Here is a 144,179-nt window from a genome sequence, read left to right as displayed (position 1 = left end):
CAGCCTACATCCACACAATATCTATCACCTTACAAATCCAGGACATCTTTACAAAACAGTCTGATGTCTTTTGAGGGACAGTACCTTGGTCATTCTGGCATATTCATATTTTTTTAAACCAGTACTTGCTTTAAAAAAACACACAAAAAAGAACATGCCTAGCTTTGCCCATGTAAATGAAGGTTACAAGGGCCGTCGTGGCAAGAATACTTTCAAACGATACAGCTGCCTTTGCCTAACACATCTGTGTGGTGCTTACAAAATTCAGGCCAAGAATCATACATGAAAACCAGCTTGATTACTTTAAAGGAAGCCCTCATTTTTCACCTAAAAATGCCTTACTTATCCAAATTTGATCGTTCACCTTGCTCCCAGACTCAGCTCTGAGCGACTCAGCGTTTTCTAGAATTCAAATCAACCCCCAGAGTTGAAAGGTTTTTTTATGATTTTTTTTTTAATGGGAATATAGTCAAAACAATTTGCCACAGGGTTTGAAAGCATTTCAAAGTGCTAGGGACGCTGAAATATGCAACTCGCTTTACAAGGTGACTCCTTTCGGGGACCTAGGTGTCCTGGAGGCTGTGAAGAATTGTTGCATAACCAGAATGCTTGTCCCGACTGGAGGAGACTGGAGTTCTGCCTGCAGCTGGCCCTGCAGGGGAGGCCCACGTGCCCACCACAGGTGAGGCATTCAGAGGGTGAATCAATGACTTGAGGCTCAAAAGAATTCCCAAATGAAACCTGAAAGAAGTGCAGCCTGGCCAGTAGGCTGGGTCCAGATGCAGAGGTGGAAAATGATGAGCAAAGAGGCTTCGCTGTGCAAGCACTGCGGCTGGGCACGACGGCCCACGTGGTGTCAGGAGCTGCCAGCACATGGGGCCACTGACCAGATCAGGTCAACCATGGTAGTGTCCCCAAGACGCCACGTCTGCCATGCTCTTGCGGATTTTTCCCAGGAGCACAAGTTTCTTGTTACTCCACACATTCTGAGATTTTTGGACCCCCTGGCCCACACATGGGGGCCTGCCCATAATGATGGTGAGGGCGGCAGGTCCAGTTGCTAAGGGGGCAGGCAGCATGCCTCTGTTTCCTTTTAGTGAAATCTGGGTACTGGGCAAGCATACACCAAGCATGGAAGTCACAGCTGCTCTAGGCTGGGAGTCAAATTAGAAAGATTTTAATTGGTCCTCATAACTGCCAGTGCCTCTTACTCAATTATTCATTAACCCTCATCCCACAAACATCTACGAAGTACCCACTATCTACCAGCTCCTGGCAAAATGACACTTAACCATTTGGGAACCAAAGTGATTCTAACATACATCTTTTTTTTGGCTGAGCCTGAGAGTACAGCCGGGACCCTTTGTGGGAAGACCATCAAACTATCGCCTTGAACAAAGATAGATAGTGCACACAGATTTGCAGCTAGATAGGAATTTATCATAAGTGGCATTTTCACCAAAGGAATTTCAAGGTCTTTAAAACTATTATAACAGCCCCCTGGGCCGGCAGTTCACATGCCTGAATAACACTTGCTTGGTGCCCAGTGCAGTCAGCCATGAGCAGGTGTTAAAGAGACTCTGGCGACAGGGGACAGGTATTATTGGGTAACCAGGAAAAGTGAACCCTGGCAGAGAGGGGCCAAGAGAAAAATTAACCTGGGAACTGAGTCACGTGTCCGTGTCTATTCATGTATAGAGAACTGGGTTCCATCCCTCCGTCTCAGAAGACACGGAAAGGGTTCTCCCAGTGTGGCCAGAAGACCTGGAAGTCACCACGCTCTTGGGAACCACCTCACTTGTCCTGCCAACACTTTATTCTGTGCCCTTTCTGTGTCCCCTCCAGAGGACACAGTGTCCCACTGCCAGAGACCCGTTCTAGACAGACTTTTAATCACGATCCCTGCCACAGCCTTGCTCCAAATCCTTTACACATAAACATCAGGGTGCATCCCTAACACCTGTGTAGTGGCTTCTACACAGCCCTTCAGTGTCTAAACCTGCTTACTTCCCCGCAGGAACCTCCCACCTTGTCCTGGGGTTACCCCCACCCCCCTACCCCCACATACACACACCACCAAAACACCACCAACCACTGGTCCAGGCCAGCCTCTCTTCCTCTCCGACTGTCTCACCTGCCTCTGTCCTGCTTGCTGTACTCTCAAGTCCAGCCTGCTGCTTCTTAGGAACCCTCCCACTCCTTGTATTTGAATACAGCGTCTTTCTTTTTGCCCCATGTTCCTAACACATAGACAACGAGAGACAGTTAACTGATCTGTCTTCCCCCTGGAGGCTCTGAGACAAAGAAACAGGACTTCTTTCCAAGAATAAGTGCCCTCTAGAGCAGAACTAAACCCTCCATGCTCAGATCTAGGTGGAGGACTGTGCACATTAGAAATGATTGCAAACACTACAGAGTGCTCCAGGAAGCCAGGTATTGTTCCTATATTAGCACATTTAATCCTCATAAGAACCCACTCATGTGGGTACTCAAATTGTCTCCATGATACAGATGAAGAACTGAGAGGCACAGAGAGGTTAAGCAACTTTCCTGAGGTCACAGAGGTGATAAGTGGCAGAGACTGGATTCGAACCCACACAGCTCTAGAGCCTGGTCTCTTCACCAGAGCTTGGAGGGCTTTACCTTGCCAAGGGTCCTCATCACCAGGCCTCCTCCATCACCTAACAAACACCCTGATACTGGAAATGCTTTGCTGTTCCAGTCATCCACGCTGCGTAACAACCATCCCCGCCATGATGGCATCAAACAAGAACCATTTACTACGCCCAGGGATTCTCTGGCTCAGAGGTTTGGGCAACGCAGACTGAGGAAGGTTTGCAGCCTCAGCTGGGAAGACATGAATGGCTTGGGGCTGGGGTCGTCTGGAGGCTTCTCTGGTCTCAGCACCTGGGCTGGGATGGCTTGAAAGCCGGTTTAGCTAGACTGTGTAGGGAGCACCTGCAAGTAGCTTGGGCTTCTCGCTGGGATTCAAGCAGCAGCGTCTTGAGAGGAAATATGCCAAGGGAACCAGGCAGATGCTTCAGATGTGTTGTGATCTAGCCTCTGAAGTCATGTGGCACCATTTCTGCCACATCCTATTAGTCACAAGTGAACCACAGGCAGCCCAGGTTCCAGGGGATGGAGAAAAGGATGCCACTTCTTGACATGGGAGTGACAAGGTCACATTGCAGAAAAGCATGAGGGGTGAGACGGGGCCCTGTGGCCATCTTTGGAAAACACACCTTACCACACACCTGCCTAGCCCAGGCCTTCCTCCTTCAGAAACTTCTTTGATCCCATCAGAGTTCACCGTCAGGTTCCAAGGTATGAACTTCCCACTTCTATTATCTCGTTGTCCCTGTGAATGAGAAACGACCAGTGCTGGGTAACATGTGAGCAGTTTCTGGTGGACTACTGGGGTCAAAGTGGGTTCTCATCAGAGCAGACCCAACTGCTCCTGACAGTGGCCTCTTTTTGGTGTTGTCTCGGAGTCTTTCCTGGTCGTTGGATGACAGGAGACACGAATGCCACTGTCTTTCGTCAGCTTTGTGCGTTTCTGACTCAAACCCATTCTCTGCGCATTGCTTGGGAAGCTTGTTGAGAACATGGCTTCCAGGGCTGCACGCATGGAGTCTGCTTGAATTGGTTTGGGGTTGGTTCAACTTAGACGAAGACCTTTCTCACCAGTGGGCTAGACTACCTTCCATCTCCAGAAGTCAAGTGGGTGAGTGATGCTTTCACTGGCTCCCAGACGCAACATCCTCTTTCTAAAGAATGTGGGCATCCAGATTGTAACTTGCCGAGTGACCAAGGACAAGTTGCTGTTTGTGCTGGGAAAAAAAGTGCACATTCAATTTGTTTAGCTACTGTGTCCCTTGGTGGTGGCTGGTAGAAGGGCCAAGATGCAGGCTCATTGTATGGCTATAATTGTTTATAATAACTCAAGAAAAAGGGTTGGAGCATTTCCGAAAAGACTACTTGCCTTCAAATGACCCTCCAGAAGGAGAACCCCCTCTAACTTCCTTTCCCTGGTCCTGGGCAGAACAATATGTCCTCCCAAATGATGCTCAAATACGTTTGGCGACACCCTTTTTTAAATGGGAAGCCACAAAAGCTTGAGCTAGTACATTTAAATATTTTAGATACTCCTAAAACACTAACTGGCTAAACCAGTCTTTTTTTTCCAATTTGGTGTGAAACTCACAAATGCCAAGTTTAAGCAATTTATTCCTAACTGAGCAATAAACTATGACAAGAGAAGCCCACGGCACAGGCAGGGATGGGACATAACTCCCGTGTACGAACACGCCATGTTGTCGCAAAACTGTTGGCTCATCTCCCAGTGCGGTAAGAACACCCTCAGTGCTTCCTTAGAGCTGTACCTACAGGTGACTCGACTTAAGTTCCAGGAAAAGATCCAAGAGAGAGGTGTGTGTTCAAACGCTGGGACATCACCTCAGCGCTGACCAAGAGCCTCGGGTCTTGGTTCCAGCTCTCACTGGCTGTGTGGCTTTGGGCAAGTCACTTAACATGTAATCTATAAAACAGGAGAGGACAAAAGAGATACTTGTCCCTGGGATTGTTATGAGGGTTAGGAGTTAATGCGGGTGAAACATTTCAGCTGTCCTTCGGCACAGAGTAAGCACGTATGAAGTGGTAACCATCACCCCATCTTTTCAAATGGAAATTACCATGACATGGCCTCCTCAGGGGAGCAAGGTTGCCTGCCGCCCACATCTTAGTAATGACCCATAGCATTGCTGCAAAGCTCTGAGAGCTTCCCACCCCACCACACACACACACACCCCTCCCCTGGTGGCCTCCTCGCTCCCACAGGCTCCTACACACAGTGGGTGCTCAATTTATGCACGGTGGCTTGAGATAATGTGGCCCTGGTCACTGGGGCAGGAAGGAGTAGTCTTGGTGCCCTGGCTGGCCTGGCAACGGGAAGGGTCACAGCTGGCCTTCTGACACCGTGGACACGAGGACGGACGGAGCTGCTGGCATCTCGGGTTCTTTTAGAAGCTCACTTAGTTCCAGAAGTGATTTTCTCCTCTTCCTCCTCCTCTTCCCGGAAATGCTGCTTTTCTCTCCAGGGCAGGCTCCGGGCCTCAGGGACTGTCAGTGGGTGTCTCTGCCAAAGGGGTGACGGCTCCATTCGCAGCCACCTGGCAGGGCTGAGTGGCAACCAGAGGCAGTACTGCCGCTTAGGGGCTGCGGCTGATTTGTTCCCTAGAGCATTTTGGTTTTATTGTTTAACTGAGGTAACACTGGTTTATAACATTATATAAGTTTCAAGTGTGCCACATTACATTCAATATCTGCGTACACTACATCACCTTTACCACCCAAAGCCTAGTTTCCATCCATCACCATATAATTGACCCTTTTTACCTGTTTCACCTTCCTTCCACCCTCTTCCCCTAAAATTCTTTTGTTTTTCTACCTTTGTGATATAAACATTTCATTTGTATTAAAAGATTTTAACTTACTTTTGTATTAAAGTAAGTTTTATTTTTACATAATGGCAAACTTGACGTCAGTTTTGTCCCATTTATTGATAATGTTGACTTAAGTTTAAGTCACATCTTTTCGTGTGCTTATTGGCCACTTGTATGTCACCTTTGGGACAATGTCTATGCAAGTCCTTTGCCCATTTTTAACTTGGGTGGCTTGTCTTGTTAAGTTGTAAGAGCTTTTTGCATATTCTGGATAGACGACTCTTCTCAGTTATGTGGTTTGCAAATAGTTTCCCCAATTCTGTGGGTTGTTTTATTTCACTTTCCTAATGATGTCCTTTTTCATTGTGATGAAGTGCAATTTATCTATTTTCTTTCCCTTGGTTGCTTGTGCTTCTGGGGTCATATCCAAGAAACCACTGCCAAATTCAATATCATGAAGGTTTCCCATATGTTTCCTTCTAATAGTTTTATAGTTTTAGCTCTTTATTTTCTTAATTAAAATTTATTGGGGTGACAATGGTTAGTAAACTTACATAGGTTTCAAGTGTATAATTCTATAATACATTATTATCTATGCATCACATTGTGTGCTCACCACCCAGAGTCAGTTCTTCCATCACCATATATTTGACCCCGTTTACCCTCATCTCCCACCCCTCTCCCCGCCTAACCCTCTGGTAACCACTTTAAAGAAATAGAACAAAAATCATCAGATTTATACAGAACCACAAAATACCCCGAATAGCCAAAGCAATCCTAAGAAAAAAAACAATACTGGAGGTATCACACTCCCTGACTTCAGCTTGTACTACAGAGCAACAATAATCAAAGCAGCATGGTATTGGCAGATAAACAGACACACAGATTAAAGGAATAGAATTGAAAACCCAGAAATAAACCCACATAAATATGGACAGATCATTTTTGACAAAGGAGCCAAAAACATACAATGGAGAAAAGAAATCCTCTTCAATAATTGCTGGGAGAATTGGAAAGCCACGTGCAAAAGGATGAAACTAGACTGCTATCTGTCACCATGTACCAAAATTAACTCTAAATAGATCAAAGACCTAAACATAAGACCTGAAACAATAAACTGCATAGAAGAAAACATAGGTACTAAACTTACAGCTCTTGGGTTCAAAGAGAATTTTATGAATTTGATCTCAAAGGATAGGGAAGTAAAAGCTAAAATAAATGAATGGGACTATATCAAACTAAAAAGCTTCTGTACAGCAGAAGGAACCATAGGCAAAATAAAGAGGCAACCAACTGAAAGGGAGAAGATTTCTGCAAACAACGCCTCCGATAAGGGGCTAATATCTAAAATATACAAGGAACTCATACAACTCAACAACGAAAAAACAAACAATTCAATTTAAAAATGGGCAGAGGACCTAAAGAGACATTTCTCCAAAGAGGACATACAAATGGCCAATAGACATATGAAAAATGCTCAACACCACTAATCATCAGAGAAATGCAAATAAAAACCACAATGAGATATCACCTCACCCCAGTCAGAATGGCTATCATCAACAAGACAAATAGTAACAAATGTTGGAGGGGTTGTGAAGAAAAAGGAACCCTCATACACTGTTGGTGGGAATGCAGACTGGTGCAGCCACTATGGAAGGCAGTGTGGAGGTTCCTCAAAAAATTACGAATAGAATTACCATGTGACCCAGCCATCCCTCTCCTGGGTATCTACCCAAAAAATCTGAAAACATTTGTCCATAAAGACAAGTGTGTGCCAATGTTCATTGCAGCTTTAGTTTTAGCTCTTACACGTAAATCTTTTAATTTAATTTTTCTAATTTAATTGTTCTAATTTAATTTTTGTGTAGCTGTTAGGTAAGGGTCAAAATTTATTCCTTTACATATGACTATCCATTTGTTCCAAAACCATTTATTGAAAAGACATGCTTTCTCCCATTGACTGTTCTTGGCACTCTTGTTGAAAATCAGTCAATCATAGACATGTGGGTTTATTTCTGGACCCTCAATTCTATTCTATTGATCTATTTTTTTATCCTATGCAAGTACCACACTGTCTTGATTACCATTTTTTTATAGTACATTTTGAAGTAAGAAAGTGTGAGTCCTCCTACTTTGATCTTCTTTTCCAAGATTGTTTTGGCTATTCTAGATAAGCCATTCATTTTTTTATGCAACACAAATGCTGAAACTTTCTCTGAATAGCAAGTGTATGTGTAATTGTTCAGTTGTCTTACTTTTTAATTCTTTAATTTATATTTGTGTGTATGTTTGTGCTCCTCAGTTTACACGTATAAAAATCGCTCATTGTTTATACATATAAAAATCTTAACAATAGATAGATGAAAAGAGAATGTATTTTCAACTTGCCTCTTCAGTTTATACATGTAAAAGTTTTAAAGACAGATAGAGGATGGATAGATACATGATAGATAGATAGATAGATAGATAGATAGATAGATAGATAGATAGATAGATAGAATGAGAGAGAACGGATATACAATGTGCTTCTGGACCGTGAAACACAGATATACACACATAGAGGGGGTTACAGGGCTGAAGGATGCTTTGACCCAAAGTGCTTGCCCAGCTGAGCCAGCAAGAAGTAACAGGGGTCCAGGGAAACCCCGTGGCTTTGACTTCAGTTATGTAAATTAACCTGTGTTCACAAATTCCAGAAATTCCAAAAGGCAGTCAGCCCTGAACTTTGCCCCCCAGGGACCCTCACTCTCCTTACCCCTTCTGCTTCCCTGCCATATTTTCCAGGCAGGTGGACCTGGGGCTGTGAGCTGAAGAGGAAACCCTCTCCAAAAGGGTCTGTAACGGGAGCTCCTGGCTTGCCTGTAACTATTCTAACCCTTGTTTCTCACAGTCCTCATTCAAACCTGGAAGGGGTTAGGCTGGGCCAGTGTGGATGGCCTGGATCTCGGGGCTGGGCTGCAGCCAGCAGCCTGAAGAACTGAGCTTTGCTGTTTCCTCTTACACATTAGAGGGTGATTTGCTAGAGTGACACGATGCCATAGTGAGTTGTACTCAGGTCTAAGATTTATTACAGCAAAGGATACAGAGCAAAAGCAGCAGGAAAAGATCCATGTCGGCGGGATCCAGAGAAGCGCAGCATAGGCTCCCCTGTCAGGCCTCACTGAGCTCATGCAGATGTGCTTTTCCTCGGGCAGAGAACTACTGGGTAATGTGTGGAAGGCCACTGCCCAGGGAAACCCATGCAAGTCTCAGGGTCCAAGGTGTTGCTGAGGAGTTGGTCATATAGACACATCCTGCTATCAGTCAGCCATGGCAACCAAAACGCAGGACCCCAACAATGAAACTGCGTGCACACCAGCAGTCTTGCCATTTGTGCAAAGCTATCCTGACAAGCTAGTAGGCCACGAGCCATTAATGGACCAGGTGTGCACAACAAAATCATCAATCGCTGACATGACAAAGCTTCCAAGAGCCACCTTCCCAAGGGTCGGTCATGACTCCATGACCGACATGCAAGGAGCAAGCAACTAGACTTTTCCACATATTTTGACGTTGTCTAAGTGCTAATCCCCCCCCCCCCCAGTTGTAGATGCACCTACAACCCCAGTTGTAGATGCACCTAGAGAGCTTGGAGCTTAGACAGCCTCAGGAAGCCATTTACTAACCATTGGGCTTCATTGCTGTGACCTGGTCAGTATAAAATGGAAGAATAATGCAAGAAAAGCACACAGGTGGCCTGGTTTCAAATCTCTACTTTGTGTGTGTCTTTAAGAAAATCATGTCACTTCTCCAAGCATACAGTTTTATGTGTCCCATCCAAGGGAATGTTTGTGAGATTGCTGTGGTAAGTGACATGCCATGTAAGTTCTTACTCCTACGAATTGTCACGTTTGTCTAACATCTGTCTTTGCTGCTCACCCCTCAGGGCTGAGAGGATCTAGAAATCCATAATCCCCACTTAAGACTGATGCAAGAAATCAGCCGCAAACCTCTCGATGCCATTCGGTGATTTTTTTTTTTTTTTCTCTGCTAAACTTACCCTGCTCAGCACTTTCTGCTTGCACAAAAATCTATTCCTTTTTGGAGTAGTCTGCAAATCCAGTGTGTCCCATTTATTGCTATTATGATACATTATAAAACTGAAAACAATTCATTTCCTGGCAGGGAGTCATTTCTGCAGCAAATGTTTACAGAGCATTTCCAGTAATGATAATAATTATTGTTCAGCAAATATTTATTGGACGCATATCTGAGCAAGGCACCCTGTGTGAGCAGGGACAGGCGAGATAGCTGATTACGGACGCTGGGGTCCTGCTCATGGAGATGTCCATCTGTCCACTAAGTGGGGGGGCCACCTGTCTTGGTTTGCCCGGCACGGAGAGGTTTCTGGGATGCAGTATTTTCAGTACTAAAATTGAGGAAATCCTGGACAGATTAGACAGGTCGGTCACCCTACTTAGATAACTGGTCACCCTACTGCTGAGACAGATACTGAACAGCGAATGTCACAATTAATTCTGCATTTGAATCGTCATTGCCGTGAGGGAGAAGTACAGGGTGCTGTGGGGCTTCTAACAAATGGCTGTGTGCCGAACAGCGGGACATCACCCACACCACTGCCTCTGAGGCCCCCTTAGAACAACGCTTGGGGCAGACACTGCCTTCTGGGACCCCAACGCCTGTTGCTGCTGGAGCGGAGGCCAGAACCTCAATGTGCCAAAGCTGAGAGTAACCCAGAACAACAACCCCTCCAGGTCTCTCCTCGGAGGCCACTGCCACCATGAGTGCAGCCTCGACTCCCACGAATACGTGGCGCGGTCCCACTGGGCCACTCTCCTCCCCCTGAAGCGACGGAACCCCCGACACACGACGGGTGCCTTGCTGAGCCCTGCTCTACAGACTTATGGAGGTTTCCTCAATGCTCCAACGACAGAGCAGTTAAGTACTGGGCTTTTGTGTGAGGGTCTCTTCCCCAGGAGCCCCCTGACCACGCTGCCAGGCCCGTGGACACAGCCCTCACAGGGCTGAGAGTGAGCCGTGCCAGGCCCTCCCAGGCCCGTGGACACATCCCTTACAGGGCAGTGAGCCGTGCCAGGCCCTGCCAGGCCCTTGGACACATCCCTCACAGGGCGGAGAGTGAGCCGTGCCAGGCCCTGCCAGGCCCGTGGACACAGCCCTCACAGGGCAGAGAGTGAGCCATGCCAGGCCCTGCCAGGCCCGTGCACACAGCCCTCACAGGGCAGTGAGCCGTGCCAGGTTCTGCCAGGCCCATGGACACAGCCCTCAGAGGGCTGAGAGTGAGCCGTGCCAGGCCCTGCCAGGACTGTGGACACATCCCTCACAGGGCAGTGAGCCATGCCAGGCCCTGCCAGGCCCGTGGACAGAGCCCTCACAGGGCGGAGAGTGAGCCGTATCTCACCACCCACGCATTTCCCACCCTAACCCTCCTCACACACCCCAGTCCTGGGCACTTTATATGTTTCCATATTTTGCAAATTTTCCATAAATGGACTTGTATGCTTTATAATCAGAAGGAAAACAACTTTTGTTTTAAATGAACAAACAAGAGCTTCTCATTTTGCCAAAATGTCCACCAGTTGCTTGTTTCTACCCCTCGTGTGGCCACAGCCATGGAGTAGGAATACTGTTGTGCAAGCAATTTATTCTGTCTTAAATTATTTCTCATTTTTAAGATGAGCTGGGAAATAAAATCTGGACTTCATTTGTTTTTCCTTTTTTGCCTTTTGGGGTTGTGTCCTTGCTGACTTTCCTGGACTCGGGCTGTGCTGAGCCATGAAATCTGCTCACTGCCCGTCTCCACAGCTGTGCGAACCCCATGCCCTGCTTACACCGGCTTTTCCTCTTTAATCCCCGAGTTCAGGATGGAAAACACTCGCTGTCTGATTTCATTAGGCCCACAGACCATTTCTGCAAATCACCTAGACAGTCTCTTGAAGGTGCCTGTTAAAATGAATGTCATTCAACGTGTTTGAAATGGCCCACAAGGAAGAAATTATGATTGGGTTTTGGTCTAGCAAGTTCCATGTATGGGAATATAAAGGCAAGAATGGCCCTCAGACAAACTGTGATGTTGCTGATTTATCACCTGGAACTTTTCTATTTCACTCACTCAATAATCATGTGAGATGTAATGTGTGCCTGGCCTTTTGCCACCCATTGGACATGCAGAGAAGATGAAATATGGTCTTTATATTAGTAAGCGGTTTTGGCTAAATGTAAAAGAAACCTGAGGGAAGGCTTATGTCACCCAGGAAGACCATAACTTGGCCTCCAAGGCGTTTGGGACCAAGCTGAGACTCTCTCTCTAGGGTTTTCCTCAGCCTCTGCCTGAGTTCACTCTCTCCTACCCCAGGCCAGGATCTTCCACCAGCAAGGACGCTCGGGGGCTCATCACCAGAGGGCAACTGATATCTGCTGCTCTCTCCCAACCTCAGAAATCTAAGGGAGGAGTTCTGATTGGCCCAACTGGGGTCATGTGCCCAACTCAGACCAATTAGTGGTAGTCATGTGGGTGGAGACCATGGCAACTCCCGTTGGCACCCGTGTGGTTTTGATGGAAAGAAGATGCATTTTTCAGAAGGTGGATATTGTCCTCAGTAGACAAAGAGCCGTTTCCCACCACAGCCCTGCTCCAGCAAGCTCCCCGCCTACTTGGGGAAGAGTCAGATAAGCAATGGGAAGAGTAACAGTCACACGCACAAGGCCGCCTGTGAACCGGAAGAATGAGGACTTCTTTACCACATGGCTACCAGGAAGGTTTCATCCAGGATTTGACGGCCCACCTGAGTAGTGAAGATAGAGATTAGGAGCTGGACTTCCAAGAGGGGCCTAGGGAAGTGAGGATTCTAGCTCATACGGAGATTTGCTGTGTGTGCAAGGGGTGGGTCAGGGGGAACAAACACCCTTTTATCCTGGTCGAGGGCCAGTTCTTTCTCTGGACTATCTGGAATATGCAGGACTTGAACACTTCCAAGCCTGCTGAGTTAACCCTCTACTGCACGGGGGGAACAAAATGGATGAAACTGAAATAAGTCTGTAGCTTAGTCTTGTACCAAGGGTTGATTTACTGTGTTTGAGCATCGTACTATAGTATGTAAACTGACAACAGTACAGGAAGTGGCGAAGGATATACAAACTCCCATCAGAGGCTAGATGAGGCTGAGGCTGAGGAGACAGTCACAGCCAGGACAGGGGTGTCCCCCTGGCCAGCACACAGGGAAAGCTTATTTTCCTCTGACCTCAGCCCAGCGTGGGTCCCTTTGACCTGCACCCGAGAAGAGTGTATCCACTACTGTCCACATTCTGGGGACCCTGTGCCCCCCGTCTCTGGAGCCTGCAGTCCTGTTGCAGCTGGAGGGCACCTGGGCCCTCAGTGCTGGGGAACAAATCTCTGCTCCATTGGGGGAGGAGGAGGGACCTGGGTTAGGGTCCAGCACCTCTGCTCTTCTTCCCTGGGTCGCAGGCTCAGGGTGCAGGGGCGGGGGCTCCTTCTTCTCTCTCCGCCTCCACCTGCCCTGATGTCCAGAGTGTACTCTTTGCAGTGATGTTCTTTCCAGGTTACTGGGGTGGCAGCCCTCTCAATACAGGCATACCCACTGGGACGCTCCCGGGGCAGACGGGAGGCAGGAGAATGTGCTCCAACAAGTTAGCTTTGACTTTAGTATTATTTTTATATAATTATGTGTATTATTATAGTTATCACTTTTTATTCCACATTCACTTCGTGCCCAGTATGTGCCAGGCACTGGACAAGGTGAATTACTGAGTTTTGCTGATAAAGCCAAAGAAAGTCATGGGTTCTATTAAAAAAAACCACTGTACAAAGCTATGGCATAAAGTACCTTACATAATTAAATGATACAGAAAAACTGTTTGGAAGAAGCCTGTGTTGGAACGGGGCAAGAGGGACCTCTTTGAGCAGAAGCATCTCCCTCGGAGAGATTTCTTCCTGACCGCCCCCAGTAATTGCTGATGAAACGTTTCTGAGGTCCCACTTGAATTCAAATACAGCCCAGCTGTTGCTTTCAGAGCAAATGTCCCAGTGCCCCTGGGACACTGTGATGCAACTCTCTCTGCTCTCTGTTTATAATTTTGAGAAACAAAGACGTAATTGCTTCTTGCAGTTTGGTCTAATTATTCATCTCATGACCTCGGACGGAGAGAGCCCAACTCTGCCGTCCCCTGGTGGGGCTGCAGTCTGTCCTAGAGGAGCTGGAGCGGGGGGAGGTGGGGACCCTCCGAAGGTGCGTTGGACCACGAGCTTTTTTAGAGGCAGTGTTGATTCCAGAGGCTTGGGGTCTGGAAAATGGCTGAGTCTCTAAGCTTTACAAACCTGTAATAAACCGGTTTATTAACAGCCATGCCCATCATACATGTTCTTCTAGTAGCCACTGCCAAATCCTCCACGAAGGGCCACAGGAGAGGGAGGGCCCCTCCTCCCAATTCTCCTATCTGTTCCTCTGATGCTGAAAAATCAGGCTTCTCCAACGAGCAGCAGAGACCCTCAGCCTTTATCTCAAGGTCGTTCCCTGGGGAGTTCTAACTCACACCTCCAGGTACCCTCTTACAGCAGCTCTCTGGCAGTTTGCTAACCAGCATCTCACACCTTCTTCCAGAAGCTTGTCCATCTGCCTATATTTAAGGATCCTTTGGAGCATTTGAGAGAAAGTTAATGGTAAGGAAATTAAAGTTCAGTACTGTGTGCCAAGCAATGTATCAGCATTTACATAGACGTAAGTCATTTGGGTGGGTCACTTGGCCTCTCTGTGCCTCAGTTTCCTTGTCTGTAGAAATAAACCCAGTGACACTAGTCCTTAATCAGAGAGCTCTTGTAGAGAAGCACTGAGGAAATACACACACAGATGCTCAGAGCAAGGCCTGGGATGGGAAGCGCTCAATGAATGTGAGGAGCTGTCTCATCTTCCTCCTTCTCCTCCAGGCAGTTATTTAGCACATTTGACAGATGAGAACATGGAATCCCAGGGAAATGAGCTTCCCAAGCACGTCCCGGGGCGTATGTGGTTGGGCCACGATTCAAACCCAGGCCAGGTCCTCGTCATCACACCATCTCTCCAGCCGTGACCCACGAAGCCTTTCTGAAACCTAGACCATCGTCACGATCACGTCCCTGGCGTGTTTGCGTCATTCCTTTCACATCCTTCTACACAGACTGGTGGCTTTAAGATGGTTTTGATTGCACACATGTGACTGGTGCCCTTATGAAAAGAGAGAAATTTGGACACGGAGACACAGACACACAGAGCACAGGCCACATGAAAGCACAGGCGAGATGCTGGTTAAATCAGAGCACATCAAGGATTGTGGGCGGCCACCAGAAATAAGAAGGGAAGGGAGGATGTTTCTGGGAGGCTTCAGAGTGAGGTGGCTTTGCCGACACCTTGGTTTGGGACATGTCCCCCAGAACTGTGCCAGAATAAGTACCTGTTGTTTTAGCCACCCCCCACCGCCCCCCCAGTTTGTAGTACTTTGTTACAGCAGCCACAGGAAACTAAGATACTCTGTAATCAAAGCCTGGCACAATTTTAAGAAATTGTACTATTTTTAGCCCAGTTCTGCGCCATTCTTATAGTTTATGTTTCTAGCTGGAGGATGTGTGCACAGACTCCACCTCCTCTCAACCTTCCAGAGAAATCCCCTTGGGGTTGTGTTGCCTGGAGACCTCCAGAGCAGGCAAGCTCTGCGCCATGGAAAATTATGGGTCTTCAGGCTACCAGCCAAGGCCTTACTGCCCTCGGAGATGACTTGGCTGTCCTCTGCAGTGGTCCGTGCCGTGTGGTGACGGGCAATGCGGACTGGACTGGTGGATGAACTCCAGGAAAGTACGGACATGCTCCCTGCTGTTCCTCGCTGGGGCTGCTTCTAGAACCCACTCATTCACCCGGGCCATGCGTGTATCGAGGCTTGCTGACCAGAACCAGAACCCGAACCAGCTGGCTTTTCATTCTCATCCTAGCCAGTTTTTACCTTCATTCCAAGCATTCAGAAATATCACACATCATGCATTCAATGGCTCCCTGAATCAAAATCTAAACGGCAAAACATATTGTCAGCACAATAGCTAATCAGACAACCTCAAGAAATGCTATGATGAGCGTCCTTTACCAAACAGGCAGCTCTTGCAAAGGGAATAATCATTCCGTATGCTAGTTTGCTAGGGCTGCCATAATTAAGCACCATAAACAGAGTGGCTTAAAGAACAGAAATTAACTGTCTCCCAGCCCTTCAGGCTAGAAGTTCAAGGTCAAGGTGTTGGCACAATGGATTCCTCCTGCCTGCGGGCCCTGAGGGAGACTCTGTTCCTGGCCTCTCTTCTGGCTTCTGGTGGCCCACTAGCCATCGTTGCATTTCTTGGTTTATAGATGCATCGCTCCAATCTTTACATGTCACTCTCCCTGCGTGTGTGTCTATGACAACTTTCCACTTTTTATAAGGACCCCAGTCATATTGTAGTCGAGCCACCCTATTCCTGTATGACCTCATCTTAACTAATGACATCTGCAATGATATTTATAAGGTCACATTTTGAGGTATGGGATGGGGGTGATTAGGATTCCAACATGTGAACTGGGGTAGAGGGGAACACAACTCACCTCTATAAAACCTGCACCTTAATACATTGGGTCTGTTGGAAGTAGGTGTAATATACGTAACAGTAAAATTGGGTATAAAACTATCCATTGGCACAACCACTTCGGAAAACTGAAAGTTTCTAAAGAGCTAAAGAGACGAAGTCTGTGATCCTGAATCCACTCCAAGACAGACAGTGAGCAGAGAGAGGGGGCACGCTCACCCAAACACCGGTACCTGAACCTAGATCGCAGCATTCATGGTGATCATCAGAACCTGAAAACATCCCCCACGCCCGCCAACAGGAGAATGGGAGAACACACTGTGGGTTCCCAAGCAGTGGAACTCTTCTCAGCAGTAAAATGGGGTGAACTCCAGCCTCACTAACAACACAGACGGACCCAGTGTAGAGTGGAAAAGTCAGACACCACAGAGAATCTACTGTTTCATTCCATTTACATACAGTTGGAAACCCAGCAAAGGTATCAGGTGTCAGCTGTCAGGACAGTGGTTACCCTTGGGGGTGGGGTGCTAGGGGACACATGGGATTGGGGGAACGGTTTATCTGTTGCTGACGTTCTGATTCTCCGCGTGGGCGCTGGTTGGGAGCATATGGTCAATTTGCGAACATTCATTTAGCTGAATTTACTATACATGCGCTTTTTTGTATGTATATTATGCTCAGTGGAACGTTTAATAAGCATACCTCATCTCTATTAATTACTAGCACCATGATTTAGGGCCAGTTCTATAACATCATTAAAGGCTGGTTTCTTTCCACTTGTAAAATGAAATTGTAAGAATACTAAGGGGGAGCAGAATATACCACCCCAAAATATGCCATTTTGGCATACTGATTATTTTGAATTAAAGTTATTTGAGAAACAGCTGGTGCAAGGACTCTCACTGTCCTTTGTCCCCCTGGAAAAATAAGGGTAGAAGGAATCCTTATTGCCAGAGACAGGGGATTCAAGGCTGCAGGTTGCATGAGCAAACTTTGTTACTTCTTTGCTATTTCCCTAAACCCAAACCCCTTCGTTTTGTCAAATCTTCACAAATAATTGTTTATCTAAAAAGTATAAAAGCAGTCTGCCTCGCTTACTTCTTGGAACCTATCTTGGGCGCTCCCAGACCTACAAAATTAGATGTGTTTTTCCCCTGTTAATCTGTCTTAATGTCAATTAAATTATTAGATCAACCAAAGAACCTAGAAGGGAAGACGTCAAAAGTGTTCTCGACCCTGCAGTACCCACTCTGAGAGTCGATGCAAGAAATAGTGTAAATAGAGCTCCTGGCACATAATAACTGATCAATAAATAACAGCACTTCTTTAAACTAGGCCAAATGAATCTTTGGTGATGGAAGGATAGCCGTCACCTTTGGGGTGGGGCCTGAGGAGGGCTGTGTGTGCAGATGCTGGGTGGGGCTGAGTGGTGGCTACAGGCATGTGCTCACTCTGTAACAATTCTAGCTGTGCACCAGAGGCGCGTGCTTTTCTGTGGGGGTGTTATAGGTCAATTTAAAAAATTACCAAAAATGAAAATAAAAGTGTCCATTTCATAGACTGTGAAGATTAAACAAGATAAGACATAGAAAGCTTTTAGCACAATGGTTCTCACACTTTAAGAGATTGGTGCCTCTGCTGTTACAATTGTGCAATTCCTTATCCAATGTGCTTTGGTTGTTTTGACATTTGAGTTTGGGGGGGCCTTAGGGGCATATCCTGAATATCACTTACCACCCCACAGAGTCAGACAGTGCCCCACAGTAAACAGTGTTACTACTTACACCACTGGGAATAAAGAAAGTGTGGAAATAACTCCATGACAGTTTAGATCACTTTTCCCTCCAATTATGAGTTTTGTCTCCAATCTCACCAAAAAAAAAAAAAAAAAAAAAAAAAAGTCACTTTAGAGTGTTTTGGATTTCAGAATTGTGGATAAGGGATTGGACCTCTGTATTTTCATCATGACATGGATGACGTAATGTGTTCTGAGGTTAGAAATTGGATCGTTTGCGCAAGCTCCTGGCACATTTTTTCCAGTATTATGTGATGTTTCCCACTGTACAGAAATTGAGAAAATTGGAAAGGAAACAGGAAGTACCTCCCAGGATTCAACTAAACAGTCTCTCTGGTTCCCAGCCCCAGCGACCTCTGTGAGCAGACCTGACACAGTCACGAAGCCAGAGCCCCAGAGACTCTCCCGGACACTAGCTGCTCCTCCAGACACAGGTTCTTTCCTCTTTCCATGTGCGCATGCCCTGGGCCTGGGCAGCCCGGCTGAGGAGGACTGTGTGCAGGGGGAATGCCCGGTGGGGAGAGGTGTCAGATCTAGCAGCCAGAAACACACCCGTTAAGTGTAAATTTCAGATCAACAACGAAATTTTTTGTATATATTCCATAAAATATTTTGGATGTACTTATACTAAAAATTCATGGTTCGTCTGGAACATAATTCATGATCTGGAATTCAAATTTAACTTGACATCCTGCATTTTGTCTGGCAACCCTCCGGTGGGGGTGTCTCTAAGACTGGGCAGTCAGTCAAGAATAATAACCTATACCCACCTGCCTACCTCTGTGTCTTGCCCACCCCATGCCTTGTTTCCAAGCCCCTGCCGCCCCCAGTTTCATGGTCAGCCTCGAAAGGACTCGCTCTGCCTCTTACTCAGGGGCCGCCCCCACACACACTGCTCTGAACCTCCTCTCCCCACCAACATGCCTTGTGTTCCTCTGAGTTGGTCCATATGGAGCAGCCTCCCTCTTTTGAACACTGTGGGAGGAAGTGTTGGGCAGGGAGTGGTGGGAAAGCCTGGAGCTTGTTTAAACCCTGATGAGGGGAAGTTCTAATATCTTCCTTCTGCACCCTAACTGAGTGTTGCCAGGGCTCCCTCAAAGACTACTGCCTGTATGTACCGCATAATCACAGGTGGTCAACCAGGGCATTTCAGGGCCTTCCCACATGGGCACCTGACAGTCCTAGGGCTCTCTGTTAAAGGGCCTACTGTCCACTGGATCTATCTTCCCCAAAGCCAGAGGTTGGCATTAGTCGTGAGGACACTGAGTGTCCCCTCGGGTCCATGTGACATTCCGAGGGCCATGTAAGTCCTCATTATCCAAGCTGTAAATCCAGCTTGGCGGGTTTCAGAGCCTACTTGCTTCCTACTCTGCCCTCTTTAATTCTAAAATTAGGGACAATAAAATGTGGAACCCCCCACCCCTGAGAAGGGTAACCCACTGACTTAAATTTTCACTCTCATGTACATGGATGACATGAGACCCTCTCCCAGTAGAGCAGAGACCACTGGACCCCTGGAGGCTTAAGGGAACCACAGACAGAGCATCTGGGGACAGCGCCTGTGTATTTCATGATGCTGTGAAAACTGGCCCTTTATTTGGTGTAAACCAGGTCCCATTCTCAGAGAGCTGGGACAATTCAGAAGCACCACTCCATAGCTATGTCTGCATTACTCAGTGCTTTCCATGGCTTGTTTCAGCTAGGCAGAATCACCCCCCAAATATCGATGGCGTCAAGGGTGGCAGCCTAAGGACCTTCCAGTCCAGTGGCCCAAACTGTGCTGCGCTTTACAATCACTTGGGAGCTGGGACAATTCCTGATGACCACGCCACTCCCCACTGATTAAATTAGGACCCTGGGGGAGGGAGGCCCAGGCATTATCACTGTAAAACTCCCCAGTGATGCCAGCATGCAGCAGGCTCCTCCCTCTGTGACCTAGTGCCGCGCCCCACTTTCCAATGTGCATTCAGATGGCCCGGGGGTCTAGTGAACAGGCAGATCCGAAACAGGAGGTTGGGATGGGCCTGAGATCCTGTGTATCGGGCAAGATTCTGAGCCTAGCTTGGATGGCCATCACCTGGAAGCTGGTTAGACCTGCCCAGGACCTTCATACAAATCAGAAACTGCATTTTAACGAGGCCCAGGTGAGTGAAGTGCACGTTCAAGTTTGAGAGGCTCTGCTCCAACCCAAAGCCTTTACTTGTCTATAAGGAAATGAGGAAGAGAAGACAAGGGCAGGGCCCAGCAGCCCACAGCTACTTAATGAAAAAAGTTCTAAAGACTCGTCCCTGCCTGCCATTCAAAGGTCTTCACATCCTTGGACAATCTCAGGGAGGAGCATTTGTTTCTCTGACAATTATGATTGTGGGCAATGGATAACGTTTCCCTCTCCTATTGCACTGAATTCAGGCACAAAACCAAACAAAAAGCCAAAAATGGAAGAAGAGCAGAAACAAGGATGAGGAAGATATAAAAATAGGGCACAAGTAGGGTGCCTTTTTCACCTGTTCTTTGATTACAAAGCTCCATCAGCTGGAAGCCTGCCGGTATGATGACTCCAGAAACACAGGTGGGGAAGCTCAGTGGGAAGTTTGGGGTCATTCCTGTTGGAAAAATAATCAGGAAGTTAGTTCAGCCCAGGAAAAAAAGTATACGCCTCCTTTCCCTCCCTCAGGATGGGCACGTTCCAGCCTAGTAGTGAGAAAGGCGTTAACCAAATGGAAGTGCCCATTTCCTCTAATTCTTCCACCACAAAGAGGTGCAGAATAAGAGGACTAGTCAGAGGTGGTGGCCCAGACCGGGAGCTGCCAGAGGAATGTGACGACTTTTTCAATGTCTTTTAAAGGGCAGCCCTTTACTTGTCCAGTCTGGTGCTGATTTTTGGAAGTGGTCCAGTTACTCCGAATTAAGTCAGATGATGGAGGTGGATGACCAATTTCAGTTCCATTTCTGGAGACAAACGCAGAATGTGGCCATGGGGTGACGTTCCTGGTTTCTTCATATAGCTTCTCACCTGGTTCCCCTTGCAGTTCCCTACAAAGTCCCAACTTGGCTTTGAGCGGGGACGGCAGCTCAGGGAAAAGCCTGGAGCGTCTCAGGTACCTCCTTTGAAGGGCAAGGTGGTTCTGTCGAAAAGCAGGTCCTCTAACTCCCACCCTCACTGGCTCACTAACGGTGATCACCCATTTTCAGACACAGGACAGGGGGCTGTTGTGGGTGCCAAGGAGGAAGAGAGGGTCACCTCCCCCACCCGGGTGCTGGCTATGGCAGGTGGCAGAGGGCCAGCCAAAGAAAGGGCCAACACTACCTGCATTCGTTTCCTGGGGCCACCATAACAAAGCACCACAGACTGGGGGCTTCAAACAACAGAAACATAGTCTCTCACCTTTCTGGAGGCCAGAAATTGGAAATGCGGTGTCAGAGGGCCGCAGTCCCTTCAGAGGCTCTGCGGGAGGACCTGTTCTTTGCCTCCTCCAGCTTTGGGTGGCTGCCTGCCTTCCTCAGCTTATGGCAACCACACTCTGAGGTCTGCCTTCACAATCATATCACCTTCTCCTCTGTGTCAAATTTCCCTCTGCTTCCCTCTTATAAGGACACACGTGATTGCATTTCGGGCACACCTGGATAATCCCAGCTAATCTTCCCATTTCAAGATCCTTAATCGCGTCTGCAAAGAGTTTGCCATCTCTAGTCACATTTGCAGGTGTCAGGGATTAAAACCTGATAGCTCTGGGGGTCGTTATTCTCCCTCCCACAGCAGGATTGGGCCACCCATCCTTGTTGCCAGGAAGAGCCCATAGGTAGCAGCTGGAGCTGCTTAGCTCCTCCCCTTTTTGTCCCCCAAAGGCAGCCCCAGGGGGACTCCACTGAGGCTCTAATCCAAGAGAGAGCCGATCTCCCTTCCCTGCTGGCTCACCACAAGTTCTCCGTGTGTCCAGGAGGGGGTCCGAGTGGCCCAGAGAACTCAGACTGGTGCGGGCCCAGAGGAAGTCCGTCGATCTGCCTGGCTCCAGCACTGCCAGCTCCACCTGTCTGAGCTGAACCACGAGCTGACCATCTGGGCTTCCATGACAGCCAGCTCTCAGCTTCATCCAAGTCTCATCCAGTCCCCATGATTCTATACTCTAAGTCTTTGTGGTTTGTCCCAAAGTGGGGTGTGGGGACCACCCCCTGGGAGCTTGATGGAAAAGCAGAATCTCAGGTCCTGCTCCAGAACTCCTGAATCAGAACCTGCATTGTAACAGGATCCCCAGCGATTCCTGGGCACGTTACAGTAAGAGAAGCACTGGTCTAGGATTGTTCCTTTCTCACCAGTACAACTGCTTGCTCCATTCAAGTTCCGGTCTTTTCTCTCCTAGTTGGAGAGTGTAGGCGGAGTGGCTCCCTGGGAAGGGGTGTGTGGTTTGGAAGCAAAGCAGTGCTCACTCATTTGCTCTATTTCTCTTCCTGACACTTAATCTTTTTTGAATTTCAAATAACATTCTAAAACTTGGCTTGGGTTGTTATTCTTACGGGGGGTTGGGGGGGGCGGAGACAGGTAAACATGTGTTTAACGAAGTTGAGAGACATTTGTCCTGACGGAGTACCCACATTCAGGCTCTCAGAGCAGCAGGCCCAGCCTCTCCGTGGCAGCCTGCCCAGTAATCTCTAAAACAAATCTGATTTGGGCTCTACTTCCCCTGAACATCTGTTGTTTATCTGCCAGCATCTCTTTCCTTTTCTCTGGCAAAGGTGTCCTCCCAGTGGGAGGGGGCTGCCAATCACAGCATGCGCACCTCCCTCCCTCCACCCACTACATGACCCAGGTCACATGGTGGTCCTCTATGTAAAGTACTCTGTGCCCCTGGCCACAGTGATTGGACTCGTATTAGTCATGTGACTGAAACTAGACCAATCAGAGTTCTTCCCTGGGGCTTTTCATACTGAAGCTGGGAAATGGAGTTTCTCTTTGTTCTTCGGGGATCTTTACAGTGGAATGATGTTAGCTGGTACTGCCACACCGCAGTACTCTCTCGTGGTACTGCCACGTGGATGTGCGCTCCTCAAGGTACCCTGCCCCACAGAGGTTCCCTGCCACACGGAGAATGCCGTCGGCAGTGAGGGAACTGCAGCAGGCACAGAGACATTAGATCAGCATCAGAACAGAAGAGGGATTCCTGGCTCCACTCCAAAGCCCCCTTCTAGTCCGGAGGTTATGAAGTCACTTCCCCAGGGTCCTTCTATTGTATTCCCTTTTCCTGTCTAAACGAGTTTGAATCTGGTTTCTGTTCTTTGTAACTGAAAAAGTGCTAACATACCCATCTTGAAACCTTTCCATGGCCGCCATGCTGGAGGACAGGGTCACACCCCTCACGTTGGCTTTCAGAGATCTTCCCATTTCACTCCACGTCTGTCACTTCTTCCCTCAGAAGCTAAGCTCCTGTGCTGGAAACTCGTCAAAGGTGTGGGCACCTGCAGGGAAATTGCAGGCCCTCCCATAATCCCACCGTGCTGCAATAATTTGCACCTGGGTTTGCTCACCAGGCCGTGGGCAGCCCTGAGCACTGTGGGGTCTTGCAGCCCTGGGGGCTGGCCCCTGGATTTCAGAATCACAGAACATGCTTGGCATACACCATGGACGGATCGTCCACACTCCATGTGTGGCTTTTGACCTCCATGTTTATGAGCACAGCACACTGTGTTTCTGTGAATGTTCATGACAACTACCAGGAAGGCTGTGAACCGTCTCTGTGCCTCGGTCTCCAGTCTGGTAAAAGGGGGAAATCGTAGCTCCTGCCTCAGGGGCTTGTCAGAAGGAGTCTCTGTGCTCAGGAAGCATTTAGGACAGTTAGCATCTCAGGGGATTTGCTTGGTTATTCACATTTTCTCTCCTCCCCCACTTCCTCTTCCCGTCTCTCACCTTCTCCCAGCATTTCTTTACACTGTTTCCCTGTCTCTCAGCAGAAGGGGTTACTACATACCTGCCCCTGTTGTGGGGAAATGTGGGGGGCGGGCTTTTTGGCAGCTGAGATGCTCCCCAAATAGAAAAATGTACCCCTGCAACTCCATCTGTCCATTCCACTTGCTTCCGTCCATCCCCACTTCACCACCCCCAATTTAGAGCCTACCATGTTTCCCCAAATATAAGACCTAGCCAGACCATCAGCTTTAATGCGTCTTTTGAAGCAAAAATTAATATAAGATCTGGTATTATATTATATTATATTATGTTATATTATTATAAAGACCGGATCTTATATTAATTTGCTCCAAAAGACGCATTAGAGTTGATGGTCCAGCTAGGTCTGATTTTTGGGGAAACATGGTATTTCCAGCCCGGTGACCCAGGGCACCAATGCCCTCATCCTCTAGACGTCATCCTCGGTTTATCCCCTGGGATGGGCAGGCCTAAGACCCCTGCGGCAGACACTTGGCAGCTGCGGTCGGTGTCTGAGAGAATCGGACAGGTGGGTCATTCTGCTGGGTCTCAGCACACCGGGCATTCAGAATGACACTGAGTGCTGCCACTCAAGTGACAGATGCCATTGGGAGGCGCTCAGCATGTTCCTGGTACTTGTGCCTGTCCTTATCCCTGTCTGCTTCTCTCGGTAACTGCACCCTAGTTTTCCTTGGGGAGTCCCCCTGTCCTTGATGTCAGTCCAAGAGTGTGAGTGGGACCCCGGCCTGGCCACTCGGAAGGCCCTACCTCCCTGCCTGCTGTGATCACCTTGGATGAACAGGCCCCAAAGCCAGAGGCTCCTGAGCTTACCAGAATGCCAAGCTGAGCCAAGAGACGGAGAAAGGAAGGTGCTAGGTGACTTTTTCTGAATGACCAGATCCTGCCGCTTCTGAAGCTGCCACCCACTGTCCATTTCCGGTACAGGAACCATTAAATGCTCTGTTTTGCTCAGCTGCTTAGGTTGGGTTCCTGACCCTGCAACCAGGAGACCCTGAACACCCCCCTCAACCCTTCATCCCTTCCTGTCACCCCAGGATCCTCGCCCACAGTCTGCACGTTGGCCTGTATTAGTCTCCTAGGTCTGCCCTAGCAAATTACCACAGACGGGGGCTTCAAAGAGCAGGGATTTCTTCTTTTACTGTCTGGAGACCAGAATCCAAAATCAAGGCGTCAGCAGGCAGTGCTCCCTCTGAAGGCTCCAGGGGAGGGTCCTTCCCGCCTCTGCCAGCTCCTGGGAGCTCCAGGTGTTCCTTGGTTTGGGGCGGTGTCACTCTGAAGTCTGTTCCCCCTTCACCTGGACCCCTCCCCTGTGAGTGTCTCTCGGTGTGCTCTCCTCCTCTTATAAGGACATGATTTTAAATTGAGATCCTTCACTGATGGCATCTGCAAAGACCCTATTTCCACATGAGGTCCCATTCGCAGGCTCCGGGTGGACATGGGTTTTGAGGGGACACTGTGCAACCCACTGCGATGCCCCATGCCTCCCTGTGACCCCAGGATCCTGGTCCTGCGACTCCCCAACTTTGCCTTCATGCCCTGCGAGGACCCTGGCACTCACGCCCGTTTGGTTCAGGGTCCCCGCGCCCCCAACATCTGATGTCCCATCCAAGGACTCCCATGTACCACTGAAAAGTTCCCAGAATTGATGGCAAAGAAATGCAGGTAATGCTGATGGTATCAAAGGTCGGGAAGTATCACCCACTTCTTTTCCCCCTTTGGAACAGGTCTTTAATATACCAGAAAGGCCTTGACAGGAGACAGCAGAAGAGACGGAAGCATTCCAAAAAGTCTGTCTGTTTTGTTTTGGTTTTATTTTTAATCATGGTAAAATATATCTAACCTAAAATTTACCATTTCAACCACTTTTAAGGGTGCAGGTCATTCAGTCCTTTCACACCGCTGTGCAACCATCACCCCCATCCAGCCCCGGCACTTTTCCATCTTCCCGAACTGAAAGTCTGTCCCCAGCAAACACTAACGCCCATCCCTCCCGCCACCGCCCAACCCCTGGCAACCACCCTTCTACTTTCCGTGTCCATGAATTTGACTCCGCCCGGTACCTCTGTGAGTGGACTCACGTAATATTTGTCCTTTTGTGACTTGCACTGAGCAGAATGTCCTCAGGGTTCAGCCGTGTTGTAGCAAGCGTCAGAACTACCTTCCTTTCTGAGGCCACATAGCATTCCATTGTGTGTAGAGACGACCTTTTGTTTCTCCATTCACCCTCAGCTGGACGCGTGGGCTGCTTCCATACCATTTTGGTGGCTACCGTGAGTAGTGCTGCCAAGAACACGGTGTGCAAATATCTCTTTTAGACCCTGCTTTCAGTGCTTCTGCACATGTACCCAGGAGTGGATTGGCTGGATCATACAGTAATGCTATGTTTTAATATTTTTGAGGAACGACCAGCTCGCTTTCCACAGTGGCTGCACCATTTCATGTTCCTACCAACAGCACCCAAGGGCTGCATTTTCTCCACATCCATGCCAGCACTTGCTATTGTCAGCTTCTTTCACTGTGACCATCCTGGGGGTGGAGGGACACCAGCTGCCTCTGTGTGCCTGGCCCTCCAGGGGTACCAGCGTGGTGAGCCCTGCACCCCAAGCTCCAGGTGTGCACGGGACAGCCTGCACTGAGAACAACGCCAGTCTCACGGCCAGGAGTCAGCTGTGAGCTCTGACAGGGCCCGCGGCAGGCTTCTGGGGGACATGGCATTTCAGCACAACCTGCAGAGAACAGAGCATTGGGACATGCAGACCCGAAAGAACAGTCACCCCAGGTGGGGGTAGGGAGCGACAAGGCCCCCTCCAGGAAGGTCAGGGCTGCCCAGTTGCTGTGAGCTCAGGAGGCCGCTGATGTGGACTGTGATGTGGGGTGTGAGGGGGGAGTGGGGAGGGGAACCCCCCCACTATCAGCTGGCTGCCACTGTGTGGCCGGTTCTGCTGTGCCCGTCTGTCGTCTGTCAGTCCTCACACGACCCTGTGGGCGAGCATCCTTATCCTTCCGTTTTGGGGACATAGGGACCAGCATCAGAGAATTAAACTGTGACTTCAAGCAAGAGCCTGCATTCCCATCCAGCTCTTTCTAAAACCTGTGCTTTTGACTACAAGACAGGCTGACCTCCAAGGGCAGCTTCCAGAACTGTTTTTCTAAGTAGTTTATGAAAGGAAAGGTGACGCATCAGTTTCAAATCTCACAAAAGAGGAGACAAAAAAAAAAAACACCTCACACTGCAAATGTACAATTTACAGAAATACCAGCAAAAGCAAGGAGACACTGGATTGACTTCAAGCTGGACTGGTTTGAACTAGTAGTGTTGGTTTCCACAGGAGACAGCTGAGCTCAGGATAAGTCTGTGGGGGTCCCAGGGCCGCGGCGTCTGGTTCCATGGCCAGAACCACAGCACCTGCACAGGGCAGCCCTCCCTGCCCCTTCGCTCCCACTGAAGCCCATATTCCCGGGAGAAAGGAGGCCCCACATCCTGCAAGCAGAGCCCAAGAATTGCTGAATTAGGAAACAAAACCTTTTCAGCAACCACGTTTTCCCAGAACTGTACAAATGTTGATTAAAATCTCAGTTTTGTGTCAGTTTACCACAAGGACGAATCACAGGACTTCTAGCACTTGCGTTTTTGTTCCCTTCCCGCCGTGCTCTTGTAGCCTGCAATCTTGAGGGGCCTGGCCTGGGCCACCCCACGGCTCTGAGTCTTGGCTTCTCCATCGTTAAAGGGGAGGTGGGTGTGGAGCGGGGCCGGCACTGGTGACGCCTGTGGGAGGTGGTCCCCATGGTCTGCGTTCCTGCTCATCTTGAGAGCAGAAGTGCTAACTGCCCTTTTGTTTCACGTGATCTTCCAAGGACGTGTGTACAGCAGATGGAGGAGCAGCCATGTGGTATCTCCCTGCAGAGAGGGGACTGTCCAGTGGAAGACAGGTAAGGTCTCTGTCTGGGCAGAGGCTTGTGCGTTTGCTAACTGCCTTTTTAGTAGCATGTTCCCTGAACTCAGGGCTCCCAGTCGTGGTGCAGACCCACTGCGTGGCAGCCTCCCCTGCGCCCGCCATACCACCCCGTGGGCCTTGGGGACAAGGGAATGAATGTAGTGGCTAAGCATGTATTCACCATGGGTGGTATTTTCAGGATTCTGAGGCTTTGACATCCGGGGCCTTGCTGACCATGGAAGGACCTCCCAGGACTAGCCAATTCCTAGACATAGCAAATACCCCTCCTGCGAGTGTGCCTTTCAAATACAAACCCACCAATCCAGAGCTGACTCCCCAACCCTCTCTTTTCTGGGGCTCTTACACTCAGGGCCACTGTCTGCCTGCCCTAATCACCCAGAGCCAGGTGCCAGACAACTGGGGACAGTGCCTGTGGCCCGCAGCCCATGGGCGTTATTCCGACCAGCAGGTCCTAAAGATGCTTACCCTGCTTAGCTTGTCCCTTCCCGTGGAAGCCACAACAACGCTCTTGTCACATTTTCCCCTCCATTGCTCTGCCCCGCCCGACCGTGGTGCTTCCCCGTGAGGCTCATGTGACATGAGGTGCTCCCCACCCCTGGGAACTGTGAATAACAAACTATTTTCCGGTCTGTTGGCCTCGCTATACCTCAGATTTTCTGTTCCGATGTCACATTGCACACCAGAGCTCATGCTGCCGCTGTGTGATGAGGGATCATCCATGGTCCTGACAGCCTAGGCCACCTTGTGAGCCCGCGACCAGGCTAAACACTGGACGTTTCACAGTTCGGACAAGACCCGGGCGTGGTACACACTGGGTGTTACAGCAGCTGTGGTGCCTGAGGGAAGAAATAGAACATCTGGAAGCAAAGAAGACACCCACCCCAGCCTCCCATCCAATTGGGTGCAGTATTGAAAGGTCGGTGTGTGGGGAGCCTGGCTTCTCCAAAAGGTCCTCTGGCTTCTCCGAAAGGTCCTCTGGCTTCACCAAAAGGCAGAGGGAAGTTTGAGGTCGGAGGGGGTTTGTCAGTCACAGCTGTGGAGTCTTAGAGCAGGTCCTCACCCGCACCGCCGGGGGGTTTGTGAAGAGGCAGATCTGATTCAGGAGGTCTGTCTGGGCCCAAGATTCTGCATTTCGCACAAGCTGGGGGCTGGTGCCGCTGGTCCTCAGACCATACTTGGGACACGGGGGCTGGGGACAAGCTCAACACATTTACTGGTGAGCCTGGGGGTGGGGGCGAGGAACTCCTCAGGCTGGCAACTGCCCCACCCTATCCCATGTTGATTCCTACGCCCCCCCCCACCCCACCCCGTACCCACGCACAGCCTCAACTCCGAAGCGTGGATTAATTCAGCAACCGCAATGAGACACTGGAGGCTCTGACTCCCAGCTCAGGAACTTTCCGGAACAGAAGATGGAGTTCTCAGAACGGCCCTGGTCTCCATTCCCTTCCTAACATCCCCAAGAGGATGTGCCTCAAGCGGCCTCCAACCTCTCAGAATCTGGCTGCTGCAACTGCCTCCATAGATGGGGTCCAAGAGATGTTTGCTGAATTAATGGAAAAAATCTATCACTCTGTATCTGTTTATTTTGTAGCTCTAGGGGACAAATGAAAGAAAAGACAACTCCCAGCCAAAATAATCACATTTGTTTATGGCCTATTGGTTCATTTGTCTGCTCATCTAGAAGCTAGGAAGTTTTTATTTTTAGTAGCTCCCATACTCCAGCATGGATTGGTTTTCCTCTTCAAGCTCTCGTCAAAGGTTGACATTTCCCACTTTTAAAGTGCAAAGTCATGTCCTATCATGTCATAGGAGTACATTCAACAGGAGGAGACAGTGGGGGTGGCAGCTCAGGGAGGACGCCTCCTCTCCCTCAGCCCCCAGGAAATACTCACAGGGCAGGAACGGCAGACAAGAGCGGCCCTGCAGGGACAGCAGGGCTGTTCTGAGGCAGCCTTCCAGCCAAACCCCCAGTGCTTCGGCCTTTGTGGACTCTGTTCTCGGTGCTGTCCGGGCAGCCAGGGGTTCGGGCCCCACCTCCACTCATTTCGTTTTCTCTCCACTGCCAGAGTGGGGCGTGTGAGTGCTAACTCTGGAGTCTCCTCCCTGCCTTTGCAGCTCTGCCAAGTGAACTGGACCAAATGCCAGTTTATAGACCACTCACTGAAAAATGTGGGGCACGTGAACTGAGCGTGAACTCCCTGATAGTCTCGTCAAAATATCTGAAAGAGGACAGTCGACGCAACTGGGTGCTGGGCTCAAGATTTTTCTAGCACTGACTCACTGGGAGAACAGGAGCGTGTCTGGCTTCTCTGGGCCACCATTTCTCCGTGAATGACGCGGGAATAGTAAGTGCAGACACGTGCCCACCCGCACTGTACGCCTGGAACTTGGAAGAGCCGGTGCCCACTCTGAGTGACTAATTTATAGCTTAATCACTCGTGAAATCTAATATACCCACACAAGTTACCAGAATTACAGCCGTCACCTCAACAATGGAAACACCAGGATCATTCTAACAAGAGCAATAATAATACAGTCCTAGAATGTAGCAGATTTCCAAGGCGTTAATCTTCTTCATGCTTCTGTGGGGACAGGAGGTGGCTAATATTAGTGTAAATGTCATCATGATGTATCTTTAATGAGCTCTGCATAGTCTTTCCAAAACGGAAAATGTCGTTTTACCATCTTTCCTCACTCCTAAAATAAATAGAGAAACTATTCTTATTTTTCCCAATTAATACTTTTTTCCTGTTTTTTTCTTTTTTTAGGCATGAAAACCTAATGGTATTTGGGTAGGGAGGAATAGTGAATTGAATGGTGGCCCCTACCCCACAAATGCACGTGCAGCCAGAACCTGTGAACGGGAACTTATTTGGAAATAGGGTCATTGCAGATGTAATTAGTAAAGATGAGGTCATCCTGCAGTAGGGTGGGTCCTAATCCAATGACTGGTGTCCTTGTAAGAAGAGGGGGGAACACACAGAGAGACACTGCTGGAGATTGGAGCCATGCAGCCACAAGCCAAGGAACCTGCTATTAGCCATCAGACTCTGAAAGAGACGAGGAAAGACTCTTCCCTTGGCAGGGAGCCCAGCCCTACAGACACCTTGGTTTGGGCTTCCTGCCTCCAGAACTGTGAAAGAATATATTTCTGTTACTTTGTGGTCCTCTGTTATGACCGCCCTTAGACACTACACAGAAGGGGAACTAGGAGTTGGGAACCAGAGGCCCAGGCGGGAACTCAGAGGCTGTGAGAACACTCAGGGGCTGCCCTCAGGCATCTGGAGAAGACTCGGGCCCCCTCTGATCCAAACTGCACAGTCATGAAGTCAGCATGACTCCATCCTCTCTGCCCACCCCATCCCGACAAGCCAGCACCCCCACATCTCCATTTGTACCTATGGAAGAAGCATCATCTGGCCAAAGTGATGAAAGGCCCCAGTGAGGAAACACAGCGGAGCGTGTTCTCCACATGCTCCCGTTGGACCACAGCTTCCTTCAGCTGTGAGTTCCTTCCACAGGAAATAATTATTAGACATTAGGCACACGTGTCCTTTCCTCCCACCCTTCTGGGCCATATGCCCTCCCTTTCTCCTCACTCCCACAAGACTCATCCAGTGAATTTTCCATCATTTGTCTCAGGTCCAGTGAGTGCCTTGATCGACAACCCAAATCCTTCCCGCCAGCCCATCAACAAGTCTCAGCACTGGTCCTCACCAGCTGCATGTCCTTGTCCTGCCTTCTCGTAAGGACACTTCCCTTTCTTCATCTAGCAAGTGTGAAATACAGTAGGAGGACCTTCCCTGTGGATGCTGTTCTGGAAACAGGGAACAGGACCTTCATGCAGCACCTGGCACAGTCAGCACTCCGGGAATGCTTCACATCTTTAAGAATCTGTAGAAGGTCAAGCTCAATTGCACAGACTATGGGCCTGCAAACAGCCAGCAAGCTAAGAATAGTTTTTACATTTTTAAATAGTTGGAACAAAATAGAAAAAGAAGAGTATTTTGTGACGTGTGAAAATTACTTGACATTCAAAGTTCAGTGTCCATATTAGATCTTCCTGGAACATACCACACTCTTTCATTTCCACACTGTCATTTCTACACTGAAGGGTGAGTGCTGCCTTCACCCTTCAACAGCAGAGCTGAGTAGCTGTGACAGAGACTGAATGAGCCACAGAGCCTAAAATATGTACTAGCTGATGCTTTACAGAAATAGTTTGCTGGCCACTGGCATAGACTCTGGAGTCGAATTATCTAACTTCAAATTCTAGATCCACTACCCACGAGCGGTGTGATTTGAGGCAAGTTATTTCTCCTCTCTGCTTCCGTTTTCATAGCTTTAAAATGGGCAGAATAGTCCTTGTTTCAAAATATTTTTGTGAGGATTAAAAGAATTATCATTTTTAAGGTCTTAGAACAGTGCCCGGCACATAGAAGAACTATAGATAGATTAAATTATTTTGGGGTCTTTATTTTAATCCTGATTCCCTAAATCTTTAAATGCCACCATCCTACACCAGAGTAAAATGCATAAAAATTCACAAGCCTTCATCCTACTTGACATACAAGAGTTCTTTAAACTTATCATTTTCTTTGCTTTTGTTCATTTCCTTCACTTTTCATTATTGCTCCATATGCAAACAGATCCAAGAAACCTTAGCTCAGGCTTCTCAAATCCATCTGGGTTCTAATTTGTTATGTTGGAGGAAAAAAAAAAACCTGTATTCCCTAGCAGATGCACAAGGACTGTTTTGTTAGTCACATCTGCCACCTCCTTACTTTTCAGCATTAAAAGACATTTTTGCAAGCTCTACGAATCTTGACTCTAAAAGCAAACGCAGAACAATTTCCCATGTGGACAAGGATGTTTTCCTTTTTTAACTGCCAGTGGCTGGGGTGACTTGTGGAGGAGTCTGGTAGAGCTGGAACAGGCATGGTGAACATTGATAGTCATTCTCCACCGTCCTCTCACTTCTTCCATGTAATCGAGTTTGGCTGGGCATGACTCCATATCCCAATTGCCTGCGCAGTTCAGCATGGTCACGTGACTAAGTGCACCCAGCTGGAATGCAAATGGAGTGGCAAGCATCTCTTCTGAGTCTGGGCCGTAAGGCCTTGAGTGTGCGCTCCTCCATGCCTCCACCTTCCCATGAACTGCAACCATGTGGATGAGGGAAGAAACGGCAAAGCAACAAGATAGACAGAACCTGGGTCCATGAATGACCATATGGAGCAGAGCAGCCCATCACACTGGACCCCTCATGGAAGGACTCTCGTTTAAGAGAGAGTGAACATCTGTGTTCTTTAGGTCATTTTCTCATAGCAGCTTAGCTTGTACCTTAACTAACACAAGGCTATGCAGTCCACTACCCTTGGTCACAGGTGAGGGAACTGACTGACTGGGTGATCCCCCCAGCGCCATATTCAGCTGCAGGTCTAGAACCAGGCCCTCGCCTCAGAGCCCCGTGCTCTGTCCATGTCACATGGGCATCGTGTTTGCTTTTTGGAGGCAGTCCCGTGTCATCTCAGGTTTCTGAATCAAGCCACCCAGTGCTTAGCTCTCGGTGCCCATGTGATCCTGGGGAACAGTGCCTCCATCTGCATCCAGTCACAAGAGAGAAACCACACAGTGAGTCACACAGGGAAAGTTCAACGTAAGAATCAGTAACGGTAACAGGACTGGGATATTAGGAATTGGCTGGTAAGGAGGAAAGAGAGCTCTAAAGAATATATGAATAGACACATAAGAAGCAGCCATGGCCTCTGAGCACTGAGGTGCACACCCAAGATAGACGCCCCCCCAGGGCCGAGATCCAGGTTTCATTGGAGAGGGTGTGGCTGTGGTTAATAGAATGTCACAGAAGTGGCTGTGGTGCCATGCCAGCAGAACTTGCTGGAAATCTGCCCTCTAGGGTGTTAGGAAAAGCTGTTCATGGGGAGACACGAAAACACCTAAAGGGTTTATGGGGGAAGCTGCCGGCCACACAAGGACCCATGAGCACACCTTTCCCAAGGACATTTGGAACACATTTATGTGCACACAATGATCAACTTTTGTTTATCTTTTCTCTATTTTCTTCAGAGACTCAAACGTTTTAAACTCATATGTGATTCATCTAAAAATGCAACTTTAAAATATACGTTTATTTTTAATATTGGGTCATTAAAAAAAAGCTCAAGCTGAGAAACTTTGGTCAGAAACTGCTGCATAACACGTTATCAAAAACGCAGTGACTTAAAACAGTCCACATTCATTATCTCTAACTTTCTGTGGGTTGCGAGTCCAAGCTGCGTCCTCTGCTCCCTGGCAGAGATACCTCATCAAGGTGTGGGCCGAGGCTGCAATCTCATCTGACACTCAGGGTTCACTTTCAAATCCTCCAGGCTGTTGGCAGAATTCAGTTCCTTGCAGTCATAAAGCTGACATCTCTATTTTTTTGCTGGCTGTCAGCTGGAGGTGGCTCTTAACTCCCAGAAGACACCCTCAGGTCCTTGACACCTGGCCCTCTCACAATGACAGCTAAGTTCTTCAGAGCCAGCAGAAGAATCTCTCCCTAGTCTGCAAATGTGGAACCTTATATAATGTAACACAATCAAGGGAGGGGGGAAGCTCTCCCATTGTAGTCACGTGTCTACCCACACTCGAGGACAGGAGATTATGCAAGTTGCATATAGCAGGGGGCAGAATCCTGGAAGCCAGCTCAGAATTCTGCCTGCCACAGACCCTCAGAAAGTCTGGGAAAATTAGAAAATGTGTCTAAAGCAAGTCTATCTTCTTCCTATTCTAGAAACCTCTCTGATCTTCTAAATGAGCCAAGAATCCCTCACTTGCTTTCAACTGCCACCATTCTCAACCCTGCCCTCCCCACCTCTGGAATCCTTAAAGGGCTTTCTTCTTTGGGATCAAGAGAAAACTCAATGCAGACCTTGTTTCTGATCAGACTAGAGCTCTACTCCATTTTGGATGCCCCTTTGTACACAGTTTGCAAGAAGAGAGGTAATGGGGTACATTAGTCTCTGAGGGCTGCTGTAACAAATTACCACACTGGGGCACACATTAGAGGGGTACCCAGGTGAGCACTGATGGCCTCTGGAGCCCACTGTGCAATGTTGGACAAGTTACTTAACTTCCTTCTTCCTCCGTTGTCACATTTGTAGTATGAAGTTAATAATAATACCCACTTTATGGGGTCATTTTGAAGATTTGGTGAGTTAAGGTACATAAAGCAGTCAAATTCTAAGACAGACCCCAAATTCCCACCCCTCTGGTGAACACACCCTGCATAATCCTCTCTCTTTGAGGGCCTGGTGTGTATTAGATTGAACTAAATAAAATTGCCACTTGGGGATGAAAAATGGAGTCTAACAGTAACATATGTGTTTCAGCGGAAGGTAATCATTCTCTACGTATGCACATATCTACTTCAGATAGTCATTATCTACTGTTACCGCGTACAGCTCTAGACCCACATCCTGATGGCTCCTCTACCCCAGTAAAGGAAAAGAACCCCTCTTCCTCCCAGCTGCAGGCTGAAAAGCTCAGGGAAGTCTCTGATTGGCTGAATGTGGGTCATGTATCAACCCTGTCAACGAATCACTGTGGACAGGAGGGGTCACATGCGTGCCCCCACTGGCTACATCCTAAGCCCAAAGGATTCAAAAACACCAATTCTTGATAATGATTGGTGGATGGATGGGTTGAATGTATAATGAATGCACAAGGGAAAGATCAAACGGTAGATAAAGTTACACAGTGGAAAGTAGGCCACATCTTCTCAGAAGTTTCTACCAGTTTTTTTGGTGTGCACATCATTCCAGAAATAACTTAGGCATCTATAAGAGTGCCTATGAATATGTAGAAATACAGATATGAATCTCCCCCACCTGTTTTTCACACAAACGGTTGTGTGCTGAATATTTTCCCCTTCTTTGTCTCCAGCATTCTTCTCCTTGCTCCACCCCGCTGCAAGCCCAAGGCAGCTGACCTCTGGATCATGAGCCTTTCTACCTGCTGGCTTCTAGTTGTGCTTGGTCAATGTGCTCGATCTTCTGGCAGAAGATCAGAGGGTGGGAGGCAAATGAGAGTGGGATAGTTAATCCCCCAGCTGCGTCCCTGTGGGGCCCCAGGCTGTCTACCCCTCTTCCAGATCCCCAGTCCAGCCATGTCTCTGAACTCCAGTGACAACTCCCCACCTGCCCTTTCAGACCTAGGGTTATAGAGCTCTTGTGGGTTCCCCTTATCTCTTCCCACACCATATTCTACAACATCTTCCTCTCAAACCCTGTTCAGGTGTCCCTAACAGGTGGCCCCCTCTATACCCTTTTCCACTTGTGAATCAAGAAACGAATTCTCCCCCTCTTTACTCTCTCCTCCCCAAGAGCCACATTCCTCTTCATCTTTCGTTTAGAGGAGAGTCTCCCCAGGCTCTGCGGCCAGACTGCCAGGGTCCAGTGACAGCTCCACCGCTTTCTCCGAGTGACATTGGGCAAGGTACTTGTCCTGTCCTGTAAAATGTAATGACAGTGCCCACCTCCGGTGTGCACTTGGTGTGAGAACTGAATGAGCTCTAAAGCCCTTGGCACAGGGCCCAGGCTTAATGGTGCTGCATAAATGCATTTTCATCTAAGCTGGATCGTCAGCCCCACCCAAATGTCCCTGGGCCCCCTGAACAGTGTTTGCCAGGGCACATTTTGTCCCATCTGGCCATCTTAGTCCCTCTTAACTCCACTCCATGTTAGATCCAAGTGTGGGGTTGGGCTTTGAGGGGGTGACTAAGTGGAGCAGGTGCCCAGGAGGGAGCCACTCTCCATCCCTGGTGGACGGGCTCCATCTCAGCACAGGAAAGTATGGGATTCCCGCTCCATCTCAGTGGGGTCACACACCAACTGTCCACGAGGCTTCTGAAAAAACCCAACCATTCCGGGGCAGACTGCACATTAACCCATCAACACCCATTCAGGTTACTTTACCTATTGGGCCTTCTGACCTCATGGAGAGCCAGCACCAGGGAAATGTGGCAGACATTAGAAATATTGTTGAATGTGGAAAGTGTCAAGAGGGACAGAAGTGTGAGGTGAGGTGGGCGGGCCTGAGCTCTGGGGCAAGGGAAGGACCCAGAGCTCAGGACACAGAGGCAGGGGAAGGACCCAGAGCCTCTTAGTTCTGATTCAATCCTCTAGAAAAGGGGGTTAATTATACTTCTGCAGCCCGCCTCCTGGGCCTCTGGTGAGAATCCACTCTGATAAACAAGGAGAACGAATTCTGCAAAGCAGCATAATAGAGTTAGGATTTTCCTCAGGGAGTGTCTGCATGCCTTTCATCCTTTAGATGCTAAGGCACAGAGCCTCCAGGCTACTGAATGCTCCACGGCCCTGTGAAAATATTTAAGGCTTGAAAACAATCATAGTTCGTAAATCATAGAGATAGCAAAATCAAATTCAACAAATAATTTATATGTTTCTTCTGTATTAACTGTTAAATTGAGCATATATAAAAATCTCACTACATTTGAAAACCATTTGTAAAGCCAGATTTTCTCACATTACAAGAATTCATAAGGATGCCAGTGATTGCCAGGAAATAGCAGCTAATTATAAATTAAATGGGTGACTTGTATCTGAGTCATTTTATGAACAAAATTACTGGCCCTGCCCAGCCCCCCGAGAATCCCATCATGCGAGGTGACCACAGACTTCTAGAATCGTCTCTACTGCCACCTTTTCTCTTCCTTACACATCATGAACATCAAGCAAAACAAAACAAAAACCACTTTCTTTAAAGTGAAAACTACAGAAGCTGACAGACACAGAGAGGCTGAAAACCAAGTAATTCGCTGGTTACTGCCGCAGCGACAGACTTCTGACGTGACTTTCCATGGGACAGACATGTCCTGTAGCCATGAGGCCCAAGTCCCATCAGCTGATTTGCATCTCGTGGCATTTCCAATCCTGATTCCCCCCGACTCACTCCCCTGAATCAAGAGAAAGCAGATATTTCCAAACCCACGCCTCACAACTACCAGGGGTTTTTGTTTTAATGCTCAGGCTCCATCATTGTCAAAGCCTATTTTGAAGTGGCTTTAGTTGGAAAAATCTTGTCTCCTGAGGTGACGAATCCCCACGGGGCCATCTGGCTCCTCTCGGCGTACGCACAGAACACGGTCCCTCATGCCTGAACCTCTAAGAGTCCCATCAGGTCCTCGGGGACTCCGCCCCAGTCTCCACACAGGTAAAGCATGTATTCACTGGTGTCCCTCTCAAGCTTTGTTTAAACATTCCAGTCACTTGAACAGTATATTTTATCCAACACATTGATTAGTTAATGATACAGCAAATCCTGCAGTTATTAATTAAACCATTTGAGTGAACTTCCCAAAAACAGTTAACAACCTGATTGAAAGCCAAACTTCCTATGGCTATTTTAAAAATAAATAATTGCAGGGTCTGAAGGAGAATAAACATGATTCCACTGTGTCACAGAAAGAGTCCAACTCAGCATGAGAACAGGAAAAGTGTTCTCTTTAATGAGATGAGGTCATCTGTCTGAATACTGAAAATCTAGTTGAGAGCAAACCATCCAGTGTGGGCACAGAGCAGCATGGTACCTTAATTAGGTGCTAGATCAAGATACTGGGGGCTCCTGGACAAACATGGGACAGAAGTGTGCCTCCCCCTTTTTGTCTGGTTACAAAACTCGTTCCTTTTCCACCTTGATGGAGCCCAGCCTCTCGGGGCACTCGAGGCCCCAGTGGTGGCAGTCAATACAAGGGTACAACCTCTGGGACCTTGTGGGAAGGGTGGGGACAGAGCACCAAGCTCTCACTGTGGTGTCAGATCTAAGGGGCCGCTTCCCCATTCTTTGCTGGTGTCCACTAAGTATAAACGAAGCAGGAGGCTTTGCTAAACTCCAAAATGACAGTGTTTTATTCAAGGGTCTTAGAATTTGCAAATCAAACTTACCAGGTAACACCCAGAGTGTTCTGAAGTAAAAAGTTGAGCGTTCTTAGAGTAAAAAGAATTCTCGGGAAGAATCAATTTTGCCTTCTTAGCCCCTGGAGTGGTCCAAGATGGTGAACTTCCAGATGCCTGGTGGTCTGGGTAATGGATGTCAGGCAATGTGGACACTGGACAGCCTTTCCTAAGTCCTCCAGGGGTAACCCTCTCCAGGACTTTGTCTAGACATTGATGCCCAACTGAAAAGTTCAAAAGTTTAAGTCCTCAGGCTAGCGAAAGTAAAGCCATTTCCTCATGCTTCAGCCCAGGTAGTCTGAAGCAGTTGTGGCAGCTTGACTTACAGACTCCATTTTCAGTTAGCTTAGCTGTACTGACTCCACATGGTTTTTTTTTCCCACTCATTCCTCACTGGGACAGCCCGTGGGCCAGCAGTAAGGGGACAGGATTTGGGTGGACAACCAACTCTAACTCTGCTGATCCTGAGTCAACTCTAAAGAATATTCTGGAAACCCAGCTTGGATCTGGCTGTTGAGAAGAGTGTTTATGCTCAGAAGCAGAATTTGCATTTTGGTCACGTCCCAGCCCCCCACTCCCCATGTTGTATGTGTTCAGGTGGCGTCAACTAGACAAAGGCCAGTTCATGCTTCTGTGTCAAGTTCTTTTTGTTTGAACTTTGGGGCCTCAAATCAGGACCAAAGCAATTCTTTCAAAGGGAATACCATTTGGAGTTCCATGACAAAGTCATCCTTAGAAAGACCCACCTTCTGAGACAAGGGACTAAGGCCAGAGCAGGTTTCCTCCCACCCATGGCGTAGTGTGTGTCAGTACTTCCTCCCATACTCCCCCTGCACAGACAGAGGCCCAGCCCCCCACTGTCAGCTTCCCCACCAGAGCGGCACCTCCGGTCCAACCGATGAACCTGCATTGACACGTCGGTGTCACCCAAGCCATTATCACCCAAGCTGGCCTTAGAGCTCCCCCTGGGCTTGTCCCTTCTATGGATGCAGACAATGTACAATGACGTGTACCCATCAGTACAGCATCATGCGGACTATTTTCAGTGCCCCCCAAATCCTCTGTGATACATCTGTTCATCCCCCCCACCCCACAACCACTGATCTTTTTACTGTTACCAGTTTGCCCTTTCCAGAATGTCATGTCATTGGACCCATACACTGTTAAGCCTTTTCAGATTGGCTTCTTTCACTAAGTAACATGCGTGTTAAGTTTCCTTCATGTCTTTCCAACAAGCTTCTTTGTGCCCGTCATCGCTCAGAGTTCCTTGCCCACTAGCTCCATGCTTGATTTTGGCAACAATCTGGCACTAGAGGGACATCCAAGGGGACAGGGGCAGAACACATGTCCCTTTCAGCTTCTGGCCTCACTTTTTGTTCACCTGGGAACCCAGCAGACCTCTGAGGGTGTCTCAGTACCCAGAGGCGCTCCAGGCAGCTCAACCCATGCAAAGGGGTTTCCTTCTAGAGACCAGTGTCACAGCCCACGGAGCCCAGGCCCAGTCCTCGGTCCCTTCACTGTCCCCTGAGGGACAGCTGTTCACTCAGTATATTAAAATTTCCCTCTTCAGTCTCCTGATAGGAGGCCAGCGTCTCTCCATAAAATGCACTTGTCCTGTGTACTCTCTATTGCACATGTGCTCTCCTGAGGTGGCTGATTTTCCGGCTTTAAAAAAAAACACAAAACCTGTGATGTGCCTTTTGTCAGGTCTGGGCCAAGTGGACAGAAGTCTGGGAGCCGTTGCTGTTCTGTGTTCTTTCGTGCAGCCCTTTCTGCTGCGGCCATTCTTGCCCTCGGCACACTTATTCACTCTATGGGACTTATAATTGCTCTTTAGAAAAATCGAAGGTTTCTCTTCTTCTGATCCCCATATACTGAGGCATTACAATTAGGGGAAAAAATATTTAAATTCTTTGGGGAAGTCAACTTTTTAGAAGGTTTAAAGCAATTTAAAAATTGTAAAAGCTTTTAAAAATTCCAATTCTGAAAAGTTACTTGTAAATTTTTGAATACTTTCTGCATGCTGTCTATTCATGGGGAGGGCGACCAAAAAGTCCAAGCAAATGATCATCCCAATAAGGTAGTTTAATGTCCAGTTTAATGGAAAATATACTTTACGCATCTCAGTGCGAAAAACTAAATACTTTTTTAGATAATAGCAAAACACTTCTCACAACTTCGGGCTTTTGTAAGTCTTGGAACACCGAAAACATTAGCATGACGGCCAATCTGCAGAGAACCAACAAGCCGAACCATCCCCAAGCTCTCAGAAAATGACGTACGAGGTACTAACTGGCCTTGTCATTTTGAAGACTGTATATGAGCAAAGCCAATGAAGGACCCTGGACGCTCATTCCTGTTGAGTGGACCACGCGCTGGTCCACACTGCTTGTCCGGTTTGCTTCGCAGCCACAGCTGCTCTTGGAAAGGGCACAAGTGTCCAGGCCTGCTTTTCCCAGAGAATAGCCAGCTTCGGCAGAAGACGCTCTTCCCAGCAAGTCTCAGGTACGGCTGCCAGGGAGCAAAGCGTCTGCTTCCTGCTGGTCAAGGGTTTCCAACGAAGAGAAAGAACAGCCCCTTTGAACAGCCCCCTCTGTGCTCTGTAGCATCCAAGGGGATTGTTCGACTCAAATGGATCATTTTACTGCTACGAGTGGTTTACCTTTAAGGTTCTTACAAGAACGCAGTGAAGAGCAAGCATTCAATTAGGCCCCCAGGACACCCATCAGTTCCACTACGTTCCCATTACCAGAAAAACTCACACGGTCTCATGTATGTGGTTAACGACAGATTGTAATTGGTGCCAAGGTTTTACAGACCACCTCTTTTGACATCAAAATATGTTCTCCTCTGTATTGATGGCGTACGTCTGAGTTTTCTTTTCAAGGTTTTCTACATTTTACTCCTTAGAACGAAGAAATCTGAAATTCCTATCATGCCATTCTTTCTAGATTCTCTAAATTAGAAACAGATAAAGAAACTTATTAGTAATTTCTCACAGCACACAAAACAAATTTTATGAAACAATATGGTTTAGTATAATTTAAGTGTAACTTAAATATAAGTTATATAATTTAAAGTTTTACCTTAAACAATTGATTATTTATGGTCTCTAATCAGTAATTCTTACCTCTAAAAATAAAGCATTCTATTTTCTTGTACAAAAATGGGCATTTATTTCTAGGTGAAATATCAGATGATATTTAAAGATTTTTCTTTATTGACAATTCAAATTTTAGTCACTAGGTAACAAAATCACCCTTTTATTTAAAAAGTTGGTCTACTAAAATTCAAAGGACTGTCTTCTTGAGTCTATGAGGCTTTGGTGTTGACTATAGTATAGCTTTCAATTCTTCTCTTTATAGACATTTTTATTTCTTGAATGATGGTGACTATTAGTCAACTGCTGTCAGTCGATGTAGTGTAAAAATACTGAACTGCAACAGTGTTGACTTTCAATGTCAATGGGGAAAGTGAGATCTGTCTCTAGGGCTCATATTTGAAAAGTAAAAGGAACACAAGTTGGTAGTGGTTCTAAACTGTAGTTTACCATAAAACTCAACCATCTCTTACAGGTGCAGGGCCACTGCATTGTGGAACTGCCTCTCACGTGGACACTTAGAGAAAGAGAGGGAGGCTGGACGATGACGCCTGTCACCCTGACCACCCGCTATGCTCCTTGAGCTGCAAGATAACATGTGGTCACTGCTTTCATTGTGTTAATTCCAAATGAAGGCCAGCTGGAGCTCACATTCACAGCGAGGGAAGAACCACTACCAGCTCCCTGAGCAGGACTCAGAAACTTCTCAGTGTGGGTCCTTCCTGACACAGCAGGACTAGCTGGGACCAAGGTAGCAGAGAAAAGAGTAAGAGAAAGGGCGATCTCTAATGACCAACATGCCTGTGTGCGTGGGGTGCTTATACTCACACGCTGTCCTTTAGAGAGGCGAGGTACACCTCCGTATCCGCGATAGGGATCTCCGCGTCCAGTTCGGACAAGTAGCGGTAGACGTAGCAGAAAGTCTCATACGGGATGCGTGCGGGCCCGCCCTCGGGGTCAGCGGTCAGGATCTCGCACAAATGCTTCATCGCGCTGGTGAGGCTCTAGAAACAGCACAAACGGGACAGTTACTGTCGGGTTTGCTAACGTGGGAAGCAAAGACCCAGCAGAATAAACACTCCAGGATCCTTTACAGAAATTCTCCAACAAGTACATTCTCCACCTAAATTAAGAACTAGGTGAATCTATAATCGCCATAAAAGAAAGAAAGAAAAAGGGAAGGTTTGATCAGGATGCAATGGGTGTGAAAAAAAATGTAATCCACAGACTTTGTATTGAAATGGGAGTAACTGTTCAGGACAAGAGGAAGCATTGATCTCCATAAGATGGACCTCCTAAGCCAACACAAGAACCTTCCAGCCCCTCTGGCCCCACAACACACCTAGGGACTAAACAAACTGTCACCAACGAGAGGTGTCACCTCTGGAGAGTGGGGTGCATGGTCCTGCTGCTGTCCGCCTGCCCCTCGGGCTCCGTGCAGGGCCCGCCCTCGCTCTGGGTCTTGTCTTGTTCTGGGAAGCACGCCTCTCCCCCTGTGCACCATGCGTCTCGCTCATTCTCTCGCCCTCAGTCACCCCCACCCCACCCTGGTGGACATCCTGGACTTCAGCCTGAATGCTGGTCCTCCTTAGGGAAGCCTTCCACCCCCACTGACATCAGCTTCCAGGGCATGCTGACCCAGCCCACCCTCCCCTTCACGCCACCAGGGTGGGGGGAGGCGCATCCAGGCTGGGGGAGCCATCGCTTGTGTCACAGACGAGAGCTGGTTTCCATACTAGATCTTGTCCATTCCTGGTGACTTAAGTGGCAGGGTCTGAAGCCTGTGTAGGTAGCAGGGTGACAGCAATGAGGGGTGGGAGCAGCTCCTGAAGACCGGCTGTGAAACCCCCAGGAATTTTATGAGAAGGTTGATCCCATGTTGGTAGGCTGAAATCAGCTGCGGTGGGAGTATTTACACCACATTCATGGGCAAATGCTGCAAATCAGGGCCTTCCCCCAGGGGAGCTCCTGCAGGAATGAATCTGGGCTGCACTTAGGAGGAAAGAGCAAGAAAAAAAATAAACAGTGGGCGGATTCCAAGGCCAATCCCCAGGGGAAAGCTGCAGGTGTAGGGAGACCTCCCGGACTGGAACAGTGACGCTGTGGAGACAGCACTCTGACGTCCGTAGGGACAGGCAAAGGGCTGGAGCCAGGCCTTTTTTTTTCTTTTTTTTTAATGACACACATTTGTTATCTTGCTGTGTCCGTGGGTCTGGAGTCTGGACAAAGCTCAGCTGGTCCTGTCAGGCTCCGGTCAAGGTGTGAGCCTGGCCTTCATCAGAAGTTCGGGGCTCAGGCCCCCTTCCACCCTCCCTCAGGCTGCTGGCAGAACTCACTTCCTTGTGGCTGTAGGACTGGCGGGCCTCGCTTCTTGCTCGCTGTTGGCTGGAGGCTGCCCTGTGCTGTTCAGGCTGCCTGCAGGGCCCTGATATGTGGCCCTCGCACAGCACAACACGGCAGCTTGCTTCCTCAATGCTCCAGGAGCTCCAGCAGGTTCTCACAGTGAGTAAATATCAGAGAAAAGTCACCTTGTGCTTCTGGTGGGGGGAGGAGCAAGGCCGCAGGACAGAAGTGAGGTTCTCCCACAGAACTGGCCGGCCTTGCCACGTGCCAGGCCCCGCTGAGAGCTTCACTAGCCAGGTCCTGTGCTCCTCACAGTAACCATGTGAGGTAAGGGTGGTGGGGCTCAGGGAGGCTAAGTCACTGGCCCAGTGTAAGCCAGCGGGACCGGAGTGCAGGACTCGGCCTGCTGACACCACATTCCCCCACCGCTGACAGCTGCCGGGCTGGCTCAGGAGCGAATGACAGGGGCAGCCAGGCTGCCATATTCGAGGTTCCAGACATCAGCTGGAGAAGATGAAGGCTGAGCAGAACAAACTCCCCCATCACCATCGGCTGGGACTCAGGGCGTCTGGAAAGCCACTTCCTACTCTCGCTGGCTGTGATGGAACACTGGGGTACAGAGCACAGTCCTGACATTGGCCTGACTCTGCGGGGTGGAGGGAGCAGCGAAATGATGCTCAATTTGAAAAACAGATTGTTTTCCACACTTCTTCAGGGAAATGCACGGCCACCCCCCTACAAGGTTGTCCTTGAACGAGGACTTGGTAAAGCTAAAGTTGTGTGAAACTAAAGTTTTACAGTATGTGTGCCTTGCTTGAAACGTTGCAAAGACATGTCATAACGCTTGATTCTGCTTTTATATCTGACACGCATGGAAGTCCTCACTGAGTGCTGAGTGCCGGCCTGCGGGGCCAGGCAAGGACAAGAGGGCGGGGGGGGGGGGGGGCAGCCGCTGGCCAGGAGCAGGCAGTGAGGTCTGCGTGGTGACGGGATGTCCAGACACTTCTGAGGAACAGGTATTTAAGGAAAAGATACATCAAAACATCCAAGCATCACCGCCTTCTGCAGAGGCGCGATGACATTACAGGTGTTAACATTTCTCACGCTCAGACTTGCAGCCATTTTTACATCCAAAAGCGTTCATAAAGCAACTAGCACAGTTCTGCACCGAGCGTTGTGTTACTCAGAAGCAGATTTCTCCACTCCACAGGGTGGTAGGAAGGAAGGCTGCTTGCTCACCCCCTCGGCAGGCGGCCTCCCCCAACCTCCTGCCACAGCTTCCCCTCGGGTACCTAAGACTTCCCGGGAGGGTGACTGGCCAGCAGCGCGTTATCAGCCACGCGCGCACACCTGAGCCATCATCTGAAATTAAAGGGCAGACGTGTGAGAAACAGGCATGGAGGCACCTGCTACTTCCTCAGCGTCTTCGGCGTGCCAAATCTGTGGACTTTTTCAATTGCAGAATTTTAGCTGCTATCATGATGACACACATGCTCGCAAAGTGTCCCTTTTAGCGGGTGTGGAAATAAAAATGAGAACAATATCTTGACTGACCCCTTCAAACAGAGTAAGAACAGAGACGTTCTCGCTCCCTGAGGTGTGTCCTGACCCCTGACGGTGCTCAAGCAGTGGTATTAACCCCCAGACCTCATGTTCTATAAGCCTGCGATCCTTTTCATTCCTTTTTCTTATCCTCACAGGATTTCTCATTTAAAACGCGGTTCTGGGGTTTGCGGCAGGTGACGGGGGAAACCCTCCTTGTGCAGGAGGCTGGGACAGGGCCCTAGGGTGAAGCCCATCCAGGCCGGCCGGACGCTGCCCGTGGCATTGTCCCGGAAAGCGATGCAGGGGCCCCCATGTCCAGCACCTGCCGATGAGTGTGGATGGGATGTGAGCACAGTGACAACTCTCCTCTCTTCCCTACCTCTCCTCTCTTCCCCACAGAGGAGGGACTCAGCAGTAAGGCCAGTGGCACTGGGGGCAGGTGAGCCCAGGGGCCAAGAGCGGCCCCTTTTTCTGGGGAACACGTTCAGTCCGGAGGCCTCACTCATGGCGGCGGCTGTATCTTGTCACTGGCCTCGGAGCGCAAGGAATTTTCTTGGCAATCTCAGAACGGGCTTTAGAGGCCACTGCAGAAACCTGAATGGAAAGCAGTAGGAGAGTAGGCCAGGACACCGCCTCCACCGTGGGCCACAAGGGCCCTGGGACAGGTCAGAGACACCAAATCCTACATATGGAAGCACAGCCGTGGGCAGACAGTGTGCAAAGGACTCCACAGTGAGTGCTGTTGGGAGGTGACACTGAAAGCCTTTTCGGGTGTGAATCATTTTAGATCATAAAATGATACTGATGATACTTTTTAGTTGTTCTCTGAGACAGGAAATTCTGGGCTCTCATATGGTGGCCCCAACCTGTGGGTGGCACACCCCTGAGGCTACAGAGTCATTCAGAGGGGTCCCCGTACCCCTGTGCTCACGCGTTGGTAGCGGCAGGTCTGAGCCCGTGCTCTGAGTTCAAATCCCGCTCCACCACTTCAACCTACAGAGCCTGTCTCCACAGCTCAGCATCCTATGATTCCAGGGCCTTCCTCAAAGGGGTGCTGCGGGGAGTAAAGAGAAAACAAAGGGCTCTGGGCATCCCCACCCCTGCTGAGAACCCTACAAACGACCACTGCTGTTCCCACGGAAAACCGATGTCACACACATGCGTCACTGTCATGGCACACCGATGCTGTCACAATTACTAAGGCTCAAATGCTTTTCCAAGCCTAACTGGGGTCGGCTGGTTTGCCATTACGAACCTTCTTACTCAGTGTGCGCAGGGGTGGGGGGTTTGCCTCACAAGTTTTCGATGCCTTAAAAATGATCCCTAAGCTTAAAAAACACACAAAACAATTCTATCCACCGCTTTAATGCGTAGGTCATCGACGTGCAGACGGGATCACTTCCCCAGGCAAGCACACCGCGCACCACGGCGGGGGCCAGGAACCACCACCACACCAAGGGGGGCGTTTGCACCCCACACCTGACCTGCCTGGGGTGCCCCACCATGCCCCTGGCCCCCACCTGCAGCTTTCAATGCAATGGCCGGAGCGGAGCTCAGCGCTCCAGGGAGGGAAGTATGCCAGCTCCACCGCTGCATGCAGGGTGCGGGCCTCTCGCTTTCACTCCAGAACCTTCCATCCAGTGCAGGGCCCAGCACACAGCGGCGCCATAAACATTTGTGAAGGAACAAAGGAATGAAAGACTGCGTTCTGGTCTTCCATTCACAGTGCCAGAGTAATTTTTAAGAGAAATTCAATAGCACAGAGACTGTATCTGCCAGAAGCCACACAGCTGCCAGAATAGCGTCCATCGTGTTGAAGCAGAGAGACTAGATTCCAATTTTAGTGAAATCCTACCTAGAAAAGTGAAGAGGCAATAATCCATTCTGAATGACTCCTCATCATCTCGCTTCACTTCTTCATTTCCTTCTTTTTGAAGGTTCTGTTGTTTTGGGTTTTGTTTTTAAGCATAAAGATAAATGCTAAGATGCCAAACTACGACAATCACCCCCTGGACGTCACAGCTTCATGTTAGCACACCTCCAAGCCATCCCGCCAAGGTGCGCATACAGTGGCGTCAATGAGGCCAGTCTCCGCAGGAGCCGCGTTGGAACCCTGCCCCCTAAAGCTGTTTGAACCCCTGCTCTGTGGGCGGGGCCGGGCCAGGCGGAGCCGAAGCCGCAGGGAAGGGACCCAGGCTGGGTGGCTGGCGGAGGAGGAGTGTTCTCCATCTGAGTCAGGGGCCAACAGTACTGCTGAGGTGGCTGCGTGAGGGGACAGGACGGGGCCCCACATTGGCCCACGGGACAAGTAACCCGTTACAGGAAGAAAAGAGAAGCCTGTCTGCTCTTTTTCCGTTCCCTTCCTCAGTACGCAGCTTAGAAGGTGAGGCTCCATCCTTGATAAAATGTCTCCATCTAGTGTCACACACCGCACGTGCATAAGAGACCTCATCTTCCAAAACAGCTTCTGTTTGGTTTTCAATCTAGTGCTTCATTTTCACCACTAGGGACGTAGAAATTACAAAGATAGATCCCCAAAGATTTTCGAAATATTCTACTTTCTCATCATTATTAAAATCTAAATTTCACAACTAAGTTTAGAGGCGCAGAGTATAATCATGAATTCAAACATTAGATACTAATTTTATATTATTAAAATCTTGATTTCACAGAATTCCAAAGGAACAAAGCAACATAAAATTTTCTCCAATAATTAAATTTAATTAAGATGAAAACTGTCTGTGTCCTTCCTGATAGCACCCCCCAGAGGTACTCCGCTGGTGACTCCTGAGCCTGCCTTTGCTATGTGGTCAGCCAGTGGCCAGCCCCTGGCACAACAAAAGCGAGCAAAACATTGGGCAGTGAGCAGCCTGACACCTGACCTTACTGGGCTCTCAGAGTTTCTCACTGGGGCCACTAGTAGGCAGGAAATTACAGTATGTCCCCCCAGTGGGCATTACGCAGCAGAGGAAGCATCTACAGCAGTCTTGAATGATACAGACGAATAAACATAGAAATCAAAAACGTTCTGGAAGATTACTAACAACATAATTAACTTTCCATAAAGATAAAACCTGGGGCCGACCCGGTGGCTCAGGCGGTTGGAGCTCGGTGCTCCTAACGTGGAAGGCTGCCGGTTCGATTCCCACATGGGTCAGTGGGCTCTCAACCACAAGGTTGCCAGTTTAATTCCTCGACTCCCACAAGGGATGGTGGGCTCCGCCCCCTGCAACTAGCAACGGCAGCTGGACCTGGAGCTGAGCTGCGCCCTCCACAACTAAGATTGAAAGGACAACAACTTGACTTGGAAAAAGACCTGGAAGTACACACTGTTCCCCAATCAAGTCCTGTTCCCCTTAAAAAAAAAAAGTCCTGTTCCTCTTCCCCCCCAAAAAAAGATAAAACAAACTACCACTAAATAAGGTACTTCTTGGGGTACAGATGTGCTCAAAGGGAAGCATGAGATTCAGGACAGCCTGCTTCCTTCAGACGGGGCAGGCCGGGGGCAGGATGGAGGGGGACACAGGAAGTTTCGCTGCAGGTTATTGCCTGTGTTGGTGATCATGTAGGGAAGTATTACCTAAAGTAATTTTTACAAATTCAAATTGAATCAAAGAGGCTCATGCCTGGCCCTAAGATGAGTGTGCGCCATGAAGCGAGGGTTATGAATTACACAGTTACATATGCTGGGGTCCAAAGAGTGAAGGGAGGGGGTAAAAAAAAAAAGCCCATCTCTGCTGTAAAGGTAGTTAGTTGCCTTTTCTCAATAGTTGCCTTTTCTCAACGCCCGTTCTTCAGTGCTTAACGTGGTAAGTCTCCCTTCACCTGACCAGGTGTCTCACTGAGGGAGCTGACGAGAGAGCTTCTCGACTTCCCAAGGGAGTTCTGCCTTCAGTGTCCTCCAGCTCCAACCCGCCCTCACACCCCGGCCTCCGGGTCTCACCATCGCTCTCACCTCAGAAATGGAGAGTCGTCGGGGTCCCCAGTACTAAGTTGCTTGGGTCACTCTTTAACATCAGCAAAGCTGGACTGTCTCTGTTAGTCACTAATAATAGATTTTAACTAAAGTATGGAATATATGTTATGCCCCTTCCGGCAGATTAAGAAAACAGATATTATCCATTTACCAAATGATGTGCAATTTAATAAAAAGTCATTGATGAATTCTCTTCTAAAACCTAAATATATTTTAATAGTATCCATAATTTTATGTACTGTCAACACGTTTTAAACTGAGGTATACACAAGTAACTTCTGTAAAATAAAATAACCATAAACCTGATAATACAACAGGCATCTGAAAAAAAATTTTGCTTTTCTGCGACAAAGTTACTAAAGTAACGAAAGTGTTTCCTTCAGTTCCTGAAATACCTAAATTTTTTCAGCCAGGCCTATGATTACATAGAATTATCAATATGCTATTTCTAGGTACGTACCCCACCAAGCATGCTACATCCAAGTGCTAAAAATTTTATCCACTCCATTTTGTGTTCACAAGGATCCAGCTGCAAGACAGCTCTGAATTTTTCTACTGGCAGGCACAAATTTTTCCATTTCTGCTCAAGGTCGGCTAATTCCACATATTGCTTGTGGCCACACTGTTTAGGAAACACAATATGATACAATTTATATAGGTTTAAAAAGCCCATGAAATAATGTCAGGCTGTGAATCCTTAAACATATGCCAAGTACCCCACCCCCTACAGGGACAGGTGAACTCTGAGTCCATGACCCAGGTACCCCTGGGGAGGGAAGGGGCAATGTGAGGGGCACACGGGCAAGGAGAGGGGCGGTGAGCTAGATGTTGACATTTCACTTCTTAAATAAGGACTGTGAAGCAAATATGGCAAAAATAAAATGAGCATGCTGATGGTGTATGATTCTCTATTGTCTGTCTGAACTACTTACCAGTAAAAAAAGTAACTTCAACAAATAAAAACATTTAAAATCCAACCCCGTACACCTGTGAACAGTTAAAATGGGAGAAATCCTGAAACTGAAAATAAATGTATTCTTTCTCCGATTTTAAAACAATCTGTGAAAATGGGTAACTTCTGCCATCGGCCAGCAGTGTTCATGTGAAAAGGTTTGAGCAATGGTAGCATGTGTTTTCCTAACTACTCCTTTCAATGGTTATTCATTTTCATTTAAAATAGCCATAGAAAAATCCTATTTTCAGAAGTCAACATATCCTGCATAGAAGCACAGTACCTCAAAATGCATAATAGGGCCCAGTCACTTTACACATCAAGGTCATACCACTGGTGCCGTTTTTAGCAATAAGACCCCATCCTAATGCGAGATGGTGGGTTGCAAGACGAACCTGTTGGGGCAGCGCCAGGCCCAGGCTCTCTGGAAGGTCAGAGGCCAGATGCCCAAGGACGATACATCTTTCAGATGCTCTTTTTCTCAGCATATACACAGCTTTCATAAACACGTATTTCAAGAAGGGACTTACAACTCCCATGTCTAAAATATCATACTTTCATACTTTCATTAGACTTTTTTTTGTTTAATCTAGTAGCCTCTAAACATCTTAATTTGGTATTTAAAAGAATTACATTTCAGTTTTCTGCAGCCTAATCATGAATAGCTACTTTGGGTTCTTTAAACTAGAGAAAGGCACAGGATACAACAGATTCCTCTCTGAATGAACCTTGAAGGTTGATTGCAGGGAAAGCGGACCTGCAAGGACTTTCGAGGGTGATCCTGGAGGTTTCTGTCAGGCAGTAAGCAGGCGGCTGGGCTTTATCTCAGGGTCACTTGAGATCACTTAAGCCCTCTCCTACCTGCTTGTGCAAAACTTTAAGCAGTCCTTGAGTGAGGCCTGTGTCTGTTTTCTGAGTGGCCACAGGCATTTCAATTCGGTCCTTTACAGGAAGTGGATCTCCTCTTGACAGAGCTGAAAAATACCTGACAACGGGCATCACAGAAGGCATTAATATACAAAACCCAATCAATTAATAATTAAAGTGATTTCTTAAACGACCCAAGTGTGACAGACATTAGGGAGGAGGGAGAGCTCTGAGTCTAAAGGCCTGAGTCAGGTCCCATTCTACCCACTTAACCCTTTCTGCTGCCTCAGTATGTCCGTCTGCAAAGTGGGGACGACAGTCCCTGTCCTAGGGTTCCTCCAAGCACTGAACGGACCAAACGCATGCTGTTCTTATCAAGCAAATGCCATGAGTGGTCCTGAAATGCTGCCAGAGGAGGTGGAGGATACAGGCCTCAGTGACCCAAGGGCAAAGTCCAGTCATTCCACTCTGGCAGCTGGGGTTTGTCTTCCCCTTTCTTGGCCTTGTGGCTTTTGCAGGGGCTTCTTTCCAAGCATCTCTGTAATGTTAACATGCCAGGATCAGGGAAGGGGCAGCACCACTCCACTAAGTCAGAGACCACCCCTCCTCCACCCTTCGTTGCTCCCGCCTGGGTTGTGTGTTTTGTTTTGTTTTGGTTTGGTTTGGTTTTAGTATTTTTCCCTCAATTGTTCCTTTCTAGACCTCAGATGTTGTTCCTTACATTGGGGGCACAGAAATGGTTTGAGGCAACAAGTCAAGAGGGAGCACACCCCCGGCCTCTGGCTGGTGGGGAGTGGGAGCAGGTGCCAGAGCAGGTGCCAGACACAGTGCTCTGCAAAACTCACTGCCCTCGGGCACACGTGCCAGACGTGGCCGGCGGTTGGGCCACATCTTACGGCTGGGCCACATCTTACGGCTGGGCCACATCTTACGGCTGGGCCACATCTTACGCTGCTCGGACGACTAACGCCACCACAAGAAACGACATACCCAGGCAAAGGGACAGCACATCACCCACTAGGGCCACAGGTAATCAATCATTTAAAAGACAAGTAGTTAGAAACATCTCTGAATATGTAACAAAATGTACACAGGTATTTGACAGGCTAAAAGAAACTTCATGTCTCATCCCCTCAAATTCGACTTTGCTTTCATGCTTTTAAGACAACTCCGGCCATATTTTGTTAACTTAATGGTTTGAGGGAGAGTCAAAAAGAAGGCAGCAGTGAGACAAATGAGGACCCGAAGATGTAAAGTGCCAGGCTGAAAGATGAGAGCTTAGTTTTGCCACAGTGTTCCTAATTATTTCATGGACTTTATTCCTCATAACCCGTCAAACCCATCACCATGGTTGATACAGCCTGTAGAGCAGCGGTTCTCAACGGTGGGAACTTGGGTTCTGCCCCTTCCCATGAAGGCACTGGCAATTTCCAGAGACATCCTGGGGGTCACACCAGGGGGTGGATGGTGCTGCTGGCATCTAGTGGGTACAGGCCAGGATGCTGCTAAGGAGCCTACAGTGCACAGGACATCGCCACACGCCGACCTCCCCTCACGTACCACCCAAAGAATTGTCCCGACCAGAGTCAGCTGAGCAGAGGCTGACAAAGCCTGTATTACTGGCAACACCACCTGTGTTACACTCTGCTTGCTCCCTGGGGCACATGGGAGCGAAGGCACTTCCGCCATAACGCATGATGCACAGCTCTCAAGGCCATCGTAAGGCACAGTGACCAGCGGGAGGACACAGCAGAGGACACAGGCTCGGGCAGGGAGGCGACTCGCCTCTGCCACCTGAAGGCCTCTTTTGGAAAGAACGCTAACCTGAACGTCTACGTGCGTCTTCCGCAGCAGAATTACCGCCAAATGCATCCTGGTTTTCTGCTTTGCTTTTAGTTTTTCTTTTTTCCTTCCTGACGCCATTTCCTCTTCCTGGAATACCCTCTGCCTTATCTTAACCCCAATCTCTGCCTACAAAATCTTTCAGACTGTAATTTACCCTCTTCTGAGCAACGTCTCGATTCTGTTCTGAGAGAGTTGGCATACACACCCTGCTTAATGAATTGGTTTCTCTCCTCAACTCCAAAATCATTCTGGAGAGAAATTAGTTGCATGGAACATTCAGAAAGTTCTCGATTAAGCCTTTTAAATGAAAGTGAAGCTTAAAATAGTTGTCTCTTAAGTGTTACCATATATAACGTTCCAAGGAAAAAACAAGGTAAAATCTTGGAATGTTTTGTAGCGTACAAATAAACTCTTACATGTCCTAACTATCTATTTAGGCTTCAATAATGGTTAAAACCAGAGGCCATAATTTTTTGGGCAAGAACCCTGAGAGAATATTTCAAAAGCAACCGACAGAAGGGTTTGCCAGAAGGCAAAGCACATGAATAAGTGGCCTCGTGTGGTCAGTTCAGTCAGGGCCGCAGGGACCCCAGGTCGTCATCTGGAACTCATGGAACCCGTGGATCTTATTTTGAATGGTAACAGGGAGTTAGCGTATTATGGAAGGATTTTGAGATGGGAAACTCATCCTGGAATACCTGGCTGGGGCCTACATGCCATCACAGTGTCCTTAGAACAGGAAGGTAGAGGGGCACTAGTCGATACCATCCCACTGGCATTAACGATGGAGGAAGGGGCCATGAACCCAAGAGCTCAAGGAATGCAGCTCTCGAAGAGGGAAACGGCAAGGAAATGGATCAGATTCTCCCTAGAACTGCCAGAGAGAGCAAAGCCCTGCCAACAACTTGACTTGAGCCTCGTGACACCGATTTTGGACTTTTGGCCACCAGAACTGAAACAGAATAAACGTCTGTTGTCTTAAGCCATCAAGTTTTTGTGGGGTTTTGTTACAGCAGTCATGGGAAACTAATTTGCCTTGGTTATACAGTTTAGAGAAGATCGGTGAAACCTGACATGGTAGTTACTAAGACATTTTAGTTAAATTTATACTGATTCTTGTGATCATAAAAGTAAGCTTCTAAGTCTGTTTATTGAAAACGGGCAAAGGGTTTTCCTGTAAAATCAAAAGGGTTTATTTTAATGGTTCTAAGGCCTGTCGACTTGGAACTTTAAAATTAGGAATGTCTGGAAACGGTGGAGGCATATTCGCTGTGAACAAAGCTGGGCAGAGTTTAGCGCAATCGCACCCAGCATGGCGCCAGTGCATCTGTTCTAATAAACTCAGCCAGTACCTAACGCTGGGAGGACTCCCCTCGGAGGAGGCACAGAGACGTAAGATTCCTCCTAATAAAAATCACTTTACAAATGCAGGGACTGTAATGGTTTGGTTTTATAACACGACGCACAAACTTTATACCCAACGCAACTGCTTCCTAGGTTTTAGTCTGTCTACGTAAATACCCCTCCCCGACGATGGAGTTGTCGTTAGTTTGTAGGTAAGTGAGCATTTTGCAGTAATTTCTGGTCCCAGGGTCAATAAACCGTGACGCTTCCTCGATACTTAGGTGTCGATAACCACCGGTGCTAGAGTGAAAGCCTGGCCCACACTGTGTCCTGAGCGTGGGACCACCGCCCCAGGAAGGAGGGTGCACGCACGCGGCAGGAAGGTGACCGGCTCCCCAGGCGCGCGGCGCGGCCCGGGCGCTTACCCCGCCGACCACTGCAGCACGTCGGCGGGCTGGGTGCGGATCGCAGCCTTGGTGAACTGCTTCAGGATGTCCGGCAGCTCCGGGGGAATGTGGATCTGCTGCGCGCAGAACAGGGTGTCGGGAAGCGGCATCGCTCTCCAGAAACCAGGACCAGGCTACGGAGGCCAAGGTGTGCTGCAGGGGAGGAAGCGTGGTGCGTCGGTTTCGGAAACGTGGTGCGTCGGTTTCGGGAAGGTCGCCCCTCCGCCTCCCTCCCCAGGTTTGGGGACAGGTCAGGGTCCGGAGTTTGGAGCGGGGCCGGGCCGAGGTACTGGGTTTGGGGAGGGACCGGGGGCCGGGATCCGGTCCCGGCCAGGATCCCAGGTTTGGGGCAGGCTTCGCGGGGCCAGGGCGCGGGCTGGGGGCTCTTACCCGCTTCTCCTCGGGCTCCTCGAAGAATGGGGGCCAACCTCCCCGTCTAGCCACAGCCCAGATCTAGCGCCTCAGGACTCCAAGCGGCCTCTACTGTTGCGCAGCGGTATCCAGGCAACCGGGACGCGCGCCCCGCCCCCAGCCTCGCGCGCCCCGCCCCCAGCCTCGGGCCGCAGTGGGCTGTCTCCAGTGGGCGTCCCGGAGGCGATGCGCCTGTGCCGCGGGTTTGGAGACAGACACACACCACCACCACCCCCCGCCCCGCCCTTGGCCCCTGATAGTTCAGTTCTGCAAGAGCTGAACGTTTCCCTTAGCAAAGGCCTTTGGGTCGCTTTCCCACTGTCGATTGTGAGTGGCGAATTCACAAAGGAGCACCCTTCTCCTCGCGTCGGCTACGTTAGGGACGAGGTGACTCCGGCAGGAAGCCGTTAAGTCGCGGGGGCTGATCCGTGCAGGCTGCAGGAGCCTCCCTGAAGGAATTCGAAGCCCTGCCTTCCTCATCTGCTTGGTTCATCCTGCACCGGCCCCTGGCAGCTTGTGTGCGGCCTCGGCGCCTGCACATACGGTTCCCATTGCTCAGTCGTTTCCCTAGCGAACTCCCTCTTCAGATCTGAGTTTTAAAAGCCTCTTAGGCTGTGGGGAGTTTTCAGCTAAAAAGATTCTTTGTAACTTGTTTTCCTAAGGTAGATAGGGTGGTTTAGCCAATTTGATTGGGTAAGAGAGAAAATAAGCCACCTCTTCTGATACAGTAGCTTTGGGTGGAAGGGTGGAAGAAACTTCCATTCTGGTGGATGCTGACAGTGGGGCAGCATGCAAGGCGTGAGCCCTGGATTAGGGAGTATCCGAGCTGGCTGGGCACCTGCCTTAACACCCACCTCCCCCTTGCTCACCTCTAGACAACATGGAAAGCTAGAAAGAGCTATTTCCAGGAGGGGCCAATGACAAGCCCTCCTTCCCTTCCGAGGCATCAGGCCCCAACCATGGCTCCACGACTTAGGCAACTCACCCACCAAAGGAAGATACACACATTTCCAAATTCACAGCATTAACAAAAACTGAAAAGTCACTAATTTGGTGCAACGGGTAAACAAGGAATCTCACACACCCATGAGAGAGGCGTTGAGTATACATTAGTACATTTTGGTGGCAAGTTGGCACTTTAAATACTTTCGATGACTTAGCAATCTTACTTCTAGGGATTTATCTTACAGAAATACTAGCTTAAGTATATAAAATATGGACAAAAATGTTTACTATAGCATATAATAAAATGGGTTAACCGTCAGAAAACTTGAGTCTTATCTGCACAATGAAATGGAATTTAAAGATGGGGTAGCTACTTTTGTACTGACATAAAAGAAGTCCACGAAGTACAAACTGAAAGCGAGCAGCCGGTAGGGCAGTCTGTGGAGCACACCCCTGTATGGGGATGCAAGGGTCTGTGAACGTGTTTATGCAGCGCTGTCTGGACGCATGTGCTAAACAACTGACAGCGGTTAGGTTACCTCTGCAGAATGGCACAAGGCTTTCAGGTTGCATTTTAACCACATGTACGTTATTTTGACTCCGATTCATTTATTTCCTTAACAATATTTACTGAATGTCAAATATGTCCCAAGGACTGTTCTGGAACACAGTACGAATCCTCAAATAGTTTTTTAAAAGAATCTCCGGAGCTTACATCCAAGTAAGGGAAAACACACAAATATCTATAAGATAGGTAAACCCTATAGAATGTTAGTATGAAAAAAAAATACAAAAGACAGAATGTTCCAGTAGTTACCATTTTAGATAAGCCTCACTTAGAATAACACTTCAGTAAAGAATGAGGTTGGGGAAAGCCTGGAAGAACATGAAGACAGCAAACAGCAAGTACAAAGGCCCTGAGGTCTAGAGGCTGCCTGGAGCACAGTAAACACAGGGTGTCATGGGTCAAAGAGGGTGTGAACTTGTGAAAACTTCCATTCTGATCGTTTCTATCTTCTCAGTGAAATAGGAATAAAAGTTTATCAGCCAAACATGAGGAAGGGGGAGAAGAAAGTGGCACTTGGAAAGTGGAGGAAAGAAGGTATAAACTGGTCTATTAGAGAGCCTGTATGAACACAGTATTGCTTTTTAAAATTGAGATGTAACTAATATGCCAATAAATTGCACAAATTTAAAGTGTACAATTTGTTAAGTTTTGACATATGCACACGTCAAACCAGAACTCCATCAAGATAATGAACACATCCAACACCCCCGTATCTTCATACCCCTTTGAAATTCCTCAAGTCCCTCCTCTCCATCCCCCACCCCCACTGATCTTTCTATAGATTTCTGTGGCTTACTTTGTATTTTCCAGAATTTTATATAAATGAGAGCATACATTTCACCCAGCCGAATTATTTTAAGATTTGTCCATGTTGTATATACCAATAGTTAATTGCTTTTTATTGCTAAGCACTGTTGCATTGTACGGATACTCATTTGTCCATTCACATGTTGATGGGCACATGGGTTGCCTCCAGCTCTGGGCTATTACAAACAAAGCTACCATCAACACTCATATACAAGTCTGCATATGGACTTATGCTTTCTTTTCTCGTGGTAAGTACCTTTTAAGAAATGCCCAACTATTTTCCAAAGTAGTTGTACCATTCTACATTCTCTCCAGCAGTCTGAGAATTCCCGCTCTTCCACCCTCACCAACATGGTACTTTTAATTTCAGCCTTTCCAATAGATATGTGGTCGTATTGCACTGTTTTAATGTGCATTTTCCTATCGTAATGACTCATGAACAGCTTCTCATGTGCATACTTGCCATCTGTAGATCACCTTTAGTGTGTTTACATTCTTTGCCCATATTTTAAATCACCAAATAGGTTTTCTTACTATTGCATTTTGAGACTTCTTTATTCTAAATGCAAGTTCTTTATCAGAAATGCTTTGCAAATATTTTCTGCCACTCCATGGCTTGTCTTTTTGTTCTCTAAATATGTTATTTCAAAGAGCAGATGTTTTCAATTTTAATGAAGTCCAATTCGTCAAATTTTTCTTCTATGGCTTGTGCTTTTGGGGTTGTATCTAATCTAAACTTGTACCTAACCCAAGGCTGAACATTTTCCTGTTTTCTTCTAGATATTATATATACAGTTTGGAATTTTACATTTAGGACTATAATCCATTTTGAGTTAAGTTTTGCATATGTTGAGACATGAATCAATTTTTAATTTTGCATCAGGATGTCCAATTATTCCAGCAGCATTTGTTCGACTTTTTCACCTTTGACAAAAGCCATATATGTCCATATACAAGTGGGTCTATTTCTGGGCTCTCTGTTCTACTCCATCAGACCAATGGATCTGTGCAGCCAGCAGGATTCATGTTTCAGCAAAGAACAGAGGAGTAATGAATGGGGTTCCTGGCACAAAACTTCTTGCTCCAAAGAAGAGTTACTGAACAAACGTGGAGAAGCAAAAAGACATGATACTCTTACATACGTAAAAGGAAGAAATTTCAAAAAGACAAGATATGTAAAATGGTGCAAAAAGAGACCTCCACCCAGGTTACTGGCTGTTGACCCATGGACAGTTTTAGTGAAGTACGAGGCTGAGTGGAAGTAGACTGAAGGAGGCTGAAAGAGGAATTGTCGTGGTGGGGGGGCAGAGTGCCCATACGTACAAAATAGTAATTGAGGACGTACCTAGGGCATTCCAGACTCCCCCCAGGTGGATCTTTTCTGTGTTCCTCGTGACATTTTATTTCTATCTCTAATAGAACATTTTGCTCATTTTCCTGTGCCTTTCCATTGTAACTAGGCTCCTTGAAAGCAGACTCCATGCCTCATTTAACTATAGACCAAGTACAGTGCAGGAAATCAGACACCAAAAAACATGGGGGAAGGAGAGAATGTTACCTCCTTAGATCCTTAACCCACTTGTGATATCAGTTCTATATTTGCAACTAGAGGAGCTGCAAACTGCCGGGTGGGATGGAGTAACTAACAGCCAGCCACCTTCTGACATTCAGCGTACTATTTCCTTTGCTGTAAAATTTCATCTTCACAGATTAAAGATGCTCTATGGTTCAAATAGCACTTTGCCTACCACCACTGCATTTAAAATATATAAAAATACACTTACTTAAAAAGCATAGAAAAAACTGAACCTAGAAACAGAAAAATTGGAAACAAAGGATCTCTTTACACAGGTCGCTTAGAAGGAAACAGTCCTCATGCACTCATTTCCTTTTCCTCCAAGACATGGTCAATTACATCACATGGATTTGCTTGGCTTTCCTCTATCCAAGAATCCACCTTACGAAGCTCTGAGGCTGGGGTCCTGTAGCCGAGGAAGAGGTGCGGGGCACAAGATGAGGGCTCCACTCTTGCTAGTGACAGTGGGGGCAGGGAAGGGGAGGGGTGTGTCCTCTAATTTTACATTTACACTTAGAAAGGAGGGCCTATAATCACACGTAACCTCAATAAATTCTTTTTCTTACATATTAATGTTTAAAAATATCTGGATTATCTGTCTATGCTGACTCATAACGCACATTTCTGTGATTCTGAAGCAATCTTGCAATAAAGCAAAAACCAACCAAAAAAAACTAGGCTACAACTAACATTCACTTTATTTGATTTTGTTCTCTCAACTCAGAAGGCAACAACCAACCACATTAAAAAAAGGGAGCACTTGAGTGTGAGTGTGTGTGTGTTTATATATATACATACATAACATTGGTCTGGGTATATCTAAGGCGTTTGCTTACTGGAAAATTGACATCCCAAATAACTACGGATTCTATGTAGCTTCACAGCAGTCATGTCTAGGCTCATAGTCATTACACATTCATTTCAGGTACTATGTTACCTTCATGACCACAAAACGAACCACTTAATGTGAAACAGACAGGAATGAAAATAGATACAGACTATCTTAACTTTATGTTGTATAAATGCTGAGATGTTGTCGGGTTATTTGAAAGAATCCCTTTCTCATGACAACTGTTTTAAAAAAACGACACAGGAAAGTAAAAAGGCTGAAGGGGAAACATCTGATTAAGGGGGCATATTAAGTAAGGACATATAAGAAAGCTCCAGGAAGGAAGTTAGAGAATCTCCACAAATGAGGCTTTTAATAATACGTCAGTAATAGGACATTTTACTTTTGTCTTTTCTTGATTGCAATTGAATAGGTACCATTCTAAAGGAGAATTTTAAACATAATCATTTTACAATGTGAAAAAACTATCGCAGTAAGTAGAGAGCTTAAAATACTGAATCTTGAAAATCAGAATAAGTAGCTAACTTGTAAAGTTTAAGAAAGTGCATGTTTGAATGGCTTGAGCTTGGAGCAGAGCTGCCGGTGGGCGCCGGTTGACTCAGCAGTTAGAGCACAGTGCTCGTAACACCAAGGTCGACGGTTCTATTCCCACATGGGCCAGTGAGCTGCTCCCTCCACAACTAGATTGAAAACAAACAAACAACGACTTAACTTGGAGCTGAGCTGAGCTGTGCCCCCCACAACTAGATTGAAAACAATGACTTGACAGGGAACTGATGGGTCCCGGGAAAAAAAAAAACACTATCCCCCAATAAAAAAATTTAAAACAAAAAAGAGAGATGTTTGTATACTGGCGCTAGCTACTGTGTGTGTGTGTATAAATGCAATACAATGTAGAAATGTCCAGTACTCCTTTGTATTGTTTTAAAAAGTCATCAATTCAACCTACATTTAAGAATTACACTTTTAATAATGGCATTGTGCAAATACAGAAATGACATATCTAAGATCAAATCATTTGAGAAAAAGTTATTCTCTATTACTTAATAAGAGGAAGAAAAAACACAAGACAAGAATCCACAGTAATAAGTTATATTAAATGTTGAAATAAAAATTACTCTTTGTTTACATCTGGAATCGAGATGTCCAATCCCCACTGTTTCTCCAGGGAACTAACAGGGAAGATCACCTAAAAACACAGAGCTTTTTTAAAGCTAGCAATACACAAACTTCACATTGGCATTTTTCTTCAGTTTTCATCTCAACTATTAGTACTTAATAGTTTAAAAATCAAACATAATTTGCTAAAAATGAACAACTGCACACCTCATACTATGACCATTTGGTAACTGGTCATGTTAATCTAAACCTAAATGTTGATTTGTCTTCAACTTATAAACAGTAAAAATAAAACAAAAAGGTCTTTGCTAATTAACTTTTCCTTGAAGACTGTTTTAGCCCAATGTAAAATGAAGCAAAACAACACTATTATTTTTTTTTTAATTCTACATGAAGGGCAGCAATACTAACACTTTCTGAACTAGAGATTTTAAATATTTATAAGACCGTTGGTTAATAAAATCTTGATGCTACCCAAGTAAATAGTGTGCCAGCAGATGCTTTCCTTATGGAAGTATTCATAAAAACAACATGACAAAGCACAACTAGAAAACGGGAAATCATTACGTAAGACAAGATCAAGTTATCTGCAAGTGATATGGAGAGCAACATTTTGGCCATTCATATATATACATATATATATATATATACACATGTATATATATATATGTATACATATATATTTTTTTTTTACAAAATATCTGATAAGATTTAAAATTTTATAGAATAACAATTTTTAATCTTTTGCATCCTTTGCCTCTGTCTTTCTGGTAAAACAGATAAATGTGTTCCAATGACTTTTTATATAAGATCTACAAATTCCCTGAAAAATTTTTTTAAAAACCTAAATTGATATAGTCAAGTTATATGCCCAATTTGAGAGTATGTTTCTCCCAAAGAGAATAATTTATATAGACATATACCATGACAGGTGGCTTTACATTTTAAAATACTCCTAATTTTTTACAGTTGGACTAAATTTCTAAGTGAAGGTAGGGCTTGCAAAAACCTTGTTTCAATACAAGAGAAAGGCCTACTACAAAGTGCCAAAAAGTGTAACACTGAATCCTATGTCAAGCTTTTATTTGATACTGATGTTTTAAAATATATTTTAAAGTAGTCACCACTTTGGGAAAACTCATTAACTATAAAACAACCACAACATGTTGCTTTGATTTTAGTAGCATATGTTTGACTGACTTTCATATTTAAAAAATCTTCAGATTTGAGTTTATGGGTTTTAATACTGTATGGAAATCCTTGTATGGTTTCTGAAGACCTATTTTCTCTGAGAACCTTTAGGTTATCATTAACAAACATACGCTACCCTTATAATATACCGTTGCCATAAATACTTGGATGGTGTGTCCAACCGTTCTAAGTCTCTAAAGTTCTAACTTGAAGCTTTGGTTGTAAGGGAAAAGCAAGTTTGTAAGTGTTCAGTTCTCTGAGACTTTACAAGGTGTAAAACGCATTCTGCATTCTTATGTTAAAAGGCCAGCTCAGCCAGGTTTCTTCTGGACAAATGAATCAAGTTGGTTTTATTTGTAGTTCTATTCTGTAAACAAAAAGCTTTGGAAACTTTGGGATTTACTCATGGAAAAGCTGATCCTCACAAAACGATGCACTACCCAGAAGGACTAGGTGTTCTCACCAGACTCTTCTAAGGCTGTCAATCTAAGACCACAAAGCACATCTACATTTAGTGAATATCTCAGTATGTTCTAATTCCAGTAAGATGCAGTGTCATTGGTGACATTATTCTGTAAGACTTACGTTCCTGCATGACTTTTGGCCACTGCTGCCAAAAAGGAAAAAAGATAGCTGTGTGTAGGAAAAAGAGCGGTCGGGGGACTAATGGAAATCTTTTAGACTTTTTCCCTCTAAGTATAGGCATGCCCCAACAAGCACAAACACCCAACGCCCAATGCTCATCACTAGGAATATTAAATTATCAAAATTAAAAATTTCCTCACCTAGCACAAGATACTATACAATATTACAAACACAGACACATGAAAAAAAATCAGGCAGTAAAAAATGTACAACAGCTTTGGTGTTATACAAAACAACTTCCAGAAATGACTGACAGTGAAGCACAAAGTTCATGTTTTCTTACCACAGACACTCCACTGCTGGCCTCTATTTGTCTCCTTTTCTGTTCTTGGTAAGGGCTCAACAGCCAAGACAGACAGAACATACAGTTTACTTGGTAAGAACTGCTAGGGACACATGACACGGTGTCCCAGGACGTCGTTACAAGTGTCGCCTCTGCGCTGTGGTTCTGCGGCACGTTTCCTGTCAAGATCACAGCAGGTCCAAAATAAAGTGACAACTAGATTTAATAAATTAATATACATTTGTTTAAAGATGTACAATGCACATTCTGTTTAATCCAAGGCTTGGGGGTATCCAGGAGCTCCTATTTACACATGTACAGACCTCAGGCAGCAGCGAGGTCAGAAGGTGCGGAAGGGCAGCAGAGCTGAAAGGGCTGCTCTCCGAATGCTGAGAACACAAGTCAAATACATTTAACTTAAAAACAATGCTGGGAGATCACGGGGGGAATCTCCAGAGAGAGAAGTCCACAAAAAAGGACACGGAGAGGCAAGGGGAAGGTCAGATGGCTGAGACAGCACTTTATTCTTGGGACGACTGTGGAGGTGGTGCAGATGTGCCTTGTTTGCCCGATTTCCGTTCATAGTTCACGAGGCGCTGGCCCACGAGGTACCTGGGTTGTAAAAGCAGGTGGTTACTCGCTTATATGACCCTATATATGAAAACACTCTTCCTATAAGCAGCGGTGACACTTGTTTTAGAATGCACATCAGATCACTTCACTTCTCCTTAAAACCGTTCCATGGTTAGGCAGGCAGAAAGGGAGTCTAGAATGGACACCTACCAAAGGCGCGGAAGCGGCACTTACAGCGAGGAAGGCGCAGGGGAAGGCACGTGAGCAGCAAAGGTCACGAGGCCTCGGCTGTGTGCAGTGTCCACAGGTCAGGGCTTCTCGTGAACTCAGACACTCAGAGGCCAGAGGAGGGCAAGGCAGAGCAAGCTTATGCCGGGATTTCCTAGGATGGACTGTATTTTATGAAACAGCCTAGTGGACATATCTAAAGGAATGGTCTAGAAGTACATTATCAGAAAGTTGGGAAGACAGGACCTACCCTACCCTTTTTAGTCGGACCTGAACAGCTCTAGTTCTAGAGAAAAGGAGAAATCAAAGGACAAAGATTTCAGTGAGGTCAAAGAGAGAGACGGCAGAGGAGTGAGTGTTTGTGAGTGAGCAAGGTAGGGGTCACGGTCCAAGAACAGAATACGAAGGGCTCCGAACTCAGGGGATGTGATGACACGGTTAGGGCAAAGAACACAGGACTGCAGGAACAGAGACAAAAGCCATTGGGGCTGAAATTACAAGACTGAAGGTCTGCCCCCAGGACACCAGGAACCCATGACAACGGCAGGAGTTGCAAAGGAAAAGCAGTGACATGCCTCACGAAACGGGGGAATGGCCTGGAGCTTGACCCCTGGAAGACAGTGGGTGACAAAGCTGATGGTAGTGAGCTGGAGGACAAAGGGGCCCAGGGGTGCCTCGGAAGGATGGATGCAGAGCAAGGAGCGCCCGGTAAGACCTGGCACACCTGGTCTAAGAGTGGGAACGGGGGTCCTGTACACCAGAGCTGCCAGGGCCAGAGTTCTCCGAGACCCAGTTCACTCATCAATGAAAGGGGAACAACGGCCTGTGCCCCATGACTGCTGCGAGAAACAGGAAGCATACAAACGCCTGGCACATGTTGAGGGCTCAGTGTGGTAACTTTTTCTTTTCACCAACTTTCATCTATCCCTTTTTTGTCAACACATATAAGCCTGATGAGATATTTTGGCAGTTTATGCCAAGTAGTTTAATATTTCACTTTTTAAAACATTTCACTAATCCTACTGCTTCTCATCCATGATCTCACTGTTTAATCCTTTGTGTCTCACTAATTCTTTTCCTAAAGTTAAACATTCCTGACCCCCACTGTTTTCCAGCCAAGCAGTGTTTTTTTTTAAACGGCGAGGATTTTGTACGTTTTAAATAAAGACAACTGAGCAACAAGTAACATAATATATACACATAATATATACCTGAAACACAAAATCATAAAACATATCAAGATATGCCAAGAATGGGGTTAGCATTGTGGCAATGAAAATGCAATAAAAAGCAGAGAGAGAAAAGTGATTTAATTGACTTGCCCAGGACAAAAAAGTAACTCAGTGGCAGAAAAATGAGACTCTCGGTCACCCCAGCCCACCACGCACACACGCACGCTCACCCAGCCCCTCCCACATGGACCAAATACTGCTGGAGGGCAGATGTGCAAAGGCAAACAAAATGGGCCCTCAACAGAGTCTGCAGTGCAACAGTTCCCTGCATGAAGGAGCAGATGGGGAAGGGTCAGAGTATACTGGGCTGCAGGACAAGAGCAGGAAGTGGTTAAGAAATGATGAGAGGAGGGTGGGAAAGGCTCAGTGAGGAAGCCTGGGAAGGACAGGTGACAGGTGTGAAGAAGCAAGCAGCAGAAAGCTTCCAAGGGCCTGTCTCGTTTTCCTTTCTGTCTGCAGCATCTACTCCTCTGCCAAAAGAAGGGAAGTGAGAAAACCTGACTTTCCTCACTGCAGTCCCTTCCCCCTCTTTCATGTTTGACAGAACTTTCCGACCACCTGAAAGTGTACTTGTATTTTCTACCGTCAGTAGTACGTGCTCTGGAGAAGCCGTGAACACGCTAATAAATGTCATTCTTAAAAATATTACTCTTACGAGTCCTCAGAGTAAGTAAGAGGCCATATAATACCGTGCCCAAAGCGGGGCACTCGCCGCTGAGTAAGGGGCTGCTGTTAATGGCCCGAAGGCAGCGTGTGTAAGCTCTCCCCGGTAAACCAGCACCAATAGTTACAAACGCACTTCCTCCCTCAGATACCAGTGAAGTAGGGCAGGACCCAGTCTTCCATACAGGCATGGATGGTCAAATGGCCATGACCCCCAAAAGCTGTTATCCTGGCTGCCCTCACTCTCAGGTCAGGTCGGTGCCCACAGAGCAGAGGGCGCGGCACTTGGCAGTACTTTGCAGCCTCTCTCGGCAGTGGTCAGAGGAACTTATTGGGCCCTGACTGCAGCCAGCACTTAGCAGGTACTGCTAATCGCTAACAGGCTTCTTTTTCTCTCCAACTAGTTAGTGTACCATCAGACGAATGTATTTGAAAACAGACTGAACACTACCTGGGATGGGCACTAGAAGATCCTCCTCCCAACCAAATTCTCCCAGTCTTCCCATTTCCACTAGTGACAACTCCACATTCCCAGTCGCTCGGCCCCACTGTGTCCCTAATAACGTTCTTCACGTCCTGCGGCCAATCTGTTAGCAAATCCTATTAATTGTACTTCAAAATATATCCAGAATCCGAGCACTTTTCCATCCTGTGATTTATCACAGTAGACACAAAAATGAAGCAATGAGACGTCATACCAAGAGTGGCTAGACGGATGGAAGTCTAGACTCTAGACTTACTTGTCATTTTTAATATGCTCATAAAGACGCTTGAACTGGCGGACCTGGAAGGACAGGACGGCCATCAACACGACGACCATAAGCAGGAACGGGTAAATCCGCCGGTGGACCAGGTTTTGCATTTCCGCAGTCACACCTGTAAAACCATAACAGGAAACTCTAAGTGTGTATGGAATGGCAGTGGAATGAACGGATGTGCTTTCAGTAAAAAGAGGGGGCTGGCTGGTGGTGCGTAGCTGACACTCGTGGCAGATGAAATGGAGTGAGGCAGTAAGTGAGGTCAAATGGGTGCCGGTGACAGCAAGAGGGGGAGCAGGTCATGCTTCAAATGCCACCAACGAGAAACAATGACTCATCCTTTTGAAAGGTCACCGTGGCAGGCTGCAGTGTGGAGAACGAATCAGTGGTCGGGGCGGGGAGACCAGAGAGGGGGCTGTTGACGTTATGGTGCCAATGAGAGCCCAGGTAAGGGTGCCGGGGACGAGAATGGGCCCTGAGGCACGAAGACCAGTGGGACGTGGAGACGAACGAAGACCAGTGGGACGTGGAGACGATTTGCGTGTGGAGAGCAGAGTGCCTCAGGTGACATGGAGGACCCTCAAGCAACTTGCTGGACAACAACGCTGGTCACAGAGGGCATCCAGGGAAAGATTTGGGGGGGAAACACAGTGCTTATACTTTTCAACTTATGCTGGGTTTAAGATCCTGTGAGGGTTCCACAGCACAAAACCGATAATTCTAGCTGCCGAATTATCGTCACAAATTTGGTTTTCCTTTTATGCTGAAGAACATTTTAAAAATTAATTATATTGCTTTTCTTTAATTTTGTAAGTATGTGACCACACCACTTTTAGTCAGGAGAAGGAAATCTGTTCCTGCCGATTTGGGGGACAGAGTACAAGTCAATACGGTCTCACCTGCCTAAAGATAAAAACTGTATCAAAGGGCTTTGGGATCTTCTTAATCTTGCCCTGAGGTCAAATCTAAGAAAAATGGTATTCTGAACTCATTGTTTGAGCTGGATTTATATTCACAAATAAAGCACTTGGGGCCAGCCAGCCTATGATACTGGAAATGAGAATAATGAGACAAAACCAGTAAATGTGCTCTCTCAAGCCCCGCAGCCAGCATTACTCACCTAGTAAAGGAACGACGCCGGACGCTATGACATAAGGCACACACAGGGAAAGCAAGAGCACAGAGATCACAGGCGCTGCCAGTTTACGAATGATATAGTGGAGATCAATGTTCCGGATGCCATTTGCGTAAACCTGAAACATACGGGAAAATATCAGAACAAGGCTATGAGACAAATCCCTCCTGGTTAACACAGCACTCTCTGTGAATCCACGCTGCAAGGAACTGAATCCACCAGCCCCCAAGGATTCAAACTGGTTATTTTTCTCGACGTCAAGGCAAATTCTAGAACACAAACCTAAACATGGTGCCCACGTGTTTCTAAAGAAATGCATTTACCTCCTTACACTTGGCAGCTAACTCTCCTAAAGGATGAAATAATAAGACATAATCTCGATCCATAATTACACTGCCCTGTTACTATCCAATTACAGTATCCAATCCCAGATGGTGCCCGGTAGTGTTAGTGTAAGACCACATTAACTGGAAGTCACTTCGTAAGAGTGATCAGTGTTACTACTCAAGATTGCATTCATTTTATCTGAATATGATAAGAAAACATTATAAACAGTAAACATGTTCCTGAAAACCTTGTATAAATCAAATTTTAACAACCCAAAAGGTATTTTATGTAAAAATTTAGAACAAAAGAATTCTACAGTGAATATTTTTTCAAATTCAAGAATTTCCATCAATTTATCCAGAAAGTTCTATAGATAGTACTGCAGAGGAAAGAATGGATGAAAGTAGGGAAATGTTGGGAATAATGGAAAATAAAGATGGCGTGGAGAGGGAGCTAAAACAGGAAGAGTGTCGTTCTTGTTTTCCTCCAGCACTTCAACCTCACCTGGCCCCCAGGTCCCCTGGGACAACTCAGCCGGCTCCCTGAGGAGCATCCAGAGCGCTCAGGTGGGAAAGCCAATGGGCTTAACCCCTAGGCAGCTTCTGGTCCCAGGGAAGCCTGGTAACCTACATGCATGTATATCCACGCAACAAGGCATCCCAGTGACTCTCAACCATGTTATTTAAACTTACACACATGTATGAGGCAAGAATGCATCAGAGAGCAAAATGCTACGAAGATCAACAACGTCACAGCCTCCAGCTGGGATTAATCCCTTATTCCCCACGCTCCTATGCGAGGGCAAAGGAGTCTTTCCTGGGGACTCCAGAGTGGAGTCTCCTGTCATGGACGGACGTGCTGCCTGCACCCCACAACCATCTCACTCGGGCACACTTTCAGAATCAGCCCCATGGAGTGATATGCATGCCAACCCACAGCACTTCCGAGGCTCTCCAAGCCCACAAACCTCCAGGTACAGGAATTTTTTTGACCATTTTCTTGTGCTGAAAACTACTCTATTTCCTATACATCAAAAGGAGGTGTCTCTTTACTACTACACAACTGTCCCGCCTTATTTACTTGGTGCTGACCTAAGGACAAGAAGACTGTCCACAAGAACATGCTGTAGGTAACTAAAATGTAAAGAACATGCCCTCGATAACTAAAACTACAAGAAGTATCAAAATCTGTTGTGTTCGGACAGGTATCTTCCTAAAACGAATCATCGTATTTCCAAGCGTTATCATCAGATATAGAAGCACAACCTATCTTTCTCAAGGCTGTCACCACAATGATCAAACTATCTGATGGTTCCTTAATACTGCAACACTCTTAGGTGCTATATAGCTGGAATATTCCCAAACGGCTCTGCTTTCTTAATCTATTAGTTTTTTCTGCCCGTTCTTTTATTTACTGCCTTGAGCAGTAACTTTTCTCTCTACTGTAGGTTCAGAAACCTGAATAACAAGCATCCATCAAACATAACAAGCCTGCCCTGAAAAGAGGCACATACGCTAATTTTTGCCTTTACATCACATAGGGTTCTAGGTAGTTTAAGCTACTGGTTAACCATCAGCTAAGGGAAGTCTTAAGAGTGGTTGATGAAAATTCATGGTGATAAAAGAGCAAATTGCCTTCTCCTTAAAAAAAAAAGTTATATACACTCATTAAATATAGAAAACTTAGAAAAGCAGAAAAATGAGTCCCATCAGCTAAATGTCATCACTATTACGCCCAGTTTTCCTGAAAAGTGATCTTGCTTACCTGCTCAATCACAGTTTTCAGCCACCACTGAGGACCCATCAATGTTATAGCTGCAATGATTTTGGCGTGCAGGACTCCAAGTGCCCAGTCCTGGGGAATAAAAGGCATTTAGCAGATTGTGTTGTTGTTAGCAATAAACACAACATAGAAGCTTACAATTGTCTTAATTATTTCATTTCAAAACAGAAGTCCTGCAGGGTTACCAACAGTTTTACAGAAGACTGAGGTATGCTGGAAAATCCAGGGGATGTTTTTCCTCAACAGCTCAAGTTCAATGTTTCTATCAAAAGTCATTCTTATATCTGTGTGGACATTAATGAAGATCTCAAGGAGCAAATAAATAAACCAGTGCCATGATTTCATTTCATCAAAACATCCTTAAGCTGTTTTATCGGTTTTAGCTGAGCTGACTGTCAAAGTACGACTGTGGAGTCATGTTTGGCCTGCAGAAACTGTCCCTGCAGGCTCACAGAGAGCTTCTTTCTGGCGTGCTGCACTCCGTCAGCCACGCCAGGCTCCTCACTGGGGCACCTGCCTCACTGTGGAGGCCCACAGGTCGCTGGGGTTCAAGCTCTTTCAAGTTCCCCTGCTTTCTAGTCTCGTCCTGCAGGCAGGACATACCACACACACCACGGCTAGAATTCCAAACAGCCCAGTCTCCCATAGATCTGCAGCCACTTGACACAGGAAAGGCAAGTAGCTCAAAGTCAGGAATGGTGAAAAAGCAAGCTGTTCTGCTTCCAAAGTTCAGGGTTTTATCCAAACATTAAGGACACATGCTGCAAATATGTGTCTGCAACTTGTGTTTCTCCCCTCTCAAACATGTCTGAGACAGATCTCTGTGAAAACATGCAGCTCTAGTCCATCTTTTTAAACTGCTGCACTACATTCCAAAGAAAGCTCTCCCACATTTATTTAGTTACTCTCTCCTGATGGGCATCTGGGTTGCTGCTTACTTTTTTCACATTATAAAAATGACACAATAGCAGAAACAGCCTTATTCTGATTCCCTGTGCAGATGTGTGTAAAAGTTTCTTTGCAGCAGATTCTGAAAAGTGAAACTGCAGGGTCATAATATATAAGCATTCTTAAAACTGGACCATTTCAGATAATTTTCCAAGGCAACAATGCTGGGTACTGTCAAGACCACCAAGAACACACGTATAACCGAACAAGCAGCATTTGCTACTCACTACAGTGAGGGAGAACACACTCCACAAGGAATGTGGGGTGCTGAGAGTGCTACAAAGGGCTTATTACAGGATTGGGGCTTGTGTGAAGTGACTGGGGGAGGATTTCAGGAAGCAGGCTTTATTCTGTGCCAGATGCTATTAGAAAGCAGAGGAAATCTAAAACTGGGTTTCGTAATAAATCTCACAGAAGAAGGGGTAGAGTGAGGCTAAAACTCTATTGGTTACGAAGCAGAAGTCAACTATGTTTGCCGGGATGGGGTATTTGGTCATTTTTGTGGTCTGGACAATACTCAGGTTTGCCTGTGTTCAGACATGATTACAGGGCCGGGGGTGGGGGTGGGGGGCGGGGGGGTTGGGGGGTTGCCTTGATCCATCGTGGTCAGAGTGGCCCTGTGTAATGCTGATGTCCTGTGACACCGTTTATGCCAACAGGAGAACACGGAGGCCTAGGGGGGCAGTGCCAGGCCAGCTCAGCTCTCTCAGTGCTGCATACACACTACAGAACATCAGGAGGCATACACTATTGGATGTGCAGTGACCACTGGGTTAAGGCACATCATCTGACCTCTCCCTGAAAAGCTGTTTGTTTCCCTTTGAGACTATCAAGTCATCTGTAAGGTGACACTTTGCCACCATGCAAATCTTCACTTTTGCATTGTGGTGGTGTCAAAGCATGCCAGCCAATTCTTCTCCCATCGAGTGGTAGGGGGTCTGTATCTCCTTCCCTGAATCTGGGCCAATCTCTGACTTCCTTGTACCCAGTAGAATACAGTGAAAAGTGAGGCTGTAGGACTTCTGAGATGACACCCTATGACTTTGTGGGATAACATGCTGTAATTATTCCAAAGTACAAGATACTCCTTAAAGTATGAAAGCCACAGGAACAAGATATCGTACCCTAACTAAAAGGTGAAAAGATCAACACATGTTAGTTTGTATCTTTAAATATTGGTGAATCCTAAGTGACTAGTGAGTGACAATTTAATCTATAAAATAAGGTCTAAAAGACTTATATGACCTGCATCTTTTGAAAGCTGTAGATTAAAATGCATTATTTAATCGATTTTACAACAATTCCTGCAACAGAAAAAATGAGGGAATCTTTCCAAACTGCTTAAAATCACTTTAAAAAATTAAGGACTTTTCTGATGCTAAATGTATAAAGGCATATCATGACTACAGACACGTACTTACCTGCCATGGGTAAAACAGAGGAGTCTGATCCAAGGGGACCCTCAGAGGAGCCACAATAACCAGCTCAAACAGGAGCCCCAGGAGCAGCGGGACGACTCCCGCCAGCAGCAGTGCAACTATCAAAGTCTTCATTATCTGTTAGGGAACGAGAGGCCAGGTCAGCAAAGAGCCTTTCTGACTTCTAGGCAAGCGCTTCATTCCATCAGAAAGTTTACTTTTCTTGTTTGACCTCTAACAGAATGAATATATTACTTGAAACAACTTACACACACTTTATGTTGCATGTTTCAATGAGGTCTGAGTATATAACTAAAAGCTCAAGCCATAAAGAAAACATGTATTTCCATGCGTTACTGCTGTAGAATTACAGAACATTAATTTAATCACACACGTTGCCCGGGTGGCGGTGCTGTACTCCTCAACCTCATTCTCAGTAGTAGACTTCTGTTGACCTACGAAAAGCTGCTCATTGCCCCAGGCCCCGATCCAATGGTGACCCAGCCACAGGCTGACCTATGACCCTTGAGGTGGACCGGTAGAGGAGAAGGGCTCTGCATAGCCCTAATTAAGGTAATTGATCACGCTGATCAAATTGGCTCCTGGTCCAACAGAACTTGCTATGATAATAGGAACATCCTATATCTGTATTGTCCAATATGGTGGCCATTGGCCACATGGCTACTGTATTAGGCAGCGCGGCACTAGAACTTGGACAGAGGCATCAAATGAACATAAAGCATACAAAGTGAAAAGAAAAGATGTATGAAAGAACCACTATGAAATCCTGACAAAGGAATCAAGTCTTTAAAGTGGCCTCAATATATGATGACCTCCCGTTTTCCCAAGGCAGCCTCAGCGAGAACATTTGTTTCAACAAGAAACGAACATGGTGTGCATGAAGACACATTTCTTGCTCCTTTACATGGCAATTTGATTGATACGGAAGAACAGCAATATATAATGAAATTAGCTGCTTTATGTATTTTAAATATAGTTGTCTCATTATCTTATGGATTAAATAGCAATTAATTATATGAAAAACACTGACTCGATCGTGAAGTCAAGATTTTACATACGCAAATAGGTCAGAAAATGAAATTTTAGAAAAAATATCATTAAAGGAAATTTCTACTTAAACAAACTGATTTTAAATTTTACATAATATCTTACTCCTTAAAATATAATCAATCTCCAAAATAAGTTTTGTAATTATATTATTTACTCAAGAGCCTTACTGGATCACTTAATAACATGATTTTTCTTTTCTCTCTCAAATACATTTGACTGTGGTTCTCAGAAAGAACCAGAAATCTACTGTCTAAAAGCAATATTCCTTCTAATTCAAAAAAATCAACTCTCTCGACACTATCAGCATAATGAAGAAACAAAAGTGAAAAGATTTAAAGAAACGACTGGAAAAACATCTACTACTCCTGTCAGACAAGATCCGTCTTTCTTAGGAAAACCTACCATGAGGGACCACTCTTTAACCTTTTGGAAGATCACTCTACGTCCCTGGGGCATCCATGCTACCAGCACCGTCACTGCCCTTATGGTCAGCCAGCAAACATAGAGACCACAAGCAGCGGTGTAGAGCTCGTGGATTTTGGCAGTCCCGGTCCAAAATGACATTAACCAGCGCCCAGCAAATACTGAAAATAGAAAAGCTGATAAATGAGACACGTGACTACGTAAGAACTGCAATCTTTGTATTAATGTTGTTCTATTAGTACTTTCAATCATTTTACATGATTAGTCAAAAGATATCACATTTTGATATATCACTGTCTTCATTAAAAGCAAAAAAACCCCAAAAAACAAACAAAAAATCCCCAAACTCTAAAGAATGCAATTATTTGATTAACACGCAACCAAAACCCACCAAGTCACTAGGAGCAAGCCCTCCCGTGACATGCACTCCGACTTGCCATGCCAATTACTTGTTCTTGGGGACTAAAAAAGCTTGAGGGAATTGCTTGTTTTCACTGTTTTTATCACCAAATGAAATCATTATGCATATAATAGGACAAAAGTAGAGAATTTATCTTCTATTATTTGTGCTGAAAATACTTTCAATATTTAGGAACATTACAAATAATTTAGAATCATTTTCTTTCAATTGACTTGTTCGTCAAGACAGAAAATTAAGCTTATTTTAATAAGTAGGCACAGTAACATTTCAATGCACAATAACCAGAGAATATCATAATTTTCTTGGGGAAAAAATTAGGATCTAAATATAATGAAACAGGAAACAGATTTTAAAGTTTTCTAAGAAACAGCCTCACACAGAGTTACTACAAATAAATTTATAATACTCACAAAAAAAAAAAAACCTAATTCATTGCAGATCATTAATTTAGTAACTTTCTTTAAATGGTTACTTCTTAGTAAGGCTAGAAAGAACAGCAAGACCCAAATCTCCAGTGCATTTCTCTCTGAGCTGACTTCTCCTTAGTACAAAACTGCCTGTTACTTCCTAGCACCTAAAAGGGGCCAGTTGCCCCCGGGCACTTCACATAATGTTACCTCATCAATCCTCCCCAAACCTCTACAGTAGCTACTGCCTGGTTTTTTGTGGGTTTTTTTTTTCAATTACAGCCGACATTCAGTATTATTTTATACTAGTTTCAGGTGTGCTGCACAGTGGTTAGACATATGATTTACGAATTATCCCTCCGGTTAGTCTAGTACTCACCTGGCACTATACTTGGTTATTACAGTATTATTGACTATATTTCCTATGTGTTACTTACATCCTTGTGACTATTTTATAAGTATCAATTTGTACTTCTTAATCCTTTCACTATTTTCACCCAGTCCCCCACTATTACCTTCATTTTGAAGATTAAGAAACCCAGGGTCAGGTAGAAGCTTACCCAATCAAGATCACACAAGCGTGGAGACTAAATATCAACTCCTGTCTACATGACAAAGCTGATGCTCTTAACTGCTGAAACCACACTGCCTCCAATCACACAACCCAGCTCAACTTTCACGTCTTACAAGACAAAATGCTGACAAGCACAGACTTCCTTGCAGCATTACAAAATAGCTTGGGTGAGAAGATAAATTTCATTTTTAAAGACAAATATATGTAAATGTTACATGACATAACACATGTGCATGTTAATTTGAAGATATAAAAATCATCAACGAATTCTATAGCAATGTGTCATATATATACACACACATATATGTGCACATGTGTATATATATGTGCGTGTGTATGTGTATGTATATCTATCTATCTATATATCTATATCTATATATATATATATATATATATATATATATCAAGGGTGCCAAAAATATGTATACACACGACTTGTATTCATCTTTTGTTATTGACATATATTGAGTATTACAATTTTAATACAGTTTCTTCCTTTCTTAAAATCTGTATACATTTTTTTGGCTGTGTGTGTGTGTACACTCATATATCTATATATATCTCTACTCCAAGGTTTTTTGTGGGTTTTTTTTGTTTTTGTTTCTTTGGTTGGTTTTTAAAAATGTAAAAGCCACTTTCTATGCCATACTTCACATACTTCTAATCAAAAGTGTTTTTGAGAGGACAGGATTCGGGTTTCGTTTGCAGTGACTTATCCTCAGGTAAAATGTAGCTGCAGAACAACACCCTATGGGAGAACAGCATCCTCGCCACCTTAAATGTGTACGATGCTACTCAGCATTTCTATGATTAAACATAATGGAATTCTTTCTACCAGATGGTGGGACTGGATTAACAGAGAAATATTTAGTTAACAATCTTCAATGAAATTAAAAGTACTTTTATTGCCAAATTCAAGTACTAAAACTAGGTTTCTTTCATTAACTTTTTCTTAGTATTTCTAATAAAAACATGAAAATGGAACATAAAAACCATAAATGTAAAACTGTCCAAAGTTCACAATTTAAATTAAGTGTTCTCAGCAATATGTTTACTACATACATCGCATCCAATGGTTAGACTTTGTCATTTAACAGCTGTGATGAGTAGTGAGCCAAAGAGCAAAGTCCTAAAGGTCAACAATTATTATGCAGAAACAGCAAAAAAATAATCTTTAGTTCTTATAGAAAACTCAAGTACTTAATACAAATTTGATTTATAAAATTATATTGTTAGTATTATAGTCAAGACACTAACCAAATACACATTTATATGCTTTGTAAGAGCTCAAAATTATCTTAATGAATAAGTGGCTAACACATATCAGTATGATTTAGAACTTTCTGGCTCACTATAAACACTAACCTGGAGGGTGTGAAAGGCAGAAAGCTGTTCCTGCCACTTTGTCATCAGCTTTGGACTCCACCCCCATTTACCCCTGACCTCTGGAGAAGATGACAAACTACGATATTCATTCACAGCTTATTTGTCAGATTAAGAAATGTTGTTTAACTGAAATCTAAAGATAAGTATCTGTGAATACCAGACGAAAAAGGGAAACAGTCTGGCTTCATAAAGGTCTCTAGCAACAGGCATGCAATGGATTGGAAAGATAATTACATAACAAGGGCAATTATAATCAGCATCAAAAGACTGGCTTGAAAAAATGACTTAAGCCACACAGACGACTTTTTGAAAACCCATACTGTAATCAGACAACGTCCATGGAAACTGAGTGGCCAGAGTACTTTAACTTCCAAAAACAAATCATAAATTAAATCTTGACTTTGTCCCCCTCTGCTCCAATACAAAGAAATTCAATGAGAAGGAGAATCAAGCCTAATAAATTAATATCCCATATTCAGTCAAAAATGGGGATAAAATGATTTTGAGTTTGTATCTGATGAAAGAGCACATCTCAGCAAGATATACCCTAAAACAAAGCACCTTTTCATGACGTTATTAGCAGAGAGCTAGGAGAAGCTCCTACCTGGTAGAGTAAGGCAGATGAGGCTGGCGATCAGGAGGGTTATACACATGAAGACAATCAACAGAAATATCTGCGAGGCAAAACACGAGAGCGTGTAAATGGTTCACATGAGCTCAGTACACCTTATGACACCACCCAAAGATTCAACACAATTCTCCTAGTAAAAACAAATGGTCTGAACTGGTATTTCCAGGTTTCCTCCCATTTTACATAAAAAGGAAATTATTTTGGTACCTATAAGGAAATTCAACCAACAGGAAAATAAATGTCCATTTTCAGATAATCAGATAAATAAGCAAGTAACACGTAAACATATTTTTTAATCAGAGCATAAAAATAAAATATAATTAGCTTAAATTTTCCTTTACTATTAATTCAAAGTAGAAATATTCATTTTTTAAAATCAAATTCTCAAAAACTACTATTCATGAAGGGAAAACTTACTCTCTAACCATACCATCCAATTAGAACTTTCTGTGACAATGGAAGAAATGCCTACATCTGCGCTGCCTGACAAAGGAGCCATTGGCACGTGGCCACTGAGCATGTGACATGGGGTCAGTGTGCATGAGTAATTCAATTTTACATTGTATTTACTCATGTGCGCGTGTGCATGCATGCTGCCTACAAGAACTGTATTTTTTCTTTTTTCAGCTTTATGGCAGTATGACTAATAAAACTGTAATATATTTAAAGTGCACAACGTGACCTGATACATGTATACATTGTGAGGGCATTTCCACCACTGAGATAATCAGCACATCTATCACCTTACATGTTTACAAACTGTTTTACTTTTAATTAGATTTAAATGGAAATAGCCACGTGTAGCTATGGGCTCCTGTATTGAGAAGACAAAAAGAGCACAGTGAAGAGAGGAAGGAAGCGGCAACCTGGGCAGAAAGGTATTGACTGCTGCTTGCCTTCCACCTGACTGGGCACAAGCCTTCCTGAGCCCAGAGGGCAGAGCTCTGATGGAAGGACTGAAAAGGACAAATGTCAGTTCTCCAAGAGAAGGCTGTGAGGCTGTCAGCCTTCACGGCTTGAGAAACCCATTTATGACTCTCTGATCTGGGCCAGGAAGGACTTTTTGCCAATCCAAGAGCCTCATCTCTCCCAGCTCCCTCTCTTCTCTCCTGGCTCGGCTCGGATCCCTCTCCCTCATCTCTCACAGCTCCCCCCAGCTCTCCTGGCACCCCGCCACCTCTCACCACTCACCCCCCACCCTCTAGATACATTAAATTCCCTGCAGTTCCAAATCTACCATGTCTCACTTGCCTCTCATCCTGGCACCTGCGTAGAATGCCCTTCCCACTTTCCATCTTGCTCTCTGCCTGGCCTCCTATCTTTAAACACTTAGTTCAGGCATCACCTCCACTAAGATTCCGGAACACCTTCCAAAAAGAGTATTATGTGGAACAAGGAGTGACCAGTCATGTAACATGCTACTAATAAAGCGAGGTGAGGACCAAGACCTGTCCATCAGGTTTAACTACACGAAGGTACTGGTACCCTTGCCAGGAACCATTTTGTTGGAATCTGGGGGGGCAATTCTCACTCAGACAGGCTCTTCCTTAAACAATATGGTCTTCAGTTTCATCAGATATAAGACAGAGATAAGAGATTACCATTCATGTCTTGCAGTATTTGGATGAGAATTAAAAGGGAGAAAAACATTAAAATGCCCACTCCAGTTCCTGACATGCAGTTGAAATGTATCAACAATGTTCGTTTCATTTTTGCTCCAGAGTCTTTCATATTAGCCCTTTCAAACAGCAAGGAGGAACAGCACGTGGATCCCCAACTCTATGACCCATCTCTAAATTAGATAAACTCAGCTGACATTAACATACATTATGCTGCACAATGAGAGAACTACACATGAGTTCTTGTCAGGAGACCGTAGGACATGTCTCCACAGAGGACTACCCACTAACAGCAACAATAACAACAGCACCAAAATTTCTCAGCAGAAATCTGAGAACACTAGACCTTTGGTTAGTCTACACAGTACCTACCCTGAGCGGGAAATTTAAAGGCCGGCGGTAAGGCTGAAAGCCGACAGGCCCTCCCTGCTGGAGTATGGCTTGGTGGGCTGCGTGCAGGCCTTCCCCCACCACGGGAATAGCGTTGTTATTCCGAGCATGCTGGTTATGGTTAACTTGTTGGTTTGCACTGTTCTCGTTTTCTTCCTGGTCTCCCAATAAATAGGAATGAAGGTCCCTATGTAAAAATTGTATCAGTGAAAAGTCTCACTTCAGATTCGAATAAAACAGCAGACATGAGATTTACTTTCTTAATTATTTAGGGTAGAAAATGCCAAGTAGACTCTCTTCGTGGCACTATGACCTCAACCCAGTCTAAATGTTGTTACCTGCTTTAAATTTGACCTTTCTAAATTTAATGTTAATTAACATATAGAATACCCATAAATTCAATCTATTTTGTTTTCTTCAGCCAGCATCTGAGAAGAAATCGTAACTGAAAAAGATACAAGATACTCTATGTACAAGATACTCTATGTGAAGATCCTCAGGAAGAAACAACTTCTTTTCTTCTCTACAGAGAGCTACTGTGTCTGCTATGACATTACCTCAACCAAAACCTCCAATCCAAAATCAGTTCAGGCAAAACTGAGTTGGGGGAGGAGACTCAGGGTGGGGCTTGGGGCAGACAGAGAAGGACAAATAATCAAAAACAACCAAATACATGTCACATTAAGGATGCCACATATTTTCTGGAAAAAAAAAAATTTTTAAATCACAAAGATTCAACTTTTAAATAAGTATATAATGCATAAAGCTTGAAAAAAATAAATGCAACATACTGACTGAATGACTGAGAAACCCAATCTGAGAGAAGCTCATACCATGTTTCCCCGAAAATAAGACCTAGCCGGACAATCAATTCTAATGCGTCTTTTGGAGCAAAAATTAATATAAGACACGGCCTTATACTATATATATTATATTACATTACATTACTTTATATAATACCTGGTCTTATAGCAAAGTAAGACTGGGTCGTACTTAATTTTTTGCTCCAAAAGATGCATTAGAGCTGATTTTCTGGCTAGGTCTTATTTTCGGGGAAATACGTATCAGGTTAAGACTTCTAAAACAAGGGTAAGTTGGTTTGTTTTTAATGCACTAAAAAAACCCAAATTGTATGTTTTACCTGTGTAGTGAAAATGAAAGCAGCTGGGCCAGCAGGGAACCTTTGTAGGAGGGTGAAAACGTGTATACATTCTCCAGAAAATGATGCGTAATGGTGACAGAAGAACTTTAGAAATACGTATTATTTATACCTGCAGATATCACTAAATGGCCTCTTACTGAAACAAAGTTTTCCAGAGTGGGGCATGGATCCTTCTTTTTCAGAAAGGTTATTACACCGACATATGTACTGTGTGACACCTGCCTGTACTTACAGCAAGTATCCAGCGGTGACAGTCCACGCTCGCACAAGCCCCTTCAGCCACTGCCGCGTGTGTCCCTGTTCAAGCAACGCTGGCAAGACAACCTGAAGCAGAAGCAGCTCAAGGGACAGTTCACTCACTGGAGCATCACTAGGCAATGACAAAGAGCCATAATTTACAACGTGCATTCACTTCCCACAAAGACCGTGTCATATTAAACAGTTAATGGGATGCCAGCCAACTCCCTTAAGAGCTGAATGAACCCACTGTCTTTATCACCTCTCCTCCATTCTCTCTTGAGCCAACAAGGCTTCTCCCTCAAACCCCGCCCCCCAAAACAGTTCCCAGCAAGGGTACCAATGACCTTCATGGGGTTAAATCCAATGGACAGGTCTTGGTCCTCACCTCACTTGCTATATTAGTAGCACATTACATGACTGGTCACTTCTCGCTCTTCAAAACACCTTCCCCTTGAACGTCTTTCCAAGACCCATGGGTTCCCTCATCATCCTGACCCAGATTTTCACGTAGATTATGGAGGAAGGGGCATGGGGTTAAGGATGGATTATAAATGGAGAACAAGGAGGAGGCCTAAACTAAGGTAGTGAGTAGTAAATTGAATAGATAAGAGACCTTAAAGAATTAGAATTGACAAGATTTAAAGACTAATGAGAAGTAAAATTGAGGCAGAAATACAGTTTGCCTGGCAAATTTCTGGTTTAAGTGACTGACGGGATAATGCAAATCACTGAAAAGGGAATATAGGAAGAGTGAGACTAGGTTTCCAGGTGACTTAAGTTTTAACATCAAAAAAGATTTTCCGTCTATAAGCCTTATATCCTATTTTTAATCCATAATTAAATGGGCAACTATGGCTACATTTCTCATGATGTGCTTTTCATATAAGGGTGATGCTACTAACACACCCTCATGGGGAATGGTGAACATTTCAATGTTGAACAAAGGCAAACTTCATTTGCGGCACAAAAAGTCTGTCCTTTGGGAAATGTAACTGTTAAACTAATGTTTATGTGATCTATGACATGACCATATTTAACTGTCAGATGATTTCCAGTATCTGTAAGAAATGCATGTTTTAAATGTATGTACTTTGCATATCAAATCCCTAACAGAGCTAAATTAGTAAAGCCTCCCAATTTCAAAAACATACCTGTAGAGCATGACATTGTATGGAAGAAAATTCGGCAGTAGACTCTTAATTATTCGTATAGGAAGCCAAAGCATCAGGAGGACAATGGAGCCGAAAACAATCTGCAGGAAGAAACAAGGCAAACCTCTGCAAATCAGTCCGGTGAGAGGCAGGCGGGCTTCTGAACAGACCCAACCAATTCAACGGGCAATCCAAGTCCCCCCACAGGGCCTCGAGTGTTCCCTTGGCACACTATACTTGGGTCACTTTCCGTATAGAATGTGTTCCTGGGATGGCTTCTCCTCTCTGTCTAGGACACCAGGGCTCAAACGGAGCCACAAAGTATAATCACTGCATGGTATGTGAGGAGAGAGCTCTAAACTGAGAACGAATGATCAGGATTGTCTGCAACTTAATAAATCACCTGTAATTAATTATAAGACATGACCCATATTAATGGCTACAAACCTTTCCAAAGCGTGCAATATTGTTTTTAGAATTTTATTTTGGAAAAATTTAGATTTAACTAGGTAATCTCTTCTTCCAGGCAGGGAAAAGACTCTACTGCTGAGTTTAATTTAGAAGCTAGTAACAAGTCTCCATTGCTTTAATGTAAGTTAAATGTAATTCAGAAACTCATAATTTGGCAATCAATAATACTACTGAAGTATTTAATAGAAGGTATTTTTGTTTTAGTAAACATTGTTATTTGTTTTAGCAACATAACCAATAAAACAGCTACTTAACAACCAAGTTCCATAGGCTTATGTAAACAGAAAATTATCCAATCTACGCCACCAGTACTCCTGACCAAAAAAAATAAATCTAGAGTAGCAGTTTACTTCCAAAACAATAAAAAGGTCTGCTTACCACAGACAAAATAAATCTTCGGAGATGCCTATAGATGGGCAAATGGATCATTTCTTGTACTGGGTTAAAATCTGGATCATTCAAATTCCTTAGAAACCATAAGACACCAGGTCGAAGTACCTGCAAATAAATTTTAAATGCTATAGACACCAATGTCTTCAAGACTCCCTACATGAGCTGTAACATTAACAGAAAAATAAGCTCTTAAAATTAGTCTGGCATCTTATAAAATGGGCCCCAGAAAATTCATATGGCTTTCTTGGGAAAAGCAGTTCCTAAATCAGAATCTTTATGAAAACTATCCTGTGTTTGATGTCCTTTGATGCTTTTAATCATTTCATACAAAAAAAATTAAGGACAGTTTGATATCTCCAACATGAAAAATATATTTTTTAAAATTATCACTATTGTACCATTTGGTGAAAGAATTAGGTTGCAACTTATAATTGTCCTAAGTAGAAGATCTTATTTCAGTCTTACACTCCTGAGAGAACTTATCTTAATTAAGAAGCCCTTTAGTTTCTCAGTACGTATCTTCATTTTACTACCCACGTCTTTTTCCCTCTCAGTGGAAATCATCAACCCAAGAAGAGGTGGGTGATGGGGCAATGGATGAGTCTGGGTATTAGTTCTGGGTGCTCCAAACTCACTGAGTAAAGCATCTCATCTGCCCAAACTCTACTTCTCCTCTCCCAAATGAGGGGGTTATAATACAAGACCTAACTCCCAAATACTAGGATTCTGTATCAATAATAAAACATAGATAAATTGAAAAAATTCCTATAAAATTTTTTAATCACTTAACAATGTTAAGTGTTTAAACAATGTTAACCTAAACAATGTTGATCGCTTAACAATGTTTAAAATGCACATATAGTTACAATTTTAAAAAACATATTAGTCTTGATCACTTGCTTCAAGGAAAGAAAACAAGCTTTATTTGCGAACAGAATTGCTGACCTTCCACTGCATGACTCAGGAGAACACACTGGCCCCCACCCCCAACCTCTCCTAAAGCCTCTCGAGCAGACTGCACACCATGACCAGCACAGAGCCCCCGGGCTTTCCTATTCATTACACCGATGAGTCGGCCTGCGCCTCGGGCCCTGCACAGATCCATCAGCACTCACACAGGAGTCAGCTGACTTGTCAAAGGCTGTATTCCTTCCAAGGGTGTCAAACCAAGGACACGGGGTCGTGTCTGCTTCTCACTGTCACCCTGGCAGAGAGCATGGTGACTAACACAGAGACAGCGTGCACAGCTATCAGAACTACGTACTTCCTGCTGCACCAGTGACCGAGCATGACAGGTATACTAATTAGATACTGGCCCTCCTCTCTGTCTTCTTATTAGCAAAGATTATATTCCCAAAATAGGATTAGGAAGGTCATCATCTGAAAGTGAACTGGAATCATAAAGGACCCTCACTCGAATTCTGCACTTAAGGTGCCTGCTTCAAGACCATCGGACATATTTGATTCTGCAAAATCATACCCTTTGGGTATTTCCAGCATTACATTTCCCTGAATGAAGTCCAAGACAGCCTCACATCACATAAAATTCCAAGAATCTGTACTAGAGTATGGCCACAATATATACCAAGTAAAGCAAGTGCTTTTCTTTTTTCCCCCTCAGTCTACTCATCTTTGAAACTCATAATTAAGTATAGTCAAAAATATTAAAACTAGTCAATTTTTGAGACAAATGACTGAAAACAGTTTAAAGCAATTAAGCCAAATTTGCCTATCAGTTATGCCCCTTAGAACAGAGCAATAGAGATGATTTAGGTAGCGAACCCTAACATCCTGAAGCGCAGTCCACTTCATGACTGCGGGCGTGGGCACCTCCCCGTGGCACTCACCTCGCGCAGCAGCAGGATGAAGGAGGCGAAGTAGAACACATACACCATCCCCACGAGCCAGTGCAGAAACATGGTGGTGCCCGGGGCGGACTGGAAGCTCAGCTCGCGGTCTTTCAGAGTGGCATCAAACATTTCCTAAGTCAGACAGAACAGGTGAGCCAGGTGGGAGCACGGACTCTGCCGGATTCACACCTCCACCTCCTGGGCAGTGAGTAACATGGCTGTGCGTGTGGGCTCTGATGACCTAGACCACAGTTCTCTTAATGCCATTTCATGGTGTCACAGAAATACAAATGCTATGAGGCTGGACGCTATTTCAAAGATGTAATGACACTTAAAATTAAAACATTTTAAATATAAGAAGCAAGGCTGATAAACCAATTGGTAAATAAGAACTTTACAATACTACTGCTATAAAAGAACCATTTTTGGTTAACGTGATACCTTCTTTTCTTGGTTACAGGTCTGTATTCACGACAAGTTTTAATAGTAAGGTTTGGGCGTAATGTTATCTCAGAACCAAAGGCAGCTTTTCTACATATAAAATACTTTTGGAAAGTCAAAACCTGATTATCACTGACACCCATGAAAGATTATAATCAAAACTGAGCAGCATCTTAGTTAAAACAAATGGTTTAGGGTCGAATTTCTTACTACAAAGACAGTCTTCTTATCAGATTGCTCTTTTTATGTCTATGTCCTGGCATTATCGTGAAATTTAGAAAAGTAAAACGAGTAAGAATATTCTTTGTTGGTTATCAGAAAGATTCTAGTCAAAATACCATGGCATCAAAAATCTGCAGAAGGCCTCAAAAAAAGCAGGCACTCAAGAAAAATTAGTAACATTAAGACTCCACAATGATATTCTTAGAAAAAAGTAAGCAAATTATTATCCAATATTGACTCTCCTTTAAAAGGAACCCATTCTAAAGATGTCTTTTCTGAAGCCTTCAAATTATTAGATTGTTATGATAATAAATAATAAACTCACCAGGGAACAGATATCCAGCCACCAGCCACAAATGAGAGGGAACACTCCAATTTCCACCACTACTAGCAAAGAGACCTAAGTAAAAATATAGGTGATCAATATCACCCAAATGAGGATAAACTGTTTTCCAGTTTTAACTTATGACAGGAATTACCTTAACAACAATATAGCAGACTCCAAGCAAGCGACGAGACCTATGAAATTTAACAAGAGTGGCCAAGCCCTATAGCACCTAGTCAAGGAAAAACTGAGCATTTCAAAGTACAGTAAACACCTATAATAATTTAGGCAATACTTAGTATTACTTGGCAAACAAAATTAATTTGTTTCATATTTTGTCTGCCCTTATCATCACTACAAATACCTACAACTTCTACAATAAGGACAAGGGGAGAGAAATAGTTTGTCATTGATAGGAACAACTCTTTGGTATGATTATTACTAAAGACCTAAATTGGTTTATTAAAGGATACATGACAAATTATCAGTGTTATTGCTAAAAGAATATACCCAACTATAGTTGTGATTAGGCCTTCAAAATGAGATGCTTGGACCTGGAAATAAGAAAAAAATAAACAAACTTTAATTGTACCACACAACCTATACCCCAGTTTAACAGTGTATTAAACAATCCAAGTAGACTACAAGGAAACCAGCTAGGCAATTTATAACTAGAAAACAACAGTAAAAATCCCCTTTGGATGATCTCTCTCTAAACCAGACTCTCCCACTGACTGCTATCTATTGTGAAAAGACAAGGAAAAACTAGAGAATAACACTTTATTTAAGCCGACAAAGAGTAAATTAAATTTTACAGAAATCAGGCAGTAATACAATCGTCTACACTCGACTCCATCCTGGAGCGGACGTGCTCACGGCTGAGCTATAAGCAGCAGCGCGCTGGCAAGCTAGCCACCTGCCCAGTGCATCCCAGGGCCTCACTTTCTGCCACTAGAAGTGACCGTTTCTATCTCCCTTGCTCTCCAAATCTGGTCCATTCTCAATCAACAGAGTAAGAGTTTGATAGTGACAAATACTGCCTACCTTTTTGGTTCCTGAATTTCAGATAGCAAGTGGCAATCGCTTGGAAAGTCAAAATTTATCAAAGAATTTATCCTAACTTTTCAAGTTCCTGCATTCTACTAGTAAGAATTCAGAGAGCTATATTAAATACCGGGACATCTCTCTTTGCCCTTTCAGAACACCAGAATGTGATCCCTTAGGATTCACATGCACAAATTGAACATAGTATCTCAGGTATGTTAGATCATCCTTAAGATTGAACTCTTTCTGTGCCACCCCAAAATAGTAGTTGTACATCCAAATATTTACCTACCTCTAAAAAACAATGATAAAATGTCAAAATTAAAGCAATTGTTTAGAAAACACTACAATCCATCATTCCAAGACAAACCATTTTTTAAACTGACTGATACATTGTTACTTTCCTAAATTCACTGAGGAGAAAAGGGAGAGAAGGGCCACATAAATTCACCGAACTGGTTCAAGTCAGCTTGCAAGAAAAATTTCCCAGTATGCCCCTGGCCCACCCAACAGGAGGGGAGACTGTATATGGGATTTCAGAGCACATCTTAACTGGCAACATGACCTACTGTGTCTTGAGCTATTGTCAGTTTTAAAAGAACAAGACTGTGTTGGATAACTATTCTTTGTATAAAGCCAATTAAGAAATGAAGTAACTCTTCACAATATTACTACTGCTCAACAAATATCAAATTGGGGGGAGGGTAATAAAAGTAAGTTTGTAAAGGTATTATACTCACATGTTCTTCAAATCCCAAACCAACAAGAGAGAAATGACCAATGTGGTAAGGACAAAATGCTAAAAGGGAGGAAAAAAACTCAATGAAAACTTCAAAATCAAAACAATGAAAACTTCTAATACCATCAACCACTAAAAGGAACCAGAGCTTCTTAAGCAAATGGAACATTCCAGAACTGGGGTCAAAAACGTACTTCCTGGGACATTCTCTACAACTAGAGAACAATAAAGTTATCAAGGTCTAATAAGCTCATGGCACAAGAACACAGAAACCACTGTGAAGAGGGTGTCACAGGCGAAAGAAAAGATGAGATGAGTATCAAAAATAATAGTAATAACCAAAACTGATGGAAACACACTGAACACATACAAATCCATGAGTATCATAATAATCAAAATGTGGCAGGCCAAAAACAAAAACAAAAGGGAGTAAAAGCAACATAACAAAAAACAGTTTTTATCACCAATGAAGTAGTTAGTGCACCAATTCCTTACCCTGAAAACTAGTAATTAAAGGGGAAGAAGTGTGCATCTGTCCTGCTCCATCTGCACTAATAAGTTTGGATTAACTAAGTAGCTCGAGCTGATAAAAATCAGTTCTTGACAGAAAAGCCAGCAAATAAATGTAAAAAATGACAGCATTTATAAAAATCATTTTGCAGTGCCTAATAAATTATTTCAGGCAGTTATCACCAAAGGATAATAAAATCATTAGGTGAGATGCTGATGGAACACTAGACATTTGCATGATACTAAAATACTCAGATCACACGGATCAATACCCACACAGACCACTTTCTGACGGGTAAGAGAAAAATGAAAGCTACCAGTATAGGCTTCAAAATGATATCACATGAACCACAGATAAAGGTGGAGAACGAAACACCATCTACCGCCTGATATGTTGTATTAATAGGCAAAGTATGACCAGTGAAGGATTTGTCCCAAACCTACTGAACCTGATTCTAATCAGGCCCTTGGATCTACCTTCCAGTTTAAAGGAAACACGGAGAAAAAGGGGGCAAGGTAGCTGACATCATCAGGCAGCAGGTGGACAAATGTAGACCATCAGGCACTAACAGGACAGCTGACCTAAGTCTCTTCAACAAATCAATGGCAAAATGTGGGGGAGGCGCAAAAGAATATTCTAGATGAAAAGGATTAACAACTAAAAATAACTTGGGGACCTCATTTGGATCCTCATTAAAACAAACCAACTATAAAATGACATTTAAAGAAACAATCTGGGGATTTTTAATATGTTGGATTACTAAGAAATACTAAATTCTGATAATTTTGTAAGGTGTGATAATATTATGGTTAAATAAGAAAATATTCTTAAAATTTTTATAGTAAGCATTTTCAGTTTCTTTTCCTCAAGTCTTTCTTGCCCTGTTAAAAAAATTTAAATTTGTTCTTAATAAAATTTAATTATCTTTTATTTATTGCAAAAAAATTGAACGGCATAGATTACTAAGGAAGGGAGGAGGGCATCTCAATCATTAAGACAAAAGTTAGAGTGAATCTATAGGCATCTACCACCAAACAGTTGTGATCAAGCATTCTATGGGTGGAAATTTATTTATGGGTCTAAAATTTATTTAGAATTTAATTGTAAATTAGACACATGCATTATTTTCCTAATATATATTATGTGTATTATAAAGCACAAGAAATTTTTAAACGGAAATAAGAAAACATATGCATAATTTTTCCTATTTTGTTCTCACACCCCACTCAGGATAGCTCAAAAAGGCCCCTGGGAAAGGCAACCTCCAAATTTTAACTCTATTTACATATGTATTATTAATCATTACGGTAATTAATAGGTTGATTAAATATTAACCTGAGCACCAACTGTAACAATCAGTTTCTATCCCATTACACAGTAACTACCAGAGAGGTATCCTGACACTAAAGTCAGTTTCTCAGGGTCATTCTCTTCTACTGGAAGACAGTAGTGTTGTAAGGTTTTATTTCTGCAAAGTACATGACCACAAGAGTCCAAAAACTGCCAAAGGAAAATTGCAGTAGAGCAACTCAAGTAGAAAAGAGAAACATGACTATGCTCAATCCCAATGACTGTGTTCATCTATATCCCTAAAAGGAAGAAAACTTCTTGTTTCACTTCAAGACCTCCTAAGTATAATGTATGTAAGTTTGCTAAGACAAATTATTTTCATATAAATTTATATAAGCTAAGGAGATTAGAAAAAACTTTATTTAGATGAGATTTACTTTATATAAATGAGAGTTCTTACGTCTATAATTCATGTTTTAAAGGTGATTTGTTCCTCCAAACATTAATTTAGTATTAAGCTATTTTTGCAAGAGCAAAGACTAAATTCAACAGATCATTTTTTCTCTCAAATAAAACTTGGTCAAGATCAAAACAGTTTCATACTCTATATACCAATTATTTTACATAATGAAAAATAAATGCAGAATAATCTGCAAACACATTTTCACCCCCATATGCAAGGGGAAACAAAGAATGAGCTTCTTTATTTGCACCATCTTTTTTTCAAGATATTTTATTTCAGCAAGTTACCTGCAACTTTTTTTTGCTCTGTACAGATAATACTCAGATATTAATTTTTGTCTCATTCTCAATCTACATATTCCATGTCTTTTTGACCACGTGGCTTCCTGCTGAAGACATTATTTTCTGGGTCACAATGTGGTCCTCAACAGGAAGCAGAGATGTTTGAATTCAGAGGAGGAATCTTGGGAAATCTACTCCTTCCTCCTCAGCAGAACCGAAATAACTCACTTGCATTAAAGGAAGGGACTTCTCAAAGACCATCGAGATCTGGAGCCCGAGTTCTCTCTCTGAGACACAATCCTAACACAGTCCAACAATAACCTGATTCCATCAGACTCCACCCGCTCTTCCTTGAGAGAAGCAGGAATGGAATTCGAAGGCCTTGGTTTACTTGACTCAGTTTACCTATCTTTCCCAAAGCAGAAGAGTCTGTCCACTGAGTCTCCTCAATCCTCCTTCCTTTAATTACTCCCAGTGGGAGGGACCCGTGTGTTGTCACAGAATCCTCACAGCTGCAGTTGTGAAAGTGTTTGGAAGAGACTTTGCATTTACTGAGATCTGGTTCTAAGGGGAATTCACACTTGGGGAAGGTTCACTGTTTTCCCTCAAGCCCACATCCATCTCTGGTGATAGGTCCCAAGCCAGGGTCTCTGGTAAGGCCTTGGTCAGGATTTTGACAGATGGCAACAAAATCTTCTGCCATAGGAAGGAGCACACAGGTAATCAGAGCAAAATTAATTCCCCACATGGGATATTGTATATTCTCAGATCAGTCTAAAATCGGCTTCTACAAAGAAGCAGAAATACCCAACAGAAACAGAGACAGCAGGTAACTACAGGAAACTGAAGTCAGTGTTGCTTACAAAAGATCTGCACAGGATTCCTATCTAAAATTGTTACACATATTCCTATGTTTACAAACAAAACAAGAACCTACATAAGAAGGCTTCTGGAAAACTAAACTCCTACCGTAATATCATAAACAAAAGCATAAACACCACTTACCAAAAACAAGAATGAACAGTGTGTTTAAAGACACCACCCAGAAGACATGTTCCTAAAGGAAAAGAGCATTAATAAAACATATTCAATTCCTATCTGATATTATGTTTAATTAGACAGCTCCACACAGTTAGACTGAAATTGTCACTGTATAATTAAGATTTCATTCCAAAAATTATATGCAACTTTACATTTTTCATTAGATAGCTTATAAAACTAAACCTAATAAAACTCAAAGTTCACGTTACATGTAGAAAACAAATCAAAGGAATTAATCCACTAAACAGTTCCTCTTCAGAAATGAATAATATACCACAAAATACACAGATTCTCATAAATAACTGCCAGATTAACTCAAATGACACTGAAAAACTCCAAATGGAAAAAATTTGAAAACCACGTTAATTCTTAAAAACATAAGAAAGTAAACTACACAGTGCTTCTTTCTATGTCCATTTTGTTCTCGTGACTTTGACAAGGTCACTCGATCTTCTCCAGCCCCGTGTCTCTCTATGGTACACTGGCTGTCTTTGTTCATGCCTCAGAATGCTCATTCACACTGGGCCATCGGTCCACTTCCGGTTATGTATCACCACCTCCAAGATGACCGCTACCATCTATTCCTCCAGCCACGTTATACACTTTAGTCATGCTCCATGCTGACACCAGAATGTCCAAGCTCGTTTGTCTAGGTCCACCACCTTCCCACCACCCCAAACATCGAATTAAATGACCCTTCCCAAAGGGGCCACCATTGTGAGATTTTCTTTCTAGAAAGACTGTTCTGATCAGGTCCCCAACCTACCGCAAACCCAAGGGGCAGGAAGGGTGGTTAGTTTGTCTAAGAGATGGCCAACTGCCACATTCCTACTCCCCACGCCGGCTCATAGCCCTTCAGTTTTTTCAGCTTCTCTGCCTTAAGGCCTCCCAAACTGTCCTTTTATCTCCTGCATCTTTTGTACCTCAACCTCTAAGTTACCTTCTCTAAAAATTCTCTGCTGACAAATCCCCGCGAAACACCTGATCAGGCCCTCTTCTGTACCTCGTGAGTCCTATGCACACCTTCTCTCCTGCGTCTTTAACACACAGTACCTCTAAAGTTCTGTATTCACTTGTTCATTTCTCTAGACTAAACTATAAAGCATCTTTGAGAACAGGGACCCTATTTCATTCACCTCTGAATCTCCAGGAACTATCACAATGGCAGGCACACGGTAGATACTAAACATAATTTTCCATGAATGAATGACGTCATTCTGTAAATGGTTTTTTGCAGTCAAGAGAAGGTTTGAGTCAACACCACTGCTTCAATGACTTCTGTCACTCATCTATGAGGAACTGCCGAGGTACGAGTCACACTAAATGAGTATGTAGCCAAATAATACTTTCTATAATGACCCTGATCAAATCTTGAATAGGAGCTCGCTAGTCTGTGAATGACCACCAGATACATTCCTCAGTGCAACTATTCACCTCAACTTCCTACCATGTTTCCCCGAAAACAAGACCTAGCCGGACCATCAGCTCTAAGGCGTCTTTTGGAGCAAAAATTAATATAAGACCTGGTCTCATTTTAATATAATATAGGACCGAGTCTCACATAATATAAGACCGGGTCTTATATTAATTTTTAATCCAAAAGACACCTTAGAGCTGCTGGTCCGGCTAGGGCTTACTTTCGGGGAAACACGGTATTCTGGCTCCCTTCTGGAGTCAGCCCAAGGAAGAAGCCAACACTGTGAACAGGAGAGGGGATGGATGGAAATTATTTGGGTCTTTGATGACATTGTTGGGCCTCTGGATCAAGGACCCCTCAAGCCCATCCTTCCTTTGAACTTTTTATGTTATTGTTTCGGTCACTAGGGTTTCTGCTACCAGCAGCCAAAGTCATCTTGATACCCAAGGCCATTTAAAAATCCCAAGTGGTAAGAGATTTTATATTACAGAACCTTAAAAAAAAAAAAAAGAAAAAAAATCATTTCTCCTTTAAAGAACAGGTTCTTTGAAGAACTGTCCCCTCGCCTTTGAGTTGTACTCTACTAACAAGGTAAAGTGGGTTCAGCAAAAAGTGGAAACCTATGAGCCCGAGGCTCCACTGTGAACACCACGCTGCGCCACTCCCACCAGTTCATGCATTAAACACGCAAGGAGGAACGTTACAAGACCAAGTTCTTCCCTAACTACCATTCATTTTGTATTTCGTTTTCTTTTCTAAAAATCAAATGTTTAGTAATTTCCTTTTAAAATAGTATTACCTTTATGCTTTGCCAATATTTTCAATACATACAAACTTTTTTCAACGTATCAAGTAATAAAAAAATCAAAGGGCATTTTGATCTTTAGTATTAAAAGCTAGCACATATTGCAAATCTGAAATCACTGAATCACTAAGACAAATAAGTCAAAATTCTATTATTAAAAAAATTAGCTTTACTTACTAGAAAAACTAGTGATCCATCAAGTCCTAGCATCTAAAATAAATAATAATATGCATTAATTAATAATTAATTCAAGATAAAATAGGTTTTAACTTATGAGAAAGGCTCATTTTCTTTTCAGTATCTTTAAACATAATCCTTACCCACTACTTTCCAACATGGCCTATCATTTTCAGAGAGTAAGAAATTTCTGTTCATGGGATTTTTATATTTCAGGTCTCCTTTTATTCCAAATCATGATTATAAAGTCAAAAAAATTGCATCTTGGGATTTACTCTGACATTAGATACGAAGCCAGTCAAGATTTCATGATACATTACAATGTCAACTGAAGCATCAGAATAATACTTAAATTTAAACTGTTACTTAATTTCTTGAAAAGTCTACAATTTCAGGTTAAACATTCTCTTGGTAGAGCAAGATTTGTATTAAAAGTCCGGAAGACAGAAAAATAGTCATCAATAAATATTCATCTTAATATTTTTAATACTGTCTCCACAAACAAAACATCACCTAATTTTTTCTAGAAATTAAAGTTCTATTCAAGTTTTCATCAAATGTTATTAATAACTACAAAATTAGTGTACACATCTAAATATGCCCAACTTTAAAAAACACTTTAGAATTAAAACACTAGGGTGCTTGACAGAAAGAAGTCTGACTCACTCTTTCCCACGTCAGCTCTTCTGCAGCTCGGTCCCATTCTAATGCATTCCAGTTCATGTCGTCTGGAAACATAATTGTAGTTTAAAGATTACTGGCGGAACCTGAACTATAAATGATAAAATGCACTCTCTTAATTCGGTGTTTTGTAAACTGTAGTTGAGAAGCTAAGCCACATTTAAAACTTTTTCATAAGAGTATGTGCTTGTTAGCCAGTAAGTAAGAATACATGATTCTAGATTGTGGTAAGTGCTACAAAGGAAATAAATAGGGTTTTGTGAGAGAGAGGAATTCAACAGCTCTGAATCAGGAATGACTCTGGTGGTGGATGAGAAAAGTAAGGAGCCAAGGGGGTTGGAGTTCGCTGGGTGAGGAGGAGGCAGAAGGTATAGATGAGGGACCCGCTCACACAGGAGGAACGTGAAGCATGGATTTCATTTTGTTCTGGAGTATCATGGAAACAACACTGAAAGATTTTAAAGGCAGGAGAGCAATAGAAATACAATGTGGAGCAAGAACGGAAGCTACTGCACTGGACCGAGAGAGAGAGCTGATGGCCAACACCAGGCTCGCAGGCAACAAGCTGCACTCTCAGAGCCGCTGGACACAGACTCGCGTCTCCCTGCAAAGGTCCCTTGCTCTCCCTACACAACTCGCGCCTTCTCATCCTTCAGGTCTCAGCTCAAATAGCACTTACTCTGAGCTACCTGAGGACTCTTGTTTAAAACAGGTGTCTCCCAGTGGCACCCTCAGAAACCGGCTAACAATGATCAACGTGTACTGGTAACTTTGCTCACGTGGGTTTTCCTACTTCTTCATTAGACCAGAAACGCCATGAAGGCAGGTCCCTGGCGTGTGAGGGCCTAGAACACGGATATTAGCAATGTCAAGTGGACCCAGAGACAGGGTAGCGCTTAAACTCTGGGGTGGAAGGACAGAAAAGGTTCTGAGCTACTGACAGTCCTGAGGGCCAGTCTCGATCTCCTCTGGCATGGTGGAGTTCACGGCTAAAAAAGGAGAAACTGTTTCTTTAGGTGGTTGCTGCCCTATACTATACACTTTGAGAATTCTTCTTTCATATTAAAAGTTGTACTGACTCAATAGAAATGGCAAAAAGTAAGGCAAATCTGTATCAAATCCCGTGTTTAAAAAAACTAGGGTCTACTCCAACTTACAAAGAATTTCTTCTTATCCACCCTACAAAAGTCCTGTATAGAGTAGGATTTTAAAACACAAAATGTGTTGTGCTTCACAGAAAAACAAAATGAATGCATATGTATAGTCATAAACGCAAGTTTGCCAAAATAAAGTGAAAACAGGCTAAAAACAGAACTTCAAATCCATTAAATGGTGAAAGCTGAGCCCTTCTCCCCCGGCAAGCTGGGGGTGGGTGCCTGGCCCCGAGGGAAGGGCGAGGACGGGCAGCAGCCTTTACCCTGGGCCCCGGGGTTGGCATCGGCGGCGTCCTCCCCGCCAGCCTCATCTTCCTCCTCGTTCTCCTCCTCCTCCTCTTCGGCCTGCCCATCCTGGGCATCCGGGTTCTCTCCCACCACCGCGTTCTCAGCTGCTGGGTCAGCGGGCTGCTCGGGGGCAACGTTTTCAGCACCATTTCCTCCTGCTGGAGCCTAAAATGACAGAAGAGCTAATGAACTAACGTGTCTCAGTCCCACTCTATTTCCAAATTGTGCTCTGCTTTCTTAAAAATAAATAAATAAATTAGCTATCAAGCACAAACTATTAAAATTCAAAAAAAAAACACTTCTCATTTTTTCTAAAGGCACCTGACCTTGCACCAACCTGGCATACAAAGATCTGAATCCCGTCAGCGTCTATAGCCACTCAGCATAATCTGGGGATTGCCATTTCATAAAGCATTAGAGAAGACTGCTTAACAAATCGGGCTATCTTGAATACATCATTCTATAATCCCTCTTTGTAAGACATCCCTGGTCTTTAATGGCCGCTTCAGGAATGAACATGTGTTTATTTATGCATCTATTTGGTTACATACATACAGATACGTAACTTAATTGTCAGTTATCAGTTAAGCATTTGAGGAAAACACATCTAACTTCTGCTCAGCAGGTAAGCTGCCCAGACAGACTTTCTAGTTCCCACATGCCTCTTCTCCGGCTCTTCCTGAGTTCTCCTACCTACACAGCAAAGACAGAGCTCTACTTAAGTCAAATACTCAACTCCCATGGAGTTGAACCTTCTAAAAGAACTGCACTAAATGCTTCAAAACATGAGGTACAACGATAAAAGTATTCATGCTGTATAAGAACAGTATCCTTTCCTTTTAGTCCCATTTTTTATGTGTGGTTTTCAAAGGAGAAATTGCACTCTTAATCCTGTAGAGAGAAAGGTATGGCGACATTTGATGAACTCAATCTACACCCTTACAAAAGTAGGTCATAAAATGAAAAATTAAGTTGTTCATTATCATGTTGAGTATATCACAATTTTTTCATAAAATTTTATGAAGTGTGAACTGTTTTCATATGTAAGTAGCTAATATTTGAGATTTTCAGCCCCACAATTTCTCAGCAAGCAAAACACTAACATCATTTATATAACCTTTTTAATGTCTCTAGCAAATGCTCTTGTATCTAAGCATGTCATCTCGTAAAGAACAAGTAAAACCGCACAAGACTGTTATCCACAGGGTTCTAATTTTTCAACTTTGGGGAATATTCCTCCTGGGAGAAGCGAAGGTGGGCATTTTACTCACAAAGAAACTGATGAACAAAGAGGTAGGCAGCCTCCTTAATGTTACCCAGCGTTATCAGGAGCATGTGCAGAAGTCTGTATCTGATCGTCTAGGCCTGCATTAAGCAGTTAACCCAGGCAGAGGGAAGGAAAAGGCACCTCACTATACCCCCCCAATATTATTCCCAGTCTCACCAGAAAATGAAGAGGCAAAGTCACAGCAGCATTCTTTTGAGTTTTCACACCCCCCCTTATTTCCTTCCAAACCTTTTCACTATTCTGCTTTGCAATGAGGGACACAAGAGTCAAGGGTCCTGGAGGGTGACAATAACTCCGTGTGCTGCCCACACAACGTGAGCTGGGGTGAGGGCGTTACCTCGTTCTGGGGGTGCCCAGCGGCATTGAAGGGCGGAGCGGCATGCTCCAGCCACACCGGCGCTCCCCCGTGGACAATCTGCTCGCGCAGCCACACCAGGCTGATGAAGGCGCACAGTGTGCATGTCACCACAAAGCAACCCTGCAAACAATCCGCCAATAAATTGTCCCTATTAAAAAAAAATTATACACATTACTCCAAAGAACACCTAAAATTAAGAAACCACAGGTAATATTTCATTTTACAGTAAAATCTCAGAAAGGACAGCCAGAAAACTCATAATTTTCTGGGTGAAAATCAGTTTCTCAAAAAGAATTATTTCTAAGGACGATGAAATTCTGCTTATATTATAAGCTGGCCAAATATATTTTATCCATTTGTATTATATGTGTTTATATTTTAGTGGGCAATGAATAACATCAGAACTACACAGAAATTAGCTATGCATCGTCTCTCTTTGAACACAGCTTAGAAACAGGAAGGTAAGCAAACAAGCACCAACAGCCAAAAAAGGCCAACTATATATACAATTTACTAAAAGAGAGCAACTCTATTCAACCCTTACTAAGAATCTCCTTGTCTTTATTTTACACACAAGTTTAACAAACTTGGTTAGTTGATACGTGACCCCAACACATGAACAGAATCAACAAATCAGAGAGGTAGAAAAGTACTTCCAGAAAGGCCTGATGACAACGTAAAGAAAAGATGGCCGAGAAATATTCAGTATGTGATGTGTAAGGCAAAGTGTAACATACTTCGGAAACCTGGCACTTAGAAAGCAGATTAAATTTTGATGCTAACTGCAAATACACCAAAAAAGTATGTCAGCTCCTCAACAACCTCAGATAGACTAAGTATGGTTCCTTTATAATCGTACATGAAAATACATGCAGTATTATAATACTGAAGACCTCCTTTGTTCTCTTTCTCTCTGGAAGAGCTTATTCTTCCCTAGTCTATGTCTGAGTTCAGATTAATTCAAAGATAACTCAAGAATCTTAGTGGCCTTTGGAAATCCACTGTCATTATGGAATGACTTTTTTCCTCCATGGAAAACCTGAGGAAGGGTCAATTCGGGAGATCGCAGCCTAGTAGTTCCAAACTCAACTGAATTGATGTGGCCCTGGAATATTACCTGAAATACACCCTGATTAAGGAGAATCCTAACCACTCTCTTGCTAAGGAACCCTCCGGATATTAAAACCTTTCTAGGGTTAAAACTTCCTCTACTCCTTCTTGTCATCAGCTGTAATAACAACTACTTGTTGTAGACTATAAATGGTGACAAACTCTTTGTAGAGTCCTCTTCCCTCACCTTGAATCTGGGCTGGTTTTATGAACTGCCTGGACCAGTGAGGAGGTAAGTCCTAGAGCCCAGAAGAGAGCTTGCTGGCTTCCACTCTCACCCTTTTAGGATGCTGCCCTGAGACCACCATGTAAAACAAGCCCGCTAGCCTTCTGGAAGATGAGAGGCCACGTGGAAGAGAACCACAGCACCCCGGCTGGGGCTGTCTTAGGCCATCCAACACCAGTGAAATACATGAGAAACTGAGGAAAGCCCAAGAGACGAACTGACTAACCGAGCTCAGCCCAAGGTGCTGACCTCCCAGAATTATGAGCAAAAAAAAAATGCTCATTGTTTGAAGCCATTGAGGTTCGAGGACCGTATGTTTTAAAGCAATAGTCAACTGACACGCTGTGCCTAGAGATGACGAGAAGAAGTAAGCTACAGAACATGTAGTAGCTATGACATTATTAAGAATTGGAAGTAAATTTTCAGAAATAAAATTAATACTAGAGAGAAAATAAAACATTACTCAGGAAAAAAATAGTTTAGTATTAAGTACTTTCAGAAAAACTGGCTCAATTCTCCAAATTGTAAAAGGCAGCATGGGATTAGAAGACGAAGCCATGTTTACAATTTATTTTGACTGTCCCCAACATGCTTCTGGCATCCCTCCCACGTCACTGAGCAGTCAGTCTCATGAAGGCAATTCAGGTGACGCACTAACCAACCAGCTCAGAGAGAAAAGGGGAGCCTGCCAACATAAGGCACGCAATGACGAGCTTCGGTGATAATCTTACCATCCACTAACATAGTGCTCAAAATTCACATGGAGTTTTTACATAGATTTGTGAATTTAATCTTTGAACAGCCCACTCAGAACGCTGAGCGCTTCTGTTCCACTTTCCTTGACCGACACAGGGCCCAGAAACCTCAGGGCAGCGGGGCGTAGAAGAAGGTTTAGCAAATACAGGTGCAATCTTTTGCAGGCTTAATACTCTAATAATCTTGATATAGTTATTTTTTTATAGCATTTCTAATTCTGACATCAGTGGTAAATAAAACACATGTATGCCTTTCCCAAGAAAATGCAATTACAATGCTTAATATCAAATTAAGATACAGTAGAACAACAAGCTGTCCCATCATTACATAATAGTTCTTTAAGACAGGTATGTTTTACAACAAACATCATGTATATGTATGTCAGCTACTTCTGCTATAACTGACAATAAGAGATACAAATTATTATTTGTGCTAGGAATAGGACTTTTCAAAATACAACAAAAACAAACATGTGGAGGAAAAACGAGCCCACCTACGTCCCAAGGTTCCATACTCACGTGGACAGCATGTCCAGTGGCAGTGTCAGTAGTGAGCTCACGGAGCCAGTAAACAAGCACTTGTAGATGCGGCCTGCCAAAAAAGGACAAGACAGCTCACGGTCACGACTCTCACCATGAACTCATACAGTCGCTCAATTAACAGAGGTGAGTGGAAAACCGTGAATGTCACGGAAATAAACCTTCAGTCTTTACAAGGCTGAGTCTCAAAACACTAAATTTAAAACAAAATGGTCATGAATATAGTGACAGTGAACAGTCAATTTTACACAGTAATGTTCAAAGTTTAGATTCTCTCTAGATTCACTTGCTTATTTTTATTGAAAGAGGTTAGATGTCTGAAAAGGAAAAGAAATCTAAAGTAAAGATATCTCCAAAGTTATAACATGGAGAATTTTTTTAAGCTGGAATTCTAAAGTCCATTGCGTCTGCTCCTGGAAATAAAGGTTTTCAGTTTAGGGGGTACACATTTTTGCAACAAAGAGGACTTACCAAGAGAGTGTATGTTCCAATGCCATGAATAGTAAACTAACCACCATTGTTTAAAAAAACAAATTCAAGGATCCTCAGGAAGAGAAAATCTGACCAGGAAAGGAAAAATGAAGTGTGGGTGAACACACAGCCACCGCCCCCTTACCCTTAGACAAGGCAGAAAGAGATTTGGAAATGAGGGCCAAGAGGAAACAGCTGAAATTTTCCTTCAAACCAGAGCTTGTATATGTTAAAGTATTCCCGGTAGCCTTGTATCAGAACTTTTCAGTGACTTCCGTGGCTGTTTGCAAATGCCAACTCAAAATAGGATGGTAGGAAAAGATTCTATGTAATACAAATTACTTACATATGTATACAAAATATTCAAAGCAAGTGTGCTTGTGACAAAGTAAACTGACAACAAACCACGTTTGTAGATAGAAAAATGAGCTCATAAATTATCGGCCTCCTTACAAAAGAGTGCTCTACATCCATTAAAAAATAAGGTAACTCACCATGTACTTACATGAAAACACAGACATGGTAAATTGCTAACTTAAAAAGTTACAGAATATGTACTGTGCAACATAATGTAGATTTTGTGTGTGTGTGTGTGTGTGTGTGTGTGTGTATGTATGTGTATGAACAAGTCAGAACAGAAATCAAGCTTGTTAACTATGTTACTTAAATACTCTGAGTCCTTACTTAGTTTTTGATAATTTGATCAACTGATTTCGGAGAGGTGTGTTAGTTTTCCACTATGACAGTGAATGCTCTTCATATTTCTAAGTCCTATTTTTTGATACATAAAAGTTCTTAAGTATTATTTTCTCAGTAGACTGTACCTTTTATTAATATGAAATATAATGCTTTTCCCCCATTTAAAGCTTTTCATCTTGAATGCCTCCTAGTAAGACCGTCCCTGTGTTTTGTTAGCATTTGCTAACAAATCCCTCTAGCATGAATTTGGGCTGCTTTGTTCTTATCTCTTGTAGTGGAACACTTTTAACCGTTCCCAACTGTGAGGCTTTATCTTGCAATAGAGAAATCTAATCCCTATGATCACAGATGTTATAACCTATCCTTTCCTCTCTTTTACTTCCCTCCTCCTGCCCTCCCCTTCCTATCTTTCCTGTCTTTTGGGGGATTTTCCAAATTTTATTTGTGTCCTCCTCTTACTCCCCAGGATAAAACCAATTGTCTTATTTCTATTCTTCCAGCAATTACCTTTAAGTTTTGTTGTGTTACTTTTTATTAAGGTAAATTTTACATGAATCTTCAGTGTATGGGTAAATTTTTATATATGTATATATTCAGATAACTGCCACCAAATCACTGTTTCTCACTCCCCAGAAGGCTCCCTCAAGCCCTTCCCCAGTCAGTATCTCTGGCAAAAGGTAACCACTATTCCGATCTCTATTACCATAGACCAACGTGGCCTATTTTTAAATATCACATAATTGCAATAATACAATCCATACTATTCTACCTGGCTTCTTTTTCTCAAAAAAGTGAAAATCATCCATGTTATTCCATGTCACAATAGTCAGCTTTTCCCACTGCTATGGAGTATCCACTGTATGGACAAGCCACAATGTATCCCCTCTACTGCTGTTGGTAGGCACTTAGGTGGTTCCAGTTTTTAACACTATTAGCAGAGCTGCTGTGATGATTCTTATACACACGTCTTTTAGTGGACACCAGGCTCTGGGTTCTGTTAGCTATATTCCCAGGAATGGAACAGCTGCAGCATAAGGTATTTATAGTATTTAATTTATCATTGGCAGGTACTACCCAGTTTTCCAAAGTGGTCACTCCCACCATCGTGTATGTGTGTCCAGAGCTCCAAGCTTAAGAGACATGTGGCACTGTCTTGTCTTAATTTGAGCCATTCTGCTGCATATACAGCGTATCTTCTTGTGCATTTATTTCCCTTATGACCTGTAGTACTGAGCATCTTTTCATGTCCTTATTGGCCATTTAACCTTTTTTCCAGAAACACCTGTTCAAATCTTCTGTCCATTTTTTAACTGAACAGAACTTTCTGTCCACTTTTTAACTTGTTTGCCTTTTTCTGCTTTATAAGAATTCTTTATATACTCTAGATACAAGTCTTTTGTTCGATATGTGTATGGCAAATATCTTCTTTCACAACATGGTATGCCTTTCTCTCTTAAAGGTATTGAGCATGAATAAAAGTTTTTAATTTTAATTAAGTCCAACTTATCAGTATTTTCTTTTATGGTAATTCTGTATTTTCTTTCAGAACTTTTTAGTTCTAACGTTCCTAGATCCCGCTTCTGCTCCATCTGCAATAGGCTTCTGTGTGAGGTATGAGCCGACGATGTGGTGTGTATATCCCCACATGGACATCCAGTTGGCAGTGGACCGTTTATTGAAGAGCCCATCTTTCCTCCACTGAGCAGCAGTGGCCTCTGCTTAAAAAGCTCTCATTTCTGTCCTCCCCTTACAATTTCTCCCATGTTAAGACTGTCGAGGTTGTTATTAACTAAAAATTACTGATTACTGTAGATTAACAATTGTGACTTAGCTATAAGTATTTGTTCTTTTTCTTTGTAGCTCACATCTTTCTCTTTGATTCCTTGCTCATTTTAGTAAAACATATTCTCAAACACTTTATTTCATAGTTTGAAGTGGTAAACTTTCTAAGCCTTTGCATCTATTGAAATGTCTGTATTTTGTCCTTCCACCTGAGAATAATTGATGGGTGAAAGATTTCAGGTTCAAAAATTTTGTCAAATTCTGAGGTTTCTGTCTTCTAATATTCAATTTGAAGTTTCTGCTGTTTTCTAGTTTCAGCAAAGAAAAAAAACAAAGCTGATTTTAAGTCTGACAGTAGTCTGATTTTCATTACTTTGTGGGATAATCTGGAACCGTAACACCTATACATCACCCTACTAAGCACTGGAAAACTTTAGAGTGTCTCTAGGTTCCTTGAATCTCTTTCCTTTATCATGATCAGCTCTCTCTCTCTTTCAATCTAATAACTCCTATTATATCCTCATCTCCATTATCTCTTTTACCTTCTGGAACTATTTACTAGACCTCAGTGCAGCCTCCATCTCTCAACTTTTCCCCTCATATTTGCAACTTCTTGTCTCTGAGTTACATCCTAGAGAACTTGCTCAATCTTCTAGCTCACTAATTCACTCTTCTAAGTACCTATATTGTGCTATTTGGTGCATTGCCCAATATTTTCATTTTCATAAATGATCAAGTTTATTTTATTTTAAGGAAACATGAGGGCATTACTTATATTTACATGTATTCAAAAATCTTGTTTGCTTTTAACTCCAAAGAATCCTATCCATATACTCTGACACCATATATTCCCCTCCATGCCTTTAAGAACAACAAAGAACCCAAAAGGTATCAACCAAGGGTTAATGCACCAACTTCCCCCAGAGCGCATGTATTTGAAAGAAAAGCCTCCCAATTATTCAGGTCCATTATATATGTGAGTGACTTCTAAAAGGGGGGTTGGGGAATCTCAAAAGAATTCATCTTTTGCAATCCTTGAAAGCTCTAGCACACTCCAAGCAATAAAGTTCAAGTTCCTTTCAATTATGGTTTGATTCTGCTTTTTCATTTCTTTCATGAACTTTCATTATTAACCTCTGTATACTGTATTTTTCCCCCCTTCTTCCGCTCCCCCACTTTGCCACTCCGGTTTAAGCCAGTTGTTTCTCAGTCTAGTTGTGTAGGACACAGCTCCCTGGTCCATGCTGGTATTATGAGCCTTGTGCTCCCCCCGGCTGATGCAATCGGTCGCTGGTAGTCACTCAGCTGCCCACAGCGGCTCACAGCGGCTCACGGCCACAGCCGGTGACTCACACTGGTCACCGGCTGCTCCTGGCAGCACACAGTAGCTGACGGCAGCACTCAGTAGCCCACGGCAGCACAGCAGCGGGCGGCAGCTCACGACCTCCAGCTGCTCACGGCAGCCCAGCTCCAGGGAGAGCCGTTGTTCACAATCTTAGCGGTAGAAGGCACAGCTCACTGGCCCAGGTGGGAATCGAACTGGTGATCCCGGCGTTAGGAGCACGGCGCTCCAACCACCTGAGCCACCGGGCCGGCCCTGTACGCTGTATTTTTCTTTCCCTACATCCATTCAAGAAACTGACCTGTTGAAAAATACTTCTTAATTCAGATGAATGATGTTTTGTAAGTGAGGCTTTCCTAACATACGGCATTATAATATCAAAGAATTAAATATCATTCAAACAGAAATATAATGCAATATTACTGCATAATATTAAATAGTTACACAATGTTTAAATAACTCGAACCAGAGAAGAAATAATACTCACATGCTGTAAGAGGAACAACTCCCAACCATGCGAAGGCCACAAGTGTATAATGAAACCAATATCGTATTGCAGTGCCAATACTTGTAACCAGCCCAGCAAATATATCTTGGATTGGAAGCCGTGAAGGCATATCTGGAGAATAAACTATTAAAGGAAAAAAGTGCATATAATTTCATGAAGATTTAAAAATAGCCTAATTCATAAATATAAAACAGGCATGTAGAGCTATCTTAACTTTCAATATTTGTATGACACTTAAATATATTTTATTTAAAAAGTTAATCAAATATTTATAATAATACCACATTTACCGAGAAGTCATTTATAGAGCAAATCATGTGAAATGTAGAAGCCAATACAAAAAGCCTCTGAGCAGGAAAAAGATTCAAGGGAAGTCCACCTCCCTCACTCGTAGCCATGAACTTCATGCAAAACCAATTTACACATACTTTAGCATTCAAACAATGTCATCATCTGGTTTTCCAAATTATAAAAGATCAGATACAGCAAAAAGAATAAAAGGTGAAGCTAATGACAAATCATTAAGAACAAACCTTCCTTCAAACACAAGCCTTAGACACAGCACTCAAAAAACAGTCTCCAGTGGAGCCATTGTAATGTGGGAGCAAACAGCCCACTGGCATTTGTTAGCCACCATCCCCTAATTTTAACGTAATAATTAACACTCCAAATGGTAAATTCACGTCTTTCCAACTCTCTGCAAGATGTGGTTCAGTACATTCAGATAAAGAGGGTTTGCCATGTTTTAGAAAGATTTCCTTTTTTAAATGGTTCCAGTGAAAACCACTGCTCTACCACAGGTTATCTCCCCAAGAAAGAGGAGGAATAAACGTTATTTCTCCAGTGAGGCCAAAACAAGGAATTATGATGCATCAAGTTTTAAAATCAGTACCTAAAGTTTATGAGAGCACTACAATGATTTCTAGCTACAAACATTAAGGAATAAACAATTAACAAATAGCAATGTTTTACAACATACCCACAGAGATCACTTACTTTAAGAAGATACTTGATACATAAGAACAAGTCATTAAACCAGTAAATAGGTTTCGAGAAACATAAAGAAAACAACGTATGACTGACAAATGAAAACTAAAATGTATAAACACAAGCTTTTATTGGCCTCCAAGTCAAAAGGCTCACTCGAATATTTCTAATGAATCAAACTTCATAAAGATATTCAATTAGTCTTACAGTTTGCTATAAAACTAAGCTGTAGTTTTTATCCTCTACAAAAAAATTAAAAGACTATGAAATAACGGAATTGACATTTTGATGGTGATGAATATAAAGCTCCAAAAGTGAAACTGTAATGACTTTCACCACTTACACTCATCACATAAAAACAAAGTAAAACTAACACTAATTACAGTATTTATACTCAGCAGCTCAAGATACTTAAAAACAAAAAATACTAAAACACAAAAAAAATGTTTGGGGGAAGAGGGCAAGGTATTACAATCCCAGAATAAAAATTATGCTTCAAATTTTTGATAATTTGTCAGAAGAATCCTTTAATGGTTTATTTACAATGAACGACATTAAATATCAATCAATAGGTACAAGTATTATAAAATATAATTGAAATTTTAAAGACCTGCAAAAATAATTACCATAGGCTTACAAAATTTTGAGCTTAAAAAGTCTCATTTAAACAAGTGAGTTAACATAGACAGAGACAATATAGTGGTTACCAGAGGGCAAGAGGGTTGGTGGGGAGGTATAAGAGGGTGAATGGGATCAAGTATGTGGTGACAGAAGGAGATGTGACTCTGGGTGGTGAACACACAATGCAATATACATATGATGTACTATAGAAATGTACATTTGAAACCTACATAATTTTATCAACCAATATCACCCCAATAAATTTAATTAAAAAATAAAATAAAATAAAAACCTGAGTTAAAATTTTGTCTTTATTATTATTCAGATCTACACAAGTTTAACTCAAAAGATATCCCAAATTTGAACAGTGATATAACTGATAAAATCAAGGCATCATTATTAATTTTTCTGGGTGAGTAATGGTACTATATATTTTTTAAAAAGAACCATTACTTCTTAGAGATACATACTAAAATATGTATAGATGAAATTATAAATAAAGGGATTTGCTTTAAAGAGGATGGAGAGGTGGAGAACAAGAGCATAATTAATGCCATGTAAAGGCCATGAGTTGAAAATGGATCAAACTGATTGATGTGTGCATGTGGGCTCATTACACTTTTGCATATATTTGAACTTGTCCGTAATAAAAAAATGAAACAAATCCCACAAATTAAATCAATCTCTCATATGTATGTGTGTTAAAAGCTGACATGTATTTTTGAAAGATATACTCTAAAATGTTATAGCAATACTTCCCCATACTATCAAAGACAAACTATGTTGAAAACAGTTACTTTACACTTGTTGAACAACTTCATGTGGCCAAGTTATAGCCCAAAAATACAGTGAAAACTAAAAAACTTACTTGGTGTGAAAGCAAATCTGTGCTTGCATAATTCACAGTATTCTTTTCGACTATGTTTCAGCCACTGAACTAAGCTGCAATTACAAATACATTCATAAGTACAGTATTCATAACAAGGCAACTTTAAGGTCTGACTGAAGACTAATGTTCTGTTCCATTAAAAGTTTACAAGTCATAGAGCTTTTACAATTGACAATTTCAAATGTAGACTATTCCAAACTTTTTATAATAGATGCCTTCTAAGAGCACAAAACAATAACTTAAAGTAAAGATAAAAATACGGGGGGGGGGGGGTGCCAAAAAATGTATACATATTTTAAGAGATGTTATCTATGTATTACTTTTCAAAGTTGAATTGAATTACAGTAGCAATGTGTAGTATGACGGTTGCTCAAAAGATGGTGTTAATCAAATGAATGCTAGCGTCACCATGCGACAGGCAGGACAGTCAACAAAAATGGCGAAAGCATGGTTGTCGTCCGAGGAGCACAAGTGCATTTTGTAGTGGTATTTGAAATTCGAGAACGTTGTGGAAGTACGACGACAATAGAGGCATGAGTACGCAAAAGAACCTCCAAGTTAACACCCCTTGACTTCCACCTATGGGGACCTTAAAAGTTGTGGTGAATGGTAGAAAACCGGCTACACTGGTGGTACTTCTGCAAGAAATTGAAACAAGCATGCGCAGTGATACAAGTGGACACTTTGGTCAACGTTGCTCAAGCAGTAGTTCACCGTAATCAGAAGTGTCTGGATGCTGATGGGAACCACTCTGAGCACCTCTTGTAATTGCAGAAGTCAAACATGACTTGTATTCATCTTTTGTTATTGGTGCATATTGAGTATCACAATTTTGTTTTTTCCTTTCTTAAAAGGTGTATACATTTTTTTTGGCACCCTCTGTATGTATTCCTATTATTAAAAAGGTTTGCTTAATCTAAATTGTAATCTCCTCAAAGCTAACTGAATAGGAAAAATCTTCAGACGTCAACATCAGTTCTAACACTGGTCTGACAATACTGCCACCCAGGGGGCGAGGTCTGAATCCTGGTTCTGTCTCTAACTTGCTGGCTGTGTGACCTAGGACAAGTTACTTAACCTTTCTATTCCTCATCTGAATTATTCAGTTTCCTCATCTGAATAACAATAACAACAACAATTACTCCACCTCATGGTTTTTGTATGTGTGAAAGCACTGAACACTCACTACAAGGCACAGAGCATTTCAGAATGTAAGCTATTATTATGCCAAGTGAAACTAGAAACCTTAATTAACACTTCCAGTGAACAAAACAAGATCTTCATGGTAGAAATAAACAAATGGTACTCACATGCACCTGAAGACAATATACCCAATAACAAAGCATGGTAATAAGGAATATGGGTAATTTCCAAATTTTCACAAAAATTAAAACAAATAACTAATTATAGAGGAAGTTCACTAAAGCAACCCCCCTTCCATAGCTGACAAAACATTTTCTAAAGCTCCAACATAACATTTTCTAAAAGGATGACTCACCATTCCTGATGGATGAACTTAATGCTGCCTGTACATACACAAGGATGATAGAGAGGTTTCTCAGGTGTTCCTTCTGACCGACACACCCGACATATGTCTGTTAATTAAAAAGAAAAATTGAATTATGTTTGGTTAGAACTTTAAAAAAAATAATAGACCATCAAAAACTAAAATATTGCATGTTAAAGCAAGACTATCACTTGGTAAAACATTAATGAACAGCACAGAACTACAACGTGATTAGGATAATAATCAAATACTATATATCCTAACTAAAAGAACTTCTAATATATAATGAGGTCAATTGTTCCTTTTTACAAGAGCTCTGTAAGTATATTAGAGTTGAAAATAACAGGTTTTTATGTAAAACTGCACTGTTCCCTACCAAATGCTAAGTAGAAACGTGCTAAATCAGGTCACCATTAGTGTCCTAACAGTTTAAAGTTTAAGTCCTAAGTCCAGTCCTAACAGTTTACACTCTACAAAAACACACCTAAGGACTTAACAGTAACAACAGTGGGCAGGAACGGATATCCTTTAGCTTTACTCCACAAGAGGGAAGGAGACAGAGAGAGAGAGAGAGAGAGAGAGAGAAAGACAGACAGAGACAGACACATGCAAGGGGGGGGAGGGCAGGCCACAAAGGTGCCAGGCCAGGGAGAAGCTGAGCCAGGGGCCATATTAAGCAGAAGCTACCGGAGCCCAGGGCTATCAGATCCGTGGCCAGTGGGCAGCAGCTCACCCCTCACCATCCCACCCAGCTCTGGGGCACATGTGTACATCTTCTGGCCTGGGGTGGCCCCACATGGGCGAAGGAGGAGCTGCAACAGATCCATCCTGCTCACTCGTTCCTTACTGTTCCTCTTGCAGAACCACCCACTCAGACCTGGTTGCAACCTTTATTTAGACCAAGTGCCAACCCCCAGTGGGCAATCTGAGGGGCGACAGGCAGTGTGTACAAGGGGCGGGGCTTAAACGCAGCGTTTTGATCTACTTGTACAGGGAATTCCTCCTTGATGTGAAATAACTGCAATGCAAGCCCACCACTAACGGCTTCACGGGTCCCGGGCAGCCACTGGACTAGGGTGCACACGTGCTGAGTGGTGTGGCACGTGGTCCTGGAGGTTTAAGAGCATCACAGATTTAGGACGGCTCAATCTCGGGCAGCTGAACGTTCGCCACTGGTCCAAGCTGAAGGACACTGAGCGGTAAGGATGGCCTAAATGCTTACAGCACGCTACTCCGCCCCTACTTATGGATAACTCCACGAACGACACGCCAACTACTGCCTACGGAAGAGCTACGGATGTGCCCATCGCCTCCGTGCCCGAGTGGGGTCGGGTTGTTTGGAATGATTTAAATTAAGCACAGACTCCATGTGCCGTGCCTTTTAGTTTCAGCTTTGGAACCAGACCCTCCAGCTACCACCACCCGAAGGTCTGGTTTCCCAGAAGCTGCCGGCGAGTCATGGGAACAACACTGGCGGTTTGCATCATTTGTAGTCAGAGAACTGCAGGAGATCTGCACCTCTTCAAACCTCCCACTTTCGCCTTCATCCTTAACGAAAGCATTTCTGGCAAAAAGCTTTCGCCCCAGTGGGTCTTGCACGGGTCTAACACTCTTAGAGTTCCAGTGCAACACTAATGCCCCAGCCATCCCACGTCCGTAAAGTTCGGGGACAAACAATAGAATCACGCTCCCATTCCACGGTTCCCAGCGGGCAGCTCGCACCCGCTTTGAGCACTGTAACTTTCTCCAAGTGTACACTTCAGCCCAGAGAAACTCGGCTAAGAGCCAGGAATGCACAGAGGCCGGGCGTGGAGACCAGGACCGAGGAGGCTCCCCTGTGGCGGCCTCGCACCAGAAATCCAAGCGCAGTATTTCAATCAACTGCACCGGATTCAACCCCTGGCGCTGAAGACGGGATTACCGCAGCTGCCAGCACCAGATTTGCAGAGCAACAGATAGATCCTTCTTAAAAGTGGGCTCATTCCAATGACAGGATCTTGAGAGAGTCTAGTATTGTTTGTACCATTCTCTCCAGGGTCGTGAGGAGGGAGAACACGTGTCTGCAGCCTTCCGTGGTTGGGCAAGCCGATGAGGCTCCCTCTGTGGAACCGAACCCAGATCCCCAGTTGCCGTCGTCACCACCATTAAGGCACTAGACCTCCCCCGAAAGTGGGTGATAGGGCCATGGGATGCACAACCCATCTAGGTTATCTAGAATCATCTGAGCCGCTGGTGCCCGTGGGCATGGATTAATTCTAGAATTATCAGTTATCCCGGTAGGAGTGGAACAAGAGCTCAAAGCCATTCACAACATCGTCCAACCAGCGTCAAGTGTTTGGATCCCGGGGTTAACTTTAGCCACAGGCACATGCTACCGCAGCATCAACCAGGCAGAGTCCGCTGGGTGCAAATGTGGGTGAGCCGGTCAGAAAAAGAGGTGGTCTCCCCAGCCAGCTGTCAGGAAGCTGTGGATGTAGGAAATGGGGTGCAGCAGCAGTAGCAAGGGGTGTCCTATGGGCAGGACACAGTGCAGAGGGAGGTGCTGGGGGCACCGCGCTCAGGCGAATGAGTCACTTAGTAGCCCTCCAAAAACACCGTACCCGGTGGGCCACCGCACACGCAGCAATGGGCTGGGGTAAGGCAGGGATGCCCTTGTTGGCACACTACTGCCACCAGGACGCAGGAACTACATCGGGGCGACATCCACATGGGTGGGAACCATATCCTGGTGGCCTCGTCCTGCGATACGGACCAGCCCCAAGAGGCACGAATGAGCTATGGCAACAACCATGCAGCGGCCAGCTTGGGGGGTCGGGGGGTGGAGTACACTGGAGAATAGGATCTCCACTTAGCAAGACTGAGAAACACACCTGAATAAGACGGGACATAGATTTTCAGAAGACCCCCGTCCTTCTGAATGACAAACCAACAAACACAAACCTAAGCAAACACAACAAATCTAAAGCCCCAAGGCTCTGCTTAACACAGAACCCAGCTTAGAGAACTGGGACTCACCCAGCCTCTGCAAGATGAAAACTATTTTCATTGTAACACTAAGACATTGTCTTTTACTCCCATTGTCTTGCCAGTGTATGGTGGAGTTTTCCAGATGCTACATGAGACAACTGATCAAATGCAGCCATAGATGAAAAAAACCCAGGGGCCTCCCATTAAACCAGACACTTAAGAGATTTGTAAGTATAAAACAAATTCACTCTTCTCACCAATATTCTGGGTTTGAAGTATACAGTTATTTTCATGAAAAAAAATTATGTTAAGACATAATGGGTATGTTCAGTGAATATTTTCAATTTTAAAAAGAATTCATAAATAAAAGATCTCAGTTTTCATGGTTTTAAGAGTGTAAAGGGATCCTGAAACCAAAAATGTAAGAGAACCACTGCTCGATAGTAGTGGCTCCTGTGTGTGTGTGTGTGTGTGTGTGTGTGTGTGTGTGTGTGTGTGTGTGTGTGTGTGTGTGTATTTGCTCACGGAATCATTGGGGAAAATAATCAGAGAAAAACTATGGTTCTCTCAAAGTACACATATATACTATATCTTCATCATTTTATCAGGGGCTTCAGAAGCCTCCACTGATTCTATAAAAGGAAAGAGAAGGGAACATTAGACATCTGAATTACTTTGTTTTAGAAGCACAGAAATCTTTTACATAATTATAAAACAAAATTGTATCAAAATGAAAAATAAGCAACCCCTAAATCAAAAATAAATCAAACACATGAACCTACGTGTATCAACCTAAACCACATAAAAGAATTATTTTAGAGACTTTATGATTGATCGTCCATCCCCAGTAGGCCATATCTTAAGACAGAAGGAACTGCAAAAAAAATTGTAAACCTCAGTAATCATTGTACTAATAGCAACACATCAGTAGTCACTTTAGTACTTGGAGGATAAAGGCAGTAAGTAGTATGATAGTGGAAATGTGGCTATGTGTTTTTTAAGAAGCTATTTATTAGAATATACAAGTATTTATGGATGAAAAGATCTTATCTGGGATGTGCTTTAAAATAATCCAAGTGTGAAAGGGGGGAGGGAAATGTTTAAGATGAAAGAATTATCAGCTTGTATCTTTTGAGTCTAGATGTTGGTTACATGGAGGTTTATTAAATTAGTCTATGTTGTGAGTGTTGGAAATTTTATATACTAAAACTTTAAAAAAAAATAAGCAAAGGTTAAATGTCTAATTTGCAAATGTCACAGCTGAACTTTTATTTTACTGACACTACCAAGTCTGATTTTATCAATGAAGTTCTTTAGCAAGAGGGCTTAGCATGTGATTTATATAATACACACACAAATTTGAAAACTCATGTGAGCAATTTTCTTATTTCATTGGTCATGTTTTTAAAAATGTGATAAAACTTAAACTGGCTGTATCTTCATCAAGGTAAGAAAGCAGAATCAGATTTAAATAATATGTTTCAACAGTCCTAAAAGCCCATGTCTGTGCAACCAACAACTCAATTCCAATTGAAAACAATTTAATCTAAAAGTCTAATATGGAATTTGTTCTAAAAAATAGTAAAATAGTATCACAAATCTCTTTTGTAGTATCAACTGTTTTTTTCCCATATGATGAAGATGTAACTAAATGAGTTTTGCACAAGAGCACATTATGTATAAATATTCCCCTAAATGGAAAGGCAAAGATTGTTGGTATAAATCAACTAGAATGGTGATAAGCCCTAGCTATAAAACACTTGTAAAGCAAACACTTGGCTGTTTAGCAAGCTCTGAGCCCTGCTCAGCCTGTGTCATGGGCATATCCACACCTTATTAGGGAACTGGAGGCCAAGAAAAGCTGCCAAAGAGAGGCTGCACCTACTCTTGCTCTATATCCTCAGCTAAATTTCTTCAGCTAATCTGTGTGTAATCTGGAAGGAATGGAAGCTTCCCTAACAATCCACATTTCAGCAGAAAAAAATCTGAAACAAGGCATAAATTTACAGAGCTAAACATTTATTCTGGAAGAATACATAAGGAACTGTTGCTATCTATCAGAAACTACTGCTACCTTTGATGGATATCAGGGTTGGAGAAAAGAAGTCTCTTCCTTATTTTATATGTGTTGCATCTATAGTATATAATTGTGTGGTACTTTGCTAGTATCTTAACTTTTAAAATCAACAGTTTCCTATATACTTACCTTCAAAGATATGTACAAAAAGTTCATAGCAGCACTATTCATAATACTCCAAAATGGAATACCCAAATTGCATATCAACAGTACGAATGGATGAATAAATCTTTGTATATTCACACAATACTCTATGACAATGAGAATAAACCAATTAAAACAATAAACCACAATTTGGATTTATCACACAGAGGTGTTGAATGATAAAGAACCCAGACACAAAGAACCCTACAATACAATCCCACATGTAAAAAGCTCAAACACAGGGAAAACTAACATATATCACTAGATAGTGGTTACATCTAAGGGAGGGAGGCAGTAGACTACAAGAAGAGATGAAGAGGATGTAAGGTTCCAAACCAAGATGAAATAAGATGCACTTCTCCCTATTCCTCCCGCCAAGTACAGCTAAAAACCCAAGACATTATATATAAAACAAACGTAAGAGATTCTAAAAGGCAACAAGAAAGCAGACCAACAAGACAGCTGGGGGCCCAAGAACTGCCCACATGGCAGGTCTCTGGGTTTGCGTTTTGCTTCTTGTAGCCTGGACTGGTGGCGAAGGTGGAGAAGCTGGCAACCTACAAACACCAATAAGGACAGAAAATTTCCCCCCAAAAGCCTGCCTCTCTAGTAAAAGAACCAGGAAAGGGACAACCTACCAAAACGGAAAACTTTTAGACAAAAACTGCTGGTATACCCCAGGCAAACACCACAGGAAATAAATGCGGCCCCAACACCATCTCTGCCAGCCAAGGCCAAGTGGAGAGCAGTCTTAGATTAGCTAAGCTCTATTTCAGTTACTGAGACCTAACTAAATTATCAACGACGTTAATGAGGGAATGAGGATTCAAACCTAACCCCAGTTCCAAGAGAATAATGATTTTGACTTTACTTCCTCCCCAACCACATTGGTTGTGTGATAAAGTTTTCTTGAATTTTTTTTCCCCACAATTTAATGTCAATATTCTATACAATTTTACTACCTACTCCTCCAACTTTATTATATTCTCCCATTGGAACAGTAGACTATTCCCTCTTGCAAAATACATTATTGAAATATAAGGATAAAAATAATTAGGTAATACAGTAGTTAAATAAAAAGTAATTTTATCACTAATGAAGCTGGACAATTCCACATTTTACTATATTTTCTTTGTATCTGTTCAAGTCCTTTGTCCAGCATACTAATTTGTGTCTTAACGAAAAAAAGATTTGAACAGATACTTTACCAAAGAAGGTATACAAATGAAAAAATGCTGAAGTCATTATGGAAGTGCAAATTAAAATCACAGTAAGACGGAGATAGTTACACAACAATGTAACTACATTTAATGCCATTGAATTGTACACTTAAAATGGTTAGAATGGTAAATTCTGTTACGCATATTTTAACCACAATAAAAAATTTTAAACCACTGTTAAGTACCACTACATACCCATTAAATGACAAAAAGAATAAAAAACTCTTAGCATTTGATCCAGCAATTCTATTCCTAGGTATTTAACCTAGTAAAATGAAAACTTATGTTCACACAAAAATCTATGTGAATATGTATAATGGTTTCATTCATAATTCCCCCAAACCGGAAACAAGCAACCCAAGCATTCTACAACCAGAGAATGGATAAACAAACTGTGGTACAACCCTGTAAGAGAACACTAAAAAGCAATTTAAAAGGAAGGAACTACTGATACATGCAACAATGTGAATAAATCCCAAAAGCATCCTGTTAAGAAGCCAGACTCAAAAAGCTACATCTTGGATGGCTGGTTAGTTGGTTCCAGCATGGGGCTGGTAACAGCAAGAAGGTTCCATTCCCACATGGACCACTGTGAACTGTGCCCTCCATTTAAAAAAACAAACAACAACAAAAAAAACAGGATTATGGTTAACCATTGCTAACTATAATTTAAAAAAAAAGCTACATCCTAATGGTGTGCCTTATCTGTGGTTTTGATTTGCATGTACCTAATGACTAATGATGCTTATTTAGCATCTTTTCATGTACTTATTAGCCATGCGCATATATTCTTTGGTGAAGTGTATGTCCAAATCTTTGGACCATTTCTTAAACTGGGTTATTCATTTTCTTATTGAGTTTTGAGAGTTTTGATATACTCTAAATATGTCTTTCATCAGATACGTATTTTGCAAACAAACACTTTCTGTGCTGTCTTCAATTATCTTAACAGTGTCTTTTAAAGAGCAGACATTATGAATTTTTATGCCATACAATTTATCAATTTCTTCTTTTATGGATCATGCTTTTAGTGTTTGTTGTACCTAAGAAATCTTGGCCTAACCCAAGACCACAAAAATGCTCTCCTATATTTCTTCTAGAAGTTTCGCAGTTTTAGGTTTTTCATTTAGGTCTAGTATCCCTTTGAGTTAATTTTGGTATATGGTGCAAGGTATTGTCAAAGTTCACTTTTGCCTATGGATATTCAATTATTCCAGCACCATTCGTTGAAAAACTGTACTTCCTCCATTTAATTGCTTTTGTGCCTTAGTCAAAAACCAATTGTCTATATGGGGTGTGATCAACAAACATGGTGAATGTTTAAACTAAAAAAAATTTGTTACAGTAAAAGACACACTGCCATTCATCTCCCTCAAAATACTCCCCCTCGCTTCGAACACACTTATCCCATCGTTCTTGCCACTTTCTGAAACACTTCTGGAAGTCCTCTTTCGTGAGTGTCTTTACAAGCATTTAAGAAACAATGTGCGTAGAAAATGGCCTGAGAAATGGACAGTTTCCATCATGACGTTTCGTGTCACACATCGCTTCTGGTACCGCAATTTCTGACAAATAAAAACATTACAGTGTGTCCTCAATCACCTTATCTGGTACCATGTGACTTCTGGCTCTTCCCAAGTCAAAATGACCATGAAAGGTAAACGTTTTGAATCGATTCCGGACATCGAGGCACCAACGACAGCGCAACTAAAGACATTCACAAAGGAGGACTTCCAAAACTGCTTCAGAAAGTGGCAAGAATGATGGGACAAGTGTGTTCGGAGCGAGGGGGATTAATGGCAATGTGTCTTTTACTGTAATGTTTTTAAAAGTTAAACATTCACCAAATTTTTTGATCACACCTATATATACTTATGGTTCTCTTTCTGGGCTATATCTTGAACTATCAGACCAGTGGATTTTCATTTAAGTCAATTTATATTTAAAAAGTTGATTGATGTGTTTTCAGATATAATGCTGCTTAAGAAACTATTACTTGTCGAGTTTGGGCATAATATAAAAGACTATCCAAAATTATCTGAAAATATGTCTCCCTTTTCAAACTGTTTGAGGCCATATCTTCTTCATATACTTTAACTAAAACATATGACAACAGAGTAACTGCAGAAGCAGAGATGAGAATCCAACAGTCTTCTAATAATCCAGACATGAAAAAGATTTGCAAAATTTAAACAGTACTATTCTTCTCATTAGTTTTGTGTCTCAAAAAGATACATTTATCAGTTATTTTTAACACAAGTATTACATTTAAAGTTGTTTTCATTTCTAAAACTATATATACACACACACGTCCTTTGGATCCTCAATTTTTAAGAATGTAAAGGAATCCTAAGACCAATGGTCTTCAAACTGTTCCATTCAATAAAAGTGACTCTAAGGAACTTTGCAATGTCTGAGAAGGGGGTGGTGAAATTCACACACTGTTGGCAGGAGACCTTAGTCCACAGCAGGTACTCAATATTTGGTAAATGGAGAAGAGAAGGAAAAAAAAGGTAAGCAATCTCTAAATCTTGCATCCCAAAAGTGCTATAAATATAACTGCACATTAAAAAGGGTAAATTTTACTGTGTATATATTATATTTCATTAACTTATCATTGAAGAATACAGTCAGGTGGGAATAGGGAAGAAGAGAGACAGGAAAGTAAGAAGGATATTATAATGAAATTAAGAAAGAAGAAATAAATGGACTAAAATGCTTCAATGTCTTCCAAGCCTCCCAGAACTCATCATGAGTGTTATGGAGTGAACTGTATTGTTCCCCCAACCTTCAGCAAAATTCGTATGTTGAAGTCCTAACCCCTAGTACCTCCGAATGACTGCATTTGAAGACAAGGTCTTTAAAGAGGTAATAAGTTAAAATGACGTAATTAGGGCCCTAATCCAATATGACTGGTGCCTTTACAAAGAGAGATTAGGACATAGACATGCACAGAGCAAACCAGGTGAAGGAAAATGAAAATCTGCAAGCCAAAGAGAAAAGCCTCAGAAGAAACCACTCCTGCTGACAACTTGATCTCAAACTTCCAGCCTTCAGAACTGTAACTTTCTGCTGCTTAAGCCACCCAGTCTGTGGTACTTTGTTATGGCAACCCTTGCAAACTATACAATGTCCAAAACTGAACGTCTCTATTCCCATTCAGTTGATGAAACTACACTAGAAATCAACCATTTTAAAATGCTCCTCCCCTTTACATCACCTCATCAATCACTATTCTATTAATTCCGCCCTGATCTGGTTCTTCTTTCTCCTTCTTCCCATTCCCACTATCCTAATTTAAACTTCTATATAGGCACACCTCGTTTTATCGCACTTCACTTTACTGCACTTCACAGATGTGGTTTTTACAAATTGAAGGCAAGACCCTCCACCAGCAAAAAGATTACAACTCGCTTTACTGCAAGACTCGCGTTACGGCCATGGTCTGGAACCGATCCTGCAACATCCCCAAGGGCTGCCTGTAGTATCTTGCCTACCTCACTGCAATAGCATTCTAAAATGTAACCTGAATTAGTAACAGTTTTTCCTTAGGGTCTTACTTCCTGTTCCCTTAAGAACTCTTTCCACTCTACCTGTATTATACTAAAAATAAATGATCTTCATGTCCTTACAGGAGAAAAGTAAAACCCACTAAAATTAGCCTGGTCTGGAAGAGGATACAGGGGTAGCCCAGTATTAATCACTCACAGCATTCCAGCCTAGAAGGTATTCTTCAACAATGTAGCAGACAACTTTTGGGATGTCTGCCCAGATCAAGAATGGACACAGCCAGCCATGATTTTATTCTTGTTCTTTTGTGTTTGTTTTAATTGAAACATAATTGACATAACGTTATATTAGTTTCAAGTGTACAGCATAAAGATTGAATACATGTATATGCTGTGCAATAAGTCTAGTCAAATTCATCACCAGTTACAAATTATATTTCTTGTTATGACAACCTTTAAGGCGTATTCTTAGCAATTTTCAAATACATAATATAATATTAACTACAGTCACTATACTCTACATTATATCCCTAGGATGTATGTTATAACTGGAAGTTTGTACCTTTGGACATGATTTTTATTCTTACATTGTCTTTCTCACCACCACTCAACTACCTGGATCACAGGCAGGCACCTGACCAAAGATGGGCCAAACAGATTCTAGCTCCCAGAAATTTGGGTTTAAGAGTTGAGCAGGAAAAGGGTACAGGAAAGTAGCCAGTGACAGAGTGGCAAGACAATTTATGCTCACAATCCTCCCATGGCTCCCTAACTCAAGAACGTAAAAGTCAATGTAAGTCCTACACATTCACACGCCCTCTGTCCACTCTCCACTGGGTCAATGATCTCTGTGACCTCACCTTACCTACTCTTCTACCAACTCATTCACTACATTGCAGTGACATCGGTGTCCTGGTTATTTCGTGACCATTCCTGGCATACTCCCATCACATTGGCTCTTCCCTCTACCTAGAATGCTCTGCCCACAGAGCATTTATTTGCATGTCTGACTCCCTTTCCTCCTTTGCTCCTTCCTTCTCAATGAGGCCTTCCTTTACTGCCATATTTAAAACTGTAACCTGGTCCTCATATCCTCTGTATTCCCTTGCCATCTACTGTTCTCCACAGCACTTATAACCTTCTAGTTGTGCCTTATAATTTCTTACTTTGGGGGGGGGGGGCTTAAGGGGGAAATTGTGTATTTTTGTGTCTGATTCTGAGAACATCCCATCCTTCTAGCTCATTTCTTCCAAATCTAAGTCACCTCAAATTTTGCCATAGTAAATAAAACACGATCAACTGCAATACACTTCAGCTTCATACCTTCTCAATGAACAAGTTTCATAAAGCATAAAGAACAATTGCTTTGGCACTCCATAAAAAAACTGCTGGTAAGATTTTGTATTATGCTCTGCTAGTGTAAGGAGTAATTTGGCAAAACGAAAATAAAAATCAGCTTTACGTATCACTGGGCTGAAATGAGAGCACTCTACTATGGCAAAATGTTTGATATCTTTCGAGAGTTTCACACATCAATACTTGCTTGCAACGTCTATTCCAATAGTGTGGTGCTTTTCCTTTTAAAAAACACATCCTTGAGCAAAGGACAGGTTTTTTTTTTTCCTGAAACTGAAAAATCTCAGTGCATTGTAGGATCACTCTTAATCCATAAAATGAGAAAGCTGTTACTGTATCTATGGTCTCCTCCAGCTCTGAAGTTTAAAGGTCTGATGATGGGTAACAGTTTATGTAACACATCTGCACTCATACAAATTACATACTAACAATAAGAATAATTCACCCCCTCTGGTATTATGAAAATAGATTATAAACCTGTTGATTTTACAAAAATAAAATTTAATACACTGAACACTTAAGAGATCTTTAAAATCTAGCAAACACTTAATATGAATGGCCAAAATCCATGTGGCAAATAACCAACTTTCTAACAAAATTCAGTATTGTTTACTACAAATACAAAACAATCTGAGCATTACAACATCATATATGGTACCACTAGAGGAAAGCAACATGCTATTTTTAAAAGAGGTAAGAGTTACACTCTGCATGGTTGGTATTTTAGCACCGTTCTTAGTCTGTTTGCTCAGATTAACATATTAAAGAGAAAATCAAACAATATTATCTATCAGTGTTTTCAGTAAGGTGTGATAGGATTAAAATTTTTCCAATTTAATTTTCTTTATGTTTAACTTTATTTTCCAAGTCTCCTACAATAATGTTTTCTTTGGTAGTCAGATAAAAACCCAATTGCATTTTTTTTAACTTAAGAAGAAATCTGTAGTAACTAATGTAGCAAACAGAAGTTGTTTCTAAGTTTTCTAGCATCTTGACTATATCATTTTTAACATGAAATTCTCTGTAACCCTCCCTTTCCTTCCAGTGTTTTTTCAAGTTAAATTTAAATTAATTTTGAAAATTTCAGAAGACTTCTAATTTGGAATTTCGCAAAAGTAGGCATGAGGAGTATTAAAATTCATTTTCACTTCATGACTAGTAGTTTCATAAAACAAATGCAAAATAATGTTCTGTCAAAACAACTGAGGCATAATGAAAGGAATACTTATTTATAATCAGAATGCCTAGATTCAAATCTGTCTCTTACTAGTGTGTGAAACTTGGACAAGCTATTAATATAACTAAGCCTGCATTTCCACATCTATAAAAGATAATACCTAGCTACTTCACAGGATTCTTATGAAGATCAAATGTGAATGCATTTGAGTATGCTTTGTAAACTGTCAAGTGTCACACGCAAATGTCATTACAGTTGGGGTTCTTACTGATTATCAAAGGCTTTAAAAAATGATAAATCAAGTTCTATCAACTCATCACATATATAGACAACATCAAGCTTTTTATCACTCATTATTGCACGCCATGACAGTGCTCCTTGATTTTCATCTAAAACCACCAAAATTGCAACCGGTAAGGTTGAAGGTTGCTTATCATTTCCCCATATAAATATACCCAACGCATAAATGTATCTTCACTGATGACCAAAACATCAAGAAACAGTATAATCTAGTGATTTCTTCCATAGACTCACTAAATTACTCGATAGACTGTAAAAAGATGAAACTGCTTAAAAAACCAACCACCTTCAGTCTCCGGATAAGCAAATGCATTTCGATACCCATAGATGTTTCTACCTATGTATTCAGTTTACAAGGGTTACGCTTGTTCCACAACACCGTATCCAAACACACGCACTCAGAAAACAAAACACACACACACACACACACACACACACACCCGTGCTTCCGTGTCAAGGATTAAACACAAAATAAACTACACCAAAACAAAAGAATTCTAAAGAGCCTCCGTCTGTCGAATAACCTCGCTGGACCTTCCTCTTCTTCGTTTGGTAAACACATTCTTTTGGGGCGCGCAAACAAACAGGGTGCAAGGTTTGAAATAGGGGTCAGTGCAGTCAGTCCACTCGGCCGTCACCTGGCGGGGATTTTTGCGCGAAGTTTCAGAGTCAACAAAGAAGTTTTGTGGCGAGGGGGTAGGGCCCGTATAGCGATGGGCAAAACGACAAAAAGAAAGACAAAACCGAGTGGGGGAAGGGTGTGGAAAACGCCCCCATACTTAGAGCGGCGACGACAGCCTCGTCCCCCGGGCCTGGCGGGATGCGGGGGGCGAGGGACCGGGCCAGCGAGGTCCCCGCAGCGCTGACGTCCCCGGCCGGACAGGGTCTCCGCCCTCCGCGCGCCCGCGAGGGCGGGAAACGGCGGGGGGCGCCGAGGGGTCACCTTCCCCTCCCCTCCCCGCGGCCCACCGCCCCTCGCGCCAGCTGCTCGGCGGGCAAACGGCTCGGGCTCCGGCCCAGCCACTGTCACCGCGCGCCCCTGCCCGAGGGGAGGCGCCCCGCCGCGCCGCCCGGGCCCCGCCGCACGCCTCGAGCGCCGCGGACCCGGCACGGGCCGGGCCCGAACCCCGGCGCCGGTGCAAGGGCGCGGGCGCTACCGACTTACCTTCCTCCGCGGTGTCCATCTTGTCTGGGGGGGCGGTGGTGACGCAGCCGCGAGGCTCCCGCGGCCGAGGCCGGAGCCTTCCGGCCGGGGCGGGGAAGGTGGGAGGGGAGGAGGGAGGAGGGAGCGGAGCCGGGCCCCGGCAGGTGCGTGGGCTCAGGTGCGAACGAGGAAGCGAGAGGAAGGAGAGAGGGGGAGAGGGAGAGGGAGAGAGGCTGACAGAAAGCGGGCGAGAGCTGGGAGGGGGAGGGGCGGGGAGAGGGCGGGGCGAGGCCTGGGCGGGGCGCGGGCCGGAAGGGGCGGGAAGACCCCCAACGACCGGTGCCATCATTTCCGGTAGCGGCCTTGGGCGCTGTAAGGGCCGGACCCGGGCTGGAGCCGCGATCCTGGGAGCGCACCGGGCTTTCCGGGCCTGTCCCGAGGACTGTGCGGAGCTGTGGGCTTGTAACCTAACCCGGGGCTGAGCTCTGGGGGCGCCATAGAAGGCGACAGAGAACGCGAGGGGAGAGCAGCGTGCGCGAGCGCCCGACGGCGAGCGACCCCAGCGCCGGCCCCGGCCCCGGTGCACGACAGAGGCCGACCCTGGGGGGCGTCAGAATTCCCTGGGCGCCGGTGGAAATACGCGACCCCAACCCCGCCCGGAAGATGCACTTGCGTTGGCTCCCGGGTCGCCCCGGTGCACGTTTTGAGGAAGCACTAAAATGTAAAAGGAAGCTCTGAAATATCGCCGACAACAAGACGAGCACTAACTTGACCGAGGTTCCTCCCGGGGAGACTTCTGCATTTGGGTGGCAGGGCGACTTCACTGAACTGCTTAGGTTGGGGGGTGAAACACGAACGGAAGAAATCGATCCATACGCGGCCAGGGCTTGATACACCGAGTCGTGGACGCTTCCCTGGCCGGAGCGGCTTCGGCCGGATGGCAGGGTGCGCCCCGCCGCCACCAGCACGCCGCTTTTCCTCGTCGTCTTGGCTCCCTCTCTACATGAAGAACTGGTTAGAAAGTACAGATTAGAACGGCCGCCACCTTAGAATTGCCTGAGCAGAGGTAAAGATGTTCTAACACCAATAAAAAGTATTTTAAACAAGATGCAGATGACGTGCAGAAGTAGATCCAAGAATGCCCGCGGCGAGAGGGAAGGAATTCGGAAGACCCGTCCCCCAAGGCCTCATCAATCCGAATGAGACTTAGAATTTGACGAATGTCACTCGTGTTACCCGAGGCAGGAAAGCACATTCTTGACACAATAAAGGCACTGATTTCAATGGCCGCCGACCTAGAGAAATGAGCTTATTTAAGCCTTTGATGTTGAATCCGAAGGAGGCTCGTTCCCCAGCCTCCCAAGGCAACCCCAACTTGAGTTCACCCCCCCATGAGCTCACACACACACACACCCACGAGCTCACACCCCTGTAAAGCCTATGGCAGAGCACTTGTCATCACCTGAGGCCAGGGACACAGTTCAGGACCCCCAGACCCAGTCTCAGATGTCTTATAGCACAAAGGGGAAGGATTCTGAGATGGCGAGATGGAGTTCGAGATTTGCTGAAGGAAGCACTAGTATTTCAGGGCAGGGATGTGAACCTCCCGGCCGCCAAATCGCTTTAGGACTGGAGGGGTGTGTGTGTATTTATGGAGTGGGGATGGAGGGTTCCTACCTTTCGTCTTTAGGTGTCTTCTTTAGTGATGCTCGAAGGAAAGTTACTTCTAGAATTGAGAATTGCCCCACACGTTTTTCATTCAGCCTTTGAAGGTTGAATATAAGAGTATAAACCAACATTTGTTGAGTCCCTGCATGGCCAGGCACCGGCCCTCACAGCAGCCCTTTGAGATACTGTGGGGACAGAGCCCCAGAGAGCAGTTTCCAGGCTCTCCGCCTCACGTGGAGGGGTGCTGGCTCAGGTAGTAGATGGCCGTCGGCTGTGGCTAGTTGGCCGTCAGCTGTAACCATTGAGCCATTGGCCACTAATAGAACTGCCGCGGCTGCACTGGGGAGTGGAGTCGAGAGTCGAGTCGGTCGGTTGGCAGCAAAGCGGACAGCAGGTCGCACGTCGTGTGAATCCAGCCTCCAGTGAGACTATAGTGGTATGACTCCCCTAACTATGGCTCCGTGGGTGTTCCTTTTTGGCCTAGCCACGTCCTGCGTTCTTGTGTGGGGAGCGGGAGCAGAGACCCTGCAGGCCGCCCCACAGGACAGATACGTAAGTCAGTCACACCTCTCTTGGTTGCCATTGACAGGAACCCAACTAAACTGGTAGGAATATATTGTTGCTATGAATAAACTGGGACAATCGTGGTCCACGGGGCCTCACGGACTGCTCTCTGCCAGAGTCCCCCTCTCTACCCCATCCCGAAGCTCTGCTTCTGTCTTCACATGAGCTTTATGCTGTCAGACCAGCTTCCTCCAAATGGCTGGAGACAAGCGCATGGATAGCTCTCAAGGTCACATCTTCAGCTTCCCCATCAGACAGGCGGAGGATTGTAACCTCTTGTGCCAAGTTAAAAATTCCCAGGGAAGGATAGTTAATGGGTCCAGCTAGGTGCCCATCCCTGAACCAAATGATGGTACCAAAGAACTAGGACGTGTAAGAACATGGACAATGCCACTGAACTGTACTATTCAGGTGAGGAAAGAGCATTTCCCACAAGAAAGGGAAAGACAAAACAATAGATGTCCATTGTGTTAGAATTCTCCTTGTTTTCAAAGGAGAACACCAATATTACGTAGAAGTATTTTCATTTGCCACACTTTCATCCAAGGAAACCAATGTTAGAATTGGTACAGAATTTTACTCTGGGAAAAAAAATGTTATTTTGATTAAAAGACACATTTAAAGGTATAGCATTCACATGTTCTAGCCTCATTTGTGTGTGTGTGTGTGTGTGTGTGTGTGTGTGTGTGTTTACTGTGCCATAAGGGTGCTACAGTCTAGTAATGCTGGGTTTTCATACAGCAATAAAATGAGCAAGAAGAGATGTGTAAGAAGACACAGTATAATTTTTTGAGCACTATAACAATAACAAACTAACAATAACAATAATTAAACCAAAGTCCCTATTATGTCCAATGAACATCAGTAGCAAAACTGTGATGTACATATGGTACCCATTCCACAGGTGAGTAATGTGAGCCTGACAGCTAATCGGCAGCTCGCTCTGGGCCATACGCGTATAGGAGGAACCAGAATTAAAGCACAGGGCTGTCCAACTCCATGCCTCTCTGAGTGTTAAACCTCACCAATTTGCCTTTAGCAGCCACCCTCTTAACACTGCCATTGAACTCGCAACTTTCTACTGTGAGCCCATATTTATACAGAAACTCGTGACTTTGCAATAGTTGCACAGAATTGCTGCTGAACAAGCATAGATATGTTAATTAGGCAAAGGGCCTTACTGTAAGCTTAAAATTACTAACAAACAAATTATTGAAGGTGATTTACGGCGTTATCTTAAACTCTTCCCTTCCTATTTTCTCTCTTGCCTTTTCATCTTCCCTTCCTTCCTAACTTCCCTTCCCATCCTACCTTCCTTTTCTTTCCATCTTTCTTTTCTATTTCTCTTCCCTTCCTGCAGTGCGGCACGACAGGGCGAGAACATGGCTAAAACAGGGCTAAAGGAAGAAGCATGCAGGTGGCAGAGAGAGAAGAAGACTGATATGGTTGGACAATTGATTATGGTGAGCAAATGAGTAAAGGTATTGACAACAATGATGGGCAGATTTCCCCCCGTTGGAGAAAATACTAAGATGAAAAGGGGGAGAGCTAGAAACAACCTGACGTGTTGGATTAGAGATGTAGGTATCACTATGGACTCACTTAAAAATATATAAACAAACATAGAAATACCAGGGGTGCCAAAAGAAAAGGTATGCACATAACTTGTACTCTTTTATTATTGGTATATATTGAATATTACAATTTTGATACAGTTTTTTTCCTTTCTTAAAATGTGTATACATTTTTTGGCACCCTCTGTACATATATGCATGTGTGTCTATATATTACATGTAATATATATTAGATATTAAAATGTTAGATATTAGATATTAAAATGTTAGCTATTAGATATTAAAACTGGGAATTACATACATTTCCTAATTCTATCCTCTGACGAGGTCTATATGCAGTAATACCCCAGTGGCTTTGAGTACACTGAGTATATGGATTTTGGTTTCTAAAACCATGCTCCACTAAAAGGAACCAAGTCTGTATGATACCATAATGATGGAACATGTCACTATACATTTGTCCAAACCCACAGACTGTAAACAGCAAGAGTGAGCCATAATGTAAACTAGGAATTTGGATGATTTTGATATATCGATATGGTTTCATCAATTGTAACAAGTGTCCCACTGTTAAGGAGGAATGTTGATAATGGGGGAGAGGGGCTGTGCCTGTGGGGGAGCTGGGGATGTACGGAGATCTACAGAGATCTCCATCTCAAAGCTGCTGTGAATCCTAAACTGCTCAATAAATAAATCAAGTCTGGTATATTTTTTAAGTATTTATATGGAAGAAAAGGAACAAAGACTCTTTGAGGAAATACCAGATCTTAGAGCTAGAGTAGAAAAACTACAAGATGAGCCTAAAACATCCTGTGACAAAAATTAAGGAAGTGTTCAAAGACTAATAGGAACAGCTTAAAGGATGCAGAAAGCAGCTCAAACGGGCTCTCCTTCCCCCAAGTGGGGAAAATTTGAGCATGAAAATAAATATTTACAGTAACAGGTTATAATGTATCAAATAAAATAGAAATCTTTAAGCTCATAGTGATATGAATAAATAAGTAGAGAGAAAGAAAAGGCTCTTCCTTTGCAGTATAATGCCAACCAATAAATGTAAAAGGTATGATCTAAATAGAAAATCATTTGCCAAACATATAGTGCTTCAGGCTGGAGTTGTCAATGGAGGCTAAGACTGGGTGAAATTCGAAAAAGAACAGGATTTTTGCATATTGTTGACATATTTTCCAACAGTTACAAAAGAATAGTAGTAACTCTACAGTGAAGACATCAGCGTAGCTAGATGGTCAAGGTTAACATCACCAGTGATGAAAAGATTGACATGAGAAAAGCAAAGCTTACCAAGAATGCATGCCTGAGTCTGGGCATGAGGAAACATCAGAGGGGCTCAGGTGGAGGATCATCCTACAGAATACAAGGCCTGTATCCCTTTAAACTCTCAAGGGCATGATAGAGAATGACCGAAGAACTGTTCCTGATTGAAGGAGACAAAAGAGACCTGACAACTAAATGCAATGTACCAGGTCTGACAATTAAGTTCGAGAATTTGTTGCAACAATGTTGTTAACATTTTTTTTATATCAGCAGGATTACTCATTATGAATTTGTACCAACTGGACAAACAGTTAACCAAATTTGTTATTTGGAAGTGCTGAAAAGGCTGAGTGAAAAAGTTAGACGACCTGAACTGAACTTTTCACCAATAGTTCATGGCTCTTGCATCACGATAATGCACCAGCTCGCATGGCACTGTCTGTGAGGGAGTTTTTAGCCAGGAAACAAATCACTGTATTGGAAAATTCTCCCTGCTCACCTGATCTGGCCCCCAATGACTTCTTTCTTTATCTGAAGATAAAGGAAATATTGAAAGGAAGACATTTTGATGACATTCAGGACGTCAAGGGTAATACTATGACGACAGCTCTGATGGCCATTCCAGAAAAAGAGTTCCAAAATTGCTTTGAATGGTGGACTAGGTGCTGGCATCGGTGCATAGCTTCCCAAGGGGAGTACTTCGAAGATGACCAGAGTGATATTCAGCAATGAAGTATGCAGCACTTTTTCTAGGATGAGTCTGTGAACTTAATTGTCCGAACTTGTATGTCTTTGGATGAGATCCTGGACCAGGAAATAAAAAAGAATTTTGGGGGACAATTGTCAAAATTGAAATTTGAATAGGGCCTTTGAATGGCATTGTTGTATCAATGTTGATTTCCTGACTTCATGGGAGTGCTTATTTAGGTGATGCAGAATCAGGTCTGAAGCTTGTAGACAAATGGTTCAGAAAAAGACTAAGTATGTGTGTATAGTAGGCAGGGGAGAAAGTTAAAAGTTGGTGAATTGCGGGGGTAGTTAATATGGAGGTGTTTTTGTACTGTACTTGCAACTTTTCTGTGAGCTTGAAATTATTCTGAAATCATTTTTTAAAATTAAAATTGCTAAATGCTGATGGAACTGCAAAGCAATGGTCTCAAATTTAGAGGATGAGTCATAAACACCTTTGACAGTCTGATGAGATCTATGGACTTTTTTCCCCAGAAGAATTCCATAAGCACAAAATGTGCACACACTTTCAGGGGAATTCATGGGTGCCTTGAAGTCCACGCACAAACCCCAGGTTCAAAGAATCTCTCAGTTCAAGTACTGATAAAAATGATGATGTTCACTTTCCTCTCCAAGAATATAGCAGGCGAGGTTATTTAGACCAACAATTGAAAATACCTGATAAAATATAAAAAGCATATTCTTAAAAGCACAAAAGTAGTAAAGCAGGGGCCGGCCCAGTGGCTCAGGCGGTTGGAGCTCCGTGCTCCTGACTCCACAGGCTGCCGGTTCAATTCCCACATGGGCCAGTGGGCTCTCAACCACAAGGTTGCCAATTCAATTCGTCGAGTCCCACAAGGGATGGTGGGCTGTGCCCCCTGCAACTAACAATGGCAACTGGACCTGGAGCTGAGCTGCGCCCTCCACAACTAAGATTGAAAGGACAACAATTTGATTTGGAAAACATCCTGGAAGTACACACTGTTCCCCAATAAAGTCCTGTTCCCCTTCCCCAATTAAAAAAAAAAAAAAGGTAGTATAATAACTACCAGGCCAAAACCTGAGGACAAGAGGAGTTCCAAGAATGTGGAAGTTCCTTTTGCTCTACTGATCCAGGCAAACTTCAACTTGTGTTTGGATAGTTTCTAGAGGCCAAAAGAATGGCTATCCAAGCCCAGAGCCTGCCCAAGGTGACGCATTTGTTAAGAGATTTTCCTCCAGGGTCCTCCCCAAAACCCACAGGACTGCTCTCTCAGAGGAATGATGAGCCAGAAGTAAACCTGACCCCTCTCCAACTGCTATGAAAAGTTGTCTTCAGCTGCAACTTAGTGAAAAATTGTACCCATGAACCAGCCCTGGCATGGATTGTACCCCAAATTCATGTCACTCTAGTGACAAAAATATCCCAGTGAATTTAATTCAAAATGATCTTGGACTGCTAGGACCTGTAAGCATCTGGCAGAAGCAAGCACACATTCCTTCTAGAGGAATATTCTTGCTTTCTAGCCATCTTAATCGGGCTGCCATAACAGAGCACCACAGTCTGGGTGGCTCAAACAACAGAAATTAGTTTTCTCACGGGTCCATGATCAAGGTAGTGTCAATGTCGGTTTCTCCTGAGCCTCTCTCCTTGGCTTGTGGATGGGCCTTTTCACTGTGACCTCACATGGCCGGTCCTTTGTGCACGTGCATCCCTGGTGTCTCTTCCTCTTCCTTTAAGGACACCAGTCCCAGCAGATTGGGACTCCACACTTAGACCTCACTTAACCTTAATTCTTTAAAGACCCTGTCTTCAAATATAGTCACTTCGGGGGCCAGGGCTTCCACAAGTGAATGTTAGAGGAACATAGTTCATAACACTAGCCCTCAAGGTAACCTCCACAAATAAATTTACAGAGACAATAAGCTTCACACAATAAGCATAACCAAATACATACCAGGATAAACATGGTACCTGAACAAGAACTAACAGACGACAGGTGCAGAAACCATCTCACAAAGACACCTTGGGTATGGAAATTACCAGACAGAGATTATAAAGAAACTAGACTTATGATTGTTTTTTAAAAAGTGATAAAACAATTTTATTTTACAATATCAATTTTATACCAGAATAGTATCTTTTGCCACCATTTAAAGTGGAAAATGTTATTTATCAAGAAATAAAAGTGTACATAATGTTTTAGGGGACATGTAAGTAAAATCCTTAGAGAACTCGGCTCGTTAGCATGAATGAAGCTACATCTGTCCGTGTGCACATGGGGTGGGGGGTGGTTTGTGGCCTGTGGTTCCTCTGCCCGTGGCCACTTTCCATTTACTGATATTTCCCTGCAGCCAACACAGGCCTTGACCTGTAGTAGCATGTGAATAAAGACTGGCTGAATCGATAAAGTATATTTTTCCAGGAGATACTTTTATTGCTGAAAGAGCAACATGTGTAAATGCCTCCCTTGGCATTTATTCATATGATAGCTGAAATATCAATTGAACAACAATGATACATTAATTTTAGTGTGTCTGTACCTTTGTATCTGCATTTCTTGGTTGTAATAAATTCAATTTCAATACTTCATGCAGATGTTCTCAACAAAAATGTACAGTCAAATCGAATTATCAAAATAGAGTCCCAACTATTTCTTATTCCTAACATTTCCACATACATTGTTCACATGTAAATTACTTATAATTTAAGCCAAAATGTTGCTGAGATGAAGGCCTTTAAGATCACAGTTCTTTTTTTCTCCAAACTTTTATTATGAACATTTTCAGATATACAGAAAAGTTGAAGGAATAGTACAGTTAACTCCTATACGCCCTCAACCTGGATTAACAATTGTCAACATTTAGCCATATGTATTTTAACTATAGTTTTCCTTTTCTTTTCTGTATCATTTGGCAGTGTGTGTCTGAACATCTTTACCCCTAAACACTGGAGCACGTATATCCTAGGGTTGGAATAATCTTCTTTGAAACCATTACCAACCCCATAATAATATCTAGAATCTGAAGTTTCTATAATCATCACAAGAATGTCTTTCATAGTTTTGTTTGGAATTTTATTTTTTGAACAATGATCCAATCTAGCTTCATGCATTGCCGCTGGTGTAAGTCTGTATATAGTCTCCCTCATTCTAAAACAGTCACTGTACCTTTAGTTTTCTGATGACAGTACCTGTTAGAAGACCACAGGACAATCGTTTTATACAATATCCCTTATTCTAGATTTGTCCTGACTCCTCCTGGTGTCATTTAACGTGTTCCTTTAGCCCCTGTATTTCCTATAAACCAGAAGTTAGCTGAGAGGCTTGATATGATTCAAGTTAAACTTTTTTTGGCAAGACTATTTCAGAGATGACATTGTGTTTTTCATATGGCAGCACATGAGGAGGTCAGAAAGTCAGGTTGGACCACTGCTAGTGTTGCTGAGTTTGATCGCTGAGTTACGGTGATGGCTACCATTTATTAATAATACGTGCAGTAACACAGAAACGCCGCAGTCCTTCACATGCTGTCATTCACCTTCTCCATTAAGGACGGCCAAATGTTAAAATTTGAAGTTGCATGTCATCATTAAAAACACCCTTGTTGATATTCATAATGATGTGTATCTTACAAAACCTTCTAAGCTCTTTATTACAAAATTCTTCCATGATTTTTCCAGTGAAATAAAACCTTGTTCTGTTTGTGTCAATGCCCTCATTCTTGCAAAATAAATAAATAAATAAATAAATAAATAAATAAATAAATAAATAAACAAATAAATAAATAAATATAAAAGGAATAAAAGATAGACAAATCACGATTGACTCCTACAGTTCTTCCTGAGTGACAGCACCCATCCATATGATGTAGAGCAGGTCTTGAGAATTCCTTCTGAAGAGACCTCAGGAGGAAAAAGAGAAGCTGGGAATCCCTTTGTGAGCCACGCATAAATTCTGATCGAGTTGCCATATTTCTGGCCTCATTACTGAATGAAGCCAGATAAAAGAGATGCTTTATTTAGTGCACACATATGCAAAAGCTCACCCACAAACAGGGCATGTTCCCTAAGGACTGTGAAAAGGCAGAGTCTGGGGAGGGCGGTGGGGGACTCAGCCTACCGGAGCACTCTGCTCTCGGCTGTCACATCGATAAGCAAGGTCAATAAGCCCTGGACAAACACGGCTGAGCCCTGCAATGAGGCAAAACCCCAGCAGGTGAGTGTGTGCCTAGCAGGGAACAGAGCCCATTTGAGTCAGCAGTTGGCACCAGCCCTGGTAGTGCAAATAGGGTCAGAAAGAGGCATAATCTGACACTCCCTCATTCTGTCAACCCAGAGGAAACAGTGGAAACACAGGCCCATGCATTTCCTCTTTGGAGACCTCCCTTCCAAAGCAAAATGTGATTTATGAGTTGTAAGGAGTTGCAGGCAAGTTGGGAAATACTAGGCTTTGCTACAATAGGATTTCTGGGTGCCTTTACTGTATTAAAATGTATAAAAGGGCCATTGAACCCTTTCTTAAGGGGCCATCTCACAGAGCTGGAGTGTCTGAGCATCCACTCCACAAAATGCTGAACTACACAATCCCCGTGGACCCCTAGGATAAATGAACCAAGAGGTCCACCCTTGAGACTAGAAAAGCATTCGTCTGTGGAACGTTTCACATCCAGAGGATCCTAGCCCAGGGATTCCTTGAAGCTGTGTTGGATTATTTCCCAAGCTAAATCAGATCACCCCAGGCCAGCAAGGATGCCCACCTCCGAGAGTGGGTGCCAGGCTGACCCGTGTGTGCTCGTGGGCTCAGCTCCAGAAAGTCAAGCATTTTCAGGAGCGAACTTCCTAATGTCCCTTTGGGACGTGGTGTAGTGGGCTAAATGGTGCCCCCCACTCCTACCCCCCAAAAAAAAGATTTGCCCATGCCCTAATCCCTGAAACCTGTGAACATTACCTAATTTGAAAAACCGGTCTTTGCAGATGCAATTAAATTAAGGATGAGATCATCCTACATTAGCCAGGTGGACCAGAAATCCAATGACAGGTGTCCTTACAAGCAGGAGGCAGAGCGAGATTTGAGACACACAGAGAAAGTCATGTGTGGACGGAGGCAGAGACTAGAATGATGCAGCCCCAGGGCACAGAATGGTGGCAGCCACCGGAAGCTGAATGGGTGAGGAGTGGGCTCTCTGCAGAGCTGCTGCAGGAAAGTGGCCCTGCACTCACTTTGACTTCAGACTTCCCGCCTCCAGACAGTGAGAGAACACACTCTGCTGTCTGAAGCCACCCAGTTCGTGGCAATCGGTCACAGCAGCCACAGAAAACTAAAGCTCACCAGCAGTTCAGACTTCACCACGGACATTGTACACTCCAGAGGCTGTGGCCCAGTCTCTAGTTTCAACCCGCTCATGGCTACACGCTCCGGGCCCGGAGGGCTTCTCTCGCTAACTGACGAATGAGTCTCTTGAAATATGCATTTCCATCTGATATTTTGGCTCCTAACCTGAAACTGTGTAGTTGCCCTAACGGAAAGCTCTTCCCTGGAGATTCTCTCTTAGACTCATGGAACCCAAAGGAACCTGGAGGGGCTTATCTGGCACCTTCCACCCCTGTGTTTATGGCGACCGTTATGCTCGGAAGCTGCATTGCTTTTGTTATTCTCTTGTATGTCTTCTTTATCATCAAACGTTTACTGAGTGCTTATTCTATGGAATATGCTGTGTTAGACCTGGAAGATAAGCAGGTCACAGAGGGCCAAGGCCTGATTCCTGTCCCCAGAGAAGGCCACCATTGAAGAAGGGATGACTGCCTAGTTTTACAAGAAAGAAGCTTTTTTACAACTTCACTTGGAGACGCCATGTGATAATCACCATTCTAACTGCTTAGATTGAACTTGAAGCCTAACTAGAATTTCTGGATTTCCTAGGTTTAAGTTTTCTTTTGGACCACAAACATTGATGCGGATGAACACACGTACTGGTAGGTGTTATATTTGTTTGTGCCGTTCTCCACCCCGGTTCTTCTGGTAACACCACCCGTCTCTCTCTTAGAGAGCGGCTCCTCCCTCAGTCCAAATGCAGAGTTCTAGGGGTGCTGCAGCCCCCCCCCCCACTAGCCCATCCCCTCTTCCTCCCCCACCCCTGGGAGGGCATGCAATCTGGGCTGGACCCAATGTCCCCTCGGTGCTGTGCTTTACTTCCTGCAATCCACTCACTACCCTTCTCTATCCCTCTCTGTGTGAAGGCTTCTGACACTTTAGTTCAGTTACATCAACAGTCTGACATTGATTCTAATGATATTTTAATTTAAACTTGGACCTGTTATTCAGACGCTCTGAAACAATGTATCTAACATTGACTGAGTACTAGCTGAGTGCCAGGCACTGTCCAACAAACTTGATGCTGGTTAACACATTCGATGCTCAGCACTCGGATGAGGTAGGAGCTGAAGAGAACACTCAGGCTCAGTGAGTTCCCAGCTCCCACACACACCTCCGAAATGGCTGCCCTCAGCGTCTGGCTCCAGGGCTGTGCTGGGAACACAGCCCAGGCTCTCAAGAGAAACTCTGTGAGTCTCCATCAGAGGTGGCCCTGCTCCCCGTATGTCTGAGTTCAATGGGAATTTCACCTCACCTACCCCCCTTGCTTCCCTCCGTCTGATGTTCTGTCCCATTTCTTCCCGGGAGACCCTCACAGCTGTGTCCTTACACTGCACAATGCCTCACCTCCTTGTTAATAAGACGGTGGGGACCACTCTCTTGACCTGTCTAACTTCTGGTAGTTCCTGAGAGGCTGAATATTCAAAAGGGCAAAGGCCGGACCACGTATGACAACAGAACTCTGCCCCACACTCGCAGCCACCAGCCCGGGAAGCCAGAACACACCGCTGCAGCAATTGGCCCAGAACGTCAGCACAGAATCAATGACGGTCCGGCTTCCTTAATTTTTGGCCCGGTTTCCAATTTAGGACCAACCAGAGAGAGCCAAATGTGCTGCCCTAACCAATCACATGGGGCAGCCCTCCTCCAGCTGCCAACAGCCACCAATCAGAGCACATCTGAAGCGCTGCCTTTTTCCACTATGAAGCTTCCCCGCTCCTCTGCCTTCCTTTGAGTCTCTGCCAAACCCGGGTAGGCGGCTGGCTCCTTTTGTATAACAAACTGAGTAAACAATTTTTGCTTTTCTCGTTTTGGGTGATCTTTAGTTCCACATCGTTTTAGTTGTAACTGGTCCTTAGATCTTTCTGTTAGTGCCCTGCCCACCTCTGCCCTTCAGATAAACGTCACCACTCTCTCCGAGGCCTGTCCCTCAGCCTCATATCTGTCCCATTTCCACCAGAATGACCCTGTGCAACAAGCATCAGCTTTTTCCTGCAGTGACTGACTCATTAATTTCCTCATCCGGCCACTGGATTCCATGGCAGGTGAGACCTCCAATCACTGCCGTGACACTCACAGAGCCTCATTTTAGTCCCAGTACTGGGGAGCAGTTGCCATAGGGATAGGTGCAGCAGGCTGGCGAGTGGCTCACTGCAGCCAGCCCACGTCAGCGAGGGGCCGGGCCTGCTGCCGGGTCCCGCTGCTCAGGCCCCACCCCACCCCGCCGCCCCCCCGCCGCTCCCCTCCGGAGCAGAAAGGTCGATCGCTCTGGGATCCTTGGCTTAAGCATATCCATCACGTCGACTGCTAATGGTTGGTATCATCACATGGTTGTGCAGCTTAGACAGTGTTGCTTAGCAACGAAATAACAAACAACGTAAATCGAATCTATTGAATCTGTGTAAATGCCGTGTTAACAGGGACCCAATCTCAGTGCAGCTGCGCCAAGGTGGGGAGAGGGGGCGGGTCTTAACCCTTTTAAGCGGAGGGTAAGCATATACAGTAACAAGTGCACAAAACTTCAGTGCACATCTTGCTAAATGGTGACGACGCCCAGATCAAGGTAGTATTTCCAGGACCGCACAGAATTCCCTCCTGCCGTTCCCACCCAATGCTCACTCATTCCCCACGGACAGGAATGCAACTTCCATCACCATCAATTTGTTCTGCTTTTGAACTTCACATGAATGGAATCAGACAGTAAGGACCTTTAGCATCTGACTTATTTCACTCATCGCTACAGCCGTTGAGATTCCCTCATTGTTCCCTCCAGCTACACACGTACCATGAGCTCTTCCCCAGCTTATTTGGCCATATGACATATATAGGTTCTGGGAACTTGGGGGTGGACATCTTTGGAGGGTCATTATTCTATCACAGTGTATTTTGCATGTTGTGAAATAATGGACAGAAATTATTTTGGCAATAAAAAAGCGATAAGACAGAAGGCCCAGGTGGACAGCCGTCCTCTTGCTCACCTCTTGCGGGCATCTGCCACGGGCTCCTGGAGCATTAACAAACATCCTTGCCACTTTGTCCCAAGGGCAGCAGAGGAAGCCACTTGTGACAAAGTGGCCCAAGGGAGCCCTAAAGGCAAGCCTCCCGGGTGAATGGCGCCAGACGGCAAGGAGCAAGAAGTCCCCACTTTGCCTGTCTCTGCGATTTCTGCAACTGACACACATCGTAGAGGCAAAACCCAGACACCCTGGGCGCCTGGGACGCGGCTTCCATCCCAGTAGATGGATTGCAAGCACACGACGGTAGTGTTTAACCCGCGTCCGTGCATTTTACGGTGTGCACGCTTCGTCTACACCACCGGCTCCCTTCGCACTCCTCCGGCTTCTTGGCCTGCGCCCAGCCTGTCCTGCCCACTGTGCCCCCAGGCCCGACAGGGGTCCCTCGAGATTCCGCCGCGCCCCCGCCGCCCACGCTAGCTCTTAGCTGCCTCCTTTCTGCTTTCTCCGCGACCCCCGCCCCCGAATCCCTGCTGCTCGGACACTCCTGTTTGCTTTTCTCCCTAGTACAAACACTGCTGTTTTTTCAAACCTGCTGCCCCCTGCCGTCCCTTTGATTCTGAGTCAGGTCTCTCTGGGAGAGTCAGCGCGGATTCCGCTGACTCCGCACCCCATATTATTGCCCCGCGTTTCCCTCTCCGGCCCCTCAACCCCAACCCGGATGGTTCTCGAGGGGCATCGCGCCCACCCAAGAATATCTCCGGTCTTGGCCCCCGGCGGCGCCCGCTCTTCTTTTTTCTCCCCGCAGCCTGAGGTCGGCAGCTACCCCGCAGTGACGGGATCCAGGTTCCGGGTGCCCGGTGGACAGCGTTGGTGGCCGCCACCCGCGCGCCCTCTCAAACGCCCTCTCTCGCCTGGGGCTCCAGTTGGTTTCAGGATCTCCCGGGGCCGCGGGCGTGCGTCTGGCCCAAAGAGGTCTATTAGTGTTAGGTGCCAGCCTTTTCCGGGATCGCAGCCTCCGGGGGCTGGGCAGGGGTGCAGGCCCACCCTGCGTCTTTCAGGGTCGTCCGGGGGGGTCCTCCCTGGCCGCAGGTGCGCGGCCTCGCAGGCAGCCTTCCCCTGGACGTGGACCAGAGGCTCCTCACCAACCCTTGCGGCGCTGACAACTCTGCCCGACCCACGCCATCCGAGAGGGGAAGAAGGAAGAGGAAAGGGAAATGGAGGCCTGCAGAAGAGGCGAAGGGCCGAGTGGCGAAGGCGATGTACTTGCGCTTGGAGCAGAAATGATATAGAACATGCAATCCTTTAAGGACTAGATACCCCTGGACAGTGTTCAAACGACATTTATTTTTAACCCTACCTACTGTTCTGAAAAATGGGGAAATATCTCTTTATTGAGCTATCACTCACCATACATACCATTCGTCCACTTAATGTGTACAATCCAGTGGTTTGGTATATTCAGAGGCCTGTAATCATCACCCCAATCAATTTTAGAGCATTTCCCCCCTGTAAAATGAAACCTGTACCCGTTAGCTGGCATTCCCCGTTCTTCCTCTCCCACCAGCCCCTGGCAACCTCTAATTCTCTCTCTCTCTCTCTCTCTCTCTCTCTCTCTCTCTCTCTCTCTCTCTATATATATATATATATATGTGTGTGTGTGTGTGTGTGTATATATATATATGAATGAAATCATATAATATAAGATCTTTTGTGGCTGCCTTCTTTTACTCAGCGCAGCGTTTTCACAGCTCATCTACGTTGTAGCATATGCTACGTTGTAGCATAAAGAATATTTCATTCCTTTTTATCACCAAATAATACTCCATTATAGGGATTTAGCACATTTTATTTCTCAATTTATTACTTGATGGACGTTTGGGTTGTTTTCACTTTTTGGCTATTGTGAATAATGCTGCTGTGAACATTGATGTATAATTTTTTTTCCATGGACGTATGTTTTCAATTCTCTTGGCTATATACCTGGGAATGGTATGCTGGGTTATACAGCCACCGGAAGCCTTATGTTTCAAGGAACCATCTAAGACCTAATTTTAGATATTTTGGGAAGAGGGAGGTAGGGCCAGTTCAAAAAGCAATTGAATATGCCTGCAGCGGCACTGGATAAGCGACCTCCCAGATGTTGACGGAGAACCTTCTATACAGAAAGCCTACTCTGGGGAGACCTATGAGAGGAATTGCTCAGTGTATGTGGAAGAATAAGACAAAGCTCAGGGAGGGCTGGATCCAGTGAGCACATTCTCCTCCCAGTGAGAAGGGAGACAGACGTCCCAACGCCCAGCTCTAACCCAATCCTGAGGATTTACCCAGAGACCAGAACACAGGAACACCCATCAGTGGCTGCTTGGGGTGGGGGATGGGTAGGAGCACGGCTTTACAGCTGAAATAATATTTGCCTCCAACTCCAAGAGACTTTGCAGTGGGGAGGGAGAACAGCACGGGGGAAAGCCCAGCCCTGGGGGAGTGCTTGGTGCACTTGGCAGTGGTGAAAGGAGAAGGATGGGAGTGGGGAAGACAGGCTCAGGGGGGTAAACTGAGGCTTGACTTCAATGCCAGGGCGTTTGGACTTGAACCTGTAGGCACTTTCTTCCCAGGGAATTCTTGGAATTAGCCCAGATTGCAAATGTGATCAGACATCAGCATGGCCCTGGTCCCCATCCAAGCATCCTTCCTTATTGCCAGAATGTGGCAGGTTTGGCAGCCTGCGGTGGTGGCAGAGGGCCAAGTCTGAGCTGCAGGCACCAGGGTCATTATCCTGGCCTTTCTCTGCCTTCTGCTCCAGAGACCAACCAGCATTCCAGCTCTAGTTCACATTTATGTTCTGGTTTGCCTACATCCTTTTGGGAATTGGATCCTGTCATAATTCTACAACATTTTGAAATGTTTAGTCATCAGGAAATCTGTGGGCATTGACATACAATCAGATAATAATAGTGCATTTTAAAGTAGCTAATGGATTCCATGTTACTTTCCTCTTAGTTAATGGTTAAAATCCCCATAAAAACCACAGGGTCCGATTTCTCTGACTCATCTGTAAGTGGTTTCTAATAGTTTTAAAACAAGAATTCATTACATCAAAGCTGGAATGAATTCGAGCTCCTGATCCAAAATATATCTTTAGCCTGATGCCCTTCTGATTACAGTTTCAGAGCCAAGAGCTAATGTAATTAATGTTTATATAAGCGTTAAACATCATTACTAATAGCACTGTTACAGTCATGGGCCCCCAAAGCATGGTGTCCCTGTGCCCTCACCCTTTGCAATGAGACTTCGTGCTCCTCCCTAAACCGAGGTGACACCTATTTCTCCACCCCTTGACTCTGGGCTTGCTTGAACCGATAGAATGCAGTAGAAGTGATGCTTTGCAACCTCTGAGGCTAGGCCTTAAGAGATAATGTAAGTTCCTTGTTCAGTCTCTTGGAATACCCAGACACCACGTGGAGAGAGAAGCCCAGCGGACAGTCTGAACAAGACATAAGGCCATCTTAGACCGTCCAGCCTCAGCATTTCCACCAGCTGTCTGAACCCAGGGGAGGTCCACAGAAGCTTGAGAAATAATACATTGTTACTTTAAACCACAAAATTTTAGGGACAATTATTATGCAACAATAGGTAACCAATACAAATAGTACCCTATGTGGTGACAGAACCAAGTCTTTTTCTATAAAAATAGACCTCATCTCTAAAAACAAATGAGACATTTCCCCATTTTTCAGAGCAGTAAGGTAGGGTTTTCACTTTTGAAATAAAGAAAGAGTTTTTCCAGAAAGTCTATGAATTTAGGTTTGAATGCCAATACTGTTTACCCATTGGAAAAAAACAAAACGATGAGTTTTAATATTCAGATTAAGAGCTAGTTAGGGAGAAAGAAAAAGAAATTGATAAGTGGGATCAGGAATTGCTTCTCCACGTCCTTACCCGGGGCTTCGCTGACTTCTAATTCAAAGGAGCGTGAATTTGTCCTCCTTCGCCCTTGGCTTAGAATTAGCAAAATTGTGCTTTCCTTTCTGCCCCCTTTCCAGACTAACACTTCCTTCACAGCAGCTCTCGCCACACGAGTATACACTGTGCTCTCACCCTGACATCACGACTTTTCACTCTTGCAGGAATTTAAATTAACTTATCTCCCGATATCAGGATTTCAGGAAGGACCTCTTTGCTCTTTTATTGAAAAAAGAAACACATGACTGGACAATACTCCTTTCATGGGTTCTCTTGAAATTAAGGAATTTCATAACAGAATTTATTTCTCTGTTTGCCAGAACACTGGGCAACAAATACTAGAGGAAAAGAATGAGTTATGAAATTACTGTTTAGACCTTTTGATACTTGTCTCTTTATGCATTTTAAATTGTTTTAAATTTAGATACTGTCAAGTTTTTCTTGTGGTGCACAGTTCTGTGTGTCCTAACATATGTGGACATATGTGTATCCAGCATCACAATCGGGATCAAGAAACTTTCCATCCCCCCAGAAAGCTCCCTTGTGTGCCGTTTTGTTGCCAAATGCTCTCCCAACCCCCCACCCCAAGCACTCTCTTCTTTCTTCCTACAGTTTTGCCTTTCCAGAAGGTCATATAAATGCAGTCATGTAGTATGTAGCTTTTTAAGTCTGCCTTCTTTCAGGCTATCCATGTTTTTGGGTTTACAAATAGTTTGCTCCTTTTTATATCTGAGTAGCTGAGTAGTGTTCTATTGTATGGATGTATCACCGTTTGTTTATCCATTCACTCATTGAAAGATGTTTAGGTTGCTTCCAATTTGCAGCAGTTATGAACAGAGCTGCTACAAATTCTCTTTATTTTAATTCATAAAACTGTAATGCTGTCTATTTCAAAACAAGTTTATCAACTGAAATATTAAACCGTAGTTTATGATACTTTGATATTTATTTAAAGTGTTTACTTTAGTAGGTTTTTTAAGGGGGTTAAATAAGCATTTCCTTTGCATCATCACTTTTATTAAATACCTTTTTATAAAATAACTACCACAACTTAATATGTCCCCACAAATTATGACAACTCAAGACAAAAAGTAAGATCAAGTCCATATAATAGATAGAAATACAATAAAGTAGTGGTTTGAAGCAGGGCAGCTTTATACATGACCTGAAGATGGAGAGATGAAAACAAAATTTTGTTTTAACTTGATACATTTTGTTTTGACCTTAGAAAGTACTTAATATATTGGCAGCTAGAGATGGACAAGGAATGCTGTGGATTTGCTGATGTGTTTTTGGCATCTTTGAGGGTAATTTTGGGAACAGAAAGAACTGTCAGATGCTTATTTTGGCTTTACATTTTAATTTTCAGTATATGAAAGTTACAAATCCTAAATCCTTATTCTCTTATTACTTATTAAATTCGAGGTTACAGATCTCATTTTTCTTATTACACATCTAACAAATCTGAGGCAGCACTTTTAAGAGGTCTTTGGATAATACTTGATCCCATTTACTAACCTCGTTAATTAACCATCTTCAAATCTTTTTAACTGCATTTGCAAATGGAATGTAACTCATTTCTTTTTATGGTATTTTCACTGGATTAACAAAATTAAAACATTCCTGAATGCTAAATAATTATAGGAAAGCTAATAAATTAAATTTACAAAGGAAGCAAAACTTAAGTTCTCATAATCATTTCTACACTGTCAACTTGGGAAGACTTCATCCTCGAATCAGAAGTCTAAATTGCTAGTTGCACATCTTAAATTGTTGTTACATGGCTGAGCTTCTGAGAGGTCAAATTCTCTTAACTCTTCCAAGAACATGAAACAACAAGTATGTACATATCCTACTTAACAAATTTTATATCAGTACTATGGTTTTTATTTTCAAAGTTTTTGATTTTTAATTATAAATCTTCCCTGACTAAGAGATATTTACACACAGTAGACGATAGCCTCAGTAAACAGGCTACTGAGGGCAGGGGCTGCAGGCAAACATGAGTCCAGACACAGCTGACATCTCGAGTGGACCTCTTACTCCTTGACAGTCACGCACAGATCTTTCCACAACTATTGGCAATGATTCCATGACCTGAAGAAGTCACGTGGGTTGGGTGCAGCCCATATTTCTATGCTCCCCTTAAACACATTGCTAATTCAAACACTATTGACTTTAAGTGGGATCCTAAACTATGTATATGCCAGTTCCTTTCAACATGAAAAAATGTTATAGGGGCCGAACCGGTGGCTCAGGCAGTTGGAGCTCCATGCTCCTAACTCAGAAGGCTGCCGGTTCGATTCCCACATGGGCCAGTGGGCTCTCAACCACAAGGTTGCCGGTTCGACTCCCGCAAGAAATGGTGGACTGTGCCCCTGCAACTAGCAATGGCAACTGGACCTGGAGCTGAGCTGCGCCCTCCACAACTAAGACTGAAACGACAACAACTTGAAGCTGAACGGCACCCTCCACAACTAATATTGAAAGGAAAACAACTTGAGTTGGAAAAAAGGCCTGGGAGTACACACTATTCCCCAATAAAGTCCTGTTCCCCTTCCCCAATAAAAAAATTTTTTTTTTAAAAAAAGAATGTTGTAATTGTTGGAATCTTGCTTTCTCTTATTTTTTAAGACCACACACCATTTTTATGGGTATTTAACACGTTATCTAGTTGAATTCTGGATACCATACCTGTACCAATTTATAAGGTTATTCAACGAGCCAGCTGAGAGGCCTACATGAGGTATGAGACCCATGTCCTAATACTCAGACCTTGTGCGTGCATGTGACTTTATTTGAAAACAAAAAAGAGCCTTTGTAGATGACATTAAGTTAAGGATCTTGGGATGAGATCTTCCTGGATAATCTGGGTGGGCCCTAAATCCAATGACAGTGTCCTTATAAGTGACTGAAGGGGAGAAGACGCAGACACAGAGGAGCAGGACATGGGAAGCTGGAGGCAGGGACTGGAGTGGTGCAGCCACAAGCCAAGGAACGCCTGCAGCCTCCAGAAGCTAGACGAGACAAGGAAATTCTCTTCCCTAGTGACCTCAGAGGGAGCATGGCCCCACCAGACTTCTGGTCTTCAGGACTGGGAGAGACCACATTTCTGTTGTGTTAAGCCATCAAGTTTGTGGTATTAGCTATGGCAGGCCCAGGAAACTAACACAGGTGTGTCCAGGGGCACACCTGGGTGAGGTAGGTTTAGGCATGTGTATTAAGACTTTTGAGTTGCAAGTATGGGAACGCAGTGACACTATCTCTTGCATAAAATGGGCACTTGTAAGAATAAGGTTTACGAGAACTGAAGGTCAAGAAAGGATCTGAGGGGCAGCCGAATGGCTCTCAGTTGGTCAGAGCGTGAGCTGGTTCAACTCCCGTATGGGATGGTGGGCTGCGCCCCCTGCAACAAAAGATTGAAAACGGCGACTGGACTTGGAGCTGAGCTGTGCCCTCCACAA

General features: G+C 44.0%; 2 protein-coding genes across 3 annotated transcripts; both read right to left on the bottom strand.

Moving 5' to 3' along the window:
* Positions 1-37,319: 37,319 nt before the first annotated feature.
* ROPN1L (rhophilin associated tail protein 1 like) lies at positions 37,320-55,634 on the bottom strand. 2 transcript variants are annotated; one of them, XM_033109915.1, is made up of 6 exons: positions 55,527-55,634; positions 55,116-55,289; positions 51,496-51,619; positions 50,143-50,304; positions 42,647-42,822; positions 41,611-41,674 (listed from the first exon to the last, which is right to left on the bottom strand). In XM_033109915.1, exons 2-6 carry the CDS (start codon positions 55,244-55,246, stop codon positions 41,611-41,613), a joined length of 657 nt encoding a protein of 218 aa, XP_032965806.1. In that variant the 5' UTR covers positions 55,247-55,289; positions 55,527-55,634. The 2 variants fall into 2 exon arrangements, with proteins under 2 accessions (XP_032965807.1, XP_032965806.1); XM_033109916.1 differs by lacking the exon at positions 55,527-55,634 and having other exon boundaries at positions 37,320-41,674; positions 55,116-55,274.
* A 5,737-nt stretch (positions 55,635-61,371) lies between these two features.
* MARCHF6 (membrane associated ring-CH-type finger 6) lies at positions 61,372-122,901 on the bottom strand. The gene is made up of 26 exons (XM_033109914.1): positions 122,662-122,901; positions 108,738-108,834; positions 107,219-107,292; positions 104,722-104,865; positions 99,920-99,992; positions 97,289-97,457; positions 95,639-95,828; positions 94,207-94,268; positions 93,541-93,573; positions 91,106-91,157; positions 87,557-87,615; positions 86,246-86,326; positions 85,927-85,995; positions 85,773-85,847; positions 84,782-84,916; positions 82,920-83,039; positions 82,071-82,171; positions 80,912-81,049; positions 79,500-79,704; positions 77,482-77,551; positions 74,069-74,250; positions 72,599-72,733; positions 70,212-70,301; positions 68,106-68,238; positions 66,968-67,103; positions 61,372-64,143 (listed from the first exon to the last, which is right to left on the bottom strand). The coding sequence occupies exons 1-26, from the start codon at positions 122,678-122,680 to the stop codon at positions 64,053-64,055; spliced, it is 2,733 nt and encodes a 910-aa protein (XP_032965805.1). The 5' UTR covers positions 122,681-122,901; the 3' UTR covers positions 61,372-64,052.
* Positions 122,902-144,179: the final 21,278 nt, after the last annotated feature.

The sequence above is a fragment of the Rhinolophus ferrumequinum genome, chromosome 7 (genome assembly GCF_004115265.2).
Source record: "Rhinolophus ferrumequinum isolate MPI-CBG mRhiFer1 chromosome 7, mRhiFer1_v1.p, whole genome shotgun sequence".
Classification (NCBI taxonomy): domain Eukaryota; kingdom Metazoa; phylum Chordata; class Mammalia; order Chiroptera; family Rhinolophidae; genus Rhinolophus; species Rhinolophus ferrumequinum.
Note: the sequence above shows the minus strand (reverse complement) of the source record. Positions and strands in the feature narration are given on the sequence as shown.

Bases quoted from the DNA above. Each gene is read 5' to 3' on its own strand.
- ROPN1L (XM_033109915.1), bottom strand. From the start codon at position 55,246: ATGCCGCTTCCCGACACCCTGTTCTGCGCGCAGCAGATCCACATTCCC. The intron at 50,305-51,495 runs GTAGGAGAGGGC...TTTCCTAAACAG, and splicing joins TTAAAGTTTTGCACAAGCAG to TGTGGCCACAAGCAATATGT. The intron at 42,823-50,142 runs GTACGTACCTAG...TGCTGTTTCTAG, and splicing joins GATGTAGCATGCTTGGTGGG to AGCCTCACCAGCGCGATGAA.
- MARCHF6 (XM_033109914.1), bottom strand. The intron at 79,705-80,911 runs GTAAGTACAGGC...ATTTTTACATAG, and splicing joins GTCACCGCTGGATACTTGCT to GGACCTTCATTCCTATTTAT. The intron at 70,302-72,598 runs GTAAGTACGTGT...TTTATTCCCCAG, and splicing joins CTCTGTTTTACCCATGGCAG to GACTGGGCACTTGGAGTCCT.